Source organism: Vigna unguiculata, chromosome 1 (assembly GCF_037176805.1).
Source record: "Vigna unguiculata cultivar grain cowpea cultivar isolate G323 ecotype 2 chromosome 1, ASM3717680v1, whole genome shotgun sequence".
NCBI lineage: Eukaryota > Viridiplantae > Streptophyta > Magnoliopsida > Fabales > Fabaceae > Vigna > Vigna unguiculata.
Genome location: NC_140792.1, coordinates 8,209,430 through 8,353,608, shown reverse-complemented (window position 1 = coordinate 8,353,608; position 144,179 = coordinate 8,209,430). Strand labels below are relative to the sequence as shown.

General features: G+C 35.5%; 1 protein-coding gene and 1 pseudogene across 3 annotated transcripts; both read left to right on the top strand.

Annotated features, from left to right (window-relative positions):
* Positions 1-57,407: 57,407 nt before the first annotated feature.
* On the top strand, positions 57,408-69,062 carry LOC114186767 (Nucleotide/sugar transporter family protein). Of its 3 annotated transcripts, XR_003605143.2 has the most exons (9): positions 57,408-57,631; positions 58,300-58,407; positions 58,487-58,521; positions 66,444-66,556; positions 66,759-67,020; positions 67,127-67,395; positions 68,141-68,194; positions 68,289-68,432; positions 68,518-69,062. XR_003605143.2 is itself a non-coding variant. In XM_028074778.2 (8 exons), the coding sequence occupies exons 1-7, from the start codon at positions 57,542-57,544 to the stop codon at positions 68,411-68,413; spliced, it is 1,002 nt and encodes a 333-aa protein (XP_027930579.1). In that variant the 5' UTR covers positions 57,409-57,541; the 3' UTR covers positions 68,414-68,432; positions 68,518-69,062. The 3 variants fall into 3 exon arrangements, 1 of the variants encoding a protein (XP_027930579.1); XR_003605144.2 differs by lacking the exons at positions 68,141-68,194; positions 68,518-69,062 and adding an exon at positions 68,019-68,078; XM_028074778.2 differs by lacking the exon at positions 68,141-68,194 and having other exon boundaries at positions 57,409-57,631.
* Positions 69,063-94,268: 25,206 nt separating this feature from the next.
* LOC114187842 (uncharacterized) lies at positions 94,269-96,782 on the top strand (annotated as a pseudogene).
* Positions 96,783-144,179: the final 47,397 nt, after the last annotated feature.

Genomic DNA, 144,179 nt, shown 5'->3' with positions numbered 1-144,179 from the left:
TCATCGGAATCTGAGGAGAAGGGTGATACCAATGTAAATACCGCATCAAAGGCTACTAATGATGAGATGAACCAAGCAATTTCGAACTCACCCGTAACTGGAGGTGATTTGCAATCGGTGAACCTGGACAGCGCGACGGAGGCGACAACGCACGACTATTGACGGAGGATGCTAGTTGGCAACGGAGGCAGAGCGTGGTGGTGGTGGCAGAGCGGAGAAATTTGCGTAGAGAGAAAAAGAGTTAAGGGAGACGATGAATAGTAGCTAGGGCTCGCGAATTGGGAATTTTAACAGCCCTTATGGCCTTAGTTCAATTAATAACCGAGGCCAAAAGCCCATTTATTGCCTCGGTTCTTAAAGACCCGAGGCCAAAAGCCTGATGCTGATGGCATTTTTGAAAATTTGAAAACTGACGCTGCCTTATATGCTTCGGTTCCATTGCAACCGAGGCCAAAAGTCCCATTTATTGTCTCGATTCTTAAAGACCCGAGGCCAAAAACATGATACTGATGGCATTTTTGAAAATTTGAAAACTGATGCTGCCTTATATGCTTCGATTATGTTGCAACCGAGGCCAAAAGTCCCATTTATTGCTTCGGTCCTTAAAGACCCGAGGCCAAAAGCCTGATGCTGATGCATTTTTGAAAATTTGAATACTAACGCTGCCTTATATGCTTCGATTCTTTTGCAACCGGGGCCAAAAGTTGGACGAAAATTGGAAAAAGGCCACCGCCTCCTTATAGGCTTTAGTTCAGTGGCAACCGAGGCCTATAAGGTGAAGTGAAATGTCAAATTTGCACTAGTGCATGCATATACCAAAGAAGACTAGGGCCAAATAATGATGGAACTAATTTACCATACACATCAAGCACTCAAATGATGCACGCTAGAATCATAACACTTCTTACTTAGCAATTTTTTTTAACTTCTGATGGGATTTTGAGGTTGCGAAAGGAATAGTTGATGGAGAAAATTGTGGAGATAGTAGAATATGGAAGTTGTAGTTGGAAGGAGTATGTAATTGTAGTAGTGAGTGGTATGTTAGATGTTGCCTTAGTTCTTGTTATGTATCAAATGGTTGAGTACATGGATATGTAGAATGTTCTTGATATTTTCCTTCTATCTTAGGCTTTACTATTTCATTCTAGAACTTTCATTACATTTCAATACTTTTATCTTAGGATTTTCTAGATTCTTCTAGAATTTGTAATACACTTTAATACTCCTCCTTGATGCAAATTCAGTAACTCCAAGCATAGTGTGTAGCTATTCAAACCTTGATCTTGGTAACGCCTTTGTAAAAGTATTTGCAATTTGGTCTTCTATTGTGCAGTACTCGAGTCGGATCTTCAAATTTGTCTCCGCTTCTTTGATGAAGTGATAGTTAATTGCTATGTGTTTGGTTCTACTGTGATGCAGTGGGTTCTTCGTCATTGCAATAGTTGATTTATTGTCATAGTTGATTGTAGTATGTCCACTTCATTTGTCTCCCATATCTTTGAATATCTTTTGAAGACATATAGCTTGACTTGTTGCTTCAGCAGCAGCCATGTATTTTGCTTCAACTATTGATTGTACCACGATTATTTGCTTCTTTCATGCTCAAGAGAATATTCCCGATCCAAGCGAAAAAGCATAGCCTGAGATGCTCTTCATGTCATCTATTGATCATGTCTAATCACTATTAGTGTAGTTGATCATCCTTGAGTTAGTCATGATTTTGTACTATATTCCAAAGTCTTTTGTGCCTTGTAGATACCTTAAAATTCTTTTTCTTACTCCATAATGAATCTGACTTGACTTTTACATGAATCTTAATAGAAGACTTGTAGCATACATAATGTTTGGTCATGTGGTTGTGAGATATAAGAGACTTCCAATCAAACTCTTGCAGCGTGATGCATATGCTTCTTGTGCTCCATCATCTTTTTGTAGCTTCTCGTTTACCACCAATGGAGTAGCGACAAGTTTACAATCAAACATTTTGAACTTCTTCAATAGGACTTCAATATATTTCTTTTGAGAGATAAATATATTGTCTTCTTGTTGTTTCACCTCTATACCGAGGACATAGTTCATCAACCTAAGGTCGGTCATCTCAAATGTCTTCATCATGTCTTCTTTAAATTCTTTCATCATCTCTAAATTGTTTTCTGTATAGATAAGATCATCACATATAAGGAGACAATGAGGTGATACTAACCTTATGCTTTAATATATAGTGTGGTCTCACTTTTCCTCCTCCTGAATCCTTGATCGATGAAGTATTGATCAATCTTTCTACACCATGCTCGAGGAGCTTGCTTTAGGCCGTATAAGGCTTTTTTTAGTCTTAGTACTTTGCCTTCACTACCTTTGTTGATGAAGTCTTGAGGTTGTTCAACATAAATCTCTTCTTCGAGCACTCCATTTAGAAAGGTTGATTTGCCATCCGGTTGATAAATGTTCCATGTAACATTCCGACATGATATTACAGATTTAAATAATAAAATAAAGAAATAATAAATAAGAGTCAATTAATGAAACCTCATTTCCCAAAAACGCGGGAAATTTAAAACTTTATTACCTTATAAAATATCTCAAACTCCAACTTATAACTCAATTATAAATTAAATCCATGTTCATAAACCAAAGATTACAAGTCTGTAAAATTTATAATAAAATAACACTATAGAAAATCTCACAAGCTAGCCCCGCTTCGACTCTACGACTCACTAGATCCACCTGCAACATCATCTGCTCACGTATATCGCGTACACAATCATCGCCAAATACAAGCAGATAGGGTGAGCTAACAGAATAAAACATATGCGTACAAATCATATAATTGCAATCACACCAAAGGAACTCGTATCCTTTGATTTCACACACATGGCCACCACCATGTCACCCGTGTTCTACGTCTTCTTATGAGTACTTCAAGATGTCTTGCTGCCACACCTACCAGCCACAACTAGTAGAGCACGTGCGAGAAACTATGCTACGGATCAAACAACGTAACGCTAGGCAGAGTTCCCAATACGAATAAATTTGTAACGTCCCAAGATTACCAAACTCATCAGCTTATTACTAGACCCATTCGTACACGCAACAACGTGCACACTCACACAGGTAACACTCGCCAACTCGAGCCACAACTCAAGAGTTCCTCGTGTTCATCCGCAATCTCGAGCAATAACTCAAGAGATGTCATTCCGAGCCACAACTCAAGGAATGCTACGTGTTAATCCCCTATCCCGAGCCACAATTCAAGGGATATGTTCTGAGCCACAACTCAAGGAACACCAGCAAGCCGACCGTTGAAGTATCACCAAAGCCTGGTAGATCACGCAAGTCCAAAGCATTGCAAAACACATTTGCCTCACCAATATCGCTTGGCGCTACTCATGAGTCGCCAGACACATTGCGCTTCCATACCGCCTGGTGGGGGATGTGTACCGCCAGGCGCCACGTGCCCAGAAGACCACTAACTTGCAGCCATCTCCTGGCGGGACCTCCTTCACCGCCAGGCGCCACTCGCTCTAGTACTCCACTACTTTTGTAGTTGTCACTTGGCGGTCCGATTCTTGCCGCTAGGAACTACACTAGTACTCGCGCTTTACTGATTTAAAGGTGCACATGATAGATTGCAACTCTAAACCTAGCACCAAAACTAGCAGCAAACTACCCCAATTTAATCACTTTAGCTCATATGAGATTCACTTATTACCAAGGTTCTTAATTTCAGTTACGTTCACCCACCTAAGTTTACCATTCGATAAATTGTCTTAAGTTCAACATTGCTAATCATAATATGCCCATGTTTGCTTTATGCCCTTACCCTCTATTAATCCTCCAATTGTTAACCAAATCTCCACCAAACATCATATGACATAACAACTATAGCCTAGTCATGTTTACATCATTCTTCCAACTTGGCAAAATCCAATTAATCTTACAATCCCACATTTACTTTAGCAACATCTTATTATGACTAACACCATAGCAGGTTACACCACACTTATTTCCCACTCGAACTGCAACTTCTGCTACACTACAATGACATTCTCTTCCCATTTAAATCACAAAATTCACACCTCTAACCCCTACATATCATCCCTAATGCTTCTATCCAATCACTACTTCTAACTCCACAAGTAGCACGAACCTGACCCACCAAAAGTCCAGAATCCTCCATAACTCCCACAACCACATAAAGACTCAGGCCTTTGTGATGGAGCCTAGTGGAAAGCTTCGAGCCACAGACAGTGCATGCAGTTCTGGGCAAATTCCCAGAATTTATGCACCTGCACTACCCTCCTACATTTTTCTTGATACTTTCCCCTACCTATCTTCACTGTTTCGTACGTGACCATGATCAACGTGACCCCAATATTCAAACTTATCTATATCTAGCACAGTTCCATTAGCAATTCACTATAATTATACTCGAATAATAAAAACCCCCCAATTTGCCAACCCTAAAATTTGTTCATATAAAATGTTATCCAATTCACTTACAATCTCAGGCGAATTTAACTATTTTAGCCTCCAATAGCCAACAACTGAACAACTCACTCATTTCCCGATTTAAAATCAATCCCAGAACCAACAAAATTACAAGAATCAAGACCTACTGCTCGCGTCGCCTATCGGTTTGATCATCTTCGCTAGGCCCTTCATTCAAAAACCCAAAAACTAGGTTGGCTCACATATGTCGCCTAGCGGTCAAGCTCGTTCCGCCTGACGGTTCCTTATCTAGAACCCAGAAACTAGTACAAAAGGATAAGTCGCCTGGCGATGGTTCATCACCTGACAAACGGTTTCTGAAAAATTCCAGAAATACGAAAATTAAATGAAACAGGAAGAATATATGCATCCAATTCATCATACATTTCAAGTAATTAACAACGCGAATAAAAATAACGGAGTCCGGCTCCCCTAACCTGGATCCCTTTGCTTAAATTGGAAATTTGGAGAGTTCCCATGATCACCAATGGCCCCCCTTTGACTCTCTTCTAATTCAGTTTCTTTACTGCACTCAATCCTCATGTTTTTCCTCTGAAATATCACTCCTCACTATACTCAAAATGCCAGACTCAAAACTCTCTCTTACTCCTTCAATTTTGCCTCTTTAATTGTAACTTAATGGTGGTTAATTAGCCAAAACGAAAATGTCTTAATTATCATTCAATTGGCTATTCTATGTAGTTTTCTGGTCCCCTTGGCTGCTCCTAAGGCTGCTAGGGTTTCCTTGCCCCTTCACATTCATGCCAAAAGAAATTTTGGCAAAAGGAAAGTTTACTTTGGTACCAAGGTTTGAACCCATAACCATGCCAATGTCAAATTAATCCACAACCATTCAACCAATTCATGTTTCTTGATAATTCTTATAATTCTAAGATTATATTATCGCTCAACATGATCAAGCATATTATTAAAATAATAATAAATTAAATAACACGCAATTGGCATACATGAGACTTGAACCCAAGTCCTCTCACACAATCAAGTACTCTTAACCATTTAAGCTAGTACTTTTCCATGTCATACATGTCAGAATTAAATTCCATAAAGGCTTCCGCTACCCACATTTATTAATTAATTATTTACTTAATTAATTAAATTTCAAGGGTCTTACATTCCATCCTTTTTGTGTTGCAAGGGCTATTAGAGCTCTTATTGTATATATTCGTGCGATTGGAGCAAATGTCTCATTGTAGTCGATTCCTAGTTGTTGTGAGTAACCTTTTACGACCAATCTGGCCTTGTGCTTTTGTATAGTTCCATCAAGATTGAACTTTGCTTTATATACCCATTTCACTTCAATGATGTCTTTTCCCTAAGGACAGTTTATGAGCTCCCAAGTGTCATTCTTCTCAATCATTTTAACCTCTTCTTCCATAGCCTTGACCCATACTTCTTGCTTTGATGCTTCCTCATAGCAATTAGGCTCAATCATGGCCATATTGCAGGTTTCATATATGTCTACCAAAGATCTTACTTGTCTTGGAGTGGACTCTAGTGAAGAATCTTCTAGTTTTTGTTGTGGAGGTGGAGAAAGTGTACCTGAAGCTTCTACCTTTTCTTGAGTTTCTTCCTGAGATTGTTACACTGGAACTAAAGTTTTGCTTTTAACAAATTTTTCTTCTTCCCAATTCCAAGAAGCATTTTCATCAACTTCAACATCTCGACTAATGACGAGATTTTTTGTTTGTAGGTTGTAAACTTGATAGCCTTTTGATTGTGTCCTATATCCCAAGAATACTCCTCGTATAGTCTTGTCTTCAAGTTTATGCCTCTTTTGATCAGGAACATGTATGTAGCAGATACATCCAAATACTCATAGGTGTTTAGCTAATGGATTTCTTCCACTCCAAGCTTCAATAGGAGTCTTGTCTTAGACTACCTTAGTTGGACATATGTTTAAAATGTAAACTGTAGTGTAGACTACTTCAGCCCAAAAGGTGTCACGAATACTTTTCTCTTTTAGCATTAATCTTGCCATCTCCATGACTCTGCGAATTTTTCTTTCTAACACACCATTTTGTTGTGGAGTATATGCGACTATAAGTTGTGTCTTTGTGCCTTCATCTTTGTAGAATTTGTCAAACTCACGAGATGTGTACTCCTTTCCACGATCACTTCTAAGCACTTTTATCTGTTTTCCACTTTGCTTCTCGACAAGGGCCTTGAATTTCTTGAATATTCCAAAGACTTTTGACTTTTCCTTTAAGAAATATACCTATGTCATTCTAGAGAAGTCATCAATGAAGAGGATGAAATACCTATTGTTGTGATGTGAAGGCATCCTCATTGGTCCGCAAACATTAGTATGGATCAACTCTAGTAAATATTTTGCTCTCCATGCTTTGTCCATCGAGAATGGTAATCGATGTTATTTACCGAGGAGACATCCTTCGCATGATTCATTATCCTCCTTCAAGCATGGAAGATCTCTAATCATGTTTTTTCTGATATAGAAGCTTTAAGGCATGTGTGTTGAAGTGTCCAAATCTCCTATACCAAAGCCATGAGTCATCAACTTCTGCCTTCATGGCAATATTAGTTACAGGTTTGAAGCTTATGGGAAAGCTTCTATTTCTCTTCTCCATTTTTACTTGGCCAATTTCTATCTTTCTACTGTCATAAATTTTGCATGTATCTTTTTCAAAGTAAAGAGAATATCCATTCTCCATCATTTGGCTAATACTTAAAAGATTCTCTTTAAGATTTGGAACTAATAAAACATCCTTGATGAAATTCGTACCTTTCTTTGTCTCCACCATGATAGTTCCTTTGCCTTGAGACTCCACTATAGTGTCGCTTCCCAACCAAACTTTGACATTGACTGATTTATCGATGTCTTTGAAAATGCTTTGATCTTTAGCCATGTGATTACTGCATCCACTATCCAAGTACAAACTTCTTCCGCCGCTAGGATATTCTTGATTGGCATAAAATAAGCATTGCTCCTGATTATGTTCTTCAACAAAGTTTGCTTAATGCTTCTTTTTATTACAACAATACTTTTCTACATGGCCAAATTTCATATAGTACTGACATTGAGGTTTTCCATGATGTTAACAATCTTTTTCCAAGTGACTTGTCTTTTTAAATATGCCACATGGAGGACATTTCCTTGACGGGTCATAGGGAAGCTTCTAGAATTTACTTTATTTCTAGAAATTTCACCTATACAATTATTTCCTTCATATTCTTTATTCTGAGACTATAATTTTAGTTTTGATTGAAAGGCATTTTTGACAGAGTCGTCTTCATGCCTTTTCGATCTTTGTTCATAAGCTTCAAGAGAGCTCATTAGTTGTGTTATTGACAATGTGGTCAAATCTTTTGTTTGTTCAATCGCGGTTGCAATTGCATCATATTTTTGGAGAATAGAAATTAAAATTTTCTTAATGATTTTTTTGTCAGGAAAACATAGGCTCTCATCTGACTAACTATTTCCTTTATTCTGGAATAGTAATCTTTAATGGTCTCAGATTCCTTTATTATGGTTAAAATATTTTTTTAGTCTAAATTTTCGTCAAGTTTTTTCAAATAAGTCCTAATTTTAGTTTCGTGTTCAAATAGGTCCCAATTTTTGTCAATTTTGTTCAATTGGATCCGTTTTTGCTAACACTGTTTAAATCATTAATGGTCATGAACAGTGACTACCACATGTCATTTCATGTTTTTATTTATTTTTTTTTTATTTTTTTGAATTTTTTTGAATTTTTTTAAATGTACACATGTCAACCTATAGCGTGCCACGTGTCACTTCGTGGTTTTTTTGAATTTTTTTTTTGTTTTCTTATTTTTTTGAATTATTTAAAAAAAAAATTAAATGTCCACGTGTCAACCTAGTAGTGTGCCACGTGTCAAAGTCAATGTTCTATATTCAATTTGGTCCCTATATTTATTATTTTTGTTTAATTTAGTCCCAATTTTTGTTAACATTAATTAATTTGGTTCCTCTCCAAATTGAAACCAAATTTAATTTTTATATTAAAATTCACATTTTTTATTAAATATTTTTATGTAATATATAAAAATTCACATCATTATAACTTAGATATAAAAATTAAATTTGATCACATCTTCGATAGGGAACAAATTGGTTAATGTTAACAAAAATTGGGACTAAATTGAACAAAAGTAACAAATATAGGGACCAAATTGAATATAGAACATTGATTTTGACACGTGGCACGCTACTAGGTTGACACGCGGCACACTACTGAGTTGACACATGGACATTTAAAAATTTTTAAAAAAATAAAAAAAATAAAAAAATTCACAAAACCACGAAGTGACACGTGGCACGCTACTGGGTTGACATGTGTACATTAAAAAAATTAAAAAAAACTTCAAAAAAATAAAAAAAAATAAAAAAAAAATAAAAAAAATAAAAAAATTCAAAAAAACCACAAAGTGACACGTGGCAGTCACTATTCATGGTCGTTAATGATTTAAACGGTGTTAGCAAAAAAGGACCCAATTGAACAAAATTGACAAAAATTAGGACCTATTTGAACACAAAACCAAAATTAGAACTTATTTAAAAAAAATTGACGAAAATTGGGACCAAAAAGGTATTTTAACCTTCTTATTAATTCAAACTCTCGTCTTAGAGAATGAAGTTTAACATTGCGTACCTCATCACTTCCTTGAAACTCTTCTTGTATTGTGTTCCAAGCTCGCTTTGCACTTATGATACCTATTATTCTTGGAAAGATTGTGTCATTCACTACTTGTTGAAGAGCAAATAAAGTCCTTGAATCCTTCTGTTTGTTTCCCTTCAACTCTTTCTTCTGAGCTACAGTAAGAGTGGAAGTGTCTTCTAGAATAGTGAATCCCTCTTCTATAATGTCCCATAAGTCTTGGGAGCAAAAGAATGTCTTCATTTTGACAATCCAAAAATCATAATTTTCTCCTATGAAAACAAGTACTGGAATTGATGATATTTGACATGGCGACAACCACATAGCTCACGATCATGGTCCAGACAACACCAAAATAACATGTTCACAACTTGGTAAAACATCAAACATGTAAAGGGTGGAAATATGATACTCTAACCTCAATGCCATGTGAAAAATTGTGCAACCACCATTCAGTTTCCTTGATGACCAAAAGCTCCAAGGGAAGAAAAAAATAAGCCAAACAAAAGTTAGCACAAGAAAACACAATATATCAAGTATAACTAGCCTCTAGATACCAAATGATAAAGACCAATTTTAGAGTTTAGCATTATATGTTGTTATGGTGATTAAGAAAACTCCATGACTATCCCACTAGACATTAAAATAATAATGTTATCTAGATGCGAAGGTGTAAGACCCGGGAAAAATTAGATTAAAGGAAAACACATAGAAAGAAAATTAATGGCTAGATTAATATTGTTGATTTATTTAATTTAATTAGGTTATTAAATTATGAAATAGAAAATAATTATTATTTGAGTGATTTAAGTTATTGTGGTGTTTATAATAATTATTTAAGTGATTTAAGGAATTAAGATTAGTGGAGTTTAAGGACTTTAAATCTTATAATGTATATAATATCATGTGATGGCATATAGCCTAGTGATGAGAGTTCCGTGCATAGAAGAGTAGGTGCAGGTTTGTTTTTAGAATCCATATTTTTCTCTCCTTTAAAGGTGTGGGGCCCATGGAGCGTGAATGGGGTTGTGTTTCCAGGGGCATGCGGAAATAACACTGCAACCAATTCAAAATTTCGTTGCTCATTTTCTTTCTGTTTTATCTTATGTTTTTTTTATCTTTTAGAGGGTTAAATGATAAGGAAAAATAAAATGGGCTAAAAACAATCTTAACAGAATTATTGGGTGGGATTAGATAAAGCTAAACCCTAGGAATTTTCTTTAGAGAAAAGAGGGAGACGGGAGAAGGAAAAGAGAGGAAGGGTGCAAGTTAGAGTTTTCAGTGGTAGAGAAGAGGAATCATCTAGAGAGGTAGGGGAAGTTGACATTGTATTGTTTCTATTTTTCTGCAGCTTAATCTTGTCTCTTTTCTCTTTTTATGTTTGTTAATGTTTGAAATTGTGAAAGGCTTGCATGTGTTATGGAATGGGTGAGGCATCTTTCTGCATCTAGTTTCTTTATGTATTGTGTGCCTTCATTGATACTCAAATCCCACGTATTTTTCCTGACGTTGTGTGAGGTTGCTGGCCATGTAGTGCATGAAATAGTAGTGGCCATGCGTAAAGGACGTGTAAGCTTGTGTGTCAGGGGCTCATGCCATTTTGTTTAAGAGGTGTGGTGGTCGTTTAACGTTTGGGTAGCTTTTGTTTACTTCATATAATTGTTTTATATAGCCAAGCTTCATGTTAAATTGGTGCAATGGAGACTTTCAAAGTAGTTGCAGAGAAGGTTTAAGCATTCACGGTGCAAGACAGTATCACTAATTTTCTATATATTTTTCTGTTCCTTTTCGTTGTGGGCATTAAAGGTTTCTTAGTTAGTTACCAAATCTTTGAACATGTTGATGTGACATTGTGTGTGTGCGGTAAATGAGTGAGTGAGAACGTGAATGAGTGCATGCAAGGTTTCTATTTCCATTTAGCCACGGGTCCCACATAAAGCCTTTTTGGTTTCTTTTCTTCTCTAGGTTCTAGTTTCATGTTGCAGTGCAGACCCGTATGGGTTATTTATTGTCTCTATTCATGTTATATTGTTCAAACTTGATTTCTCTTCTTTTCACAAAAGCCTATTACCATACAGTGGTTGCGTTAATATTATAGAATATCTTTGAAAAAATGCGTGAATGTGGCCCAACCACTCAAAAGCTTATTCTTCTTTGTTTCCGTTAGTATTTTGATTGCAGTGCGTGGTTTCATAATTTATTTTCAGTTCTTTCACATGGCTTTTATTAAATATTTTGTGTATGAATTGGATTTTGTTATGAGACTTTATTTTTCAAGCATGCTGTGATGGTGTATATTTAGTTGGCAATATGAAATTCTCATGGGTAGAATGAGAGTATTTTGATTTGCTTGAAAACTCTTGGTGGAATCTAATGAAGATTTTAGATGAAGGTGATGATATGTTTGGTTTAGTATGATTGTTTGGATTTGGGGTTTGTGTTCAGATCAAGAATGAAATGCGACTATAATGTTTTCGTGTTACTTGAATAAGATGCTGAGTATTATTGGACATGTTTTATTTATGAATTTCTTTTATGAATATCATTGTTTATGGTTAGCTTACCCCTATTTGTTTGTTTGTATGTTTTTTGCCTGTGCGACGATCGTATAACGTGTGTGTTATACGGGAGCAGACGGTAATGCAGATATTTCTGACTCGAAGTAGATATCGGAAAGGATGGAGTGGACTCGGGGATTTATGGTTTATTTTGTTGATTTAAATCAAACAGTGAAGATTATGAAATTTTCTTTTAATTTCTAGTATTTAGTTGGAACTTTGTTTATTTATTAATATTATTATTTCAAATTAACATTTGGATTACCTATTTACTTTTAAATTAAAAGTTTTTAATTAGAACATTTTCAATGGTTATTTCTTTTTCCGCGAAACGCAAAAATTTTCTAACGTTCCGTGACATCCCGAAATTGGGGTGTTAGAGAAGGTGCACTTCAAAAAGCTCTAGAGAAGAGAAGTTCAATTATGCAAAGACATAAAACAAGAATAAAAAGCATAGTAAATGCCTAATTGAAAAAGACATGAAAAGAATAAATATTGTAAAAGATGGAAGACAAGAAGAGAGGAGGGGACTCAATGGTGATGGCACGTCACTTAGGGAGGCATTAGAGCTCACCAACCCAAGATTAGTAGCATATGTTGCCACTTAAGTGATAATCTCTAGATAAGGCTTGAGGAAGAAGACACTCTAAGAAGAGACCTCTCTCACAAATGGTCAAATATAAGTGTTTTACTCCAAATAAGGTGTTATCGACACTACCTTTGTTACCTTGTTGATACACTTTATTTGAATTTGGTTATGTTTTTGTTGGAATTGAACTCTGTTATTGCTACTTTTGAAGTTTGTTTCATAATAACGAATATACATTGTTCCATTGGTGCTTTCATTGACGTCAATGACTGAGAACACACAACTGAAAGATTTGCAAAATCAAGTTTCAACTCAAGGTGAAGAATTGCGTTGATTGATGAATTTGATTGAACTGCGGGATCATGCACAACACGACCTCGATATCGCTCAACAAAAGGTTATGACCCGATTGTAGAATACCACCCATGAATGCTTGGAGCAGATGTAGAAAGCCATTGATTTATTGGTTCATAATCATTCTTAGCCCCTTGGGAACTATCCTAGGGATCCTCGTTGCCTATGAATAATATCTCCTTAGGGTTCCCACATTTTGATGGAACCACGCCAATCCTGGAATGGATTTTTAAAGTTGAGAAGTTTTTCAGCTACCAGAACACTCTGAACACTACACGCGTGGATATTGTCGCTATTCATTTTGAGAAAGATGTCGTTCCTTGGTTTCAAATGTTGCAACGCTTGAGTGTTATTCGATCTTGGATTGAGCTTACTAAAACGTTGGAATCTTAGTTTGGTCATTCTTTTGTTTGATTGCCCAACTCAGGAACTATTCAAACTGCAATAATCGGGTACGGTTTCTGACTATTATCTTCGTTTCATGTCATTGGCCAATCGTTCATCTAGACTCTTTGTTCAAGCGTTATTATAATGTTTTATAAGTGGCCTTAATAACGATATTCGTCGCGATGTTATTGTCCAATTTGCTCTGACCATCCTACAAGTAGTCTCCTTAGCCAAGTTATATGAGGCGAAATATGCACCTCTCGACTCCACTCAGCGTTCCACTCCTACTCAAAAATATTCACATATTCCCTCTAGTAGTACTAGCATGACCTCGTGGAAATAAAATGAATCAACCACTTCCTTGTCGCATTTGTTGCCTACACCCTCCACACCTCCTATTCGACATAATATTATTAAGAAGATATCTCCTGCAAAGATGCAATTGCACCGGTAAAAAGGCTTGTGTTATTTCTATGATGAGAAGTTCAATTTCAATCACAAATGTCCTAATCACCAGTTGTTTTTACAAACTGACGAGGATGATCTAGCCACTAACTTGCTCGCTTTAAAGGAACTAATAGCATGCATTCTCGATAGTAATACAGTTCCTGCAAGTGATTCTCATTTATCCTTAAATGCCTTAAAGGGTGGCATTGGCGTTGATATTGTAACACCCCAAATTTAGGATGTCACGAGAAGCTATCATTGCTCATTTTATTTAAAAGTAAAACAATTATATCGCAAAAAGGCACTTAAAAACACATTATAATTTAAATGTAAATAGGTAGTCCAAAACATCCATTGATAATAGTAATATTAAAAAAACAAAGTTCCCATTAAATACTAAAAAACAAAAGAAATTTTCATAGTCTTCATTGTTCGATTGAAATCAACTAAAGAAATAATAAACCCCCGAGTCCATCCATTCTCTCCGCAATCTACTTCGTGTCAGAAACATCTGCATTACCATCTGCTCATGTATAACCCACACGTTATACGATCATCGCACATGCAACAAACACACAAACAAACAAATAAGGGTAAGCTAACCATAAGCAATGATATTCATAAAATAAATTCATAAATAAAACCTGTCCAATAATACTCAACGTCGCATTCAAGTAACACGGAAACTTTATGATCGATCCAACGGTTAACGAAGTAGGAACCTTCATTTTACGAAAAGTGTGTAGTGTAGAAAAATGGGTAGCGCCTCAAAACGAGATAAAGAAAAGGCAAGGTGGCTGCACCAAAATAATAGCTCACCTACAAGCAAGTGTTCCATCAATCCTTGGCCTCATTGAAATATAAAATCATGTACTTCACCCACATCAATACACATGATATCAAAAAGAAGAAAGAGGAAAACTAATAACTATGCACCACATTCACATAAATCAAAAAAGAAAGGTAGAAGAGTTAATATCATGCAAAAAAACTTGCTCCAGCAGCGTGAATGAAGAGAAAACAATCACACATGCAGGCCATGGAAAAGAAGAAGGATATATCAAGTATATTCATTAAAACCTCATGTAACAATCAACAAAATAAAGAGAAGAAATAAGATAAAGCTTGAAACAACACAGAAAGCAAACTCGCTTCCCCTACCTGGATTGCTTCTTTCCCTCTCCCGTATCCTTCAACTCTCAATTTCTCTACTCTTGTTTCTTTCCCTCTCTTCTTTGCAAAACCCTAACGTTTTAACCTATATACCTCTCTCACTTCAAATCTTTTTTGTTTATATCTTTTACTTTAAAATTAGTTTTTCTTGGCTGTTATAATATTTTAAATCAAAATTCAAAAGATATGGAAAAAAAGAAAAGATAGAAATTATATAATGCATCATGAATATATGTGAATCTGCAGCACGTAATTTTTTTTCATTCTACGTATCTCTGCTAAATTCACGTTTTGTGGGCCCTACCCCTTGGAGGAGAAAAATTGAATTTAAAATCAACACACAAAGCAAAATTTGGCCAACCAGGTTCAAACCAGAGACCTCACACACAACAACAGGTTGCGCTAACCACTAGAGTGCACACTTTCACTTGATATAACATGCATTATAAGTATTAAAACACTTATACTCCACAAACCATAATTCTTTAAATTAGATAAATAACAACTTTAATCACTCATTTAATTAAATAAAATACAACCATCACTTAAATAATAATTATTCTATATTTAATAAATTTATAACCTAATTAAATTAAATAATTCAACAATATTGATCAAACTATAATATTTTTCCATGTGTTTCCCTATAGTGTATTTTTTCTCGGGTCTTACAGATATTATCCGTTTTGAGGCTTTTATTAACCAGTTACCCATTAGAGTTTACTAAATGGTGGAAGTTCTGACAACTTTATTCAACCACGCATTGCCAAGTTTTTAAAGTTTCCAGTTGAACCAATTTCCACGTTATGTGTTATGGTGGGTAATGAGACGTATTTGGTAGTAGAGGGTATGATCCAAGATCTTATTATTCAGGTGTAGGGAAGTACTTTCGAATTACCAGTTTTTATGGTACCCATATCAGGTGCTGATTTAATTTTAGGAGTGTAAGACCTGAGAAATTTAATTAAATAAATAAATAATTGATTAATAAATATAGGTAGTGAGAGCCTTTATAGTAATTAATGTTAGCTTTTATGACGTGGAAAAGTACTAATTCAAATGGTTGAGAGTACTTAGGCATGTTGAAAGGACTTGGGTTCAAGTCTAGTGTATTCCATTTGTGTGTTGTTTTAATTGTTTATTATTTTAATAATAAACGCTTGAACATGATGAGTGATAATACAATCCTAGATTTATAGGAATTATCACGAATCATGAATTGGTTGAATTGGTTGTGCAATTGAATTGTAATTATGTGGGCATGTGTTCAAACCTTGTTGAACATAAATTTAACTTTCTGTTTGCCAAAATTCTTTTAGCATGAATGTGAAGGGCATAAACCTTAGTCATCTAGAGATGAGAGTTACGAGTGGATTTAGAAGCCTATTGACGTATGGAAAAAAGGAAGGAGACAAGAAGTGGGTTTTACTATTATCAAGATTTACAAGAGTGGCAATTAGAAGCACGAATCCCAGGTTAGGGAAGCTCCTTTACATGTATACCTATTGTATGATTTTCATGATGTATGGTATGATTGGATGTTTCCTATTTTGTTTTAAATTTCCATTGTTTCGAGCTTTTGGAAATTTCCCAGAAACTGCCTGATAGCTTTGAAGACCTGCCAGGCGATGCATGAGCGAGAAGCCCATTTCTGGGTTTTTGAGATGAACCGCCTTGAGGCAGGGGTGTTTTTGCCAGGCGACGCGAACCCTTGTTATGTTGCAGCAAATTTCTATGGATTCTTGGATGGCTGGATCTTTAGTAATGTTTCTATGCATGATTTGAACAGATAAAAATTAGGTACTTGATGAGTAATGCTATGTTCATATCAGTTTAGTGAATGATTTGGGAAGTGTAAACATGAGGGAGTCATGTTGGGGGTTAAAGTTAATTTGTTAGTGATTTTGGGAGTTAAGGCATGGTGAAATTGATATTTTATGATTGTATGTGATGAATATGCATGTAGGAAATCTTAATTGGTATATTTTATGCACTAGATTGACTGAAATTCGAATTGGGGTTTTAGGGTTTTTCACTAGAGCGAGAAAAATTTGGGTTTCTACCCAGAATATGATGTGCCGCCTGGCGGCAAGAATGCGTCGCTAGGCGATAGATTTGGCAACAACGACATTGTAGTCCTTTGGCTGCTTGTGGGCGTGTTTTGGGTCCAGTGGGTGTTAAGTTATTTTCTGCATTTGAACTATGTGTGAATGGGGAAATTGTTATTGAATTAAGTCTATGTATGATAGTATGATCATGTATAATGGTAAATTTTAGCTTGGCATGTTATATGTGAAAAAAAAAATACTTGCAAATTTGTTTGTGAAATGTGTCAGATTGAGTATCTTTGAGGTAGCTTGGTCTTGTATTTCACTGATCATAGGCAGGTGTGGTTGTTGTATTGTTTTAACGAATATGTGCAATATTGACCAATTTTAGTGGCATGAGTTGACATGAATACCATATGTATATTTATAAGACTTGGAGTATGTTGAGTGGAATTATAATGTGTAAATTGCTGCAAGGTATAGACACCTAAACAAGTAATCTGGATGTGTGTTTTGCTAATTAGAACTTGTTTTGGGTGTTAAACTAGTAAAGTCAAGTTATTGGTATAGCACTTGGCGGCACGGAGAGGTTGTCAAGCGATAGGAGTACTAGGGAAGTCCCTGGAACGCGTGGCACCTAGCGGTGAGGAGTGACCCGCTAGGCGATAGACTTAAAACAAAGGGTCGACGTTGGAATGTCGCCTGGCGGCGCTTAGGCAGTGCCAGGCGATAACGTAGAGGGTAGTGTGCTCTTTTGGATTGCGTTTTACATGTCTGTGATGTGGGGCTTGGACCAGGAGATGCTTGAATATGTTATGAGCGGGTAGGTTCATGGTTGGTAGTGAACACGTGATGATTTGAGTGAAGAGGTTCATATTATGATGCTTTCATGTGAGGATACAAGCGGGGAGGTTCGTATGTTTTGTGCTCACACTTGAGGGTTGCTGCAAGCGGAAAGGTTCGTAGTTGTTGGATCACGTGTGTTGGACTACGGGTAGGGAGGTTCATAGAGTTGGACTACGAGAGGGGAGGTTCGTAGAGGCAGGACCACGAGCGGGTAGGTTCGTGGAAGCATGTACATCCTGGGTCCATGGTCAAGTAATTGCTTGTGTGATTTGGATGTACGTGGTCTACAAGGCTTTGGGTGATACCTTAAGGATGAACTTTGTTGTAGCATTCCTAGAGTTATGGCTCGGAATGGTATCCCTTGAGTTGTAGCTCGGGATAGAGGGTAAATACATGGCCTTCCTTGATTTATGGCTCAGAATGACATCCCTTGAGTTGTGGCTCGGGATGGCGGATGGACACGAGCAATCCTTGAGTTGTGGCTTGGATTGGAGAGTGTTGTCGGTGTGAGTGTGCATGTTGTGACTTGTACGGATGGGTCCAGAAAGATTGCCCTCCTCAGTAGTTAGCCGATGAGTTTGGTAGTCTTGGGACATTATGAATTATGTTTCGTATTGGGAACTCCACCTAGAGTTTCAGAGTGTGGTCCGTAGTAGGTTTCCCGCACGTGTTCTACAAGTTGTGGCTTATAGGTGGAGGCAACAAAGGGTAGCTTGAGGTTATCATCTAAAGATGTAGAACATGGATAACATGGTGGTGGCCATGTGGTATGGAATCAAAGGATAGAGTTCCTTTGATGGGTGTATGCAGATTTATTTGAAATGTCTATATGTTTATCTATTAGCTCACCCTATTTGCTTGTGTTTAGCGATCATCGTGTAATTCGTTACACGAGAGCAAATGATGTTGCAGGTGGTGCTAGTGAGGCATAGATCCAGAGAGGGGCTATCTTAGGGAAAATCTTTATCAGAGTTTTATTATTTATGGTTTTAATTAATTTTGTAAACCTTTATGTTACTAAACGTTGATATTGCAATCGAGTTTTATAATTATGAAATTTTGGATCATTTCTGATGTAATAAATGTTTTAAATTTTTCGCGTTTTTGGGAAAGATGTTATAAGAAATGTGGTTTATATTTCAATATTGTTTTTTTATTTAAATTACTAATATCCAGTCGGGATGTTACAGGGAGCCCGTTGGTTAAAGACTATTGGACCTCATGTTGCCAATTAAGAGTCTTTGCAACTACAATTTTTACATCAAGGGAAATTTATTGCCTTACAGGGTGATGTTGATACATTTCCTCCACCTGCACAACTTCATCATATTCATCGAATGCTTCATACTAATTCTATAGTAGAATTTTTTTGTATAGAACTCGTAGCCATTTTTCTTCTCCAATTTTTTTGGTTAAAAAGAAGGATAGATCTTGGCGTGTTTGTATCGATTATCGAGCTTTAAATGTCATCACCATTAAAGACACCTTTCCTATACCTACAGTAGACGAATTGATTGATGAGTTATATGGGGTTACAAGCTTTTCTAAGTTGGATTTGAGGTCTGGTTACCATCAAATATTGTTGAATCCCAATGACAGATATAAAATCACTTTTCGGACGCATCATGGCCCCTATGAATGACTTGTCATGCCTTTCGGGCTTACTAATGCCCCAACTACTTTTAAGAGTTTGATGCGCAAGATCTTTAAAGACATGTTGAGAAAGTTTGTCTTAGTCTTTTTTGAAGATATTTTGGTGTACAGTGCGAATTGGAAGGATCATTTGTGCCATTTAGAGACTGTTTTAAAAACATTGCAGCAACATGAGTTGTATGCCCGCTTGGCCTAATGCTCTTTTGGAGTCATGGAGATTGAATATTTGGGCCATGTGTTTTTTGGTAACGACGTGGCTATGGATATCCAAAAAGTCTTAACTGTGAAGGATTGGACTCAACCCACCAACATTAAGCAACTCTGGGGATTTTTAGGCTTGATTGGATATTATTTATCAAGAATTATGCTATGATCGCTGCCCCTTAACAAAATTTCTTAAGAAGGGCTCTTTTAATTGGTCTGATACTGCCACCAAGGCTTTGTTTCTTAAAAATTGCTTTAACTTCTACACCGGTGCTCACAATTCTTAATTTCAAGGAACCATTTATTCTTCAAACGGATGCTTCTAGCATAGGTATTGGAGTTGTCCTATGTCAAAGGCACCATCATATTCCTTATTTTTCTAAGAAGTTGTCGATAAGAATGCAATGCCAGTCACCATACATTCGTGAGTTTTTTGCAAATATGGAGGCCATAGCTAAATTTCAACATTATCTTCTGGGCCATAAATTCATTATCAGAACTGATCAAGAAAGCTTAAAAGTGTTATTGGAACAAAATTTACAAACCCCGGAACAACAACAATGGCTCCCAAAATTTCTTGGCCATGATATTACGATTCAATACAAGCCTAGAAGAGAGAATGTCCCACCCGATGCGTTATTTCGTAGTTTGATGATGGCTTGATCACTTACTTCAGATTTTTAATCAGTATTTACAAGGCCAAGGCAATGCTCATTATTATACTATCAAGAATGGGTTATTGTTTTGGAAAGATCGCTTAGAATTGCCTGTAAGGGGTGAGTTTCGACTTCAGATTATGAAGGAGTTTCATACTTCCAAAATAGGAGGGCATGGTGAGGTTGCCAAAAGTAGCTCGCATCTCTTCTCGGTTTTATTGGCCCTAAATGCAACAAGATATCAAAAATTTGGTGCGCTACTATCACATTTCCCAATAAGCCAAAATTGATCACGCTTTGCCATCGGGTTTACTACAACCCTTACCGATTCCTCAACAAATATGGGAGGATATTGTGATGGATTTCATCACTCGTCTACCTCTTTCGCATGGTTATTCCACAATAATGGTGATTGTTGATCGACTATCTAAGTTTGCTTATTTTACTCCTCTTAAAAATGAGTTCACCAGCAAAATTGTAGCAAAAACCTTCATTAATTCAGTGGTTAAAATCCATGGGTTTCCTAAGACCATTGTCTCTGATCAGGATAGGGTGTTTATTAGTTCCTTTTGACAACAACTTTTTAAAGCTCAGGGCACCACATTAGCCATGAGTTCTTCATATCACCCTCAAAGTCATGGTGAAATGGAGAATCTGAATAAGACACTAGAAATGTACTTACGATGTTTTGCATTTGATAATCCTAACCTTGTGTTTGGATGGAGCATTTCAACAATACTCAGAAATTGAAATACTTTGTATTTGAATTGCTTGCAATTAAATCCCCTTCATTTTCTAAATAACTTGTTTGAGTGAGAAGAATTTCAAATTCCACCTTTTTTTAGGGTATTTGAATTCTTCTAATTTAGCTAGTTGAAATACTTCAAAAAAAATGCATGCATTTTAAATGTTTTTTAATTTCTTTATCCAAACAAAGCATTTCATTACAAAGAATCTCAAATTCTCCAAATAAATAAATCACCCTTTTGAATTGCCTCATCCAAGCACACCATAAGACTTGGTATGCTGCATTACCATGGGCACAATTCTGGTACAACACTTCATTTTGTCATAGCATTTACATGACTCCTTTCAAGGTTGTGTTTGGCTAAGACCCTCCTATTGTGATTCCTTATCAACGTGATTCTAGCGATTCTGTCATTGCAAAAGTCCTTATTAACAAGAGATGCACTCATTCGACACTTGAAGGCAATCTTATGCAAAGCGCAAAACTATATGAAGATACAAGTTGATAAGAGGAGAAGAAACTTTCAATTGGCAGATGGAGATTACGCGCTGGTTAAGTTACAACCGTATAGGCAACATTTCGTTCAATTGAGGAAGAATCAGAAAATAGGCATGCGATTTTTTGGGTCTTTCCTAGTGCTACAACGAATTGGTGCTATAGCATATAAATTGCAATTACCGAAGACCACTCGCATCCATCCTGTCTTCCACATTTCCTTATTGAAGAAATTTCATAGAGATTGTCCGCAATAGTGTTTTCCTCTTCCACTTACGACTACTGACCAAGGCCCTCTTTTGTTGCCTCTTAAGATCCTTCAATTTATGGTGGTGCTACGTGACTCTAAGCAGGCAATTCAGGTATTAGTCTAGTGGAATTTGGGAGGCTTTGCAGAAAGCACATGGGAAGATGTAGAAGATCTCCAATCTTCGTATCCCGAGTTCAACCTTGAGGACAAGGTTGACTTTCAAGGGGAGGGTATTGTAACGTGTCAAGGTGGAGACATGGAAAATAATAAAGCATAATCCAAGTTTGTTATTACAGAAGGACACGTGGAAAAAAACCCATATCATACAGGATTGAGAAAAACAAACAGAATCAAGAGAAGAAACGTTTATTTATGAGACTTTGAAGAATGAGGGGGTAATCTTGGTATGAATATTCTCTATGATATTTCTTCTGTTGAATTCTTTTATCCTGAACTCTCTTCTCATTCTGATTCATTAATTTTGGACTATTTAGGTGTGAAATTTTGAAAGGGTGCATAAATGAAGACAAATCAAAGTGTTATTAACACTACCTTTGTTGCCTTGTTGTTACACTTTATTTGAAATTGGTTCTATTTTTGTTGGAATTGAACTCTGTTATTGCTACTTTTGAAGTCCGTTTCATAATAACGAATATACATTGTTCCATAAGTTTAGAGAAATTATGATAATTGTTTGGGATTAACTTGTTAACTATTTCTATTTCGAATTTCCAAGGTGTGAAAAGGTTGATTTCCGAATATGCAAGCAATGAGAGTGTCAAGTGTTTTCTGTCTTGGCATTGTATTGTGTGACCCCAAATGTGTTAGTAGTAGACCTTGCTGTTTAATTGTTTTTCAAGTGTTAAAGAAGACCGTTGTAAAAGTTAATGCAGCCTTTAGAGAGAATGCAAAGAAAGAGCTTAAGGGAATCCTCTCTGTATCTGATGAGCCTCATGTGTTTGTTGTCTTCAGGTGATTTTTCTTCTTATATCTTTATGTGCCACTTTTATCTATCATTATCTATCATTTCATAACTTTGATAATTTTTTTTGTGGGGTATATCCTAACTAACCACTAGTCCATCCCTCATTATTCTTTGCAAACTAACGATGAACCAAATCAAAATGAATTAAAATAATTTCTTTTATCACCTTTCCGATTTTAGACAATATAAATAATTAACTTAGCAATTTTATTCTACCAATAAGTTTGAAGGATTGAAAATTTGGGAAAGCTTTATCTTAATTAGGCTCATCGAGAATTAAAGAAATCATAAGTTTATGACGTTTTTTCTTTCCCAATTTTTGTATATTGACTACAAAAATAATTATTTTTAGCTGGGTTATTTTTGGCGTTTCTTAGGGTTTTAACGCCCACTAATGGCTTTACCAGGGGTTCTCTTTTCTCCTAGAATAACATGCGTAGCTAAGAGATTACTGGGGATTTTTAGTAACCCCTGGTATTTAGCACAACTTACTAGGGGTTTACAAAACCCCTAGTAATGGCTGGGGTTTACATAACCCCTAGTAATGGTTGGGGTTTACAAAACCCTTAGTAATGGTTATGGTTTATTAAACCCTTGGTAATGGCTGGACACAGATTGGGTCTCTTGTGCTGAATAAGATAGGAATTGACCAAAGAGAAATGGTTTCTAACACTTGTGCTATAACCAAAGAGTAAAACTAGATTTGACATAAATAAATGATCATATAAATCATAAAGGGTTAAGTATGTTTTTAGTTCCTGAACTTTGACCCAAAATTGGAAGTCATCCTTGTCCAAAACTTTGATATGTTTTGGCCCCTAAGCTTAAAAAATGAACGAAAATAGTCCTTTTAACCTAATTATGTTAACTTTATTTTTACGTGTTGAACGCATTTCATGTTAGTATTGGAGTTGTTTAAATCGTTTGATACATTTTCGATTCAATATTTTTCTAGAAAATGGGTTCAACACCTCAAAAGAAATTAATGTAATTGGGTTAAAAGGACTATATTCATTCATTTTTAAAGTTTAAGGACCAAAATGTATCGAAGTTTCGGATAGAGACAAATACAATTTTGAGTCAAAGTTCAGGGACTAAAAGCATACTTGACCCAATCATAAATATACATTTTATTTTGTTTCAAATACAACAAAAAGGATTGTTAATATACTCCCACTTATTTCTATGAGTATTTTAGCATGCTACAATATTTTAATAAGTCCAAAAGTATAATTTCGTTAAATACTCCATCTAAAATCAAGGAGTATACTTCCATAATTTTTAAATTTGTGCGAAAAAACAAGGAAATATGAGAAAATAAAAATGGGCTTCGACTATGATGTTGGCCTTTCTTCCCTTAGTTCTCGTTAAGGAGGAAGTAAAGAATGTCATGACTAGTCCTGAGATATAGAGAGATGATGTGAGCAATGTGAGAACTTGGTTGTTATATTTGTAGTAGTCGGTCTCATTCATATGCATGTTCTTCCTTAGATACACTTTTTGGAAGAACTCTTTCAGAAAATCATCCATTGAAGTTACCCCACCTGACACTTGACAATATCACCACTAAATTTCTCATTGTCGACGTACTTTCAAACAACATGAAAAGAAGAACATAGCTATAACATAGAATCACAAATAGTTCTTCATGTGGAATAGGAAATGGCTACGTATCTTACTGCAAAGACTTTTTCTGAATTTTCTGCTTTCTAAGCATGAACTCCTTTAGACAAAAAAGTAGTTACATGATCATCAAATTTTAGTATATAATTAAACAATTCAAAAAATAAATAATTAAGATAATTTCTAATTATTAGAATTAACTAAATATTTCCATTTAAAAATTGTTAAATTCAACTCAATAATAATAATAGGAAAAAAATATGGTATATTTGTTTTCTTTAAAGCAACCACGTCTGTTCCATTCCCTGAATAATTGGAGTTTATTGTGAACAACAAACTCAACTAGTTAAATACACCATACTGATTCCCAACATAGTTTTCGACTCAAAAATCAATATGTTAAATACACATGATATTGATTATGGATGATAAAAAATAATAAATGAGAGCAATTCAGATTATATAATAAATATGATAAAAAAATTATCTAAAACATTTTAACACTTTATCCATGTAAAAAATTCATTCAACGGGTTCTTTCAATGATATTCATCCACAATCATGAGATTGTTACATATAAACAAAAATAAATACCTAATCAGGAAGGCTATAAAAAGTAATAAAGTCAATGGAACAATTAGATGTTTCATGAATATAGTTCAGAAGAAATTAATGATAGAAAAAGATGAGAAGAATGACATGAAACACCAAGACCATAGCCAAAAAGTGAGACACCAAGTGCCCAACAATGCATGTAAAGCTAAAATAGTGAATGAATTTGTGCTCATAAAGATGAGCCCTTTTTCCACGCTCTCCTCCTTCTACTATTATTCCTGCCATTGCTCTGTATAACATCTTAACCAAATATTACGATTTTTTTATAATAATAAAATAAAAATTAATAATAATACCTCAGTTATTTAAATGCATTTCCGAAAAACACGGGAAATGTAAACCTTATAACACCATAAAACAACTCAATCCATAATTTATAAAGTTCAAAATATTAATACCAAGTTCAATAATCCAAATGATTATAAAATCCTTAAAATTCATAAAATCATAAAACTATGATGAATAATTTCCCAAGCTAGCCCACGCTCTGGCTCTATGCCTCACTAGATCCACTAATAACATCATCTGCTTCCGTGTACTGCGTACACGATCATCGCTAAACACAATCATATAGGGTGAGCTAACAGTATATAAAACATATATATATATATATATATATATATATATATATATATATATATATATATATAGTTCAAAATATAAATACCAAGTTCAATAATCCAAATGAGTACAAAATCCTTAAAATTCATAAAATCATAAAACTCTGATGAATAATTTCCCAAGCTAGCCCACGCTCCGGCTCTATGCCTCACCAGATCCACCAACAACATCATCTGCTCCCATGTACCGCGTACATGATCATCGCCAAACACAAGCAGATAGGGTGAGCTAACAGTATATAAAACATATACAAAACATATATATATATATATATATATATATATATATATATATACACACACACACACACACAAACACACCAAAGGAAATCCATCCTTTAATTCCATATCCCATGGTCACCACCATGTCAATCCATGATCTACGTCTTTAGACGACTATCTCAAGATGTCTTGTTGCCACACCTACAAGCCACAACTTGTAGAGCACGTACGGGAAACCAGCTACAAACCATACTTTGTAATGCCAGGTGGAGTTCCCAATACGAACATAGTTTGTAACATCCCAAGACTACCAAACTCGTCAGCTTAATACTGAGGAGGGCAATCTATCTGGACCAATATGTACGAGCCACAACTCGCACACTCACACTGGCAACACTCACCAACCTGAGCCACAATTCAAGAGTTCCTCGTATTCATCCACCATCCCGAGCCACAACTCAAGAGATGTCATTCCGAACCACAACTCAAGGAATGCCACATGCTTAACCCCTATCCCGATCCACAACTCAAGGGATACGTTTTGAGCCACAACTCAAGGAACACCAACAAACTGACCTTCGAGATATCCCCAAAATCTTGTAGACCACGCACATCCAGGAAAGCAAACATACTTTCTGCCTTAGCCATATCGCCTAGCGCTACTCTTGAGTCGCCAGGTGCATCACGCTTCCAAACTGCCTGGCAGGGGACATGTACTGCCAGGTGCCAAGCGCCTCAAAGTCCACTGACCTCCAAATATCGCCTAGCAGGACCACCCTTACTCCAGGACCTCACTATGATCGTAGCTATTGCTTGGCGGCCAATCTCCATCGCCAGGCGCTGCACCAGTACAACAATTTGTACTGGTTTAGGCACCCCTGAACTGATTGCACACTCTAACTACGCACCTAACACCCGCAATGAACTTTACCAAGTTAATTAAATCAACTCTCATGTGTTTAACTTGTCACCAATCTTTTTATTACCATTTAGATTCAAGACCCAAAATTTCCAATAATGAGACTTGCTTAAATTCCACATTAGCTAAGTTAAGATATGCCACTGTTAAATTTATACTTCTTATATCCGCAGTACCACCTCATCCTCCACTCTATTTCGTATAGCATAACCATTATACCTTAACCAACATGTAAACCTCACTTTAAACTTAAGAGCAACCACATAAAGTCCCCAAATCCTAAACTATCTTCTCCTTCATCATCACCCGGAATTCTGGTGTAATTAACTTGTGAGACACTATTATAACATCCAAATTGGTTAACACCAAGTCATAACCTAAAATTCTCTCATTGACCCACCTTATGAATTACTTATCCTTTTTAACCCCATGTTTAACATTTTCCAATCTATTGATAATACTCCAATGAACTCAGATTAAACTACTAAACCCGCACTACGCTTATAAGCACACATTACCCATTGTTCTGGTCTGGCGCCTGGCGGCAAACATGGTGCCTCCAGCCGCCAGGTGGTGCATACGAATTCTAGAAAATCTCTGAAATTTTTTGCACCTTGAAACCCGAAACTCGCCCTCATCCTCATTTCGCCAATTCCTCAAATCTTAACATGTTTAATTGTACTAAAGTGGTAAAATAACATATAACAATTCACACTCAGTCCAATTCATGCTGCAACTGATTCCTAACCAAAAATCCCCAATTCTTGAACCCTAAAAACCATGTTCATGCAATTCCATCCAACTTAACCCCCAATCACATGTAATTCAATGATATATGACATCTAATCATTCACAAACAATTAGGACTTTCTTTTTCCTCGATCAAAATCATCCCAGAACCCCAAAACACCAAAATTTGAGTCAATTTGGCTTGTGTCGCCTGACAGGTGTTCATCATCGCCAAACACTTCATTCAAAAACCCAAAAATTGGGTGACAAGCAATGTGTCGAATTGAAGCTTTGCTTGTACAAGGCAAGCTATTCTGATGATAAAAATGTTGGAACTAGGATATAATTTTGATTGATTGCTGGTTATAGTTAGACTTAAGATATTGAGGACATGGTTACTAGATGCCTAAGGAATTAGAAGTTCAAACATGTATGTTTTGAAAGACATGCAACTGAATTACTCTCCTTTTTATGCTACATGGAAAAGCTAACTTTCCAATGATTACTCTACAATTCTTATCTATTATTAACATTGCATTCAAATACATTTTACCCTTCGCCAACCAGTCAAATACATCTCTATAATTCTAGCCCACAAAAATTCCATATATTTAATCATTAGTAACAAAGAGCAAGTATATAAAGTAGTGTGAGAATTGAGGTATGTATTTTAACATCTCGTCTGGATATTACGGATTTAAATAAATAAAGTAATTAAATTGAATAATAAAACATAAATACATCGCATTTATGAATAAACCGCATTCCCCAAAAGCGCGGGGAATTTAAAACTTTTATTACCGTATAATAAAACATTATTCCATAGTTTATAAAGTGAAACAATGTTCAAATATCTCTCAAAAGTTTACATATCATTTCCAAAACTAAAATCAATAAAACATAGTAATATATTCCCATGTTATCCCTCGCTCTGTGTCTAAGCATCACCAGCACCACCTGCATCAACATCCTCTGCTCAAGTGTACCGCGTACACGATCATCGCCAAACACAGGCAGATAGGGTGAGCTTATGAAATCAACATACATCATAGTAATAAACATATAACCAACCATATAACTATATTTTCTGCAAAGAACCAAAATACAATCTCTTTCTCTATTCTCTATCATCTGGCCACAACCAGATCATTTGTGTTCTACCTCTTCTAGTGATTACCCCAAGGTAATTTGCTGCCAAACCTATCGACCACAACCGACAGAGCACGTGCGAGAACCAATGCCATGGATCATACATCGTAATGCCAGGTGAAGTTCCCAAATACGAATATAGTCTGTAATGTCCCAAGACTACCAAACTCGTCAGCGATTTACTGAGGAGGGCAATCTATCTGGACCCATTCGTACTGGCCATAACCAGCACACTCACACCGGCAACACTCACCAACCCGAGCTCAACCCAAGGGTTCCTGTGTTCATCCGCCATCCCGAGCTCAACTCAAGGGATACGTTCTGAGCTCAACTCAAGGAACCCAACAATCTTACCTTTGAAGCATCACCAAAAGCCTTGTAGATCACCCCACAAAGTCCAATAACTACGACTTACAACAGCCAAATTGCCTAGCGGGAGACACGTAACGCTAGGCGCTACAGCTTCCAAACCGCCTGGCGGGGCACACGTACCGCCAGGTGCCAAGCGCCTAAAAACATGCAAACACAGCAGCCACCGCCTGGTGGGTCAGCCCCCACCGCCAAGCGCCAATGCTCTAGAACCCTACAGATGCTGTCACTACCGCCTGGTGGTACATCTCATCGCTAGGTGCCTCACGCCATGCAGACTTCCTGTTTCGTTGCTATCGCCTGGCGGGTTGAACCTCGCCGCCAAACGCCATACCAGGACCTAGGCAGGTATTGTTTTCTCTGATGTCTCTCCACTCCACTCAATTGTTAAGTCTCAATTCATGCATTTGCACACCTCCAAAGTACACTTTTCTAATGGATATTATATCACCAAAATTTGCCTCTACTAGTATAAGCCCTCTTATCCTATCATACCAGTGTGTTGCTTTACTTAAGATTAGATAACAATTCACCAACAACCAAATACAACTTATATTCATTATATATCATACCCTGACCGTATTATGAGTATTCCATCCATTACACATCTTGATACTTAACCTGATTAAACTGTACCAACCACTACTGCATTTGTATTTCAACCATAAACACTTATATGACAGACTTATTTTCCAATCTACCTTATAATTCAAATATTATATCCTTAACCACACTTTACCCTCCCCTCTTCTAGGTATCCAATTCATATCTTTCCATGATGAAGGATTATCTTGTTTCCTTTTAGAGTTATGAATATGGTGAAGTTGTTTAAGAAAGCTTTTTGAAAATTCCCACTGGACATTAAGATAGCATGCTATCTAGATGTGAAGGTTCATTTCTCAAGCTCATGAATGGAAGAAGAGAGTTAGATTTAAGCTTAAACACACACGACAATAACAACACTTAAAGACCAAAATGAAAGAAGAAACAATAAAAATGGAAAGCATAGAAGATGAAGAATGGAAGAAGCACGCCACTCATAAAGGGATCTAAGCCAACCAAACCCTAGAGATGAGTGATGGTGTCGCCACTTGCAAGCAAGATAAGGCAAAGGTGAGTTCACTTCTAGGAGGAGAGCTCACGAAAATTGGTGGTTGAATGCACAAAGTTTATAACAAAATGATCAACCCTTTTACAAGACAAGGAGCACCCTTTAAATAGGAGTTCATAGGGGTCCTTTAGAAAATACAAAAACATGAAAAAGGATGAACTAGCAAACCCTAAACCTAATGTGAGAGTGAGTCTTGGCCAAGTGAAGGGAGATGATTGGTGGAAGCATTCCCATGAGGATTCTAGGCCAAAAGAGGAAGGAGACCAAGTGACCTTCTAAGGCATAAACCACAAAGGCAAAATGAGACAAGGTACTTGTCTACTTTTGATTTTGCTTTATGCTTTTTACTTTCCTCTCTCTTCCACTTCATCCAAGTGCTCCAATCACCAAGTGCCACCTAGCCATGCTCTACTTTCTCTTAATTACCTACAAAACAAGACAAACAAGGATTAGCATGTTGGTTTAAGTTAATCTAATCTTGGTCAAAGGCCAACTTTGGATCAAAGTCAACAAGTCAACAAAAATAAGTCAACTAGAAACCAACTTAGGGAATTCAAACTAAAGTAATGCAAAACAAAGATAAAGGTGATGGAATAGATAACTCCCCTCTAGACATGCTTCTAGTGATCCTTCTTGAGGGAGCTTCTAAGGAGGTGGTCACCTCTTCATCATCCTCCCCTTCTTGGAGAGAATTCGACCACGAATTCTTAAAGCCTACATTAAAAGGAGAAAGGTCACAAACATTGAATGAGTTACTTATGTTGTAGCTTGGGGGTAAGTCTAACTCATAAGCATTGTTGTTAATCCTCCTAATGACTTGAAAGGGGTCATCCCCTCTAGGGAGAAGTTTAGACTTCCTTTGAGTAGGTAATATCTCCTTTCTGAAGTGAAGCCATACCCAATCTCCCTCTTGGAAGATGACTTCCTTTCTTCCTTTATTTCCATTCTCTTGTTGTTTCTTAACTCTCCTCTCAATGGTTTCCTTGATTTGTGAATGCAAGTCTTGGATGTACTTGGCTTTGGCCTCACCATCTTGGCAAGTCCATGCCTCATGAGTGGGTAGGGGAAGGAGGTCTAAAGGAGTTAGGGGATTGAACCCATACACAACCTCAAAAGGGGAATGAGAAGTAGTGGAATGCACAACCCTATTGTAGGCAAACTATATATGGGGAAGAAGTTCCTCCCACTCTCTAATGTGTTGCACTATCATACATCTCAACATTTGCTCTAGGGTTCTATTAACCACCTCGGTTTGGCCATCACTTTGGGGGTGGCAAGTGGTGGAGAAAAGAAGCTTGGTGCCAAGTTTACCCCACAAAGTTCTCCAAAAATGGCTTAGGAACTTGGAGTCCCTATCACTCACAATGGACCTAGGTAGGCCATGTAGTCTTACCACTTCCTTAAAGAAAAGATTTGCAATATAAGTTGCATCATCAATCTTATGGCAAGAAATGAAATGGGCCATCTTAGAGAACCTATCCACCACCACAAAAATGGAATCCCTACCTTTTTTTGTCCTTGGGAGGCCTAAGACAAAATCCATAGAGATGTCAACCCAAGGCTTGGAAGGGATAGGCAAGGGAGTATAAAGACCATGGGGTTGGACTCTAGACTTAGCTTTCATGAATGCTATGCAATTCTTGCAATGTCTATCTACATGCTTCCTCATGTGAGGCCAATAGAAGTGTTCCTTTAAGACTTCCAAAGTCTTTTTTGGCCCAAAATGCCCTATTAAACCTCCCTCATGTGCCTCTCTAATGAGTGAGGCTCTTAAAGAACCTTGGGGAATGCAAAGTCTCTTACCTTTGAAAAGATATTGATTGAGAAGGTAAAAGTCTTTGTAAGCCCCTTGGTGGCACTCACTAAGAATGGGGGAGAAATCAACATCCTTGGGATACAATTCCTTAATATGATCAAAACTAAGAAATTTAGTTTCAAGAATGGAAAGGAGGTAATGCCTTCTTGAAAGTGCATCCGCCACAATATTAGCCTTTTCTTGCTTATGTTTGATCACATAGGGGAATTGCTCTAAGAACTCTACCCACCTAGCATGTCTCTTGTTTAACTTGCCTTGGCTTTTCAAAAGTTTGAGTGACTCATGGTCACTATGTATCAAAAACTCCTTTGAAAGAAGATAGTGTTGCAAAGTTTGCAAAGTCCTCACAAGAGCATAAAGCTCTATGTCATAGGTGGAGTAGTTAATGTAACTTCCCTTGAGTTTCTCACTAAAATAGGCTATGGGGTGTCCTTCTTGGAGAAGCACGGCTCCAATGCCTACATTGGATGCATCACACTCAATTTCAAAAGTTTTGGAGAAGTTAGGGAGGGCTAAGAGTGGTGCATTGATCAATTTTTGTTTCAAAGTTTCAAAAGCCTTTTCTTGATCTTTGCCCCACTTATAGACCAAACCTTTCTTGACCAATTCATTGAGAGGGGCGACTATGGTGCTAAAGTTTGGCACAAATCTCCTATAAAAACTAGCCAACCCATGGAAGGACCTAAGCTCACTCACATTCTTTGGGGGAGGCCAATCCTTGATGGTCATCACCTTTTCTTGGTCCACATGGACCCCATGTTGATTTATTTTGAAACCTAGGAAGATTATATGATCCATCCCAAACACACATTTCTCCATGCTAGCATACAAGAATGCCTTCCTCAAGGTCTCTAACACACTGCTTAAATGATGCAAGTGGTCATCTTGAGACATACTATAAATGAGAATGTCATTAAAGTACACCACAACAAACTTCCCTAAGAACTCCCTAAGAACATGGTGCATGACTCTCATGAATGTACTAGGTGCATTGGTCAAGCCAAAAGGCATGACTGACCACTCATATAATCCAAACTTAGTCTTGAAAGAGGTTTTCCATTCATCACCTTCTTTGATTCTAATTTGATTGTACCCACTCTTCAAGTCTATTTTGGAAAATATGGTTGCACCATGTAACTCATCAATCAAATCATCTAATCTAGGAATAGGATGCCTATACTTGATGGTTATGTTGTTGATAGCCCTACAATCTATGCACATTCTCCATGTTCCATCCTTTTTTGGGACAAGAATCACGGGCATTGCACAAGGACTCATGCTATGTTGCACTCACCCCTTTTCTAACAACTCATTCACTTGTTTTTGAATTTCCTTAGCCTCCTCGGGACTAGTCCTATAGGCTGGCCTATTAGGCAAAGATGAGCCTTGTATAAAATCAATTTGGTGTTCTATACCTCTTAGGGGTGGAAGGCCCTTTGGAGGTTCTTGAAAAACATCTTTGAACTAATCTAAGACTAATGACAAGTCTAGGGGACATCTAGAGTGAGGATTTTGGAAGGAGGGGGAAGATTCACTAGGATAAGCTAAGAAGATAGGTTTTTGGGCAAGCATTACCTTTTTAACCCCTTTGAGGGTGATCATGCTCTTCTTGGACTCATTGCCATGCCCTTGCGCCTTCTCTTCTTTTCTTTTCTTTAACATTTGAATTTGGTCCTCATTGACTTCTCTTGGTGAAAGAGGTAGTAATGTAATCTTTTTGCCTTAGAAGCTAAAGGAAAACTTGTTGGCATGGCCATCATGAAAAGCTTTTCTATCAAATTGCCATGGCCTTCCTAGTAAAATGTGAGTTGCTTCCATAGGCACCAAGTCACATAACACCTCATCCTTGTAGTTTCCAATGGAGAAGTTAATAAAGACTTATTTGTCCACTTTGATCTCACCTTCCCCACTTAGCCAAGAGAGCTTATAGGGCTTGGCATGAGGGATGGTTTTCAAGCCAAGCTTGTCCACAACCCTTGTGCTAGCCACATTGACACAACTTCCACTATCAATTATGAGGGAGCAAGTTTTGTTGTTGATTTGACACCTTGAGTGAAAAATATTCTCTCTTTGGTTTTCAAATTCTTTAGGCACTTGGCCTAGCATGCGCCTAACCACCAACAAACCTCCTTCATTAGGTTTGATTTCATCCTCACTTGAAGATTGGGAAGAAGTGTGGGAGGAAGAACTTTTTGGGGAGGGTTGGAGAAGAATGTTCACTTTCAAACTCTCCTTTAAGGTTCAAGATCATATTCCTTTTTTGTTGACCATAGCCCAAACACTTAAAACATTTTATGGAACTAGTTCTTGAACGTTGGGAAGAGTTTGCAATTTAATGGGAGGTTCTAGACGAATTGGTCCTAAGTGGGTGGTCTTTGGAAGGAGGTTTCTCATCTTTTCTTTCTTTTCCTTTCCAAGTCCTAGAGTAGTAGTTATTGTAAGGAGTACTCCTCTTGGCCTCTTGTTTCTTTTTCAATTGACTTTTAACTTTTAAGGCCAAGTGTAAAATTTTGTCAAGAGTAGAGTACTCATACAACTCAACTACATCTTGAACTTCTCTTCTAAGACCACTCACAAATCTAGCTACCTTTTCTTCTTCACTTTCAAATTGGAGTCCTACTTTGAGAAGCATGGACTCCATCATTTTAAAATACTCATTCACACACATGGACCCTTGTTGAAGCCTTTGGAGCTTCAAAAGAGTGTCCCTCCTATAGTAGGAAGGAACAAATCTAGCGCGCATCAAAGTTTTAATGTCCATCCAAGAGGCCGCGGGTGGCTCTTGGTTAATATTGTCCATACACAATTGATGCCACCATGTCATGGCATAATCCTTAAATTCTAAAACTACCAAGTCTACTTGCTCTTGATCACTAACTAAATGAATATTAAATATTTGGTCCACTTTTTGCTCCCATTCAATGTAGAGGTTTGGATCATTCTCCCGCTTAAACTTTGGAATCTTGATTGGTGGAGGTTGTCTTTGTGGGAGTTGATTGTGCCTTCCACCACCATCATGGTCGTGCCTTCTTCTTCTTCCACCATGGCTAGAGTCCTCGGAAGAGGACCTCCTCCTTCTCCTCTCATCTTCTTTAAGCTCAAGTCTTTGGATGTGCACTTGTATGAAGATCTCACTTTGTCTCCTATCCGCCCTCAATTGATCAAAAGTTTCCCTTCTACTCACTTCCATCTCACGTAGGATGTTGGCAAGGGTGATTTGTTCACTTTCTTAGGCCATAGGAGTCACCATGGGAGGGGAATAAGGTGAAGCCGATTCCTCCTCCTCTTCTACCTCCAAGATTGGATCCATATTCATGTTCCTACACCAAAACTCACCAAAAACCGAGACAAGCAAGATGTTAGATAATAAAACAAGCCAAACTCAAGACCAAGTGTGGTCTTCACAAGCACCCAATTGTTTTTTATCACACTCCCAAAGCACATAAGCAAGGCTAACACTCAAAAATCCTTCCAAACAAGTGAAAACACCTTAAAAAAGATGAAAACCTTTCAAAAGCAAAGCAAGTGGCTCGGCCACAACACTCTAGGAAAACAAGGAAATGAAAACAACTAAGACAAAACAAGGATTATCTAAAGACAAGCAAGCAAAGCTCCAAAACAAGAAAGTTTAACTTCTAAGGAAATTTTGTTTTAAAGACAAAACTTGAACAAGACTAAAGCAATGAAAAGCACTTTTAAAGACTCTATGGAAAGCATTTGAACAAGCCAAGATTATACCTCAAATTATGCATACACCAAGAAAGATCATAACCAAGTTAAAGCATTGAACTAATTTGTCAATATCACCCAAAATCCAAGTATAAAATTTGGTAGCATAACACCTAGTAAAAATGGCCAAATGGATTCACCAAGCAATACATTAGCTCTCGGCCAAACTGTTTTTGGTCATGAAAATAATTTTTCTTTTCAAAACTAAGTACTTAAGATGATGAGAAGGATATTTTAGGGTGTCTTGAACACTTAGTTCCCAAAAAAATTATGTCAAAATCAATTTCAAGGAGCATACAACAACAAAAGGCATAGATCTCATGCAATAGCTCAAATACTTAGAAACAAGAACAAGAAAACTCAAAGAAGCATATGACAAGAGACTCAAGCAAAAGTTAGACACATTTAAAGACTCAACATGACATACACAAAGACACAAACATGTAGCTATCATGCATTTAGACTTATGGATTTGAGGCTCAAAGACTAAGCATCCAAAGACATGTTATCCAACCACATTTAGGAGTTTAAAGAGGTGCAAAAATGTAATTTTTGGACCGTTGAGCTGGTGCCGTTTAATGTTTTAAAATCGTCACGTTTTCTGCCAGCACTGTTTTTGTGTGTCATGGAAGTGGATTTGAACCATAACAAGATAGCTACAACAAGACAAGGTTAGTACATGAAAAACACCATATTCAAGATAACCTAGGCTCTAGATACCAAATGATGAAGGATTATCTTGTTTCCTTTTAGAGTTATGAATATGGTGAAGTTGTTTAAGAAAGCTTTTTGAAAATTCCCACTGGACATTAAGATAGCATGCTATCTAGATGTGAAGGTTCATTTCTCAAGCTCATGAAAGGAAGAAGAGAGTTGGATTCAAGCTTAAACACACACGGCAATAACAACACTTAAAGACCAAAATGAAAGAAGAAACAATAAAAATGGAAAGCATAGAAGATGAAGAATGGAAGAAGCACGCCACTCATAGGGGGGATCTAAGCCAACCAAACCCTAGAGATGAGTGATGGTGCCGCCACTTGCAAGCAAGATAAGGCAAATATGAGTTCACTTCTAGGAAGGAGAGCTCACGAAAATTGGTGGGTGAATGCACAAAGTTTATAACAAAATGATCAACCCTTTTACAAGATAAGGAGCACCCTTTAAATAGGAGTTCATAGGGGTCCTTTAGCAAATACAAAAACATGAAAAATGATTAACTAGCAAACCCTAAACCTAATGTGAGAGTGAGTCTTGGCCAAGTGAAGGGAGATTATTGGTGGAGGCATTCCCATGAGGATTCTAGGCCAAAAGAGGAAGGAGACCAAGTGACCTTCCAAGGCATAAACCACAAAGGCAAAAGGAGATAAGGTACATGTCTACTTTTGCTTTTGCTTTATGCTTTTTGCTTTCTTCTCTCTTCCACTTCATCCAAGTGCTCCAATCACCAAGTGCCACCTAGCCATGCTCTACTTTCTCTTAATTACCTACAAAACAAGACAAACAAGGATTAGCCTGTTGGTTTAAGTTAATCTAATCTTGGTCAAAGGTCAACTTTGGATCAAAGTCAACAAGTCAACCAAAATAAGTCAACTAGAAACCAACTTAGGGAATTCAAACTAAAGTAATGCAAAACAAAGATAAAGGTGATGGAATAGAAGACTCCCCTCTAGACATGCTTCTAGTGATCCTTCTTGAGGGAGCTTCTAAGGAGGTGGTCACGCCTTCATCATTCCACTAATTCCTTCACTCCTCTTCATGTCTACGAACTATCCACGAACTATCACAGCAATCAGCCCGAACCAACCTAACCAAAACCCCAGAACGCCATTGGTGCAACGCTGCCGCCTGGCGGTAACCTGTCTTTCGCCAGGCGGTCACCAATGTAGGAAGGGGTTTTGGCAGCGGTTATTTTTCATATTCTACATCGGTTCCCGGACCGAAGCATATTGGGGCGAGGCCAAAGGAGGATAGCCTTTGGCCTCGGTTGTCAACCGAAGCCGTAGAGCACCTCTTCTGCCTCGGTTGTCAGGCCTAACCGCAGCCATATGTGCAACTTATTTTTACTTTTTTTAAAAATTCGCTCACCTTTTGGCCTCGGTTTTGGTTGACCTGAGGCCATATGTCACCTTTTGGCTTCGGTTTTGGTATTACCCGAGGCCATATGTCACCTTTTTGCCTCGGTTGTGGTATGAACTGAGGCCTAATATAGTGTTTTTTTTAATGCAGTTTCTGTTTTGGTGTTATTCCCACATTTAAACCTGCAAATTTTGTTCAGCACCCAACACAGACCAGAACAGAATATTTTATAACACATCCACAATTCAAATTCATTTAAAAGACAAATACAAATCATTTACAATCCAGATACATGTCCTAATCAATATTATTGTACATTTCAATTATATATTTGGTACATGCTATCCTACCAAACTTGATGCACTTTGCAAGAATTGTTGCAGGACTCTTGAATGTTTACAAAATAATAGATTAAGTTAAGTTAGTATATAAAAAGGAAATATTGCAAAGTATTCGTTTTAATTCAAATATATATTACCATTTCCCAATTTGTTGTAATACGAGCACGCACAGTGGTTGTCATCCATTGCATTATATAGTAACCGCACTCATATGAGCCGGTTTGTCATATGTCTATTTTTATATAACATGTCATATTCATAAGATTGATATTGAGGTTCTTACCAATCTATCACTTGTCTAAGATGGTTGGGGGGAGGGCGATGCAAAGAGCAAAACCACACAACAAGGTTCTCCCTTAGGGAAACCACAAGTAACTGCCAATGACGCCTGATAAGAAAATAAATTCATTGTTATGCATTAAAATGACTGATTATATTCATAAGTTAACAAAAATGACTTACCCAGCAACATAAGGGACAAAATAAATTTCTTTTCCACGTTGAAAGCATTTGGTCACATATGCTTGGATGTCATCAAACTTGTTGCCTTCATGGGTGAGTTGAGGGTCTATCAACCCATATAGATCATTCAGCCCCATAGTTTCAGTGACACCAGACAGATACCTAACCTAAAAATTGATTTGATATAAGTAAATAGATAAATATATCAAATAAATATATATAATGACTAAAAGACTTACATCATTCATAACTGAATAATGGTAATATTGAGTTTCTCTTGTCCCCGTGCAAGCTCCAAGACATCTTGGGAATGAAAGTAAAAAGGGATGTCAAGATCTCTCCCAAAAATGTTAGCATCCCAAGGAACCTACATCGGCTTATCAGCTATGATTTCTGCAAGTTGGAGCAATGCACCAAGAGGATCATCCAAAGAGAGAAGAATCTTCTTTGATTGAGGTTTATCCTATATTGATGCAATTTCAGTTAAAATGGAATATAATTTAAGTTTGAATATAATAAACATGTAAACTTAAAAATGTAGTATATTTGTGGGTTTAAGAGTCTGTACCGGGGGGCAGTAACAACCAAATCTCTAGGCCAGGCGAGGAAACACTGGAATGCCTGTGCCACAGTATACACCTCATTTGTTGGCACAGGAACTAAACATGAGAACCTCCTCTACCGTGACCTTAACCTCATCCTCTGATAACTCCATGCCATGAAGAACTATGGCTGCCTCAAATACTTTTCCACGAGCCACTAGTGTCTTCTCTGTACCATCCCAAATATATAGCTGACATGGATGAGTGTCATCCATGTCATCCCCGGGTGGAGCTGAACAACTCCCCTTTCCGCTTCTACCTGTTAGAGTCAACGATTTATTAATGTTATTCAATTACTTTATTAAATATCATTTATTCAATTCATAACTTATAGAAAACAAATTTACCCGTGGGAGGCACAAATGGGTCTAGTTCTGGCGAATGATCCACTGGCGAACGAATGCCATAATGCTCAAATTGGCGCATTAGTTCTTCTCTCACCTGCGCCGTGATCATTTCCTTTAGTCTTTGTTCATAATCAGCGCCATGACTGCATAAAGACTGACGAGAGGAGGAACCAAAAATTAGCGTATGCCGACTCCTGATCCAACACCACGCACACGTCCAGGCTCAAGTCGACCAATTGCAGTAGCAAGTATGTCATGACGACCTTCTGGAATGAATCCTCCTTGGGAGGTCTGCTCAACCAACGAATCCTACAATGTAACAAAAATTTATAAAAAAAATACAATATAAAACATGAACGAGCTATTTAGATAAGAATTGTATCTTCCAATTTTCTCAGAGATTTCTCGTGCAGATTCAGAAGTGTAGTTGCCCAATGAGCGTAAACGGGCTAACTTCCACTTCTGATGACGTGATGGTGGTGAAGGAGGCTCAGTATCTTCACCCTCAGAAGGTGGGGGCCTAGATTTTTTCTTTTCTATCATTATCTTCTCTTCAAGTTTTCTATACCCACCACGAGATAATATGTGCGGGTTTTTATTTTGAGCACTTATGCTTTGAGCCTTTTTCCTCTTTACCTGTAACATATAAAACCCACTTTATAAATTAGTTAAAAAATTTGCATAATTATCAATTGTGCTATTGATGATTTCAAATAAACATACCTGCCATCCCTCAGATGTCCGAAGCTCAAGAAACTGACGTCATGTGTCTTCATCAATCCAAGTGTATTTCAACAATGGATTTTCATTCTTTTTATGTCCAAAGACATACCTAGACGTCAACTTGGTCTTGAAACCACAAAATTTCTCAGCCACCGATGACAAACATTTTTGTTTAAGCGTCGACACATTTGGAATATCAAATGTTAGCTACAATATAGAAAATGTCATCAACAATATTTATCATATTATCAACAAAATCAAAGTATAACATTAATAACATTAATATTAGTTACCTATAAATCTTGCCATATCATTTCCCGATCAGCTTCAGTGACATGATCAAAAGATGGCGTAAGGATTGATATTCTCTCTCGTGCCAACATTCCTAAATAGCTTTTGAAGACGTCCCTATAATGACCACTAGGCTCACCAGTGTCGACGTTAATATCAACATGTGTTTTCTTACCTTTAGCTCTTCTAATTAAGAGCTCTCTCAACCTAGTGGCTCCTCTGATGGGTCTCTTAGTAGGTGTTTCATCCTTTGATGAAGTATAATGTTCAGCCATGTATCTATGAAATGAAAACATAAAAAAACATTAATAAGCAACATATAAAATAATATATAAAACATTATTTAACAAAACACCTAAATTTTAACAAGAATATGAAATTCATACATAAAGTTATTGATTGGTCATATGTATATTCCTTCATCGTGATCTTCTCGAATTGCATGTACATCATCAACTAGATGGATTTCATCAACATTTATCGTTCTTCTAAATGGGTGGGTGACAACAATATTAAGATCACTCATATTCTCTTCATTAGGATCAATCTGTTTTTTTCCCATGAAGAGCGACAAACCAATGTTCAGACGCAAGATCTTTAACATATAAAACCTGATATGGTTGTTGTGCCATGATAAATGGCTCATCTCGATAATCCACCTTTCGAAAATCCACTAGAGTCATTCCTAATTCATCTATTTTGACACCACTCTTATTGTCAATCCACTTACATTTGAACAGTGGAATAGTAAACATGGTATAATCAACCTCTCATATCTCTTGTATTACACCATAGTATGTCATTGATCCTACTACGGGATTTTGATCTTTAAATATAGAAAATTGTAGCGACTCAGCTTCAAGACTGACTCCACTATTTTGTACTGTGCTTTTATCATCAAGAGACTTTGTATAGAATGTGCAATTATTGATTTCATAACTTGTACAATAGATGACATCAAATTTCAACCCATTTGCTAACCACATCAAAGTCTTAGAGCATTGCGAATCTTTCAAAACCTCAGATTTAAACCAAGGCATGAATGTTTTATTATGCTCCATCAAATGTCATTTCTCTGATTGTCTTGGATTGTTCTCTTTCATAATGACTTTGTGTGCAGATAAGTAAGGCATTACCTCATTTGTGTTGTTCAATATGTATAGCTGTGCTTGCATCAACTCTTCGCGATTTTTGGTAACCACACTCACACCTCGGATGTTGTTACTTATAGAACACCTGTTCAACCATGATCTGTGAGGAACTCCTATCGGTTTTGCTTTTTCCATGTAATTGTTGGTATCGCGCAGCGGAATGACTAAAAAATGGTCAAAAAATCAAAAGGGGGGTGAATTGGATTTTTAAAAATTTTGACAAGTTTTAAAATTTTTCTCAAAATTTAATTAATTAATAGTTACTTTAAATGCAAGTGCAGATAAATAAGGAGTTTAAGGGAAGAAGATGCACACTGATATTTATACTGGTTCGGATCAAAAGACCCTACGTCTAGTTGTTAATCTTTCAAAAACAAGATTAACTAAATCACTAAAATAAACCAAACTTACAATCAATGATAAGAAAGATTAGGGTTTAGAAAACACCTCTCTTGAATCACACAAGAGATGAAGACACCTCCCTTGAAATCCACAAGGGATGAAAACACCTTCCTTGAATCACACAAGGAATGAACACCTCCTTTGAATCACACAAAGGATGATCGGCTTCTCCTAGCAACAGCAGCAGCACTCAATCCCTCAAGATCCCACTTGATGAAAGTTATCGCTCTACCCACACTAGGTTTTTCAAAGCCTTCCCACAAAGAGTTCTTAAGTACTCAAACTTCTCTAACTTCTGTGTTTGATAATGAAAGCCTACCACTCTATTTATATAAGCCTATTAACAAATTAGGTTAAGAATATGAAAAGTTAAGTCGCAACTGCCATAAATAATCGATTATCATAAGTGATAATCGATTATCACAGAAACTTTTATGAAAATATTTTTCTTGCTGTGATAATCTATTATCAGTCAGGATAATCTATTATCAGCAGGTGATAATCGATTATCAGCAGTGACAATCGATTATTCCAGAGGCTTTTCTCAAAAATCAGTTTTAATTGAGATAATCGATTATCAATAAGAATAATCGATTATTCCAGTGAGTTTTGCAAATATATAAAATTCTCTTAGTGTTCTACTACATGGGTTTTGCCTTTTGACTCTTGACATACTAATTTAACTATTTCAAATAACATACACATATTACAAAACCTAAATAACTAAACCCATAAGTCTTCAATGTATCTCTTGAATCGAAGCATTCTTTTAAGTCTTCAACATTTTTCCATGCATCATCATCAAGTCTTCCATACTTCTTCATAAGTTATCATCATCATCATCAAAACTCCTTATTGGAGGAAGATGTTCATCTTCTTCTTTTTGTCAACAATCTCCCCCTTTTTGATGATGATCAAAATTTGCTGAAGACTTGTGATTTGTCCTATTCTTAATAAATAACTTAAGAGAAAAGAGTAGTTAATCTAAATAAAAGATAATTAATTTTTCTCTCCTTTTTAAAACATAAGGTATTACAAGATATCAATAAACACATATCTTCTCCTTATATAGGTACAACTTATCACAAGATAATAACACAAATATATCTCCCCCTTTTTGATCATAATAAAAAATGAATTCTTTAGACAACTCCCCCTAAATCAGATAACTTAAGTTCCCCTTAAAAAATTGTTTAAGATATAAAACTCCTCCTACATGTAATATTTCTCCTTTTTGATACAAACATTTCAAGAACAAATACTCCCCCTTAATCAAAGACTCTAAAGATTAAAAAATATGGGTTTAAAGAAGGAAATGTTATATTAACAAAATGAACTCCAACGTTTAATTTGCATTTATGAAGTACCTAGTGGTTGCTCATGGTCTAAATTTTTGAAAAGCTCACTCAAACGGTAAAAAATTTGAAAATATGCGTCCTACTATGCAAGATAATCTATTATCAGCTTAAGATAATCGATTATTGGTTCATACCCATGAACAAAAATTTCCAGATTTGCTGATAATCGATTATTACCTGAGATAATCGATTACTGATAATCGATTATGACCTGAGATAATTGATTATCACAGCGGAGTTTTTCGGAAAACACTGAAATTAATGATTTTTACCACTTTTTCACATATCTAATATTCTCAAACCCATTATAAAATCATATAACTCACCAGGATACCAAAAGTTTGATAAATATACTAGATCTTTGAACATCCAAAGGGACTTTCTTGAATTTTTTTTTTCTTTTTTTTAAATAACCTATGAGATAGAGAACAATAAAATTTTGGTCTCCAATAAACTTCTTTGGGTCCTTTAAGGTTAGAGGCATGTTACTTTATAATAGGAATCCAAGCATATCTTCCATTAGGGACATCAAAATGTTTGATTCTACATTTATTTGAAGTGTGCCCCTTTAGCATACAATAAAAACATGTTACACAATTTATATTCCTAGAATAAGGTTTACCTTTTTCTACCCATACCCTATGGGCTCTTTTATTCTTATTCTTAGGAGCTTGCTTATTGTTACTTAAATCATTTTTCTTAAAATTAGGCTTTTTAACACTTTTAATTTTTAATGCATCTTTAAGTTGTTTTTCTAGAATATTTAAATCAAACATATAGCTTTTACAATATGCACATTCAATAATTTCAGTCTCTTTATTTTCTAAAATTGAAATTTTATTTTTCAAATTTTCTTCTTCTTCAAGAGATTTTTCAAACTTACTTTGTAACTCCTTAAAATCATATTTTAATTTCTTGTGAGCAGCATCTAACTTACTAGATTTATGAAGTAGTTGTTGAAATGCATCATACAAAGAATCATAATCATTGTCATTACTACAAGAACTTACCTCACTGTCAGAAGAGTCATGTTCAACAATCAAACATAGATTTGCTTCCTCATCAGATTCACTAGAGCTGGATAAGCTTGAAGAAGAACTTGAATTGTTATCCTCCCATTTCTTTTTCTTGAAAACCTTTTTGCCCTTCTTTTCTTTACCCTTTTTAGCATTTGGGCAATCCGCTTTTATGTGACCTGTTTCACCACATCCATAGCAATTGAAATTTGAAACAAAGTTTTGGTTTTCGTTTTTATACCTTTTGTGATGACCTTTGCCATTGCTCTTCATAAACTTTGTGAACTTCTTTATCATTAAACTCATATTCTTATCATCAGAGTCATCATCTTCTTTTAGGCTTTTGCTTTTTACAATCTCAGATTTGAAAGCTATGTTCTTTTCCCTTCTTTGGTCCTCTTCTTCATTTAAACGCCCAAGTTCAAGTTCATACTCTCTCAATTTACCAAAAAGAGCCGCCATGGACATTGTTGTAAGATTTTGAGATTCAGTGATCGCCGTAACCTTTGGCTGCCATGTCCTGCTCAAAGATTTCAAAATTTTAATATTTAATTCATCTATATCAAAATTTTTACCTAACCCAGAGAGATGATTAACGATGTGGGTGAATCTCTTCTGCACATCATAAATGGTTTCGCCTTGTTGCATTCGAAACATCTCATATTCTTGAATTAATGAGTTCTTCCTTGCACGCTTAACATCATTTGTTCCTTCATGGGTTACTCATAAAATCTCCCACATTTCCTGGGCACTTGTACAAACTGAAATTCTATAAAATTCATCAAGAGTTAGTGCAGATGATATTATATTTCTGGCCCTAACATCATATTGAGCCCTTCTATTTTCTTCCGCAGTCCATTGGGAAAAAGGCTTAGGTTCTTGCAAATTATTAATAGTAATAGTAGGAACAAAAGGACCATTTAAAATAGGATCCCAAATACCTCTATCAATAGACTCCAAAAAGATTTGCATCCTGATTTTCCAGAAAGGATAATTTTCACCAGTAAAAAGTGGAGGTATGTCAATAGACGCACCCTCAGCAAAAGTTTGATTTTGTCCAACCATTTTCGAAAAATTTGAATAACTATCAAAGCAATATATCTTTCGATCATTGAAGCTTTTGGACGATATTGATTTTTCACATACCCTTTCAAAATCTTCATGTAACGTTCAATGGGATACATCCATCTTAAGTATACTGGCCCACAAAACTTGATTTCTCTCACCACATGAACAAGTAAATGTACCATGATGTCAAGAAAAGATGGAGGGAAAAACATCTCTAGCTGACACAAGATGATAACAATTTCGGCTTGAAGTTCATCTAACTTTAAAGGATCAATGACTTTGCTACAAATTGAAGAGAAGAATGCACACAAACGCGTTATAGTTTGTCTAACATTTTTGGGTAAAATTCCACGAATAGCTACAGGTAACAATTGTTGCATTAAGATGTGGCAATCGTGAGACTTTAGGCCAACAAGCTTCAAGTCTTGCATGGACACTAAACTCTGAATATTTAAAGAGTATCCTTGAGGTACCTTGACACTCTTTAAACATAAGAAAAAATTTATCTTCTCTTGTCTGGATATGGTGGCGGAGAGCGTTCGCGAGAGAGAAGATGATGAACAGTGATGGGTTCACGCGATTTGGGAACCTAAATAAACGATATGGCCTCGGTTCTGTAAACACCCGAGGCATAAAGCGTTATAGGCCTCGGTCCTTAGCCACCCGAGGCCAAATAGTTTTTTATAGGCCTTGGTCCTTTGTTACCCGAGGCCAAATCATGCATGTTAGTGGCAATTTTGTAATACTGGGGGCCACTAACGGGTTATAGGCTTCGGTTGATGGAGAACCGAAGCATAAAACTGGTTATATGCTTCGGTTGAATTTGGACCCGAGGCAAAATGGTTAGCAAAATTTCAAAAATGCCACCACCTCCTTATAGGCTTCGGTCTCGCAGTAACCGAGGCCTATAAGGCGAGTTACAAACCCCAATCTGCACTAGTGGGTGTATCAAACCTGGGAAATAAACCAGTTTCTGTTACGCCTGCTAACATTCCAGTGCACTCCTTTTTCTCTTCTCTCGTCCATTCTCTCCGTTCTTGGCATAAGAAATCCAACAATACAGTCCTCCAATTCAATACTAATTATATCCAGCAAGGATCATAAACAATTACACCTCAACTGTACCCCAATTCCCGACCCTAGGGTACTTAGCCACTGTTTCATTCACTTATGCCTACTAATACCTAAAATTGTACATCATATGATATCAAAATCATTCGTTAATCATTACAATTAGCTTTTCCACCTGTCAGAAAGAGCCCAGATCATAAAAACATTGATTCGAGCCAAAACTTGCCACGCCGCCTGGCGGGTCACTCGCTATCGCCAGGCACTTCGTCCCAACCCAAAAAACTGGTGCATCGCTATGTGTCGCCTAGCGACTGGGTATGTGCCGCCAGGCGGTTCCTTCTCCAGGAACCCAGAATTGCAGAAATGGTATGAGCCGCCTGGCAGGCCTTTCTGGAAAATTTCTAGAAACGTGAAATTGTACAGTTTTTAATCCAACAAAGGCATCTAAATAAACATTCAATCATACATATATTTATGCACATATACATTAGCGAGTAAAACTCCCCTAACCTGGTTTCCTTGTTAAAAGTTTGAGAATTTCACTAAAGTTCCTCTTTGCTCACCCAAAGTCCTCTTAGTTCTTCCTCCAATCAGCCACAATTCTGCACTCAAACCTCACCCCTTGGTTGCTCATGCATCTAGGGTTTCCATTAACCCTTCAAATTCAAACCTAAAACCCAAAATGACAAAAATAAAGTTTAATTTGGGTTCTCCAAGGCTTGAACCCAGAACCATGCAAATGATAAGACAATGCCAAACCATCATGAAAATTCATGTTTCTTGCTAACTAGTATAATCCAAGTACTATTATTATTCCACAACATGATCATACATGTAAAAATATAAAAATCATGTAATTAACACATAAATGTCAAACATAGGACTCGAACCCAAATCCTCTCACACAATCAAAACACTCTCAACCACATGAGCTAGTACTTTTCCACGTCACACAAGTTAGAATTAATTACCATAAATGCTCTCTCTCCCCACCTTTATTAATTAATTATTTATTTAATTAATTAAATTCTGCGAGTCTTACATGCATACCCTTAAGCGAAATGCAGTTCCTCAATTCAGAATAATCTTCAACCGATATTTTAGTAGCAGTCAAGGTGTAGAGTATGAGCGACACATTTCTCATTGTAAATCCATATTTAGTCGTGATTAGGGTTTTAGTGGAAAAATTTCTCACTATAACCCATTCTTAGTCATGATTAGATTTTTAGTTACAAAATTAGAGAAATAAATAGAACTAAAAATTACAAACCATGACACTACATAAAAAAAAGTTCAGTATAATAGAAAATTACCATTGTTTTACAAACACATCATCAAATACGTCACGTTGCTTTAGAGGGAAATGTGTAATCTCGCATGCTTTGAAATTTGAAAAACTTACTAGTATCAAGTATCGCACACGACTCTAGACACTTTCAGAAATTTCACAAGCTTTAGAAAATTTTAAACAACAAATTGAATAAAGAAGCGAAATACCATTTCTTATGAGCACAAGAAGTAAGAGAAGATGGTGCACAGAACGAAAAACATATTCTAAAATGAGATTTGGATGTATGAGGGAGGGTTAAGCAAAATGAATATGTGATTGAGAAATTGGAGCAGCAATTTTAAAGGGCACGAGTAAAATTAAAAAAAAATGAGATAGAGGAATAGAAGGGTGCGAGGTAGAAGAAACTTTTCCAAAATATTAAAATAGAATGGAGAGTTTGTGAAAAAAGAATAATGTAATGCATAGAAATGGGATGAGTCGCTTGGTAGTAGTTCATCATCCGCCAGGCAGTTTCTAGAAACATTCCAGAAACACAAAATTCAATTACGAGGCTCAATTCCCTTGATCTACCAAGGTTTGAACCCATAACCATACAATTCCAAATTAAAAACACAACCAATTTAACCAATTCATGTTTCATGATAATTCTTATAATTCCAAGATTATATTATCACTCATCATGATCAAGCATATTACTAAAATGATAATAAATTAAATATCACATGAATGACATACATAAGACTCGAACCCAAATCCTTTCATCACCACCAAGTACTCTCAAACACTTGAGCTAGTACTTTTCCACATCACGTTAATCAACAATTAATGTCATAAAGGCTCCCACTACCCACATTTATTAATTAAGTATTTATTTAGTTAATTAAATTTCGCGGATCTTACACTCTCTCTGGCACAACTCGTGGTCTCTTTATCTCAACGAGAAATTTTCATTGTCTCTGCTCTTTCAAACAAAAGCTTTCACTGTGCTATATATAAGAGCTCTAAAGTCAATAATAGTTGACACATTTTAGAAACATCAAAATAGTAACATATACGAATATATTAAATACTTGTAATTAATTTGTTTGTTATTATCATTTTTATAAAAGAAGTTATCCTTTTTTTAATAGAGGAACTAAATGGTTCTGGGTCCTTTATATGTGATTGTGCATTTGTTTCCTTTTCCATGCATCCATTCTTGTGCATCATAAAGAAATAAACAAAGAAAAATTATGATTGAGCTTAGCATGTACAAAGTATATAAACATAATTTGATATTTTCTTTGGCATGAAACAAAAGAATGATAGTAGCATGTATTGAACCTTATGATCTCTCTTAAGTCAAAGTATTCACATAAGTCATTTAAGTAGAGAAGAAGCTCTGTGTGGCAAGGGAACCTTCTCATGTCTCTATCCTTCTTGACCAAAAATGGAAAATAAAAGAATCCCATGATCTCACTTGGATATGTAAGCCTCAAGGATTCATAGATATTGCTTTGAGAAATGATATTAATTCAACAAGCACAACTCCAAAGCTATATATATCATTTTAATATAACATTGCAACACACCTCATGAATCCAACATATGTTGGTATAATAATGTAATTGTGGAAACTGAGATTAGCCAAGTGGATATAAATACATTGTTGCAAGAGAGAGACCCATGGTTTAATATAAAACTAGCATTTGTACCTATGTAATATACATGAATTTGAAAAGAAAAGTAGAGAGAGGCACATAATTAAGCCCATGAATCCAAATTCACACCATTTTGACAAAGGAAACCCAACAATACATGCACCTTCAACCTATTGTAACCTGTCACATTCTAAATCTTCCTTCCATATGAAGAATAGATCTTGATGATGAACGAAATTGTTAATTGAAGCTTTGCTTCTACAAGGCAAGCTATTCTGATGAAAAAACTGTTGGAACTAGGATATAATTTTGATTGATTGCTGGTTTTAGTTAGACTTAAGATATTGAGGACATGGTTACTAGATGCTTAAGGAATTAGAAGTTCAAACATGTATGTTTTGAAAAACATGCAACTGAATTACTCTCCTTTTTATGCTACATGGCAAAGCTAACTTTCCAGTGATTACTCTACAATTCTTATCTATTATAAACATTGTATTCAAATACATTTTACCCCTCGCCAACCATTCAAATACATCTCTATAATTCTAGCCTACAAAAATTCCATATATTTAATCATCAGTAACAAAGAGCATGTATATAAAGTAGTGTGAGAATTGGGGTATGCATACCCACAAGCGAATTGTAGTTCCTCAATTCAGAACAATCTTCAACCGATATTTTAGTAGCAGTCAAGGTATAGAGTATGAGTGACACATTTCTTGTAAATCCATACTTAGTCGTGATTAGGGTTTTAGTGGAAAAATTTCTCATCATAACCCATTCTTAATCGTGATTAGATTTTTGATTGCAAAATTAGAGAAATCAATATAACTAAAAATGACAAACCATGACACTACATCAAAAAAAGTTCAGTATAATAGAAAATTACCATTGTTTTACAAACACATCATCAAATACGTCACGTTGCTTTAGAGGGAAATGTGTAATCTCGCATGCTTTGAAATTTGAAAAACTTACTAGTATCAAGTATCGCACACCTCTCTGGACGCTTTCAGAAAATTCACAAGCTTTAGAAAATTTTAAACAACAAATTGAATAAAGAAGCGACATACCATTTCTTATGAGCACAAGAAGTAAGAGGAGATAGTGCACAGAACAAAAAACATATTCTAAAATGAGATTTGGATGTACGAGGGAGGGTTAAGCAAAGTGAATATGAGATTGAGAAATTGGAGCAGCAATTTAAAGGGCGCAAGTAAAATGAAAAAAAAAAATTAGATAGAGGAATAGAAGGGTGCGAGGTAGAAGAAACATTTCCAAAATCTGAAAATAGAATGGAGAGTTTGTGAAAAAAGAAGAATGTAATTAAATTATTTAATTTATTAAAAAAAATTATTTATCAGGGTTTTCAAAATAACCTCTGTTACTTCATACTGAAGTTTTGTATAGAACCTCTAAAATTTATCTGGGGTTTGAAAAACCTCCGCTAGGTGTATCCATTAGTGGAGGTTATTATACCCTCCTTTAAAAAACCTCCATTAAAGTTAATATTTTTTGTAGATTAAAGGAGAAATCATAAGTGGATTTAGTTGTTGATTAATGACACAACTTCAAATTAGCAAGTTTTTTTAAGTTCATAGGTTGAATCTTCGTTTATCTATTTTGGATCTTGCATTGGGGATTCTAAGGTTCGAACTAACTTGTTCATTTACAAATTGCTACTTTATTAAATGATAGGATATGTTTTTGGTTGTTGTCCCCACTGAAGCTTTCTGGTTTCCCGGTGGCTTGAAGGCGAATGAGTCCACTCCACCTCCAATGGTAGGGCATTGGTTAACAGTTCCAATTCCTTCCCTTCCAGATACGTCTTTCTCTGGATTTCGTCGAACATATCTTGACCCAACTTCAGGTTTAATGTTTTTTCTATATTAGAACAACATTTGACTATCATTTAATAGTTATATCTGTTTTGAATATTATCTTACAATCACTTCATCTTTAGGACAACCAATCTTGCAGTTGATTATGTTACATTCCAGATGTTGATTTCGGAAACGATGGTTGGTGTGGCTCAAACATCGAGGATCAGAAATGAGTTCAGAGCAATGCTTTTTTTATTTCTCATTAGCTTCTAGCATCATCACATACCTTACTAGCATCATCACATTTCCATTTTCAATATTTTCCAGGTCACTATATTCCTCAGCTTGCATAGTTAATCTTTGATCATATTTACATGAGTCATCACTAAAGTGCAGAATAAATTTGCAAAGGACGAAATTATAGTTTTATAAAGGACGAAATTCCTTTGTCTGGTTCATCTTCTTCTAGTTAGAATATCCACTTTAAACTTGCCTCTTTTTTTCCCGAAGTCATAACCTTAGTTGTAGTCAAGTCTCATTGACAATTTGTTTAAAAAGTTTTAACCCATTTTCATGAGGCCAAGACTAATAGGGATTGCAAAAGAGAAATGGTATTCTAACAACCCAATTTGACAACTTCTCTCATTACCTGACGTGGTAGTGAGAGATTAATTTTTTTTATTTCTTTTTTATATCCACGTCATGCACGTTTTTTTATAAGAGAGATTGGTGTTTCAAGGAGTTATAGAATTGATATAGAAGGAAGTGTGTGAGAGAGAGAGAGAATCAGTGGTTGAAGTGAGAGAAGCGAGAGTTATAGATCTGAAAGAGAAGCAAGTGAAAGAGAAAGAAGCAGGGATTGAAGGATTTTCAGATTTGAGAGAAGGAAGTGAGAAGCAAGAGAGGAGTTACAGACAACGCAGTGGAAGTTGTTTGAGAAGTGGTGGTGAGGACTTTATGGTTAAACCATTTGCAGGTTTGGTTTTCGTCGTTGCCCACTATTTTTTCGTCCTTCATCTCCTCTCCGAATTGTATCTGTTGTTGTTCCTTCATTGTGGAAGTTTGTTGTTGGTCCGTTTTGGAAGATATTTTGTTAGTGGTTCGTCATTTCCCTTTTCCCTCTCCCTTTTGGTGGAAAAAGTTTTGGGTTAACCTACTGCAAGAAACTATTTGTGTTTGTTGATGATTGTGGAAAGGAGTGATTTTTGTTTCTGTTTTTGGTTTATATATGATAAAGTTTGGATTTTTTTTAAAACAGTGTTGTTGAAGAGCGGATTGGTGAGCAACATTGTTTATTTTGGAAATTTATGGTAACCTGTTAAAAGCCTAGTTGATCCTTTCAAGAAATTCAAGAACACTCAGGTAGGTCAATCATCAAAGTCACAACCACAAGGGCAAATATTACCCCTTATATATTATGGTTTTGGATGTCAAGCTGAACTCAATGTTAAGTTTAGTTTTATTCGGTCAAACGCTAACTTCTGAAAAACATTATAGGTATTTTGATTTTTAATTTGACTGCAACATATGGCATGTAAGGATCCGTTATTTACTTATGTGATTGCTTATACTATGGTTATGGTACACATTTCATGTTCGTTGGCAGTTAGGTTGTGAATGGAGTGTGGACCTAAATTTTGCTTAGAAGGAAACTTCAGTTTCGCAGTTACAATAACAGTTTTTTACTTAAACTGCAACTTTTTCATATGCAATAAGTTTAAAACAAACTCCAAAACATATAAATATTGTTGTTTATGAATTGTTTTGAGTCAACCATTTTAACGAAGTCTATAATTTAGTCACGCCTCCAAACGGGATACTTATCATGGAAGCGAAGAATTGTTAAACAATTTTGTTCAAATCATATAAGGTCGGTTAGCTGATATCAAGTACTGGGTTGGCACTTACGTTGTGGGTCATTTTTTACAGCACCACCTATTGAAATGGGTGCATTTTTTACCAACCCATCTCATTTATCAAAAAAACATGTTAAATTCCCAAAACTTAAAGGGTACTACTTCTATGTGTGTGAGGCAAAACAATATTATGCAAAAAGGTTCCGGTTGACATTTACGCCAACACAGCTTTGCACTTAAACTGGAAGTTTTTAATAGGCAATAACTTTAAAACAATCTCCAAAACATATAAACATTATTCCTTATCAATTGGTGTGAGTTAACCTTTTTAGTGACGCCTATAATTTAGTGATGCCACCTAGCGGGATACTTATCATGGAAGCCAATAAGTGTTAAACAATCTTTTTAAAATCATATAACACATGTTAGCATAACAGGACACATGGGTTCGCACTTACATTCAAGATCACTTCTAACACCAACACCTACTCAAATAGGTTGATGTTATACCAATCCAACTCATCCACCAAGAAAACATGTTAAATTATAAAAACTTAAGGAAAAGTACTTGTATGTGGGTGATGACAAAAACATTTTGAAGAAAACTTGAGGTTGTTAGTTACGATAGCACGACTTTGCACTGAATCTAGGAGTTTTTCATATGCAAAAACTTCCGAACAAAGTTGACAATTTATAATTGTTATTCCGTATGACTTTGTGTCCGCTAACTTTTATTATTCAAGTGTCAAATTTATTCGCACCACCAAGTGGGATATATATTATTCAAGGCAATTTGTGGAAAGATCTTGTTCAAATAATATAACGCAGGTTAGCAGAGGGTGACACCTGGGTTCACACTTACATTCGAGATCACTTCTGACACCAAGACCTATTGAAATGGGTTGATGTTATACCAACCCAACTTATCCACCAAGAAAACATCTTAAATTATAAAAACTTAAGGACAAGTACTTGTATGTGGGTGATGGAAAAACATTTTGCAGAAAATTTGAGGTTGGCAGTTACGATAGCACGACTTTGCACTTAATCTGGGAGTTTTTCATATGCAAAAACTTCAAAACAAAGTGGGCAATTTATATTCGTTATTCCTTATGACTTTGTGTCCGCTAACTTTGATTATTCAAGTGTCAAATTTATTCACACCAACAAGCGAGATACTTATCATCCAAGCCAAAAGTGGAAAGATCTTGTTCATATCATATAAGGCAGCTTAGTAGAAGGGGACACCTGGATTCACACTTAATTATTGGATAAGGAATGACAAAACCACCTTAGGGGAACAAACTTATGCAGAAAAAGGCAGGTTCGCATTACGAACCCATTACTTCGCACATTAACTGTAACCTTTTAAGAATCCATATTAAATTTATGGGCATAATTTGAACAACCAAACCAAAGTTTACCATTTAATCGGTCTTGGATTTCAACAAATATAGCAAACACTTGTACATCTAACAAAACATGTTAATATCTAAATTGCATGCCCTATACACTATATAATCACAAATCCCCTTTTATAAACAAAATTCCAACTACATCACAACCCACTATGGCAACCAAAGATAGAAATTTGGAATGAATCATTTACTTACCGCGCAAAAACTTCTTAAAAAAAAACCAAATGCACCTCCTCCAATATTCACACCAATGACAACAACAGTGTAAAAATGACAGCTTTCGAACAAAAATCGCAAGGCGAACAAGATTCAGAATGAGATTTATAGGGATGGCAACGGGTCGAGTCGGGCACGGATAGTGCCTACCCGCAACCCGACCCGCCAAAAAAAATCCGCCTGCTACCCGCCCGTTTACCCGCCCGTTTACCCGCTAGGTATCCGCTTAAAAAATACTTGCGGATATTTTTAAAAACCGCGGGTAGCCGTGGATACCCGATACCCACAAATATTTAAAAAATATATATTTTATAAATTTTTTAATATAAAATTATAAAAATAAAATATAAATTAAATTAAATTTTAATTATAATTAAATTTGACATAATAAAATATACTGTTAATTTTAATTTTAATTAAATTTAAGTTAATTTAATAAAATATAAATTGAATTTTATTTTTATTTTTTTGCAGGTAACGGGTACTCGCGGGTACGGATAGTATGATACCCGTACCCGACCCGTTTATAAGCGGGTATTAAAATATCCGCTACCCGTTGCCCGCGGGTAATAAATATCTGTAGTAATAACTATCCGCCGCGAATTTTATCCGCAGATATCCGCGGGCACAGGTATTTTTGCCATCCCTAGGATTTACCCACCCCCAGCTTCAGCTTCAGCTCCACACCTCTACCACTAGCTAAACTGTGGCCAAGAATGGAATGAAAGGAATCAAACCACAAAATGGGGTTTCAGTAGAGGTGAAAGGAACGACCTTCAGTGGAAGAGGAAGAAATTGAGAGAAAGAGGAAGAAGAACCACCTAAGAGTGCAATGCCACTTGATTGTTTCTGCACACAAGGTAACCGCTGTACACTCTGCACACGAAAATAAAACCTCCATTCTCTCGCGCGTCGTTATAAAACGTGGCTGACGTGAATCTAAAAAAAATTAATCTCTCACTGCCACGTCAGGTAGTGAGAGAAGTTGTCAAATTAGGTTGTTAAAATATCATTTCTCATTGAAAAATGTGGTGGATAGACAGTATCGATTCTGCACTTTCTTCTTTTACATATGACCATTCCCTACACTAGATCAATTTTACATTTTTTTATCAGTGATTTAATCACTTTTTAAAACAAGTTAAACTAATTATTTATATGCTATTATTGGATGTTAGTTATTATAAAATAACTACTTACCATATGAAATAATTAGATTATTAAGTTTTTGAATATGATAAAATTATTAATATCTTTTAAAATAGGTATAATTACGGATTTGGTACGCCAACTTTTTTGGAATGTTCAATTTGATACCCGAACTTTAGAAATGTTCAATTTAGTACCCAAACTTTTTAAACGAGTTTATTTTAGTACCTTCCGTTAAACACTCTTTAACACCATTTGGCTTTTGTTAAGTTGACACTATGCAGCAGATACATGGCAGAATTAAGGGGTTCACAAAAAATGACTTGGATCCCTATTTATTTGTGATCAAATTAAAGTGCCCCTTTTTGTGGAGATTGACCTATTTTTTGGATTTCTCTTCTTCTACTTTTTCTGAGACATTGAAGAAATGTCAATGAGTCAATCATCTTCTTCTTGCTCTCACAATTCACGGGTGATGCGAAATCAGAGCTTGTCCTGTAGTAGTGGTGGCTGTATTCATCAACACGCATTCATCAACACGAATACAAATAGCAGAAAAGAAAACTCACCTTCCACGAGTGCCACATATTTTCCTTCTCCGTCTTCCATTGCCGAACCTTCTTCTTCCCAGCTTCGCCCTCTCCAACGAACGGAAGCAAAATCTCCGTCCTTCTTCTCCGATCACCGAACGCGTATCCACTAAGAACCCTAATTCCCAATTCGAGATTTCAGCTTTCACACAATTTATGCCCTGATTTTTCCTTTTCCACTAGTTTTCATGTGCCCTAATTTTTCCCCCAATTCACTTAGTAATCGCGTTGAAAAAATTTGAAGTTACACAATTACTTAATTCCAATTTTTTTTTTACAACTTAATCCACGTGCACACCCCTTAATTCTGCCACTTTCTGTCACGTATATGCTGCATAGTGCCAGCTCAACAGAAGCCAAATGACGTTAAAGAGTGTTTAACGGAAGGTACTAAAATAAATCCATGTAAAAAGTTTGGGTACAAGATTGAACATTCTGAAAAAGTTGGGTACCAAATCAGTAATTATACCTTTAAAATACTTTTAAATAAAATAGATAATTAAATTATGAGTTATAGATAATTAAAATTATTAAATAATATTTTTTTGAATTTTAAATTTTTTTTATATATATATATATATTTTATGGTTTAAAACCTTTACTAGGTGGTAAATTATAATAAAATATGACATATTTTTGTGTCATTGGTTACTATTTTTTTTTTATTTCATGCATATAATTTAGTAAAATAAATTTATTTGCTAAAAGTGAGTAAATATAACATTCAAATACAATGTTTGTCAAACAAGTCCCACCACGTTCTAAGAAACCTTTTCTATGTGTTTAAGGCAAACAAAAACACACATATTGTTACAATGGTTAAAGTTGTGAATTATATTGTTCTTGAAAAATATTCAGAATTCATTTTCTTAATCTTAGAAAATACATATAAAACGTAAAAGTTGGTATTTATAATAAATTTAAATTAACGAAAATTTATTTCATAATATATTTCCTTTAACTATTAAAATTCTATATATGGTTATATTCCAATAAACTATACTTTTAACCATTTATTTCCTTTCACTGTTCTGTTACGTGATAAATGTGTAATCGTGAGCCTCTTTCTTTCAATATCTTCTACCGAATATCGGGTGACCGAGACCCGACCCATTTTGGAATCGGGTTTCAAATGCATCTTTGAAAGGACGCTAAGAGTCAGTGAAGTCATAAGCTGAAACACGAAACATCGCTGCTTTTGCATCAATGGCGGATCTGAAGACTGATACTTTGCGCACCTACGGTTACATTCTTCTCTACATTGCTCTCTCCAGTGGTCAAATCTTCTTCAACAAGGTTATCGCCAATCACTTTAAACTCATGCACTCTCTTCTCCGTTTGTTTCCCCTAATAAAAATTGCCCGAAAATGCTTTGTCAGAAGTACATCGCCAAGATCGCTCAGTGCTGAATTCAAAGTCAGGATTCGATGTTATGTTTCCGTGTTTCTATTTTAATTTGCTTTCTTCTGTTCTGTGAATTGTCTTGCCTAAATTAGCGGCGTGCGTTGTTGATTGAAATTGGATATGATGATGAATGATTTTTCAGTTGATATTGTTAGTGGTAGCTGGGCATTTTGTTCAATCGGAACGGAAGTGTTTAATTTGGCTGTTTCTGGAGTTTGGTTTTCGAGTAAGAGAATTGAGCAATTGAGCAAATTTTTCTTCACTTTTTGCGGAAATTTTGATGTCGTGACTCATTTGTTAAATCACGTCGGTGTATTGGTAATGGTTGAGTACCTTGTGTTAGAGCTTGTCGTTTGGATTTTTTTTTTGGTTATTTGTGCTTTGGCTCTCTATTGGAGTGATTTTTCTTTTTGGAAGTATTATTGTCTCCTGTTTGATGTTAGATTTTGCTTAGTTCGTGAGTGGTTTCATTTGAGGAATGAATAATCGACGAGAAAATGCTTAAAAACTGTTTTGTTATGTTGCTGATGCCTAATTTGTCTTTTCATTTGTCTCTGTAGTGGGTTTTGTCCTCTAAGGAAATTAACTTCCCCTATCCTTTGGGGTTGACTCTACTTCACATGGTCTTCTCCTCCGTTTTGTGTTTTTCGTTAACCAAGATTCTGAAGGTATGGATTGTGCTTGGTGTATTGTGCTATTTAATCTGTTTCTGTCATGTAATGCAGGTTATTGATCTGTTTCTTACAGGTTATGAAGGTTGATCAGGGAATGACTCCTGAAGTGTGAGTACAAAAAGAAGAATGCTATAGTTGATGCTTGATTTAAAATACGATTTTATATATGAAACAATTTAATTGTTTTATTTCTCTGGCTGTTGGTGACTCTTGGTATTTTAAAAGTGGGATCTTATGACATTTGCTATTTGAGAATAATACTATTAAAAAAAATCAGCATATGGTGTTGCGCCTATTGGTGTGTGTGTAAAAGGTGGAATTCGAAAAGGGTAGTGAAGAAGCTAAGGATGTATTTTGTATTATTGACTGATAATGGAATTCTTACAAGTAAGGGGCCACTCCATTGATAGCAAAGATTTACAGAGAAAGAAAAGAACAAGAACAAGAGGGACTGTTAGGCACCCAGAAATGTGATAAGAAAACAAGACAGAAAAAAGAAGAAAAGACAAAGTCTTGCACTCTATTATTCACTTTACACACAGTAAAAAGCCAAAGCTTCCAAAAGGAAAACTGCTTTCCTTTCACACAGGGTATTCCTTGTCACCAAGTCAAAAGACCGTCAATACCAAAGAATCCCGCAACACCCACAAGATAAGAATATATAGACTTTCCTAGAAAGTTCCCCCCTGTACAACTACCCATTTTACTATTTTTATCTCTAAATTTCTTCCTACCCTCGCATTACTTCCATGATTAACAGGGACAGAGGTCAAGAAATCACACACTCCCACTCTCTCTCCCTAACTGAATTATATTCTATTTTCGGGCCCTCACAAAATCTTTGAGACGTGTGTTGGTTAGCCTAGCCTAGTGTGCATGTTTTTCCTCCTTTGCTCGTTGTATGACTTAGCTGTCACGTGTGGTTTTATCTCTAAAAGAGAATTTTCGTGAACCACTCCTCCACTATTTGTTACAAGTCCTCCCCCATTCAATTTAAATAAGTGTTGCCGAAATTGATTGGCAAAGACCGTGTCCCTATCAGACACAATGGTCTGAGGAAGTCCATGCAAGTTAACAATCTTCTTATTAAAGGATTCTACCACTTGCTTACTGTATCTTCAGTTTTAAGAGTAATGAAATGAGCATATTTAGATAGTCTATCCATGACTATAATAATGACTAGAAATGCTTGAGAGGGAGGGAGGGAGGTGATAAAGTCCATTGCTATGTCATCCAAAATTTGTTTTGGAACATGTAGTGGCTGTAATAATTCTTCAGGAATCAGCTAGTTTTTAGCTTGTTGGCACACAATACAATTATGGACATACTCCCTAATGTCTTCGTGCATATCCTGCCAATAGAATTGAGCTGCTAATCTGGCCAAAGTTCTAGCATACCCAATATGGCTTCCAACAAATCATTGAGGAGGAGGTATGTTAGCTTTACACAGTGCTATAATAAATTGCTACTTAACATCTTTATTCAAAGCAAGTTTTAGTTGTGGCAGAATGTGTAGGTTGGTAGTTGACCAAGCCATATAAAATGACCTAGAAAGGGAGTTTCCACCTATATTCTCTTTGCCAGATTTATATTCAATTAAGAAATCATATCCTAGTAATTTGTGAAGCCAATTTTATTGTTCCAGTATTTGAATAGCTTGATCAGTTAAGTTTTTCAAACTCTATTGATTAGTTTGGATGATAAACATGTTCCCAAGAAGGTAGTGTTTGAAGTTAGTGATAGCTTCTGTAATTTCATAGAATTCTCTGGCATATGCAGGTTGATTCTGCATTCTGGTATTTAATTTATTGTAGAAAAATGCTATAGATGGTGAGTTTGGCTGAGAACTACTCCAATTCCGGTACCCGAAGCTTTTGCTTCTAAGACAAAAAGGTTTAGTGAAATCTGGCAAAGCAAACATTGGGGCTTGAGTAAGGACTGTCTTTAATTTCTCAAAAGACGCAATAACCTTTGAACTCCATGAAAAACTATCCTTCCTTAACACGTTGGGTAAGTGGGGATGCTATTGAGGCATAGCCTCTAATGAGCCTCCTATAATATCTAGTGAGTCCCAGAACTCCTCTCAACGGTTTAAAATTAGTGGGAAAAGGCCATTCCATGAAAACTTGAACCTTTTTTTTGTCCATTGCAACTCTCTTGCTTGAAACAATATGTCCCAAGTATTCCACCTCTTGTAAGCCAAAACATAATTTGGATAATTTAGCAAACGATTTATGTTCTCTGAGTAGTTTGAGGACCTCCTCCAAATGATACAAATGAGCAAATAGACTAGGAGTATACACCAATACGTCATACTGATAGAAACTGAATGAACTGAATAACTAGGTATGTATTATTTGATGGATGATGCAGTAAAACAGTTTTGAGCGTATAACTCTACAACAACAAAGTAACCCCAAAGTCCTAGACTCCTCCAGAGACTAACTCTCCTCTCAAAACAGGCCAACAATTGCCCCTCCTCCTAACAATCTCCTCCCTCTCTCTCATATACCAAAATCCCTCATAATAGGGATTTCTTACACGTCATCCCCATATCCTAACTAATTTCTCACTCCTTCCCCACTTGACCCCATTTTCTTTCTCCTGGTATAAACTTTCCATATCTTGGGCCTAACTACCCTATCTATAATTGTTCCTTGTTGAGTAACAGGCCCATGCTCACTTCTCACCGTATGACCTCTATTATAAGTTCTATCATTACCCCCCTATGCAACTACAACCTTGTCCTCAAGGCTGAATGAAGGAAATTGACTTTGCAACACCTCATTTTCCCATGTTGTCTCCTCCTTTGTTCTCCCCTTCCACCTCACCAACCATTGTTTGATTATGGTGCCCCCCTTAGCAATCTCTATGGCTGCTAACATTGCCCAGGTTCTTCCATACCTTCCTCCTCTAATCCCAATTGTGATGGCAAAACATATTCCACCATACGGTTCCCAATAGCCTTTTTGTGCTGGGAAATGTGAAAAACTGGATGTACTTTGGCTGATTCTAGTAGCTGCACCTTATAGGACACTTCTCCAATTTTTTCCACTCTTGAAAAAGACTCGTAATACCTAGGTGCCAACTTCTAGTTAATACGTCGAGCTATGTGGTCACAATTTGATAAACACCCACTCTCCTACCTCCAACTGCATGAACTTGCATTTTTTGTCTGCAAATTTCTTCATTTGCTGTTGAGCTCGCAACAAGTGATATTGCAATTATCGAATCGCACCATCATTCCATTAATACAACCTTGAAACTTCATAATTCTTAGTTTGTAAGAGCCTTTTGGAGCGTTATATGACAAATGATGCTTCCACACAAATTGGATCCAAAGTCCCTAGATGAGTCAGGTGGATCTGGTTGCAGATTCTCTAACTCATCCTTTTCATCTGCATCAATAAGTATTTCCTATTAGGACTTTGAGAGAGACTCAGTCATCACATGTAAAACACAACCCTTTTTCTCTTTGTAGTTGCATCTCAGCATGGGTTATTCTTTTAATGGAAGAATTTCTTTGGTTATGGATTGTAGGACTTGAAGTAGGTGTTCCTAACATAGGGGTTAGTTTCATGGATTTCAAGGACTGTATGACACGTAGGCTAGTGTTTGTTGATTGTGTTTTGGGCTGATAGTTAGGGTAATAGGATTTAGGTTTTAAAAAATATTTTTATTCATGCAACTTGGCTAAGGAGACAACACCTAGTAAAGTAGTAGCGAATTGGGCTTTGACATCCCAGCGTATGTCCGATTTTAATCCTCCCACAAAAAGAATCCAAGAGAGCTTCCAAGGTAACTCCTTGGACTCTATTGGCCAACAATGTGAAGTGCTTATAATACTCATGATTAGACACACGCAATGTGTGTGAAAGCTAACGAAGAAAAAAATGAATCAAACCTAGTCATTATTTGAAAATAGGAGACCACTTCTTTACTGAGATAAGTCGTTGGAATTGTTAAAAGGTTTTCATTGCTAGTATGATAATTATTGAAAAACTGTTTGGCTTTGAAAATCCAATGTATGCCATAAAATTGAAAATCTATTTGGACTTTACGCACATGAAATGGTTGTTGTGTCATCGGTCTGCTTGTGTTGGAATCAACCGCAAGAACTTTGCGTGTTGAATTATCAAGAGCTGATTCCAAAGTCTCAAAACGTAATGAATATCTATGATTGTGTGATTCCATGATGTCCAAAATGCATTTAATATCCACATATAGTTGCTTCACTTTGGAGGTAACTCTTTTAGACGTGTAGTGAAAAGTGGAATTCGAAAAGTGTAGTGAAGAAGCTAAAGATTTGAGTGAATTCTCTCTATTTTGTATTATTAACTACTATTGGATTTCATACAATTAAGGGGTAACACTATAGGCAGCAGAGAGTTACAGTGAAAGAAAAGAACAAGAACAAGAGGGACAGAGGTAAAAAAATCACACACTCCCACTCTTTCTCTCCCTAACTGAGTTATATTCTATTTTAAGGCCACACAAAGTCTCGCATACATGTGTTGGTCAACCTAGTGTGCACGTTTTTCCTTGCTCATTGTATGACTTAGTTGCCACATGAGATGTTATCTCCCGAAGAGAATTTTCACGAACAACTCCTCCACTTTTTGTTACACATCTCTAATCAACGTAAGACTTGGATTTTTCTTATTGGAATATTTTAAGAAAAGCAGAATTTGCTTAACGAAGAATAATGAATATCTGATCATATTATTTCAAATGGAAACATTACAATTTATAGAATTTAAGAATAACTTTCCACTAACAATGTGGTTCTAGAAATAAGCCATGAAAATAGAGATAGGTTTGAGATTAATCTTCGTCTTGTGTAAAAATAGACATAGGATAATATATTTATAATAAAGGAGACATGGGCTAACTCCAATATACAAAATAAAGAATAATAACAAAGAAACTGGAGGTAGAAGACAAAGATCAAATATCTAAGATATCTAACAATATGTCTAACACTCCCCCTCAAGCTAGTGCATACAAATCGTATGTACCAGGCTTGTTACAAATATAATTAATTCTCAGTCCCGGTAAAAACTTAGTAAAAATATCTGCTAATTGATCACTTGAGTTAACAAACTCAGTCTTGATGTCTCCAGATACAATCTTCTCTCGAATGAAATGACAGTCAATCTCAATGTGTTTGGTCCTCTTATGAAAAACAAGATTAAAACTAATATGAAGAGCAACTTATTTGTCACATACAAGTGTCATTTGAGTAACATCTCCAAATTATAACTCTCTAAGCAATTGCTTAAGCCAACCAAGCTCAGAAATGGCTGAAGCCATAGTTTTATATTTTGCTCATACAATAGATCTTGTCACAACACTTTGTTTCTCGCTTTTCCAAGAAATCAAGTTACCACCAATGGAGACACAATATCCGGATGTAGAACTTTTATCAGAAGAAGAACTTGCCCAATTAGCATCTGAATAACAAACCACTCTTGTATGGTTATTAGAACCATATAACAACCCTTTTCCAGGAGATTTTATGTACTTTAATATACGAATGACTACATTCCAGTGATCTTTACATGGGGAATTAAGAAATTGGCTTACCACATTGACTGTAAGGGAAATGTCAGAATAAGTAACTGTAAAATAATTCAATTTTCCAACTAACCTTCTATATTGCTCGGGATCTGACATAGGCTCCCTCTGATTTGGTAGAAGTTTAGTATTAGGATCCATGAGTGTGTCAACAGATTTTGAATTCATCAATCTAGTTGCCTCCAGAATATCCAATGCATATTTCCTTTGAGATATAATAATACCATCGTTGGATTATGCCACCTCAATACCCAAGAAATATCTGAGTTTTCCGAGATCTTTGGTCTGAAACTGGTTACAAATATGTTGTTTCATTGGGGAAATGCCATGGTTGTCACTGTCGGTAAGAATTATGCCATCAACATATACTATCAAGTAGATACATCCAACACTCGAATGACACTGAATGATCTGCCTCACACCGAGTCATACCAAACTGTGAAACAACGTTTCTAAATTTTCCAAATCAAACCCTAGGAGATTGTTTGAGACCATATAAAAATTTGCCAAGACGACATACCATCCCCAAAGGCTCTCCCTAAGCAACAAATCCAAGAGGTTGCTCCATATAAATCTCTTGCAAATCTCCATTGAGAAACGCGTTTTTAACATCCAATTGATGAAGAGACCATTGTTGAAGAGCAATCATGGCTATAAACAAACAAATAGAAGCCATCTTTACAACAGGAGAAAAAATATCACCTTAATCCAACCCAAAAATTTGTATGTATCATTTGGCCACAAGACGGGCTTTGAGGCGATCAATAGTACTATTAGAACCAACTTTGATAGCAAAAATCCACCTGCAACCAACAATAGTTTTCCCAGACGGTAATGGGACAAGCTCCCAAGTTCCACCATTATGAAGAGCACTAAGTTCATCTAGCATGGCCTGACGCCAACCAGCATGTGCTAAGGCATCATAAACAGATTTGGGAATGGTCACAGAAGAAATGGACGAAAGATAGGTATAAAAGGGTGAAGATAATCTATGATAACTTAAAGCAATATAACGAGGAGAGGGATTACGTGTAGAACGTATACCTTTTTAGAGGAGAATTGGAAGGCCACTTGGTGGGAGGTCAGGCTCATGTGTCTGAACCGGAAGAGACAAAGTAGTTGGCACTTGAGTTGAATCACTCAGTGGTTTTTGAGAACGATGTCAGTGACTATAAACTTGAAGCGGTGGTGGAGAAGAAACTATTAGCAGACAAGACACACCTAAAGGATCACAAATTACTGGAATATATGAAATAATTTAGAATGAGTTTTCATTAAAAATAATCAAGTACAGCTTGAATAATCATCAATATAAGTAACAAAGTATTGAAAACCTAGATTAGACGTAACATGACTAGGTCCCCAAATGTTAGAGTGAACTAATGCTAAAGGGGACTATGACTATGTTCTCCTAATTGACACGACTCACACCAAATTGGACAACTTGGATAAGGCAGGAACCAACTGCTGCAATTTGGCAAGACCAGGATGATCTAACTGAGCATAAAGAGGAGATGGAGACTCCATAACTTTGCCACCATGTGAGGAAGGGCCGAGATTATAAAGACTATGGGAGTCATATCCGATGCCAATCACCTGTCTCGAACTCTAGTCCTATAAACAAATAGAAGTTTGGGTAAAGGAAATAACAATCAAGAGAACGAGTTAGATGACTAATGGATAATAAGTTAAAAAGAGACCCAGAGACATAAGGAACATTATCAATGAATAAAAAAGGAAAAAGATTGACAGTCCCAACACCATGAGTTAAAACCCTAGACCCATTACCCATTGTAATAGAGGGTAAATTATCCGGAAAGGACAAAGAGGAAAACAAAAATTTGTTACCAGTAATGTGATTAGTGACGCTTGAGTCGAATACCCAAGGACCAATAGATGAAGATTGAGTCAGACCATCAAAACAAATAAACTAAAATTGACTCCTTAAAACTAAGAAAGCAATAACAAATTACCATTGTGATATAACAATGGTAATTTGTATTACCATAAAAAGTTTCAGAGATGAGACATTGACATGATACTTTGATTTCTAGTTAACTAATTTAAAATGGATAGCTACATTTTCAGTATGTTGTGTTGGCTACAAGGATTCAAGTCATTTATTTGATGGCTGTTCTGTAAGTGAACTTCTTTGTTTTAGAAGTTCATGTGCAATGTTTTTGATTGAAAACTAATGCTAATCCTGTGTCAAAGTGACTGGCTCCAGATATTTCTGCATATTTGTAAATTAGGTTTGGACTTTTTAATTGATATTTCTTTTGTCTTCTGCCTGGTTTAGTTTATAAGAATAAACTGGGTCGGTTGAAAGTTTGTGCCCATTCATATACGTCTTGTATATTAACTTCAAGTCTATTCACCGTAATAGTTTATTGCATTTAAAATACATATGGGGACTCCAAATTTCAGTTGTAATTATACCTTTATTGTTTCAGATATCTTACTTCCGTAGTGCCAATTGGGGCCATGTTTGCGATGACTCTTTGGCTGGGAAATACTGCCTACCTGTACATTTCTGTTGCTTTTGCACAAATGCTGAAGGCAGTTAGTAAGTTTTAGTGATCTTGTTGATTATTGATAGACGATAGGTATCATTGTTCATATATGATATTTGGCAATGGAAAGTGTAACCACAAAATGTGTATTGCAAGACTTTTAAAGTACTTATATACACCATATAATGATTTTATATTTACAGTACTTTTTCTCCAATATGACAACTAATTTAGTTCTTCAATTGTCAACCGCAGTGCCTGTAGCTGTTTTTGTGCTTGGAGTAGCTGTAGGACTTGAAGTAATGAGCTGTAGAATGCTATTAATCATGTCTGTGATTAGTTTTGGCGTCCTAGTAGCTTCTTATGGAGAGATAAACATAAACTGGGTTGGAGTAGTTTACCAAATGGGAGGTGTTGTTGGCGAAGCTCTGAGACTTATCTTCATGGAGATTTTTGTTAAGAGGAAAGGTCTTAAGTTGAATCCTATATCCGTGATGTATTATGTTAGTCCCTGCAGGCAAGGGTTTCTCTTAGTAATTTCACTTACTGTTGCAAAAATGTTTGAAGAAAGTTCGTGTATCATGAACTGATTCTTGCCAGAATAATTTTTTATTCTTCTGCAGTGCAATTTGTTTATTCCTTCCATGGATATTTCTGGAGAAATCGAAGATGGATGAACATGGACCATGGAACTTCCCTCCTATTTTGCTCATCCTCAACTGCCTTTGTACTTTTGCTCTAAACTTATCAGTTTTTCTTGTTATTACACATACAAGTGCTTTAACCATTCGTGTGGCCGGAGTTGTCAAGGATTGGGTGGTTGTCTTAGTGTCTGCTATTCTGTTTGCTGATACAAAGTTAACAATGATCAATTTGGTTGGTTATGCTATTGGTAAGAATCTGATTCTGCTTTGACCTTTTAAATTTTCCTGTTTCATTAGATAAAGCCTTTGAGAAATTTTCACAAACCAAAGGCCGTAGTGTACATCTACATATTCCACTGTCCAGGAAAGTTGATGGCCCAGTATTGGGTGCTCCCTGGAAGCTTATGTGCCATTAGGCACGTTTTAAAAGCTCATGGAAGCAAAGACTTCACTTTGGAAATTAGCGTGAACAAATAGTATGGTTGGAGATTAACTATAAGTATGTTATTGATGGGGCAAAACTGAATAGAGATTGTATTAATGGAAACTGAGAGTACGAGATACAGTTAAGTATAAAAGCAGAAGCTTCCTGGCTGAGTAATCGAATCTCTTCCAAAAGCTAAAACTTGAGAACTATTAACCATACTCTCTCTTAGGAATTATTTCCTTTAATACTATTTACTTTTCTATCCATAATTGACTTTCGCTCCTTACTAAACACCTTCTCCCTTAACTAATTTAGGTCTATGCAAATATAGTTGTAAGGCCTTCTTTTCTGGTTTAGTCTTAGCAACATGAACCATTTCTGTATGCACAGTTATATATGATTTCCAATTACAACAATTTCTCTCTTTTTAAATCCCTTTTTTAGGATGAGAGTGGAGAGTGATCAACATCTACTTTTTTTTACCATTGCCTGTTGGTCCATATGGTAAGAAGCTTAGTTCTCCTTCAATAATGTCTTATGTTTAAGTGTTTTGTATGATGAACTAGGTGCTGAGATAAGTTTGCTCCACTAAACGATCCGATGTAATAGTTATAATAATTGTAAGTGTTAGATTAGAAGCAATCATGAGCAATGCTATCTGTTGATTAAGAAAAGGGAGCAGCTTCTGTAACCATTTTTTAAATTTTTATCCAGCCATTGCAGGGGTAGCAGCATATAATAATTACAAGTTGAAAAACGAAGCCTCTCGAGCCACCTCAAATGACTCCGACCCTGAATCTTCCCAAAGTCAAGAGTCTCAACCTTTAACGAGTAGATAGCTGCAGTCTTTAACACGAGGTATGTAAATAATGTAAATGAAATATAGTTCTTATTCCCGCAATTTTGCTTCCTCTTATAGATTATTTCTTTGTATCTCTTCCAGTTGTCCATGCCCCATTCAGAAGTTGACGAGACTATGTAGTAGTTTTTACATAATGTAGCAAGAGGGGGCATCAAGTGTTCATGTAGTAGATAGAAGTATACGCAAGCATTTTTTGTTCAATCTTAATACAAATTCAGCTAAATTTAGATCGGGGGAAGCAATGTGGCGATCCAATTTAGTACATGAAGATGTAAAATACAAACTTCATCCTTTAAAAAAGAGGTGCTTGGCCATGGCATTTGATTTTTGAGGAATTTGAAGTTATTCGCATTTCACAATATTTATTTGTCTGTAGCAATTACCATTCAATCTTAGCGATTCAATATTTGAAGTTGAATGATGAAAGATTAAAAGCCCCTCCACCCACTATTTATTATTATTATTGGACAATGGTCCAATAACAGCGGTATATAGAGCAGTTTGTTAGACAGATGAAAACTTGTAAAAGTAATTTGTTTATTTAAAATGTATTGATAGCATTCGACATTGAGACATTGTTTTAGTGTTGGGAATATTTGATCCTATGTAATTTTTTTTTATTTGCATGCTGTCATTGTTGTCTTTTCTGTATTTATCTCGTTGGCTCTCTCTAGTTCAATAGAGTTATAGGAAAAGACAAAAATATATAGAAAAAGGGCATGTGTTGTGCATTTGTAGCATATGTGTATTTTGGAGTTACTGTAGGACGTTTTCCACATATATATAATTACTGATTTTCATAATCTTGCTGTTTTTTCATTTAGTGGATCCGTCTGTGTTCTTATGACAGGAGGCTTGAAATTAAACTCCAGACCTTGTTGCAGATAACATGGTTAATCATTTTCAATGTGCATATATGGAACTTATGATATATGATATATGACAATTGCTTGACAGTGTATGTAACTTTACAATGTCAAAGAAGAAATTATCATGTATGACTAAATAATTTTACACAGTCAAATCACTAGTATTTTAATTCGTACAGCATGAGTAAATTTTATATTATTTAATACTTTAAAGCTAAAATAGATAAAGCATGCCAAATGTGCACTTTCAAATTTACAATCTTTAACAACGGTAAACAAATTATTCCCATTTTGTTTACAGACATTGTTAGATTATTTTACCTTTTAATTATTATTTAAATTAACGGCTATTCTTGAAACTTTGTGTGTCTAATTAACCATTTTAATTAACTTTTAATTTAAAATATAATTAAAAGAAACCAAATAATGTATACAGATTGGCATGCATATATTTCCAGTAGTTTATAAAAGTCATTTTACTGAGATTTTTAAATTGTTTAATTAAGATAATGTACATAAATCAAAAATACAAATTGATCTATCAATTAGTCTAACGATGAAGGGATGTGTTTTTACTTCAAAATTAAATGCCGAGATACATGATAGAAACTGGTTGTTCTGATAAGAAACCGTAACGTCTTACTATTAAATAAAACATTACACATTGTTAAAACCGAAACAGATAGTAAAAGACAAATATTAAATATTAATACATTTATCCCAAAATAACTATAGTAATATAAAAATATATACAAAACTAAGCACATGAGTTTAAGAGTTTTCTTAATGCTAAACAAAACATAAACTACTCCTACTAAAAGATCCTACTCCATAGATTCATTACTATTTATCAGAGGGATATCCTCACTCGCATCCTCCTCTTCTCACACAATTAAGTATTCATTGTAAAAGAGATAAACAGGCACAAACACACAACAAAAATAGGTAAAGCTAATGTAAACACAAAATATTCATATAAAAGTAGGATAACACACAGATATGCTATAAACATAGAAATAATTGACACTAAACTCGATTATCCGGATACATGTGCTTTGATATCGAACTCACTGGTTGTACGCACCTGTGATGCTTCCTTATGTAGAATTTTGCCTCAAGAGGTTATCACCCAACCACTCACAAGGTAAGTTCCCTTTGCGCTTAGGACCTGATCAAGTCAAGTGATTAGGACCTCTTTCTTCTCTTCACGGCATAACCTACTCTACTCTACTTGAGTGTGAGTAGTTATTATAGAAAGGATACCTCCTTATTGAATCCTTATGTTAATGCAAAAAGTTCACTTAACCAACGATTAGATGGCTCGCTCAGCGAGTGAATCACTAGAACTCTCAGAGGTAAATTTCTCTAAAACTCGCTCGGTGAGATTATTCTTGACCAATGACTACAAAGTCAATCAACTCTTTGACTTTGGATTCACTAAGCGAGTAGATACTCGACCAATGACTCCTAAATTAGTAAGTACCTAACTTTGGTTTGGCATAGCGAGTGAATTCTGTAATATCCCGACCGGATATTACGAGTTTAAATAATAATATAAAATAAGAAAATAAAAACTCATTAATTATAAATCCATTTCCCAAAACCGCGGGAATTTTCAAAACTTTATTTACTTCAATAATAATTCCAAAATCCTTGAATATAATTACTATTACCATTAACAAATAGTCCAGTAATATTAATAATTACAACTGATTTGAAATCATAAAGACAATGTAAAAACTCTGAGAAAATTGCCCTAAGACTAGCCCCGCTCTGGCTCTATGCCTCACCAGATCCACCTGCAACACCATCTGCTCACGTATGCCACGTATACGATCATCGCCAAACATAACCAGATAGGGTGAGCTAATAAAATAAACATATAAATATAAACACATTTATATATATATATATATATATATATATATATATATATATATATATATATATATATAATATATATATATATATATATATATATCACACGAACACACCAAAGGAATCCCTTCCCTTGATTCACACCACATGGCCACAACCATGTCAATCATGTTCTACGTCTTATAGTGAGTACCCCAAGGTGTCTTGCTACCATACCTATCGGCCACAACCGATAGAACACGCGCGGGAAACCATTGCTACGGATCATACACCGTAACGCCAGGTGGAGTTCCCAAATACGAACATAGTTCGTAACGTCCCAAGACAACCAAACTCATCAGCTAATTACTGAGGAGGGCAATCTATCTGGACCTATCCGTACTGGCCACAACCAGCACACTCACACCGGCAACACTCACCAACCCGAGCTCAACTCAAGGGTTCCTCGTGTTCATCTGCCATCCCGAGCTCAACTCGAGGGATGTCATTCTAAGCTCAACTCGAGGAATGTCACGTGCTTAACCCCTATCCTGAGCTCAACTCAAGGGATACGTTCTGAGCTCAACTCAAGAAACACCAGCAAGCCGACCTTTAAGATATTCTAGAAGCCTTGTAGATCACGCACATCATAGCAAGTATAACACCAATCTGCTGCAGCAAAATATCCTGGCGGGGAACACGTACCGCTAAGCGTTGTCGCTTCCAGATCGCCTGGTGGGGGACACATACCGTCAAGGCTAAGCGCCTTAGTCTTCACTGCCACTGCAACTATCGCCCGGCGGGACTTCCTGTGCCGCCAGGCGCCACGTGCCTTAGTATTTACTAAACTGCACACTCCGCCTGACGCACCCCTCCTTACCACCAAGCACCACCGTGATCAAGAACCCTCTATTTCTACGTTGTCACTTGGCGAGTCGATCACCACCGCCAGGCGCTACACTAGTACTTCCGTAGTACTGGTTTTAATTCAGGTTCAAGCACACTTCACACTGGTTGCTCTCATTTGCTCTTATTCTAGAGTACCCCTAATGAAAAGCATTGCCATCTATAATGTTCCAGGCCTTATAGCACCTCACATGTGCATTCATCCCCTAGTCATATAGACCATCCCAAGCATGCTCAAACAAAATATAAGCAGCATCACTCTAACAATTTTAAGCACATGATCTTATGCACTAATGCAATTTAATATTGACACCCATACCTTCACCAAACCAATTCTCCACATGTGACTAACCTAAAGGAACATTCAAATTGATAAAGACTTACCACATAACCCAATCATGTTTCATTAGAAGTTACTTGAACTTATCAAGAGCTTATTCATGTATTTTACAGACTCCAAAATCAGAAATATTAAGTAATGCATATCTCTAGCTACTAAGCTCCAAATCCAATCTCCACCGTTCAAAATGAAGAACCACATGTTATGGACCACCTGTCAAAATTTCACCTAAATCAGACGGTTAACAAACGGAAATGCAGTTTTACGAAAAATGCGCAAACTAAAAAAACATGGTAGCGCCTAGCGCCCAGAAGTGAGGAGGTGGCGCCTGGCAGGACTAAACTACCGCCCGATGGTTCCTGTTGCGCAAAAAGTACAAAAACAACATTTTTCGTGAACATAACACCACGCACCTCTCTGGTATGGCGCCTAGCAGCCAATTGGGTGCCGCTAGGCGGTTCTTGTTGTTCTAGGAACCCAGAAATCCTCTCCTTGCACTTGCGAAGCCCCAACACTCCTTGGTCTTCCTCCATTGCAGATTTCACCAAATCCTCACTCGAATTCATTTACAGTTATAAGGATTCTCATCCCAAACCCATTCATTCGCTCTTTCCAGTACAATTGAACCATCAATTTCCTTAGGACATCAAGAACCCAATTTCCAACCCTAACATCATCTTCCCATTGTTCCATTAAATTTAGCTCGCAATCACTCGAAACCCAATGATATTTAATATCAAATCCTCACTGAACGATTCAGGCTAACTCTCCCTTCGATCAGAATCATCTCAAATTACGCAAAACAACAAAATCGTGCCAAAAGTGGTTTGTATCGCCTAACAGTTGTTCATCACCGCCAGGCAGTTCAACAAAAACCTAGAAAATCTGGGTTGTAGCCATGTGTCGCCTGGCTGCAAGGGTTGTGCCGCCAGGAGGTTCCTCTTCAGGGACCCAAAAATAAGCACAAACTAATGCGTCGCCTGGCGGTGGTTCACCACCCGCTAAGCGGTTTCTAGAAAAATTCCAGAAACTCAAATTTCAATGTAAGCAAAGGGAGATCATACACGTACATGATATAATACATACATATATGCGTAAAAACATAAATAGATGTGGTTCAGCTCCCCTAACCTGATTTCCTTATCTTTGAATTTGGTAGTCTTTGGGTCTCCTTTACTTCACCAATGCTCTTCCTTAGCTTCTCTCAATTCAACCTCAAGATTCCACTCAATCCTCAACACTCTCAATTTTCGTTCTCTCCTTTATGATGGTTTTCCAGCCCTCCTTGGCTGCTAGGGTTTTCCTCTACCCTTTCATATTCAATCCAAAACCAAAAATACCAAAAATAAAGTTCAATTTAGGTTCTCTAAGGTTTGAACCCTCAACCACGCCAATGCCAAGTCGATGCCAAACCATCATGCCAATTCATGTTTCTTGCTAACTAATATAATTCAAGTATTATATCCTTCTACAACAAGATCATACATAGATATAAAAATATAATAGCAATTAAATAACACATAATTGGCATACATAGGACTTGAACCCAAGTCCTCTCACACAATCAAAGTACTCTCAACAATTTGAGCTAGTACTCTTCCACGTCATACAAGTAAGAATTTAATGCCATAAAGGCTTTTACTACCTACATTAATTAATTAATTAATTAATTATTTAATTAATTAAATTTTACGGGTCTTACAAATTCTGGCTCAGCGACTCTCAAGTCTTTGAGCCTCTGACTTTATATTCGTTGAGCGAGCTCACCCTCAACCAACAAGTCTGCATAATTCTATAGAATGATATTCTGCATACTGAGGTCTTTCCAGTCAAGTCTAAGTAGCTCCTTAATGATTATAGATGCCCAATTCATACCAATTTCAATTTCACCACAAGCATAAATAGAAATGGGTCTAAAAGAAATATCAACTTCACAAGCCAATCTCAGAAAATCATATAATATACCAATTCAATATTTACATAACTTAAACATAGTATAATCATTTTCCCTTACCTAGAAGATGCCTCAAAAGCTCAAAGAGTACCAGGGCATACCATTAGTATCATTGATCAATAGAGATTCACAAGGAGAACTTAGAAGCTACATGTGAACTAAATTTCTCACATGCATGCCTAATAACAACTGACTCAAGTGAAAAAAGTAGAAAACCAACTTACTCAATGAAGAAACTGATCAGACAAATGTGGAAAGCTCACCACATGGATCACTTTAGCGGTCTTCAATCTTCAAAGAGATGAATGTACGATGAGAAACTTTAGAGAGATGGAGTGTTTTCTAAGTAATGAGATCCTTTTATGAAATTTCTATTTATATGTAAGCTTTTTATTATAAAAATAATAGGATCTTATTATTTAAAAACACTCTCAAACGAAGACTAGATTCTAGCCATGAATAAATTTACAAGAAATGGTGTCTAAATTCTAATGCCACCTTCATCTGATTATAGATACTTTTCAAGAACAAACATGATGAAGATGGTAAAGTGGCAAGAAAGTAAGTTAGATTGGTGGCACAAGGCTACAATCAACAAAAAAAGGTAGAAACATTACTGAAACTTTTGCTCCAGTGGTGTCTTGAAGCAATAAGATTATTGTTAGCTATTGTTATGTATAAAAACATAAAATAGTTTCAAATGCATGTAAAAAGTTCTTTTCTAAATAGACTTACTGATGACGAAGTTTACGTTAAAGAACCTCCAGGTTTTGAAGAAACATCCATCCAAACCATGTTTTTGATAAAATGAGGCTCTAAAAGGGGGTTTGAATAGAGCTTGTAGACACTTTTCACACAAGACTAGACTAAACTAGACATCTAGTAACAAGAACAAACATAAAGATATTTATATTGGTTCACCTAAATACATGGGCGCTATGTTCAATTCTTCCTTAAGTCTTTAACTTAAAAGGTTCCGTTAATCAGATAAATTGATTATAGTGAGTACACCAACCTCTCTAGGTTACAATGAGTACACAAACCTTTCTAGATTACACGAGTACAACCTGTCTAGGTAAATAATTCTTAATCTTCCCTTGAGAACTCAATAAATCATAGAAAAGAAACATTTTCACAAAGATCATAATTTAGACCTAGAAGGAAAGACTCCACAAAGTGAAGTATTATAAGGTTTTTTCTTAATCACAAAAGATACTAAGATTTACAAGATATGAAATGGTATTGTAGGTTGTTGTTGCATATTCAATCTTTACCTTATTCACTATTTGTAGCTTCTAAGAATGTGATTGTTGCTTCTACACATGGAAAGCTTTGATCATGTTTGATATAGGTTCCTTTTATAAAATTTCAAATTTGGTGTTATGATCATTAAGAAAGCCCTAGAGATATTCCCACTAGACATTAAGATAACAACTTATCTAGATGTGATGGTGCAATTCAAGGAGCTCTAGAGAATAATAGAATTCATTTAAACCAAGAAACAAAACAAAAGTGCAATGGAATCATAAAAGCCAAATTGATTTAAGAAGAAAAGGAACAAAAGGTAGAATGGCATGAAATGGAGATGAGAAACAAGTGTTGACATGCCACTAAGCATTATTGTTAATCTACCTAATGACTTGGAAAGGGACATCCCCCATTGAGTGGAGCTTGGGTTTCCTTTGAGTAAGGAACCTATCCTTTCTCAAATGAAGCTAAACTCAATTGGCTTCCTTAAAGGTGACCTCCTTTATACTTTTGTTGGCAAACCTTTTTATAAACATGTTTAGGGAGAATAAACATGTTTAGAAAAGGAGTTTCTTCAACTTCTTTTGATTTAATTTTATTTTGATTGTCCTAAAGTTGACTTATGTTGACTTGAATTTGGTTGACTTGTTGACCTTAGTTGACATGACTTAAGTTGACGTGTTGACTCTTTGTTTGTTTTTTTTTTGACGGAATAAACTAGACATAAATTGGAGGAGGATACCACTACTTGGAGTAAGGGAGAGGTTTGCACTTGCGACCACATATGCTAGGAGTCTCTTTTGGAGAGCTTGGAGAGCAAGTTTGACCTTTTCTTCTAGAAGGTCAAAGGTTCCACATATGAAGGCTTGGAGACCAAGCTAGGGTTATCTCCTTTTCAAGACACCTCCTTTAGATCTAGTTTCTAGAAGCTTAGTTTTGTGCTATAACATCTTTATCCTTAGCTTTGTATTTTTGCAAGGATGCCTTTTTCCAAAATTATAAAAGGGACTATCGTAGACTATTGTAAGGGTTGAATATTTTGAAGTTATACACTCTATATTTGACCATTTGTGAGAGTGTTTTCTTAGGAGTGTCATCTTCTCTTTATCTCTAATGAGTTATTATTTTCCCTTATTCCATTGCCCTTTTTGTACCCATCTTGATGCTTGTTTAGTGCTTAATTGTCTCTTGTTAGAGCATTTTCCTCAATTGGGCCATTATTCTAAATTTTGAGTAATTTGGCATTAATTGGTCTAATTTTCTTTACTAATTATTTTTAGGTATTTTGTGGAGAAAATGTTGGAGCTTGGACATTAATCTTAAGATGAAGAGAGAGTTTTCACATCATTGACACGTTTGCACCATGTCATCATCTCCTCCATCTCACACATGAAACCCTAACCCTAATTTCAGCCACCATGACCACCCTCCACGGCAGCCGCCACTCTTGCCGGAGCAACCGCAACTCCACCATCTTCAATCTTCTTGCACACCGTGAACGAATCCGCACCTTGCGCCATCATCTCCAGCCATTGATGCATATTTGCACCACCATGGAAGCACAGTTCCGCCATCTTCTCCACTACAATAGCAGTGTCCCTGCGGATTTCGAGCCTCCATTTGCACCACAGTTCCGTCACCACTAGATCCGCGTGTAAGCATGGACTAGAAGCACCACCATGGAATCACCATCTTCATCGCTGCAGCGAGACTGATTTACACCTACATCTCGAAGCAGCAGCCATGGCAGCACCTACACCACCGCATCGTCCACCATTGATGCAGCCTCATCCTTGCCAGAAAACGGAGAGCACAACACCGTTTCTACATCTTCACACTGCCACCACCACGAAATAACAGTGAACACAACTTCCAAACCACCACGCAAACGCCGTGAACCTCCCTGCACCTACAACACACACCGAGCCGAACCACAATATCTGCATTAGCAAGCGTGGCAGCATCACGTCAGCCGCAATCCATGGTGGAGGAAGGAGAAACATGGAGGCGAAAACCCTAATTCTGATATGAGAGAAGGAGAAGGCTGCGACGTGTCATCCTGTCAATGGACAGTCAAATAGTCAACTAGTCAAAAGTTCGTCAAATCTGGTCAAAAAGTCAAAGAATGGTTAAAGAAGAGGGGTTTATTTGCAAATATTGATATCTTTGGATGTCTCTGCAAAATTGGACTACAAAATTGAAAATGGGTTATTTAGAAAATTAATACAAATATTATTTGGTGATAATTTATCAGATATCTTTAACTAATTAATTTATTTAATTATATCATAAATTATTAGCCAACTATATTTGTCAAATAGTTTATATCTCTCCAAATATCTTTGAATATTTATCTTTATCTTTATTTTAAAAGATATTTGAGAGGTTTTAGCAACAGAAAAGCCCAGTCCAATTCATATATAAAGAGAATAAGGGAGAAGCAGAATGGACAAGCTCGGGACTTCGGAGTTTAGGAACCCTTAGGGGGGCCTAATTTCGCTTCCTTTATCTCTCTATTCTTCTTCTATTTTGATTTTGCATTCATGGAGTTCTAAACTTCTTGGGTTGATTCTATTATAATTTCTTAATTGGATTCTGAGGTTAGATCAATTAATTTGTTTGTTCTTTTGATTCTTATTGAGATTTATTTTCATCTGTCTTTTGGTTCTTAATTTAGTAAAAGTAATGATTTCTACATTGTAGCAAGTTAGCACGGTGTTAAATCTATATAACATAACAATCGTATGAGTTTGAGGGTTTTTAATTTTTAATTGAGAAGTTACTTTGATTAATTTTAGAAACTTTCATATGATTGAATGAGCTTTTGCTAATAATTGAGAAGTTACTTTGATTAAAGGTGAAAATTTAGATTAGAATTAATCAAGAAGTTACTTTGGTTAATTAGCTTTTTACTAGATATAAGAGGCAAAAGAATGGAGATGATTAGGATTAGTAATATTTAATTGAGAAGTTACTTTGGTTAAATTTACTAATATTAATCTACAAAGTTCTTGCTTTTGATTGAGAAGTTACTTTGATTGAAAGTAAGGATGCCAACAAATTAATTGAGAAGTTACATTGATTAATTTGAAGTCTTAAACAAGAAATCAATAACAATAATCTTTAGAAAACCAATGATGAATCCTATTTTGAAAAAGTAGTGGAATCGATCTATTTCTTTACTATTGTTTCTATCTTATTTTATCTTTTTATATTTATCTTTCATATATTTTTATTATTTTATTTGACTAACTCTTTTGTATAGTTTTATAAGAACTAATTTGTTAAAAATCAAATCTGTGTTCATTGGGAGACGACTTTGAGTTACTTTACCCTTACTATTTTGTTGACTACTTTCTTAACAATACTGAAGTTGTTATAGATAAGTAGTATTAATTTGATCGCGTCAACGACAGCGTTATCACGTTACATTGCAAGTCTTCCGCAACGAGTTTGTCGGTCTTCCACTACGAGTTCGTCAATCACTGTGAATCGTCGTCCATCAATACTAGTGATATAAACCTCACCAAGAATTCAATCATGCATTCTAGAACTAAGCATATAGAAATTAGATATCACTTCATTAGGAATCATGTAGCTAAGGGGGAGTATAAAATTGAATAAATAAATACTCAAAATCAATTAGCTGACATTTTTACCAAACCATTAACTAGAGATAGATTTTTTGTGATTAGAAATGAGCTAGTCATATTAGACATTACGTGCACATCTTAAAAATCAACATTTTATGTAATTCTGTATATATTAATTATGTTAGTTGCATAGTCAATTAATTCTATGCTTATTTGCTTTAAAACTATCCTGTAATAATTGATTATATTCTATGCCTTAATCGATTACATTATGATTCTAAAATGCCACACATGTCATGATTACATTACACACTACACTGCTTTGAAACTGACTTCACATGATTTTTGACTAGTCAAAGTAACCCTAATTGTTTTTTGGACAATGATATTTTGACTACTAAATTTTGACAACTTTCTCTTACAACATGATGTGTCATTTTATAAGTGGTTTTGAAATATTGAGAATGAGAAAATAGAAAAATAGAAAACTACTTAGAAGATGCCACATAAGGTTGTAAGAGAAAGTTGTCAAAATTTAGTAGTCCAAAAATCATTTTCGTTGTTTTTTTCTTCTAATACATTAACTATGTTTAACTAATAAAATCATATTTTTTAAATACCAAACAAAATTAAAACCTTAAAAGAGATGTGTATCCTATGTCCCCTCCTTCACCAGCTCACTCGTTTCTCCCATTCAAAGCCCTAAGTTTGTCTTCTCTCATCTTTGTGGAAGAAAAGGCTTCATGCTCAAGACTAAGGAGAATGAAATGAAAAGCTACAAAATATGTCTCTCGTTCAGCCAATTTTGAAGGGTAGATAAGTGACGAAGAACATCAAAACACTTATCTATGTTTCTGGAAAATAAGGAAACTAGTGAATCCGAACTGCATTGACATGAAGTTCTTCCAATCCATTGGATTTTTCTTCAAGGATCTTCTTCATCACTAGGGTTTGGAAAATTCTTCAGCTAAAACGTACATATTACCCAAATCTCATTAAAGTTTTCTATGCAAATGCAAGAATGGAAAATTGAGTTATTATCTTTACGGTGAAAGAGGTTGACGTGCTCTAGATGATGTTGTTTCTGTTGTCGGCTTTAGGTTAAGAGCCGGTTAGTCTTATCGAGGTGCTCCAAATATTAGCAAACAAATATATACAAGTCGCTCTTTAGGTACTTGTCGCAACCGAAATCGCGATGGGACGACGAACCAAAAAAGAAAATGAGTTTTAAAAGAGATTTGGAGTCGCCACCATAGTTATTTCTGGAAAACTATGGAAAATCATGAAAATAAAACAAGTCTGCGAAAAACCAGATTTTGGATTCGGGAGTCGATTACGCGTAGGGAAGGTGTTAACACCCTACAGCGCCCGCCGAAGGGCGGTACCTTTAATGAAAAATGCAAAGTCGATGTGATTTTTAAAATGTTAATTTTCCCCAAAAATAATAAGACAAAAATACTAAAAAGAAACAAAAATATTTTTTAATTTTTTGGGCCCGACAAGAATTGACCTTAGTCCTATGTATTCTCATTCAAAATAAGAAATCAGGGATACGTAATTCTTTAAAAAGATATTTGGAAAACAATTGACAAAATGATTTGATTTTTTAGAGGTGAACCTGATAAGGATTGGCCTTGCTCCTACGTATCTCACGGTGGAGAATCAAAGATCACGTAGTTCTTGAAAAAGACTTTTTCCTTGAAAATGTTGATACTTTTGTATTTTTTTTGGTATTTTTGAATTAGTTGAAAATATGTGTCACACGACGCAAGCGGTCGGACACCCACTAAAAGGGAAAGAAAACTATTTTTTGATATTTTTAGAAAATAAGTGTCACGATGCGAGCAACCGAACAGACACTAAAAGGGAAATAAAACTATTTTTTGGTATTTCTAGAAAATAAGTGTCACACGGTGCGAGCGACTGGATAGACACAATAAAATGAAAGAGAACATTTTTTTTATTTTTTCTATATTTGTAATTTTTATAATTTTCAAGTATATTTGTTTTTTTTAAATAAAATAAAATAAAATAAAATAAATAAATAAAAGGATGAAATTATTTAAGAAGGATAAAAGTGGAAAACAACATATGTGGGTACATGAGTGATTAGTGGGGGTGCACAAAGTAAACGCAATAACAGGCCCAAAAACAATAGACAAAGATATGGAGGTGCAGGACTATCACATGTGGGAGGTGCACGAAGTAAACAGGTGGGGTGCATGCAGTATAGGCAGGGGTGTGCGAAGAAAAAGAAAAGACAGGACACTTTCCTTTATTCTCTCAAAGAAAATAAATAGATCCCTAACTAAAGCTAAAGCTCTCCCTGCAACTTCTTCTTTTTGACGCCACCAACACAACTCCAGGCCTTGGGACGCGCGTCTACTCAACCTTAAATGCCGACGACGACGGCGGCCACCGTCGACGGAGCTGCCGGCGCTCGTGTCATTTTCTCGACCTCATTTTTTCCCTTTTCGCGAGCACTTCTTTGTTCTCATGTTCCGCGTACAAGGCTCCTTCGTCGAACCTTCGTAGCCAACCAAAATTTGCCGCCACTGTACCGAACACTGCGATTGGGACACGCGAGCACCATGGAAACTCAACCTTTGACCTTCGCGACCCAGATCGCCTCCGCTGCGCCCTAGGCCTCTCATTCTTCTTCTTGCGCGAGTCACCAAGGTTTGGAATCCACATCACCGAGCCCCACTACAACGCCCCCAACCGTGCCGGAGCTACCATCATTCAGCCCACTCAAAGTCCGACTCACCGATGACAATTTCTTTGTTTCTGATTTGTGCTTGGGTCTGAATGATGAAAGGGTGCATGATAGTGATGATGATGAATGAATGTGATTCTAGTTTTTACGCAGGTGTGAGACGAAGATGATGGTGAGCGAGTAAGCAAGTGAAGACGTGTTCTGCAAAATATAACTGTTTGTGAAGTATGTTTGGGTTATGGTTTAGATATCCTGTAGGTGAAAGGTGTAGGTGATGATAGGGGGAATGTTGCGGGATTGGAATGGGGAATGAGTTAGAGGTTGAAGTGAAGACATGAATGGAGGAGGGGATTTGTAGGTGGGTGCTTTCTTGGGTCTCTGTTTTTTGTTGTCTCTTTTTGCAAGTGGAAGACATGAGTGTGGAGTTTGTAATAGTGGGGGAACTGGTGAATGGATGATAACCGTTAGTGCAAGTGTGTTTTTTTGTTCTAGGGAGGAGAATGGAGTATTGTGTGTTTGTTGTGGTAATCGGTAATGGAGGAAAATGTGAGTTGGAAGGGTGTGACGACATTGAGAGCTTGGTGATGGAAGAGTGTCATGGTGTTTCATTTTCAACCGTTAAAGCAACAACAGTCTCTACATACAAGCATATTTTGAATCATGACCCAATAACAATGAAATATAGCCATCCCCACATGCAACTAATCATACTCACATAAATATTGAAGGTACAATGCTCACTTCTCAGAAGCTCCTGCTGGTGGTGGTCTTGGGTCTGTTCGTTCAAGTATGTTGTCCCCCTTGCCCGAGCTGTTTCCACTCTTTTTTCCTCTTCACCTTGTTCTCTTTTTTTCTCTCATGGAATCTTCTCCTCCCTCCCTTTGTTGCTTGTTATTGTTTGTTATCAATTGTATTTTGAAACGTTAAAATCCTCTCATGCGAGTGAGCTCCTGTGCCATTCTCTTCTTCCTTCTCTCTCTTTATGAGATGCCCCTCTTTTGTCTTTTTTCTTTTATTTATGAGATCCCCTCTGTTTGTTCATGGTAAGGTGGGAAGTGGCAGTTGCTTTCTCCTCTTGGTCAATATCCAGTAGAGCCACTTTTTCCCCTTCAATCAATATATGCCTCTCTGATCAGTCACCATAGCATCCTTTATTCACTGATGCAATTTTCTTTTTTGTGTGATGAGTAGCAGCAGTTCAGCTACTGCACGTTAGCTAATGCATGTTTCAGGGACGTTCCAGGCTACCAAATAAGGAAAGGGCTAGCCTACCGTGTGCAGAAAATTAAATGCTTCACACCCCTTTTTTTTCTTTACGTTTTTTCAAATCTGTTTTTCTTTTCACTCTTTTTTTAATTCGTTTTTTTTAAATAATAAATAATAATAATAAAATGAAATAAAATAAATATGAAGAAAATTGAAAACAAATAAAAAGATAAAATAAGATAAAAAATAAATAAATAAAAGATAAAAGGACATGATAAAATCAAAGTAAAATAAGATAAGAAAGAAAATAATAATAATAATAATAATAAATAAATATGTAAAAATAATAATAATAAAAAAATAATAAAAATATATATATTATAATCCGGACGAAATTGAGTATTGACAGCTGTTCCTCTTTACTTAGATTTTACCGATAATATGAAAATTGACTTTTCGTAATATCATAGTAAAAAATGAGTAAAGATAGAAACATTAATTTCGATCGGATTTTGATAGGGAAAAGGGTGAATAAAAAAAATGAATTAAAGGGATGTGATGACCAATTCTAAGAAGAGGGTCAAGATTTGGAAAGTGAAATGGGCTCAACTAGGTCTTATTCAGAAAGGAAGAAAGAAATCACTGACCATTCTATCAGAGAGGGTCGTGATGCCAAACAAACTTTTAAAATTTATCTTTTTGTTTTTCAATTTTTTTTTGAAATTATGTTGTTTTTTTTTTTAATTTTTTTCTTTGAAAGTATGAATCTTTTTTTTTTAATTTTGCTTCATTTTGAGTTTTTTTTTTTATGTGCTATCATGTTTTGAAACTTTTTTTTTTGAAATTTTATGTGTGGATTCGACCATTCCTAGGGAGAGGGTTTCTATGTAAAGAAATCGATAACCACTACCTTGCAGAGGGTCTCGATGTAATCAAGACATCAATGACCATTGCTTTGCAGAGGGCCTTGATGTAAAGGAATCGATGACCAGTCCCACGGAGAGGGTCTCAATGTGACAAAGAGAATAAATGACCATTCCAAAGGAAAGGGCCTTGATGTAAGAAATCGATGACCATTGCCTTGCAGAGGGTCTCGATGCAACCAAGAAATCAATGGCCATTGCTTTGCAGAGGGCCTTGATGTAAAGGAATCAATAACCAGTCCCATGGAGAGGGTCTCGATGAAACAAAGAGAATCAATGACCATTCCAAAGGAGAGGGCCTTGATGTAAGAAATCGATGACCATTGCCTTGCAGAGGGTCTCGATGCAACCAAGAAATCAATGACCATTGCTTTGCAGAGGGCCTTGATGTAAAGGAATCGATGACGAGTCCCATGGAGAGGGTCTCGATGCAACAAAGAGAATCAATGACCATTCCAAAGGAGAGGGCCTTGATGTAAGAAATCGATAACCATTGCCTTGCAGAGGGTCTCAATGCAACCAAGAAATCAATGACCATTTCTTTACAAAGGGCCTTGATGTAAAGGAATCGATGACGAGTCCCATGGAGAGGGTCTCGATGCAACAAAGAGAATCAATGACCATTCCAAAGGAGAGGGCCTTGGTGTAAGAAATCAATGACCATTTCCTTGTAAAGGGTCTCGATGCAACCAAGAAATCAATGACCATTGCTTTGCAGAGGGCCTTGATGTAAATGAATCCATGACCAGTCTCATGGAGAGGGTCTCGATGCAATGTTGATTTGATCATTCCAAAGGAAAGGGTCTATATCCAGAAGGATTCGATGACCATTACAAAGTAGAGGGTCTTGATCCAACAAACGATTTGGCCAATCCTAAGGAGAAGGCCTAGGAATCGATGACCATTGTCACGGAGAGGGTCTCGATATGACAAATTGGATTTCACCACTCCCAAGGAAAGGGTCATTGTATGAATGTAGAACATCGACTTCACCATTCCCAAGGAGAGGGTCTTAACCTGGACTTGACCATTCCCAAGGAGAAGGTTGTTGTCTGAAAGGAGAACACAAAGACGTGACCATTCCTAAGGAGAGGGTCGTGAGCAAAGGAGGACCTGGGCTTAACCAATCCTAAGGAGAGGGTCGTTGTCCGAAAGGAGAACACAAGAGTTGACCATTCCTAAGGAGAGGGTCACAATGAAAGGAGGATCTGGACTTGACCAATCCCAAGGAGAGGGTCGTTGTCCGAAGGGAGAAACCTGAGGTTTGATTTTGATGTATCGACAAATAACACATGGATGCGTAACATTGGTGAAGGTTGTGCAAAATAATTGTACTGATTGATTTTTCGCCAATTTTTTCTTTTTGAGCGATTTTCTTTTTTAATCGACTTTCATTAATTCTTATGATGTATGATGTATGATGGATGATGTGATATGATGAAACTGTATGATAGTGGTGAAACATGATGGAATTTTTTTTTTGCATTTTTTATTTTCTCTCATTATTTACTTTTTTTATTTATTATTCATTATTTGTTTTGCTAAAAAACAAGACTTAGGAGACTAGGCGAGCTAGGATTTGTGGGCCAGATATCTTGGGCTTTGATGGTCATGCGAGATAGGCTTAACGGGCCAAGTGAGATGGGTTTTGTGGGTCGTTCGGAATTGGGCTTGTTGGACCAATACGGAATTGGGTTTGGTGGGCCAGTACAGAACTGGGCTTGTTGGGCCAATACAGAATTGGGCTTGGTGGGCCAGGCAAAGTTAGGCTTGGTGGGCCAATACAAAACTGTGCTTGGTGGGCCAATACGAAATTGGGCTTGGTGGGCCAGTATGGAACTGGGCTTAGTGGGCCTGTACAGAACTGGGCTTGTTAGACCAATGCAGAATTGGGCTTGGTGGGCCAGTACGGAACTAGGCTTGGTGGGCCAATACGGGACTAGGCTTGTTGGGCCAATACGGAATTGGGCTTGGTGGGCCAGTACAGGACTGGCTTGTTGGGCCAATACGGAATTGGTCTTGGTGGGCCAATACGAGACTGGGCTTGGTTGGCCAATACGGAATTGGGCTTGGTGGTCTAGGCAAAGCTGGGCTTGGTAGGCCAGTACGAAACTGTGCTTGGTGGATATATAGGTCATTTATATGAATGAAAAGGACCATCAATCTTAGGGATGTCAAGAAGAAGAATTTTGTTGCATTGATTCCTTTTGAGAAAACAAATTGATTGAAGAAGTATGATGCAGGAAAATGCTCACTTTTATCATGATGTCGATATTTTTGCTTTTTGAATCTATTGTCAAAACAAGTCATGATGGTAGGACATGCAAATGGTTATCCATGATATGTTTGCTTAATTCAAGAACAAGGAGTCAAAACATTATTGTACAGATCAAGATCCTGAAATGCATGAATACATGATGAAAAACTTGTTATGCTCTGCCCTTCTAAAAAAAAAATTAGAGTCATTTGTCCTCTTTGCAATCATCAAACTCATAATTATTTTTAATGCTTTCAAAATTGAGGAACGTCACAAACTTCAAGCTTTAATGTTTAAGATGATTATACATGTCACAACCGAAATTGCGATGAGACGACGAACTAAAAATAAAAATTTGCAAAAACAGAGTTTGGAGTCGCCACCATAGTTATTATAGGAAACTATGGAAAACCATAAAAAAGAGTAAGGTCTGCGAAAAATCAGATTTTGGGTCCTGGAGTCGGTTACGCGTGGGGAAGGTATTAACACCCCACAACGTCCGTCCTAAGACGGTACCTTGAATTAAATGTGCAAAAGTTATGTGATTTTTTCAAAATATTTAATTTCCCCCAAAAATATTAATAAAAGAATGTACAAAAAACAACAGAACTATTTTTTTGATTTTTTGGCCCGACGAGGATTAATCCTCGCTCCTACGTATCTCCATGTGAATGGACAATCAGGGTTACGTAGTTCTTTTTGAAAAAAATATTTGGAAAATTATTTGATAAATGATTTAATTTGTTCATAATTTTAAAAACCTTTTTATTTAAATTTTAGTATTATTTTAAAATTGGTGTCACGCGACGCGAGCGACCAAATAGACACTTAAAGAAAGGAGAAAAAATATTTTTTATGATTAAAAACAAAAGAATGAAAATTGAAAAAAAAAGTACTAAATCCAAAGATGAAAGAATTGAGAGTGACATACCTTAAAAAATTTTCAATATCTCCTCACCTTTTCTCTTTTCTTTTTTTTTTTTTGCTTCCTTTTCTAATATTTCTGTGTTTATTTTGCCAATAGAGATAAAGACGAGAGGTGTCTATGTGGGTGGTAATGAGAGTAAGAGAGTGTGTAGAGAATGTTTTTTTTCTACCTCCTTCAGTATGTTTTTTTTTTAAAGAGAGGTAAAAAAGGAGGTGTGTATGTGGGAGTGGTGATGGGAGAGAAGTAGAGAAGTGTAGAGAATCTTTTTCTTTTTCGGTTATGATAGAGTGCGTATTTATACTCGCACCTTGCAATATCAATGCAATCTCAGCTTTAATTGTAATGAACAATATAAGAAAGGAATTGGTTATGATAGCAACACATTATGGGAATCAAATCATAGTAAATCAGAGCACAAAATCAATCCCAAATTAGTAATACTGATTCTAACCATTAACAAATCAGAGCACAAAATCAATCTCAATTAGTAATATTGATTATAACCATTTGAAGAAATATTTCTTCTCATTATTAGAATCATATCACTAATTTCTCTTCCAGGAACAGGGGTACAAAGCAGGTTGAGTTGTTGGGCTCATGAGAAGGAGTGCGATAATTAATAACAAATTGGGCATTTCCCTCTTTTTTCCTTTTTTTTCTTTTTTTTTCATCTCTCCTTTTTTCTTTTTTTTCCTAAAATTAAAGTTTGAAAATCTTTGAAGAAAATAATGTTTCACATTTTTTTTTAATTTTTTTTGAAAATAAATTTATTTACCCGGACGAAATTGGGTGTTGACAGCTGCCCCTCTTTATTTAGATTTTACTAGATAATTGAAAATTTCCATTTTTCATATTATCGTAATAAAAGATAAGTAAAGATAAAAACACTAATTTCGTTCGGGTTTCAAAAGAAGACAAATTTGAAGATAGACTTGACCATTCAAAAGGAGATAGTCTGCATCTAAAAGGAACTAGGTGACCATTACCAACTAGAGGGTCCCAATCCGAAAAACCAAATTCTTTTTGTATTTTGACTTTTTGAAAAAAAGATTAGACCAATCTTGAGGAAAGGGTCTATATCTAAAGGATTCAACGACCATTACCATGTAGAGGGTCCCAATCCGAAAAACCAAATTCTTTTTGTATTTTTACTTTTTGAAAAAAAAAAAGATTAGACCAATCTTGAGGAGAGGATCTATATCCAAAAGATTCGGTGACCATTACCATGTAAAGGGCCTCGATTTGAAAATTTTCTTTTTTTTATATTTTTTTGAGAAAAGATTAGACCAATCCCGAGGAGAGGGTCTATATCCAAAAGATTTGGTGACCATTACCTTGTAGAGGGTCACTATTTGACAAACCATATTCTTTTTGTACTTTGACTTTTTGAAAAAGATATTAGACCAATCTCGAGGAGAGGGTCTATATCTGAAGGATTCAATGACCATTACCATGTAGAGGGTCCCGATCCGGAAAAAATTAATGACCATTGCCTCGCAAATGGCCTCGATGTGACATAAGAAATCAATGACCATTGCCTTGCAGAGGGTCTTGATGTAAAGAGATCGATGACCATTGCTCGCAGAGGGCCTCGATGTGACATAAGAAATCAATGACCATTGCCTTGCAAAGGGTCTTAATGTATAAAAAGAGAACCTGAATTTTGCTTTTGAAGTGTCGACAAACATTGCGTGAATGTCTTGAATTTTTTTTAAATGATTTTTAATGATTTTGTGGAGTATGATGGATGATTTGATGATGCATGACATGTTATGGTTTTCTTTTTGAACATATATGATGATGCGTACATGGATGTGTGGATGCATGGGTGGAATTTACTTTTTTCATTTTCTTTTATTTTAATTTGCGAGCAAAGAAAACTAGGCTTACAGGCTAGAAAAAAAAAACTGTGAGGCCAGACAAAACTGGATTTAGGGGCCAATGTGGAAACTGGACTTAGAAACTAGTGTGGGAATTGGACTTGGGGGCCAGTGGAAATTGGGCTTGGGGGCCAGTGTGGAAACTGGGCTTGAGGGCCAGTGTGGAAACTGGACTTGAGGTTAGTGTGAAATCTGGGCTTAGAAACTAATGTGGGAATTGGACTTAGGGGCCAATGGAAATTGGGCTTAGGGTATATTGGTCATTCATATAAATGAAAAAGGACCAAATTGTGTATTTTTTTTTGGAGTCGCCACCATAGTTATTATAGGAAACTATGGGAATTGAATGCTCCACACCCCTTTTCTTTCTTTACTTTTTTTCAAATCTGTTTTTCTTTTCACTCTTTTTTTAATTCGTTTTTTTAAATAATAAAATGAAATAAAATAAATATGAAGAAAATTGAAAACAAAGAAAAAGATAAAATAAGATAAAAATAAATAAATAAAAGATAAAAGGACATAATAAAATCAAAGTAAAATAAGATAAGAATGAAAATAATAATAATAATAATAAATAAATAAATAAGTGAAAATAATAATAATAAAAAAGCAATAAAAATATATATATTATAATCCGGATGAAATTGGATGTTGACAGTACCCAAATGAAATTATGAAGTATTCTTTGTTTAAGACTAGGAATGAAAAGGGATGACTGAGTCATGGCTTTTAATATTGGATGGATTTTAGGTCCTAGGGGGAGTAATCATGCCCAATTAACAATAAAAGATGTCTATCTCATGTTCACCCTTAAGGCTAAAATCCAAACTGATTGGGCTGAGCTTGTTTGTGATACAATTCTGAAAGCCATCGGGCTTCCTATGTATCCACTCCCATATGAGATATTTCTTCCAAAGGTTCTTGAATATTATAATGTTGATCTTACAAATGAAGTGTACATGGATCTAACTTTCTTAAACAAAATTGAAGACAATGGCTTACATCACATGGATATCTTTCTATTGGATAAGGAATGGATGTTCAAGGATAACCTCTTGAGATTGCAGAAGATGTTGATCCCATAAATGTGGATGCTTTGCAGGCTCAACCAATGTCTGGAGTTAAACCTAGAACTGATTTTGAGAGGTGCGTGTTGAAGCACTTAAGTCTTCTTACCATAAATCATCAAACTTACATGGCCAAATTTGACAAGTTGGATAAGCAAATGGCAAGATTGATGAAGAAAAATCAAAATGGTAAAGAAAATGAGTCTAATTTTGACAATATTTAATAAGCTAATATTGTTGACTTTGATGATGTGGTAGAAGATGAAGAAAATGAAGATGCATCTCATGAAGGTTATGATGAGGATGATAATGTTGTGGAAGAGGATGACATGTCTGATGACCTAAACTGATTTGCTTTTATGATTGCTTATGAGAACTTTTGGTATGTACTGCTTAAAATCTTGTCGAATTATCTTTGTTGTTTATGTCTGTATACCTTTGGCATGAAATTTTAGTTTGTTCATTATGTTGCCTATGCTTAAGACCTTTTAACTCTCATTATATCTCATGCTTACCTTATGCTACTACATTATAATTCTCTATGAACATATTTTGTTTCCCTCATTTGCTAATGTCCAAAGGGGGGAAAAGGTCGTAGGTATTATATTGTCATGCTCATTGTAGGTTGGTTTTGGCCATCATTAAAATAAAGGGAGACTATTACTCTTGGCACTCAAATAGGTTGAAGATTCAAGAGCACATTGTATTTTGATTATGTCCAAGCAAACAAAGGTACAATATTGTATGATCACATTAGGCTAGAAGTTGTGTCTAGAAAAGTTGTAAAAAGCAAAGTTAAAAAGCTCTTGAAATCAATATAATCACAATTGATCTATTAAGCACTATAATGGCACAAAATGAGTGTATTTTCAAAATGTACCCACTAAACCAACAAAATAATCAATTAAGTGCATAATATAATGGAATAATATAGTGATAGAGAAAATAATTTCATTTTGTATATATTAATCGATAAATATAATAATATAATCGATTAATCTACTATTGGGAATCAAAAATGAATATATGTAATCGATTACATCACTAATGCAATCAATTAATTCATTCAAAAAAAGCTTTCCACTTTAAAAACTACCTTTTCATTTCAAAACAAACACTACGTGTGTGTGTTCATTTTGTATTAATCGATAAATATAATAATATAATTGATTAATCTACTATTGGGAATCAGAAACGAATATATGTAATCGATTACATCACTAATGCAATTGGTTAATTCTTTCAACCACTTTAAAAACTACCTTTCCATTTCAAAACAAACATTATGTGTGTGTGTATAATATCTATAATATCTACACAAAACAGGTGTATTCCATCTAACTTCTCTATGTATAATCTTGTTTCTTTTATGTTCATATCACCAAGTAGGTGATAGGATTAGTCAATTATGTGCAACATTGTCTTATTTGTAAAATCTTGAAGTGTATTCAAGTGTTCTTGTGTATCTTGAGTGTAGGTATTACATAGGAGAATCTTGTAATATAACTCTTGACGTCTTAGTGAAATTCTAGGTAAGGTTGCGAGAAATTGGATGTAGATTCTTAAAGAATTGAACCGATATAAAATTTGATGTGTTTTGTTTCTTCTTTCATCATCTTGGCATATCTTGTTTTGTGTAAATGCTCTAATCTTTAAGCATTCTACAAACACTTCATAATTCGTCAAAATTGTTTCTGAAAATGGTTTTAAGACAACCATCTCACCCCCTCTTGTTTGTGAAATATTTGCTGCAAGTGTATTAACACAAGTGAGGTAAAAGATATTCACTGGACATAAAAGGGTTTACAACGATTATCTCTTTTCAAGCTTATATATAGACTCTTTTAGAAAAGGATAAGAACTAGAGTGGTCATTGTGCAAGTGCTAAAACACTGTTGAAACCTTTTATGCCCCACAACTTTGTAAGAACATTGTTTGTGTTCATTAAGGGTGATCATTATTGGAGTAAATGAGTCCCTTAAGATAATAGAGTTTTGATGATAACAAAACATTGACTCTACTAGACTAGGAAGTCTATAGTTTGGTGTGAAAAAACATTAGACGGGTAAACGTTTGTAGGTGTGTGTGTGTATGTATATATATATATATATATATATATATATATATATATAGAGAGAGAGAGAGAGAGAGAGAGAGAGATAGAGAGAGAGGGAGGGAGAGAGAGAGAAAGATAGAATTGGTGTGCCTAATGTATGTGTTTCGCAGATAAAAAACATATTCCATAAATGTGTTTTCATATGTTTAATTATGGCTATTAAGTTTTATAAGTATTGATATAAGTTGTAAGTCTTGCATATGCAATAGACCAAGCCATTAGATGAGTCTAAGAAATTGACGAGTTAGAGTAGACAAGTACAACCAAAGAAGATCACTAGGTGAGTGCATTAGATGAAGTCATTAGATGACCTAAGGCATTAAGCGGCCTAAGGCACTAGACGACTTAAGGCATTAGATGAACCAAGACAACTCAAGCCATTAGACGATCAAGGCATTAGACAACTCAAACAATATAGTAAAATTCAGCAGACTTGTGCATTGACCAAACAAGTAAAAGAAATAAGCATCAGTTTCCTACACATATTAGATGAGTCAGAATATGCTATGTTAATTGGCTAAGTGTTTTATTTTCTCTAATCTCTGATTGAGAATTTGAATTAAGATATAAATATGATAATTTAAAATGGATAATTAACTAAATGAGCCACAATGTTCATAGAATTATCTTCTGATAATTATACATTAAAGGAATAATTTTTTCAAAAATAAATGCTCAAGTCATATGAACTTTTGGAAATAATCCATTTGACATAAGATTGAACTACTGATTGATTAAAAAGTATTATTGCTCTAATGATTAAATTGTAGAATTAGATTGGACAGAGTTTCCTAAACAATATAAATGTGAACGTTGAAGAAAGAGAAAACTTCAAACCAAACTCACGCTTAATCAAAAAAGGAAAGATATCACAAAGAGCATCAACAAGTAACAATTGAAGTCTTGAAGAATCAAATTAAAGAATTGATCAAGTCATTCCTTATCAAGAGAAATCATGAAGATTATGATGAAGCAACGACTATCAATGCTACAACTATATAAAGGATGCAAAGTTGTACGTGAAAACCACAATGAAGAATTTCTAAAATAGGAAAGTGTGAAAGCTGTAAAGTTTTTATATCAATAGTGTATATTGAGACATTGGGTTGAACACATATTTGTAAATCCTTAACAAAGTGAAATTGTAACCTCCAGGGGCGGAAGTATTAAGGGACAGGGGGAGCCACGGCTCCCCCAACCGTTTTTGTTTTCACTTTTTTTTCTATATATTTAAAAAATAATATTTAAAAATTATTACTCTATTTATATGAATTATTTTTATTTTATTTTATTTTCTATGTATTTAAAAAAATATATTTATATATTACTACTTTATTTATATATTATTACTTTATTTATATATTATTACTTTATTTATATATTATTACCTTATTTATATTAATTTAGTTTGAAAATTCTGTTTTAAAATTTAAAAATCACGTTTTGTTCTCTATTGTAATTTCTTATACTTTTCTATTTGGTTTCTCTCTTCCGTGCCTCCATCTCTTTCTCCCCTTTTATTTCCATCTTAATTTTCACCATCAATTCCTTATTATTTTCAAAATCAAATTGCACTACGGCAAAATTGAAAAGTTAAGGAACATTTTGGACCGAACAATTTCTTCTTTTGAGTAAGTTCATCTTTTCCTTTTTATTTTTTAAGCAATATGTTTCCCTCTTGTATGTGGCTTTTCTACACTCTAGGCATATATCTATCTGTTAGAGATCATAAAATCATGCTTTAATTGTTGATCAAACTCTTCTTTGTGTAGATAGAGCTATTTTAAGCTTTGAAGTTGTGTAAGGGAAGAACAAGATTAGGAATCTACTCTAAGGTAAGGGAAGCTAATCATTTAGAAATTATTAGTTTTCTTAAAATATTGAGTCTTGCTTTTAAGATTTAATTTTGGGTATTCATAATTTTATCTTTTTGTAAATAGGTGAGAGGTGAAAAATTTATATTAGAAAAATTATGATAAAGAGTAAAAGAATGGATTCTTTTTTCAAGAGGAAGGCTTGTGATGAAGATGAAAAAAATGCATCTACGTCATCTAAAATTGAGAAACTTCATGAGAATCCAAATATTGAAGAAAATGAAAAACAACTCTCTAAGGTTCCTAAAGTTACACTTAATGAATTTGAAAATACTTTAGAATGTGATCCGGGAAAGCTCTTCAAATTTGGCAATACCCACCAAATCAAATTGATGAAGTATGAAGGGCTTATCTAAAATGGGGTCCATATCAAATGCGTCTAGAAAATTATCCATTTTCTGGTAAAGATGATCATCCAAGAAGATTTCAGTACACATGGTTTAGCTTATTTCCTTCATGGTTAGAGTATTCGTCATTAAAAGATGTTGCATATTGCTTACCGTGCTATCTTTTTAGTAAAAAACCAAGCGGACGACCTGGCTCAGATGTTTTCATTGTTACAGGTAATTGAGTTTATTTTCATTGAATTCTAATTGGCAATAAGTTTATTGTTATCAACATGTTTTAACTTTTTGAATGTTATTTTATAGGTTTTAAAAATTGGAGGAAAGTTAATAATGGAAAAATTTGTGCTTTCCTTAAACACATTGGGAAGGATCCTTGTTCACCACACAATATTGTAGTGTCTGCTTGTCAAGACTTGTTAAATCAAAATTGTCACATTAGGAATGTTTTGGAAGTGCAAAGCTCAGAACAAATTAATCGGTTAAGTCTCAAGACTTCAATCGACACGGTTCGTTTTTTATCACTTCAAGCTTGTGCTTTTAGAGGTCATGGTGAAAGTACTGAATCGAGGAACCAAGGTAATTTTCTTGAGATGATGAAACTCATAGCATCATACAATGATGAAGTTGCAAAAGTTGTGTTGGAAAATGCTCCATTCAATTCCAAATATACTTCATCCAAAATTCAAAAGGAGTTATTGAATATTCTTTCTAGTAAAGTGAAAAATCATATTCGTGAGGAAATTGGGGATTCCAAGTTTTGTATAGTTGTCGATGAAGCTCGTGATGAATCAAAAAAAGAGCAAATGTCTTTTGTTTTGAGATTTGTTGATAAAAATGGTTTTATTCAAGAGCGATTTTTTGATATTGTGCATGTTAAAGACACTGCAGCAATAACTTTGAAGAATGAATTGTGTGTTGTACTATCTCGACATAATCTTAATGTTTCTAATATCCGTGGTCAAGGGTATGATGGTGCTAGCAATATGAGAGGAGAATGGAATGGATTACAAGCATTATTTTTGAATGGTTGTCCTTATGCATATTATGTTCACTGTTTTGCTCATCGGTTACAACTTGCCTTGGTTGCTGCATCAAGAGAAGTTATTCTAATTCACCAATTCTTTTCAAAATTGACTTTCATTGTCAATATTGTTTGCTCTTCTAGTAAATGTCATGATGAGTTACAGGCTGCCAAGTTAGATGAAATTGCATATTTGTTAGAAATTGATGAGCTTGAAAAGGGTAAAGGGGCAAATCAAATTGGTACTTTAAAACGAGCTGGGGATACCCGTTGGAGCTCCCATTTCTCTTCTATTTGTAGCTTGATCAATATGTATGATGCAACTTGTTTAGTTCTAGAAAAAATTACTCTTGATGGATCTACTTATTCACAACGTGGTGATGCTAATAATGCTTACAAAAGCTTGACCTCATTTGAGTTTATACTGATCTTGTATTTGGTGAGAGAAATTATGGGGATAACAGATGTTCTTTGTCAAGCATTACAACAACAATCTCAGGATATAGTTAATGTTATGCGTCTAGTTTGTTCTACAAGAGAACTTATTCAAAACTTGAGAGAAAATGGTTCGGATAAGTTATTAAAAAATGTGACTTCTTTTTGTGAAAAACATGATATTGAGGTGCCTAATTTTGGGGCTTCTTATGTAGCAAGGCAAGGACGCTCTCGTCACCAAAAGGATCATATTACAGTGGAGCATTATTTCAAAGTTGAAATATTCTTTGTTACCATTGATAAGCAATTACAAGAGTTAAATAGTAGATTTAATGACCAAGCAATGGAGTTATTAATTCTAAGCTCTGCTTTGAATCCTAAGGATGCTTATAAAGCTTTTAATATTGATAAAATTTGCACTCTTGTGGAAAAATATTATTCCATGGATTTCAATGAGCAAGAGAAGATTAATTTGAATTTTCAACTTCAACATTTCATTATTGATGCTCGTCAAGATTCAAATTTGAAGAATTTATCAACAATGCAAGAGTTATGTACATGTTTTGCAACAACAAAAAAGTCTGAAAGATCTTCGTCTTATCATGACTCTTCCAGTTTCTACAGCTACAACTGAAAGATCTTTTTCTGCAATGAAAATAATCAAGAACAAGTTGAGAAATAAGATGGAGGCTGAATTTTTAGCAAGCACTATGATAATCTATATTGAAAGGGATATTGCAACTAACTTCAGCTCTAATTCAATTATTGAAGATTTTAAGTCATTGAAAGAGTGTAAAGGAGCACTCTGAATAAAGGTAACTTTTGTTTTATATTATTGTTGATGATAAACTTTATGTTACTCTTTCATATATATTATTATTATATTGTTTAGATTCTATTGTCATGAATGCTTATTTTGAATAAAAAAAATGATGTTAAAAAATTATTTTTTTTTAATTAAAAGAAATTATTATTTTTTAATTAAAAAAAAATTATATATAACAAATATAATTTGGCACCCCTACCATTTTTGGTCAAGTTATATATTGTACTCTGAGCTATATTGTACTCTCATGTTATATATGAGACTAATTCTTGTAAATATTCATTGTACTCTCATGTAGTCTCATCGTAGCTACTAAGTTGAAAGTGCTTTAATGAAGAAATACAAAGGATGCTGCTACAAAAGCCTTTCACGTGGGCATTGATTTTTAGAGTGAAGTGGGGGCTGCTTTTAGCCAGCTAACTTTGCTACCTTTGCAACAGGTCAGAAATTAAAGGAGGACATGGCAGAAGGAAGAGATTAACTGTTCCAACCTGTGGCAGCTACTAGAAGACTTTTTACTTAGGTTAAAGGTCAAAATTAGAGTAGTTAGTCTAGATAGTTAGTTTTAGTTTATTAGTTAGGAGTTTAGTGACCTGTAATAGGTTGTGGAAGTTCTGTAAATAGTTATATTCTGTAAGGCTACGACAAGCCAGGATGATCATTCATTCATACACTACACATTCCATTCCAATCCAGAAACATCACACACACAGAACACAATTCTCTCTCACTTTTCTGCATTTTCCTTCTCACCTTTGGAGTGTTCTTGGAGCCATTGATCGCACAGTAGGCTTAGCATTAAGAATTCTTCCTTCTTTGTGTACTTTCATCCATTTCCACCGAACATAATCGTTGTAAGTATGTGTACATTAAATCAAATTGCATTCTCTATTCACTTTCACCGATTGTTCTTCTTATTTTTCTTTTTTCTCTACTAAACCAAGTTTATGATGAAGGATTGATATAGTGAACTTGGTTGATTCACTATATTACTAAATTCAGTTTGGAAACACATTGAATTTCAGAGGATGCACAATCATCTAACTTCTATCAAAGGTTTTTTTATTAGAATCAACAAGATTCAAGCAATTGGATCCTAATTCACGAAATTCGATTTAACTGATCCATTCATGCACTCTTCCGTTCATTCTCATTTTTTATTTTTGTTTTCACATGTTATAAAGTTTTTTGTTTCTTGATTCTAATGTGTTTGTGATGATATGCGTTGCTTGTTTTACATGTTTCCATGTTAATTTCGTGGTCAATTTAGATTAGGAAGTCGAATTCATGTTTAGGTAGTTAAGTTCGTTAATTAGGGTTCTAGATTTTTGAATTTGGGGTTTTACTCAATTGTTTTGATCTGTTTCAGTTTCTATAGCAAATTGAGGTCAATTCAAATTGCATTGCATCATCATTTCATCCAATCATTTACTATATCTTATAATTTTCGAATTTGTCCTACACTTTCACCATGAACACCAATATGCATTGTCCTAATTTTCTGGTTCTTAGGTAAAATAGATAAAATCCAGTTCCAGTAGTTTGAGTCAAGTTTGAATAGCGTAATTGTGTTAGTTTGAGCATAAAGATTAGGTTAACATGCATTGTGAAAGTCTCCATTTTAGTGCATTTAGAATCACGAGTCTTGGAGTAACATTGTTCATAAGTTCAATTAGTTTTCTGATTAGGTTCATTTTAAATTGATTTTAGTTTCTTTAGTTTTATATAGTTAGATTTCCTCCGTTTTCGACATTCACACTCTCAACATCTTCAAAAGCAATTTTGTCGTTCCTAGGATTAATCTTTGGTTTTCAAGCTATACTATATATAAGACGTGGGGAAATCAATGTTGATTAAACTTTTAGAGACAAAAGAGTTTATCAAATGGCGTGGTTGTTGGGGAAATGGCAAAAAAAAAAAAAAATAGCGATTTTTGAGTTAGTAAGTTTGTGCAAGAATGTTAAGGAATTTCATAGATGAAGATTTTTTTTACTGTTGTTATGAATAATTAATGTGAGCTAACAATTCTATTTTGAGATTAAAAGAGTGCATGACAAGTTTGAGTTCAAGTCCATTATTCAGAGTTGATCCTGAGGTTAATAGAACTTTGAAATTGTTGAAGAAGGCTAAGCTAAATCAGATATATCCTGAGTTCACTGCATCCATGGAAGAAACAAAAATTTCATTGTATGCTCAACCATGAAACAAACTAACATTCCTGAAGAAATGGTGCAAATGAAAGCATTTCCTTTCTCTCTATGTGATGCAGTTAAAACCTGGTTGTTCTCTCAACCAAAACCGATAGCAAGATGGGAAGAAATGAAGGGAAAATTTCTGCAGAAGGTTTTTCCAACATCTAAGGCAACATCAATTAGGAAGGAAACTAGCGGAATTAGTATCACAAGGAGAAAACCTCTTAGAGTATTGGGAACGATTTAATGAGTTGTGTGCAACCTGTCCCCATGAGCAAATTAGTGAGCAGCTCTTGATAGAATATTTGCTTGATATTTCTAGTGGAGGGGTGTTTATGGATGAAACACCAATTGCAAGGCGTTATTTGATTTCCAGCATAGCTTAAAATGGCCAATAGTTCAGCATTAGGGGAAGTGCTAACAAGGGAGTTCATGAGGTTGTAGTAAATGTTGTTCAAAGACAGAACCTTCTGACAGAAAATAACCTGAAAGTAGGCAATAAAATTCTGGAATTAATTACAATGATGAGGTAGATGGCCTTAAATCAGCAGGTTGATGGTGTGATCAAACATTATGGATTATGTGTTACAAGTGACCATTGTACAGATCAATGCTCACAACTGCAAGATGTAGCCAGTTTTGATGCACAACTGGTGGCTGGAGTTTTCTAGAACCAGTAAGGGAATCAGTGTGAGCATTAGTTTGACATATTAGAATTGATTAATTGTTGTAGGATATTGAAAATATATAGTTCTGTTTTGCATGATTTAATAATGTATAGAGTAGCATATAGGATACCCAATCAAATAAAACAATTAAATGTAGTCTATTTGTTTATAGTTCAATTTTTTTAATATACGGTTACTACTAATTCGAGTCTTTAGTGTTTTCTTGTTTTGCAAGAGAAGTATATAATGTTTTAGATTACTCAAAATTTTCTCAACGTTAGAGCAAGAAGAAGTAGATATGGCTAGAGAAGGTCACAAATAACGTAATGTGGGAGAATATTCCACATTTGTAGGACCATTTAATTTCAACAGTATAGCTAGACCTATCGTCATTGCAGACAACATGGAAATAAAGCCTGCTCTTATTCATCTGATGCACAATAACCAATTCCATGTGTTATCTCATGATAACCCAAACACTCACTTGACCACATTTTTGGAAATTTGCAACACAGTCAAGATTCACCAAGTACCTGATGAAGCTATTTGTTTAAGTTTGGTTTCTTTTTTATTAGTAGGTAACACAAAGGTGTGGTTGTATTATTTCCTTAAGAATAGCTTGACTGTTTGGGATGACGTTGTTACAAAGTTTCTTCACAAATTTTTCCCTCAATTAAAGGTTAATAAAGAGAAACAAGAGATCTTTTCCTTCTACCAAGATTATGATGAAACATTAAGTCAAGCATGGTACATATTCAAAGGATTGCTTAGAAAGACTCCTATCCATGGATTTGATGAATCAATATCTTCTTAGGAGGACTGAGAGCACAAAAAAATTCTATGTTAGATACCTAAGCTGGAGGCATGATCAAGTCAAAGACACTTGAGGCCGCGAAGACATTAATAGAGAATATGCCATCCAATGAATTTGAAGTGCAAAATGAGAGAATTCAAGTGCAGAAAAGGGATGTATTGGAGCTGCAAACTCAAGATGTGTTATTGGCTCGAAACAAGCAGAAAATGTGTTTTTTATATAGGCTTATATGATTAAGGTGCTTAAAATGTTCTAAATAGACAAGATACGTCCATTATGCACTCCAATAGTTGTGCGGTCGTTAGATGTTGATAAGGGCTCTTCTTAAACCTGAAGAAAATGATGAAGATCTTCTTGGTCCAGAAGTACCATATCTTAGTGTTATAAGAACACTAATGTATCTTGCTAATTATACTTGATGTGATATTGCATTTGCTGTAAATTTGTTAACCAAGATATAGTTCTTCACCTACAAGAAGATAATGGATTGGAGTAAAAAATATACTCTATTACCTTAAAGGTACTACAAATATGAAATTATTTTATCCAAATGATTCAAAATTGGATCTAATGGATTATGCAGACACATGTTATTTATTATATTCTCACAATGTCACAATGGTTGATCACAAACAAGATATTTGTTCACATGTTGTAGCATAATGATTTCATGATAGTATATGAAACAAACCATAACAGCAACATCATCTAATCATACAATTATGATGAGAAAAGTTGTGAATATGTTTGGTTAAGGACTATAATTCAACATGTGTAAGAAACTTGTGGCTATCCCCGACAAAGATGGAATCAACAACCATATATGAAGACAATAGTGTATTGAAAGGATGATATAGATATCCAAAAGATTCAATCATGTGAAAATTTGGCAGGTCTATTTACAAAGTCTTTGCCAAGGAGAACTTTTGAGCAATTGGTTCAAAAGATTGGACTTCGTTATCTTAATGATGTAAGTTTACATGAGGGGGAGAAATAGAAGATGTAAAGAACAATATTATATAGAATGATGTACTATTTTTCCTTCACTAGGTTTTTATCCCAAAGGGTTTTTCTTAGTAAAGTTTTAACAGACACATTCTTTTATCAATGGACACCTAAGGGGGAGTGTTATGAATTAATGGTCATCCATTGATTTGATACAATTACTCATATAATTGATATGATTGATACTATTACTCTTAATGTAATATTTTGTATTAACTATTTGATTTATATCCTTTCTGGGTTATCATGTTGTATGTATAAATAGGACTCTTCCTATCAGTAATAAGACACATAAGTTGCTTCATATTCTCTCATTCTCTATTCTTCCTTTTATTCTTCTATTTGTTATTAGCTTTATTTTATAACAATATATAATAAAAAAACATATACGAATAATGAAAATGTTACCAATAGAAATGTTACCTACGGAAATCATAAGACATGGATATGGAATTAACCAAGCGAAGAGACACTATATTTTGGTTGCTAAACAATCGATGCATTGTTGTAGTAGTTACATTTAATTTTTCTTATAAATAGACTACGTACCATTATTTGTAAATATCAACTTTATTATTTTAGTATACATAAATAAAATCATTCTTTTAATGTTTCATCCCAGTGAGGTTTACATTTACATTTTTGTTGACACGACATCAATTAGAGCCGTCAAAATGGGTTATAACCCACGAGTCAACCCGGCTCATCACGGGTTTGGATCGGATCGAGTTGAAAAAAAATTACAAATTTCAGTACGAGTTAAAAATGAACTCGACTCACTAAAAACCCGGTTCATTCGGATTGAACCCGTGATGAGCCGAATTGGTGGCTCACCAACCCACCAGTAAATTTTAAATATTGAATTAATATATATACATATAATATATAATATATAATATATATACATATAATATATATATATATATATATATATATATATTATATTATATATTTATATATATATATATAGATATAAATATATAATATAATATATATATATATATGTATGCATTATTTATATATATATATATATATATATATATATATATATATTATATGTATATATATTATATATATTATATACGTATATATTCTATATTATATATATATATATATATATATTATATTATATATAACATATATATATATATATTATATATCTATATTATATATATAATATGTATATTATATATATATATATATATATATTTACTTATTTATTTATTGTAGATGGAATAAAGAAGATGCTTCAATAGATGAAAATATTGTGAATTTATCCATTCAAGATTCTAATACTATAGTTTGATAAGTGATAATAGTGATTTGATGTTAGATAGTAATTTATATATTTGTGATTTTGGTTTATATTTGTAGTTTAATATAATTTGGGATTTTATTTGGATTGTATTGAAGTTTATTTAGATTTTAATTGGAATTATAATTTAGTTTCTTTGAGATTGAAGACAAAATATTGTGTTTTTTTTAATTAAGTGAGTCAGTGAGCTAACCTGTTTAACCCGCCAACCCGTGGTGGGTCGGGTCAGGTTCTAATTTTGTTGGCTCGCTAATAAGTGAGCCGGGTTGGGTTTACCTACTAAGTGGCCAACCCGTCGCGAGCCGAGCCGGGTTGGGTTAAATGACCCGTTTTAACAGCTCTAACATTAATACCAGTGTTAACAACAGAGTACAAATTAAAAAAAAATTAAAAAATTATGAAAATAAAAAATTAGGAAAAAAATAAAATATTAATAAAAGTAATAATATAAAAATAATAATAAATTATTATAATAATATTGCCATTGATCCATAATTTTAATATTTAAAATAAGAAGAATACAATATACGGAAAGAAATTGTTTGCATTAAATTAATAAAAAATAATGAATATTTTTCATTAACTGTTTTCCTTAAATAATGAACATTTTTTGTTAACTGTTTTCCTTAAATAATAAGAAATAATTAATATTTTTCATTAGGTGTAATTAAATTTTAACTTCATGATTTGGATGTTTTGAATTATTTTTTATTAAATGAAAATGCATATTTAGAATTTAAAATTTAAAATTTTTTAATTAAGTATGTGTAGTTTAATTTTTTTTCATTAGTGTGATGTGTTTTCTTGTTTAAACTATTTGTTTATTTATCTTCGCATATTAAAAATATGAGGTCGCATTATTAATATAAATTAATAATACAGCTAAAAAATACAAGTGACTTTGTTTTAATATTTTATATATATATATATATATATATATATATATATATATATATATATTATACATTTAGTCATAATTTTTAATTTTTATATTTAATTAAGTAAAAAAAATACCATAGATAAAGTAATACAAGAAGATATCATTTATTTTATATGATATAGTAATATTAAACATTTTTAAAGTGAAAAAGTGAAAGATTCAATTCTCACAAAGTTAACATTAAATAGAATTATTAATACAATGGAATGAAAAATTGAAAATCAATGTTGGGATGAATTGGGCTATGTGTGGTGTGGTGTTTAAATAGGGTGTTTAAATAGTGGTGGTTAGTAATCCATTAATTTTTTGCTTTGAGAGGTAGAGAAGAAAAGAAGAGAAGATGATGAATGTGAAGATTAATAACATAGTTTTGTTGGGAATGATTTGTATTGGTTTAGTTATGTGTTCAAGTAGGGACTTTGAGAGCAAAGGGAAAAGCGATGGAGATGAGGGGTTGCTTTGCTTCATTGACTTGAGGCATTGTGAATAGGGATGGCAACGGGGCGGGGCGGGTACGGGTATCATGATCCCATCCCCATCCCCATAATAAAAATTCATCCCCATCCCCATCCCCAAACCCAACGGGTATACAACTTTTGACCCATCCCCATCCCCACCGGGTAACGGGTATTTTCTTATACCCATACCCATACCCATTTTTTTATTGTTCCATATATCAATTAAATATTTTTTATAAAAAAAATTTAAAAATCACACCAACGGAATCATGATACTATCAAAATATTCAATATTAAAATAACATACTCTTTTTGATTTTCATGATGTCAAATATTAAGAAAAATATTATAATAGTATAAATCTCAAATTAAAGTATCAAATAACAACTAAATAAAATTCAAATAATTATATAAAAGCTAAAAAATTACACATTACTAAAATTTTATAATAACCAAAATATTTATTAATTTTACAAATGATCAGTGGTTTCATTTGCATTCGATCCACCTACACATAGAAAAAAAATGAAAAATTAGATATGATATAATAATTGAAATTGAAAATTTTAATTACTAGAATATAATGTACCTTCTTCATCAGATTCATTATCATAAAGGAGTAAAGATAATTAAATGTGTGACCCAAATTTGAGAATATCCATTTGAACATAACATAACGGAAAAAAAAATGTATAATTAAGATTATGATAAAAGGAAAAGTACCTTGAAGATCTGCTTAAACCTTAAAGAACAAGCCAAACAATTAAAAGAGAGTAAAAAAGTGTATAACCAAAGTAACAAAAAGAAGAGCTACAAAATAAGAGTCAAACATTTTCATGAAAATAAATAAATAAATAAAGATAATCAAATGTGTAACCTAAAAATTATTTCATAGAATGAAATTGAGGAACACCTATTTGAACATAACCATGTACAGAGAGTAAAAATTATGTAATAAGAAGAAGAAAAATTACCTTCAAAATTTAGATCTTGAAAAACAAACCAGACAATTGAGAGAGTAAACAAAGTGTATAACAAAAAACAAAGAGAATGAGAAATATGTTATATATATATATATATATATATTATATTATATTATATATTATATATTATATTACTATGTATATATATATTATATGTGTGGATATCTTATGTTTATATATATATAATTATTTATATATATTATATTATATTATATATTATATTATTATTATTATGTATATATATTATATGTGTGGATATCTTATGTTTATATATATATATATATATATATATATATATATATATATTTATAGATATATATTTATTTTAAGTATATATTATATTATATTATATAATAATATAAATATAATAATATATATTATATTATTATGTATATATATTATATGTATATGCGTAGATATTTTATGCTTATATATATATATATATATATATATATATATATATATATATATATATATATATATATATATATATATATATATATTTCTTTTAAATTTTTATAAATTTGTAATGTTATAAATTTGTTTATAAAAGATCTCACTAGTTAAATGATTAATTTGTTTTATACGTATATATTATATATATTATATTATATTATTATGTATATATATTATATGTATATTATATTATATTATATTATATTATATTATATTATATTATATTACATGTATATGTGTAAATATATATATATATATATATATATATATATATATAAGTATATTTTATTTATATGTATATATACTATATTATATTATATTATATTATATTTTATGTGTAAATATATTATTTATTTATATATATTTTTTAGATTATTTAATAAATTATAAATAGTTTAGTAATTTAAGCGGGGACGGGTATTTGGGCGGGTATATATATATCCCCATCCCCATCCCCAGTTGAAAATTTCGGGTATTACCCATACCCATACCCATACCCAGTCAAAGCGGGGATTCCCCGTCAAAACGGGGACGGGTTCGGGTGATACCCACGGGCACGGGTTTATTTTCCATCTCTAATTGTGAAGAAAACCGTCTTTGTTGTAAGGCCCTTTTATTTCAGCCTCAATATTTAAGGGCTGCCCCAAAATCTAATGGGTCTAAGGGCTGGCCCATAAGGTGTCCAAGGACCCTAAGGCAGCCAAACCCCTCTCACTTCTGCCATTCTTGCAAAAATAGTACCTTACTCTCTACTTTTTCCCGCCAACAAAAGCTCTGCTATGGTTTGGATCTCCTCCATCTTCAAGTTAGCTCAACTCCGTCCTACGTCACGTAAGTCTGTCTCCAACCCGTATCCGCTTCCCTCTAGCTATATTTTCGTGTTTTCAGTTAAAGTTTACCGTAGAGAGCTTGTCCAAAATATGTTCCTCTATTTTTCCAGCTTCTTAGTTCGTTCCTAGAGTTGTTGTGCTCACTGCTTAGCGTCAAAGTATTTTTCTAACTATTTACAGGTAAGGGAAGCTAGGGTTTCGTGCTTTAATATGTAATATTCCTTGATTTAAGTTTTGTTTAGTGCTCTTGGTGATTGTGTAATGTTTAAAATGATATGAACATATACTATGCGTTATTTTGGGTGAATTTTTATGCTGGCCTGTGTGAACAGTGGAGGAGATATGATAATCTCGCCCAAGCGAGTGGGTTTCGCCTGAGCGAGAGTATTAGAAAACCCTCCCAGGTGTTGCGCGAGCTATCGCTCAGGCGACGAGCTTTAGTCTTGAGCGAGAAGCCATCTCGCTCAGGCAAGGAGGTCCTGCTTAAGGGAGAGAACGCGACGACACCAATGTTCCTTTTTCGAGCTCTCGCCTAGGCACAGTTAGTGCCTATAGATTGTACTAACTCAAGTGGTGAGAGTAGCAGAAGGCCTGGAACACTTTAAGGGCTAACCTTGTGTGGGGGGGGATGAAACATTGGAACAACTAGCTTGGTAAAGCAGTAAAGGCCACCACAAGTGCAAGCATCCGCTGAATCCGACTAATTATATGTATCTGGATGAGTCGTGTCTTGAGTCTTAGTGTATTGTTTGCAAATCATAACATGATTGGTTGACATATGCATCTTGGACTATGAAATTGTATGTAACTGTGTGATAAATCATTTTTTGCTCTAGCTTACCCTTTCTGCTTATTGTATGTTCTGTGTGTGTGGTTTTCTCTTTTTGCGATGATCATCAATTTATTGATGCGAGCAGATGCGAGAACTCTTCGTGGTCAACAGGGTAATGGAGATTTCGCTGCGTAGCCTATCTGGGCCGGACCCCGCACATTCGAGTTTTCCTTTTTAGGGCCAAGGCCCATGTATTGTCTTTCCTTTGGGATTTATTTTGAATACAGTAGACCTCTTCCGCTATTCTGTTGTTGGCATCGTGATGTGCCTTAGTTTCCTTAGGGTACTTTTGGATAACTGTATGGAGTGACATTAATACTCTGAAACTTTGTTCTTTATATTATATTTGTGTGATGTTTCATTTAATTAAGTTTATTTATTAAATGGGACGTTACATTTATGGTATCAGAGCAGTCGTTCCTTGAGTCTACGGACTTTGGCGTCCGCTTAGCTTTCTCTGTGTCTTTCTAAGTGTCTTTAGTTAAGTTCATGTCTTCTCAAGTCTAACTAATGGTTTTCTTGTGTGCTAGTGATTATGGCACCTCTGCGTAGAAATCCTCAATCTTCTCAGGACGACGCACCGAATATAGCGTGGGCAATAGAAGCAATGGTGGCAGCCATGACTCAACAGAGTACTGCCATGATGCAACCAGATCGATGCAGCGACAAGCAGCAACGTTGGAACAACAGCAACTGGTGATGCAGCAGATGAAGGCTGCTAGGGTAGTTGCTGAGGATGCCTACAAGCAGCATATGGAGGCCCTCCGCCAAATAGAGGAGAGCATGATAGTTGCCCTGTCTTTAGTCCCAAGCCACGACCTCTAGTCAGGGAGTGGAGTTTGAAGGACTTTTTGAAACATCATTCGATGAAGTTCAATGGCAAAACTAGTTCGGACGCCGCAGATCAATGGCTAAAGCACATGAAGAGAATATTTGATGCGAAGATGTGCCTTATTGAGAGCAACTGGCGTTCACGGTGTACATGCTCACCGGTGAGGCAGAATATTGATGGATTAACATGAAGTCCATCATGGAAGAAAGAGGGGAGCTAGTTACTTGGGAGACCTTCAGGGGAAAGTTCCTCTCTGAATACTTTCCCCATAGCATCAGGTACGCCAAGGAGGTGGAATTCCTCCAACTAACACAGGGAAGCAAGATCGTGGTCGAATATGTTGAGAAGTTCATACTTCTCAGCTGCTTCTATACATTGCCACTTGATGAAGAGTGGAGATGTCAGAAATTTAAAAATGGTCTCCGTGGAGACATTTGCTTGATGGTAGCCCCACTGTCCATCAAATACTTTGCTGCACTAGTGGAGAAGACCAGAGTGATGGAGAAGAAGAAGAATGAGGAAAAGACTCAGCGTCTACAGCAGTAGAGGATTGGCGGACCATCTAGGTCCAAACCGAGGCATGAGGAGTGGAGAAAACCGTATGATAGACCTCATCATCAATCCTAGGGGTCTAGAAACTTCCCCTCGCAGCAGGGCAGGGTCTAGTGCTTCAAGTGTGGAGGCCCTCGTCTAAGGAGTGTTTACCCACATATGGAAGGTTACCGTAGATGTAACCACTATGACAAGGAAGACCACTTTGGCAAGGACTGCCCCTCTCTTGCTAGGGTAGTGGCACGACCTCCAGTATAGACTCCTGCACAGAATCAACAAAGGAGAGGAGGCAACAGGCCTTCGGCGGTAGACAAAGTTTATGTGATGACCAGAGTAGAGGCAGCAGGCTTAGGTAACCTTGTTATGGGATGAAATGTTGTGTGTTATATGATTCTGGAGCGACACACTCCTTTGTGTTAGATGCTTGCGTGAAATGGTTAGGTCTGTTGGTGTGTGAGTTGCAGTGTGAACTTGTGGTATTTACTCCGGCGTTGGGTTTGGTCAGGACATCGTCTTTGTGTGCTAGATGTCCAGTGGAGGTAGAAGGGCGCATATACAAGGTCAATCTGATATGCCTACCTCTAGAAGAGTTGGAGGTGATCTTGGGAATGGATTGGCTCTCTGCCAATCGCATTCTTATAGACCGCCAAGAGAAAAAGTATTTGTTCCCCAACTCAGAGGAGCCTGAGTTGTTATCGTCTCAAGGAGTTATGAAGGAGATTCAAGGTGGTGCACAGTGTTTCATAATCTTCACACATCTATAGGTGGAGAAAGAAGAGGCGACGTCTATTATACCGGTGGTGCATGAATTTGAGGATGTATTCCCGAAGGAAATGCCAAGGTTGCCTCCAAGTAGAGAGGTGAAGTACTCTATTGACTTGGCACCTGAAACTAGTCCAGTGTTGATGGCTCCATATCGAATGGCTCCTGCAGAATTGGTGGAACTCAATAGTTAGATAGAGGAGCTACTGGGGAAGCAATTCATCCACCCAGTACTTCGCCTTGGGGAGCACCAGTGTTGTTGGTGAAAAAGAAGGATGGGAGTTCATGTCTGTGTGTTGACTACAAACAGTTAAACAAGATGATGATAAAAAATAAGTACCCTCTACCGAGAATAGATGATCTAATGGATCAGTTACATGGAGCATCAGTATTCTCGAAGATTGATTTACAGTCGGGATACCATCAGATACTGGTGAAGGCAGATGATATGCAGAAGACAGCCTTCAGGTCTCGATATGGCCACTACGAGTACGTGGTTATGCCTGAGGTTGGTGCTTGGTATTCTGAGAGAGAAGCAATTGTATTCTAAGTTGTCCAAGTGTGAATTTTGGATGGATGAGGTGCAGTTTTTGGGGCATGTGATATCCGCCTAGGGGATAGTAGTGGATCCAACAAAAGTGGGTGCGATGATAAAGTGGGAAAGTCCCAAGTCAGCAACAGAGATTAGAAGCTTTGTGGGTTTAACTGGCTACTATAGGAGGTGTAAGACCCGTGAAATTTAATTAATTAAATAAATAATTAATTAATAAATGTGGGTCGTGGAAGCCTTAAGGAATTTAATAGTGGTTGATGTGACATGGAAAAGTACTAGCTCAAGTGGTTGAGAGTACTCAAATGTGTGAGAGGACTTGAGTTCAAGTCCTATGTATGCCAATTATGTGTTATTTCATTATTATTGTTTTAATAACATGATTGTGCGTGTTAATCAAGAATATAATTTTTGAATTATATTAGTTGGTATGAAATATGAATTGACATGATGGTTTGGTATTGACTTAGTAATTGCATGGTTGTGGGTTCAAGCCTTGGGGAACCTAAGTTAAACTTTATTTTTTGCTAATGTTAGATTTGGATGGAATGGGAAGGGTTAAAGGAAAACCCTAACTGAACTAGCAGCCAAGGGTGGTTGTAAAACAACCATAATGGAACAATGAAGGGTAATTAACCACCAATTAAGTTTCATTTTCGTTTTGCATTATTGACCTAATTTTAAAGCACCATTTAAAAGGTAAAATGGGAGTATTAGAAAAGGTTTTGGCAAGGCTGAAATTATACCCAGAAACCAAGCACGAATTATGAGTGTGGTGAGGTTTGAGTGAGCTTTGGGGGCTAAATTGAGAAGAGGCTAAGGAGGCACTTAGTGTAGGGAGAACTTCTAAATTGGCAAAGCTTTAAGTGAAGCAAAAACCAGATTAGGGGAGTTCCTTATGCATGTTTTCTTTTGAATCGTATGAAAATTGTGTTCTGGGCATGCTTGAACTGTGAAATATCTCAATTCTGATTTGGATCGCGTTTTCTGGATTTTTCCAGAAACCAGCTAGCAGCATATGAACTGCCGCCAGGCGGCACATGCGATTTCACTTGTTTCTGGGTTTTCTCCATGAATCGCCTGGCGGCAGAGGATGAACCACTAGGCGGCACAAGCACTGTGATGATGTTTTTGGTTGTTTTGGACCTGTTTGGGATACCTATGATGTCGTCGTAATGTTTATATGTTGAAAGTGAAATTTTACGAATATAATTGACTGTGTATATTGTGGTTGCATTGGAATGCATGAACTTTATCTGAAATTGGGGGTTAGGATTACGATGGCCTAAGTGATAAACAACATAAATCATGTAAATGCTTGGTGGGGTTGGCTTTGCAGAATTGAGATTAATATATTTGATGTATGAATTTGGGATGATGCTTGGATATAAAATTATGTTTGTATGAAGGGGAAAATTGGATAGGCAGGTTTGGGTGTGGTTCAGTGCGGGAAAAATCTGGAGAGTTTCCAGATGTGTATGCACCGCCAGGCGGTGCATGAACTGCCGCCAGGCGGCCTGCCAACGTAGTGGATTTTATGTAGTTTTGTTTGGGCTTTGTGTCCTTGGGTACTTAATGGGCAAACTAAATGTATATGATTCAGAAATTGAACAGGTAAGGAGAATTTGACTTAAATGAGACTAAGGGAGATTTAATTAAATGAAAGTGGGTGGTGTGAAATAGATAGTAGTGATCTTTGGATATTTGGGTGTATGTGGTAAGTTAGATTCAGAAAGTATGTTAATAGGGTAGAAAGAGTGAGATAGATTTATATGAAATGGTATGCTAATAAATGAGAAGAGTGCCAAGTGCAATGTGTGAAGTGCAATTCAGTTTTATTAACATGAAGGGATATATGAAGATTATGTTTATGGGATGTTGTAGTTAATATGATACATTGTTTGTGTTATTTTGAGAAGTGTGCGACATTGGTAATTACAATTTACGTGATTAAAAAGGCGTGTATGATATTCTAGTGATAGAACTATGCTTGGTGTGTCATAATTGTTCTATAAGTTCGTGTATGGTATGATTTAAGGTCCATCGGGATCTGTTTTAAGTGCCAAAAACCAGTAGCATTGCGCTACTAGTGTGGCGCCTGGCGGCGTGAGGGAGCCGCCAGGCGGATGGAACACAAATCAGTGGCAGTGGCTACTGTTGACGCGTGGCGCCTGGCGGTAGGGAGGGTTCCGCCAGGCGGAAAGGAATAGTAGAGGGGCTGGAAGGAGACTGCCGCCAGGCGGTGCGAGACGGGTGCGCCAGGCGGTGGCGACGAATGGCGCCTGGCGACAGGGCGGAGTTTGCCAGGCGGTGACGGTGCAATGATGATTCTGTAGGCGCGTGGCGCCTGGCAGTACGTGTCCCCCGCCAGGCGGTGACGGTGCAGTGATGATTCTGCGGGCGCGTGGCGCCTGGCGGTGTGTGATGCCCGCCAGGCGGTCTAGACCCAGTGTTTGCCTGGCGACGTGAGATGCGCGCCAAGCGGTTTTGGTTAAGTGATGGTGCGCGAGGAAAGGTTTCTACACAGCTTTAGGTGATGTTCATGATGCGAGGCTTTGGTTGGGGGTCCAGTTACGAGTGTAACCTGTATTGGAGTAACACGTGACCACTCTAGGTTGTAGCCTGGTGGTTTAGGAAGTCCAGTGGAGTGTGCCAGTTGTGGCTCGTACGACGAGGTTCGGATGATTGCCCTCTTCAGAGTATTCTGATAGAGTTTTGGTAGTCTGGAACAGCTACAAACTTTATGTTTGTTTCGGGGAGCTCCACTTGGTGTCACAGTGAGATTTTGTGGCAAGGTTATTCCCACGTGTGGACTATCAAGTGGTGGCCTGTAGTCAGAGGGGCGAGAAGACACTCGTGCATCAAAGATCGATCATTGTTCTCACCTAAAGGGTATAGAAATGATAGACGTCTAATGAAAGTATTGGAGTGGAGGAGTAAGGAAAAAGAGAGAAGAATATTAACCCGGGGTTTAATCGTTTTGTTGTTGTATTTAATATTTTATTGGTTGGTTTATTTAAATGAGCTCACCCTATCTGTGTGTGTCTGGCGATGATTATGTAACTTGTTACATGGGAATAGCTGTTGATGCAGGTGAGCGGACGGATGCATAGAGACAGAGTGGGGAACTCTTGGGGATTTTCTCACTAGTTTATTTTATTGGACTATGGTGTTATTGTAATATTTTTATAGACCATTTTATTTGTATTACAGTACTAATGCAAATTATTGTATCTGTTTTGGCGCGTGGAGGAGATATGATAATCTCGCCCAAGCGAGTGGGTCTCGCCTGAGCGAGAGTATTAGAAAACCCTCCCAGGTGTTGCGCGAGCTATCGCTCAGGCGACGAGCTTTAGTCTTGAGCGAGAAGCCATCTCGCTCAGGCAAGGAGGTCCTGCTTAAGGGAGAGAACGCGACGACACCAATGTTCCTTTTTCGAGCTCTCGCCTAGGCATAGTTAGTGCCTATAGATTGTACTGACTCAAGTGGTGAGAGTAGCAGAAGGCCTGGAACACTTTAAGGGCTAACCTTGTGTGGGGGGGATGAAACATTGGAACAACTAGCTTGGTAGAGCAGTAAAGGCCACCATAAGTGCAAGCATTCGCTGAATTCGACTAATTATATGTATCCGGATGAGTCGTGTCTTGAGTCTTAGTGTATTGTTTGCAAGTCATAACATGACTGGTTGACATATGCATCTTGGACTATGAAACTGTATGTAACTATGTGATAAATCATTTTCTGCTCTAGCTTACCCTTTCTACTTGTTGTATGTTTTATGTGTGTGGTTTTCTCTTTTTGCGATGATCATCAATTTATTGATATGAGCAGATGCGAGAACTCCTCGTGGTCAACAGGGTAATGGAGATTCCGCTGCGTAGCCTATCTTGGCCGGACCCCACACATTCGAGTTTTCCTTTTTGGGGCCAAGGCTCATGTATTGTCTTTCCTTTGGGCTTTATTTTGAATACAGTAGCCCTCTTCCGCTATTCTGTTGTTGGCATCATGGTGTGCCTTAGTTTCCTCTGGGTGCTTGATGAGTACGTATTTTTGCCCTCATTTAATGTTTAATTCTGGGTATTTAATTGAATTTATGTGCCTAAAGAGTGATTTAATTGATAATTTTGATAATTAGGTTGTTTGAGCTTGTGTGATAAAAATGTCTTAAAAAGTGATTTTTAGCTGCATAAATTATTTTTGGATATTTTAACGTTTGTTGATGCAGCTGAAGTTAAGTTTTAAGCTCATTTAGAGGTGTGGAAATAAATTGATTAAAGCTTCATGACACCTTAAAGATAAATCAAAGAATAAGAAATTATCAAAAGCACAAAAATTCAGGCCAAGCATTACATGAAGACGGCAAGAAAAGCTTGAAAAAGTGAAGAAGTTTGGCTAAACCAAGAAGAGAGGAAAGAAAAATTGGACCTTGCGGTTTTCTTTATCTTTATGATAGAAGATAATTTGGGAAAATATATCTTTAGATATTTTATTTGATATTTTTAAATAATTATCTTATTTAATTATATCATAAAATATTAAAAGATAATAACTACCAAATCTTTTTAAATATGACAAGATCTTCTTGAAAATTTTTAGTTCCACAACAAACAAATATATCTTGAAGATATTGGATTATTTAGAAGATAATTTAAGGAGATTGCAAAGGGTTGATTTGGAAAATTAATACAAATATTAATTGGTGATAATTTATCATATATCTTTAAGTAATTAATTAATTTAATTATATTAGATATTGATATTATCAACCAATTATATTTGTCAAATAGTCTATATCTCTCCAAGTATTTTTAAATATTTATATTTATCTTTATTTCAAAAGATATTTGAGAGATTTTAGCAACAGAAAAGCCCAGTCCAATTCCTATATAAAGAGACCAAGGGAGAAGTAGAAAACAAGCTGGGGACTTCGGAGTTTTGGAACCCTTAGGGGTGCCTAATTTCGTTTCCCTTCTCTCTCTTTTCTTCTCTCTATTCTTCTTTTGTATTCCATGGATTGCTAAACTTCTTGGGTTGATTCCATTGTAATTTCATTATGGATTTTGAGGTTAGAATGAATTAATTTCTTTGTTCTTTTTATTATTGTTGAGGTTTTAATTCATCTATGTCTTTTATCTTTTAATCTCGTAAAAAGTAATGATTTTAAATCTATATGCATGTTGATCATATGAGTTCAAGGTTTTTTTAAATTTAATTGAGACTTTACTTTGATTTTATTTAGAAATTTTCATGTGATTAAATGAGTTTTTACCAATAATTGAGACTTTACTTTGGTTAAAGGTATTTACTCTAATGAAAATTAATCGAGACTTTACTTTGATTAATTAAGCTTTTTATTTGGTGAGGAGATAAAAGAATAGACATGATTAGGCATAGTAAAATTTGATTGAGACTGTACTTTGATTGAATTTACTATGGATAATCTAAAAGTTCTCACTTTTAATTGAGACTGTACTTTGGTTAAAAGTGAGAACGCCAACAAATTAATTGAGACTTTACATTGATTAATTTGCAAATCTACAACAATAATTAATTGAGCAATAATCTTTAGATAACCGATGATGAATCTATTTTGAAAAAGTAATGGAATCAATCTATTTTCTTTATTATTGTTTTTATTTCTTTTTATCTTTTAAATTTTATTTCTATCTTTGTTTATCTTAATCTCCTATATTTTTTATTTTATTTGACTAACTCATTTGTATAGTTTTATAAGAACTAATTTGTTAAAAATCAATTCCGTGTTCGTTGGGAGACGACTTAGGGTTACTTTACCCTTTCTAGTTCTTGACTATTATCTTAGCAATACTGAAGTTGCTATAGTTTAGTAGTATTAATTTGATCGCGTCAACGACAGCGTTATCAAATTTGGCTCCGTTGCCGGGGAACACGGTTAGAATTTTTATCATTTTAGTTCTTATTTTTATTTTATTCTTTTGATTTTATTTTTTTTATTTTTATTTTTATTCTTTTGATTTTATTTTTTTTATTTTTATTTTTATTTTTTGTTTATCACTAACATTTTCTTTTCTCAATTTTTGTTATAACATTTTTTTTTTATTTTCTTTACTTATTTTATTTTATTTTATTTAGTTATTTTTTTTAAGCATAGTTTTTGTTTGAGGAATTTTGTTGGGAAATTTGTGAAACTAGTTGGGAAAAACTTTGGCTAAGGAAAGACAAGGTACTTAAGTTGTCCATTGAGACGCACCTCTCTTTCCTGGAAGTCTACTCAACAAGCTTTCAACGTATTTCTTTTCAGAAAACCTCTTTCAAAAATGCAAAATAGTTTTTCATATGAAAATAATCAAGAGTGTGATTTTCAAGTGAATTATGATTACTATCCACAGCAACCATGTGATTCATATGATTATCAGCAACAAATTGTCACACCTACTTCTGCACCTGATATAAGTGGGTTAACTTTACGACAATTTAATGATCTATATCCTAGATCATCTTTTTTGGGATATGAGCAACAACCATATTCTGAGTGTCCACCTCAGCAACCATATATTCCCAATAGTTTTCAGCAACAATATGTACCACCACAACAAGTTGAAGCAACCAATGGACCATCCTACAAAGAAGTTATGATACTAATGGGCGAAGTTATAGAGAAATTAGAGTCCATGGATGAAAGGTTGCGAGTTGATCAAAGATGCAGAAATATTGAGCAAGAGTGGTACGAAAATAAGCAAATATTGTTTGATATGTTGAGGGATGCAAGTAAGAACAACTTCATAGAATTACTTGTAACTGTTAATACCACCCCTCAACCCCATCAGAGATTTCCTGAAAATCCAGATTTTAATGCACTTCGTCATGAAATCAAAGATGTGCTTCTGAAGTTGGCCATCAGAGCTGAACAAATGTCTGAAGATTTGAGTCTGCTAATGAATGATACAGTTAGAAAGGTCACTTTGGAAGATATGATGAATATGATGACTGAAATGATGAAGATGAATCACACAGATCAGAAAGAGATGATGAATGCCGCCACACAAAGCTTACACAATCAGTCTGAAAAACCAATAGCGGAATCACATCACATTGATATATCTACTGATGGATATAATGATTTTCATAGTAATATGTCTACTGATGGACATATCAATTTTTCTAAAGATGTTGCTGATGAAGAAATTAAAGATTCTCACAAAAACATATCTACTGATGGATATGTTGACGATGCTCAATGTGAATATAAAGTTGTACCCGTTGATGAGGATATTAGTACAAATGATCATTTTCAAGAGCAAAGTTGTGAGAACAATACAATGGAGGAACCAAGTGCAGTTGAAGAGCCTACACTATTCGAAGATGCAGCTGAAGCATCTACTATTGCAACTGACTTGGTTAATGATGAAGCAGTAGAGTCAACAACACCAAGTGAAAAATTTTGCTCAGAAGATGAAATTATGAGGATTACTGATGATCCGTTTAACCATCCGAATGCACCTGATGATGCTCAAGTTGAGTTGAAGCCACACACTCCACACATCAAGTTTGTTGATGTGAAATATGCAAATAAGTTTTCAGTGGTTATCTTTGTTGACATGGCTATAGAAAAAGAAGAAAGGTTGCTGCAAAAGGTAAAAATCTTAGATTCATATTCTTTTGAAATCATTGTTGATAGAAAAGTTAATTTGCATGCATGTTTATTTTTTGTTTCTATTTTTAATTTTAAAAATATTAAAAAAAATTCAAAAATATGTGTTTTTGTTTTCTTTAATAAAATTGTACAAGCTGACTTATACTTTATAAAATTAAAGAAAATAAATTTTGACATATGGCCAGATTGAACCAATTGTCACAAGATTTTTCGTTTCCTCCCCAAAATAAGTCCATCAAGGACATTTTTTTTTGAAATAAGTGTGGGGGAGACAAACTGTAGGTAGGATTTTTTTTTTTTTTTGTTTTCATTTAAAAAGAAAAAAATTGTGATTTCTTTTTGAGAAAATTGTGAAAGTTAACTGTTTACTAAGTAAAACTTTTAAACAATATGTCTCATAAGAAATCCACCAAAAATATTTCCCTACTTTCAATAAAACATATTGACATTGGATTTTTAGGATTTGATTCAATAATTGGGATGATCATAATTCTGGAAAAATAAAAGTCATGTTGATATGAGTCGTTTGTTTCTATGATTTGCTAATTGAGTTGATTTGAGAATTTCTTGATTAAATCTTTTGTGAAAGAATTTGACCTTGTGAGTCTTGAGCCTTAATGCAAAGGATGGTCTGCCATGTGCCACTCCTATTGTTTTTCTTGAGTGACTTGCTCATGTTTGTTTATATTCAAATATTTAGCTTGATTCTTTTGTTTTGCAACTTAGGTGAATATGCATGATTTGATATGATTGAGACATTTCTTGTTTTTAGCTACTTGGTCAAATAAGCCCACCTTGATATTAATCCATTGGTAACCCCTTTGTGCTTTTAAACCTCTTTTTCTTGTTTTAAGCCTATTGCATAACCTTGAAAAGAAAAAGACCATATTCTACCTTAGGAAGAAAGAAGGAGCTAATGGATTATGTTCAGGAATGGTTGAGGAATAAAGTGTGTGGGTGAGTACCTCACCCACAAATTAATAAAAATGGCAAAAGGAAAAATTGTTGATGAAAAAGTGTTGAAATAATTGCTTTCTAAAAAAAAGAGAGAGCAACAAAGCAATAAACGAAAAAGAGTTGTTTTTGAAATTATGCTCCATTATTCTTTCTATATTTTAATTTCAAAAACCCAAAAATCTTAAAATTTTTCCTACCTTTGCCTTAGCCCCATTATAACCTGTGAAAAGTCCTCATGATCTTTGAATGCATATTTTCTGAAAGTTTGTGAATATTAGAGTCTTGTTAAGTATTATGAGAGTTTACTTACATGAGTATTTTGAGTGAAAACACAAGCCAAAACACTTGAGGGAATTTTGGTGAGAAAATACACATTTAACTTGAGTGCTTTCTTTCATAATTGATTGTCTTGTGAATTCAAAAGATTAACTTATGTGTGAAAAATAGAACATTTCTGTTTGTATATACATGATAATTTGATCTCTAGAGTATTGATTTGTCTCCAGTGATGTTCATTCCTTTGATCCAATGTTGATGTGAAATAAAATACCTCAGATTAAGTTTTGAAATTGTTTGATTTTGCCCAGGAGTGCAAAAGGATAAGTGTGTGGGTATGATGAGTACGTATTTTTGCCCTCATTTAATGTTTAATTCTGGGTATTTAATTGAATTTATGTGCCTAAAGAGTGATTTAATTGATAATTTTGATAATTAGGTTGTTTGAGCTTGTGTGATAAAAATGTCTTAAAAAGTGATTTTTAGCTGCATAAATTATTTTTGGATATTTTAACGTTTGTTGATGCAGCTGAAGTTAAGTTTTAAGCTCATTTAGAGGTGTGGAAATAAATTGATTAAAGCTTCATGACACCTTAAAGATAAATCAAAGAATAAGAAATTATCAAAAGCACAAAAATTCAGGCCAAGCATTACATGAAGACGGCAAGAAAAGCTTGAAAAAGTGAAGAAGTTTGGCTAAACCAAGAAGAGAGGAAAGAAAAATTGGACCTTGCGGTTTTCTTTATCTTTATGATAGAAGATAATTTGGGAAAATATATCTTTAGATATTTTATTTGATATTTTTAAATAATTATCTTATTTAATTATATCATAAAATATTAAAAGATAATAACTACCAAATCTTTTTAAATATGACAAGATCTTCTTGAAAATTTTTAGTTCCACAACAAACAAATATATCTTGAAGATATTGGATTATTTAGAAGATAATTTAAGGAGATTGCAAAGGGTTGATTTGGAAAATTAATACAAATATTAATTGGTGATAATTTATCATATATCTTTAAGTAATTAATTAATTTAATTATATTAGATATTGATATTATCAACCAATTATATTTGTCAAATAGTCTATATCTCTCCAAGTATTTTTAAATATTTATATTTATCTTTATTTCAAAAGATATTTGAGAGATTTTAGCAACAGAAAAGCCCAGTCCAATTCCTATATAAAGAGACCAAGGGAGAAGTAGAAAACAAGCTGGGGACTTCGGAGTTTTGGAACCCTTAGGGGTGCCTAATTTCGTTTCCTTTCTCTCTCTTTTCTTCTCTCTATTCTTCTTTTGTATTCCATGGATTGCTAAACTTCTTGGGTTGATTCCATTGTAATTTCATTATGGATTTTGAGGTTAGAATGAATTAATTTCTTTGTTCTTTTTATTATTGTTGAGGTTTTAATTCATCTATGTCTTTTATCTTTTAATCTCGTAAAAAGTAATGATTTTAAATCTATATGCATGTTGATCATATGAGTTCAAGGTTTTTTTAAATTTAATTGAGACTTTACTTTGATTTTATTTAGAAATTTTCATGTGATTAAATGAGTTTTTACCAATAATTGAGACTTTACTTTGGTTAAAGGTATTTACTCTAATGAAAATTAATCGAGACTTTACTTTGATTAATTAAGCTTTTTATTTGGTGAGGAGATAAAAGAATAGACATGATTAGGCATAGTAAAATTTGATTGAGACTGTACTTTGATTGAATTTACTATGGATAATCTAAAAGTTCTCACTTTTAATTGAGACTGTACTTTGGTTAAAAGTGAGAACGCCAACAAATTAATTGAGACTTTACATTGATTAATTTGCAAATCTACAACAATAATTAATTGAGCAATAATCTTTAGATAACCGATGATGAATCTATTTTGAAAAAGTAATGGAATCAATCTATTTTCTTTATTATTGTTTTTATTTCTTTTTATCTTTTAAATTTTATTTCTATCTTTGTTTATCTTAATCTCCTATATTTTTTATTTTATTTGACTAACTCATTTGTATAGTTTTATAAGAACTAATTTGTTAAAAATCAATTCCGTGTTCGTTGGGAGACGACTTAGGGTTACTTTACCCTTTCTAGTTCTTGACTATTATCTTAGCAATACTGAAGTTGCTATAGTTTAGTAGTATTAATTTGATCGCGTCAACGACAGCGTTATCAAATTTGGCTCCGTTGCCGGGGAACACGGTTAGAATTTTTATCATTTTAGTTCTTATTTTTATTTTATTCTTTTGATTTTATTTTTTTTATTTTTATTTTTATTCTTTTGATTTTATTTTTTTTATTTTTATTTTTATTTTTTGTTTATCACTAACATTTTCTTTTCTCAATTTTTGTTATAACATTTTTTTTTTATTTTCTTTACTTATTTTATTTTATTTTATTTAGTTATTTTTTTTAAGCATAGTTTTTGTTTGAGGAATTTTGTTGGGAAATTTGTGAAACTAGTTGGGAAAAACTTTGGCTAAGGAAAGACAAGGTACTTAAGTTGTCCATTGAGACGCACCTCTCTTTCCTGGAAGTCTACTCAACAAGCTTTCAACGTATTTCTTTTCAGAAAACCTCTTTCAAAAATGCAAAATAGTTTTTCATATGAAAATAATCAAGAGTGTGATTTTCAAGTGAATTATGATTACTATCCACAGCAACCATGTGATTCATATGATTATCAGCAACAAATTGTCACACCTACTTCTGCACCTGATATAAGTGGGTTAACTTTACGACAATTTAATGATCTATATCCTAGATCATCTTTTTTGGGATATGAGCAACAACCATATTCTGAGTGTCCACCTCAGCAACCATATATTCCCAATAGTTTTCAGCAACAATATGTACCACCACAACAAGTTGAAGCAACCAATGGACCATCCTACAAAGAAGTTATGATACTAATGGGCGAAGTTATAGAGAAATTAGAGTCCATGGATGAAAGGTTGCGAGTTGATCAAAGATGCAGAAATATTGAGCAAGAGTGGTACGAAAATAAGCAAATATTGTTTGATATGTTGAGGGATGCAAGTAAGAACAACTTCATAGAATTACTTGTAACTGTTAATACCACCCCTCAACCCCATCAGAGATTTCCTGAAAATCCAGATTTTAATGCACTTCGTCATGAAATCAAAGATGTGCTTCTGAAGTTGGCCATCAGAGCTGAACAAATGTCTGAAGATTTGAGTCTGCTAATGAATGATACAGTTAGAAAGGTCACTTTGGAAGATATGATGAATATGATGACTGAAATGATGAAGATGAATCACACAGATCAGAAAGAGATGATGAATGCCGCCACACAAAGCTTACACAATCAGTCTGAAAAACCAATAGCGGAATCACATCACATTGATATATCTACTGATGGATATAATGATTTTCATAGTAATATGTCTACTGATGGACATATCAATTTTTCTAAAGATGTTGCTGATGAAGAAATTAAAGATTCTCACAAAAACATATCTACTGATGGATATGTTGACGATGCTCAATGTGAATATAAAGTTGTACCCGTTGATGAGGATATTAGTACAAATGATCATTTTCAAGAGCAAAGTTGTGAGAACAATACAATGGAGGAACCAAGTGCAGTTGAAGAGCCTACACTATTCGAAGATGCAGCTGAAGCATCTACTATTGCAACTGACTTGGTTAATGATGAAGCAGTAGAGTCAACAACACCAAGTGAAAAATTTTGCTCAGAAGATGAAATTATGAGGATTACTGATGATCCGTTTAACCATCCGAATGCACCTGATGATGCTCAAGTTGAGTTGAAGCCACACACTCCACACATCAAGTTTGTTGATGTGAAATATGCAAATAAGTTTTCAGTGGTTATCTTTGTTGACATGGCTATAGAAAAAGAAGAAAGGTTGCTGCAAAAGGTAAAAATCTTAGATTCATATTCTTTTGAAATCATTGTTGATAGAAAAGTTAATTTGCATGCATGTTTATTTTTTGTTTCTATTTTTAATTTTAAAAATATTAAAAAAAATTCAAAAATATGTGTTTTTGTTTTCTTTAATAAAATTGTACAAGCTGACTTATACTTTATAAAATTAAAGAAAATAAATTTTGACATATGGCCAGATTGAACCAATTGTCACAAGATTTTTCGTTTCCTCCCCAAAATAAGTCCATCAAGGACATTTTTTTTTGAAATAAGTGTGGGGGAGACAAACTGTAGGTAGGATTTTTTTTTTTTTTTGTTTTCATTTAAAAAGAAAAAAATTGTGATTTCTTTTTGAGAAAATTGTGAAAGTTAACTGTTTACTAAGTAAAACTTTTAAACAATATGTCTCATAAGAAATCCACCAAAAATATTTCCCTACTTTCAATAAAACATATTGACATTGGATTTTTAGGATTTGATTCAATAATTGGGATGATCATAATTCTGGAAAAATAAAAGTCATGTTGATATGAGTCGTTTGTTTCTATGATTTGCTAATTGAGTTGATTTGAGAATTTCTTGATTAAATCTTTTGTGAAAGAATTTGACCTTGTGAGTCTTGAGCCTTAATGCAAAGGATGGTCTGCCATGTGCCACTCCTATTGTTTTTCTTGAGTGACTTGCTCATGTTTGTTTATATTCAAATATTTAGCTTGATTCTTTTGTTTTGCAACTTAGGTGAATATGCATGATTTGATATGATTGAGACATTTCTTGTTTTTAGCTACTTGGTCAAATAAGCCCACCTTGATATTAATCCATTGGTAACCCCTTTGTGCTTTTAAACCTCTTTTTCTTGTTTTAAGCCTATTGCATAACCTTGAAAAGAAAAAGACCATATTCTACCTTAGGAAGAAAGAAGGAGCTAATGGATTATGTTCAGGAATGGTTGAGGAATAAAGTGTGTGGGTGAGTACCTCACCCACAAATTAATAAAAATGGCAAAAGGAAAAATTGTTGATGAAAAAGTGTTGAAATAATTGCTTTCTAAAAAAAAGAGAGAGCAACAAAGCAATAAACGAAAAAGAGTTGTTTTTGAAATTATGCTCCATTATTCTTTCTATATTTTAATTTCAAAAACCCAAAAATCTTAAAATTTTTCCTACCTTTGCCTTAGCCCCATTATAACCTGTGAAAAGTCCTCATGATCTTTGAATGCATATTTTCTGAAAGTTTGTGAATATTAGAGTCTTGTTAAGTATTATGAGAGTTTACTTACATGAGTATTTTGAGTGAAAACACAAGCCAAAACACTTGAGGGAATTTTGGTGAGAAAATACACATTTAACTTGAGTGCTTTCTTTCATAATTGATTGTCTTGTGAATTCAAAAGATTAACTTATGTGTGAAAAATAGAACATTTCTGTTTGTATATACATGATAATTTGATCTCTAGAGTATTGATTTGTCTCCAGTGATGTTCATTCCTTTGATCCAATGTTGATGTGAAATAAAATACCTCAGATTAAGTTTTGAAATTGTTTGATTTTGCCCAGGAGTGCAAAAGGATAAGTGTGTGGGTATGATGAGTACGTATTTTTGCCCTCATTTAATGTTTAATTCTGGGTATTTAATTGAATTTATGTGCCTAAAGAGTGATTTAATTGATAATTTTGATAATTAGGTTGTTTGAGCTTGTGTGATAAAAATGTCTTAAAAAGTGATTTTTAGCTGCATAAATTATTTTTGGATATTTTAACGTTTGTTGATGCAGCTGAAGTTAAGTTTTAAGCTCATTTAGAGGTGTGGAAATAAATTGATTAAAGCTTCATGACACCTTAAAGATAAATCAAAGAATAAGAAATTATCAAAAGCACAAAAATTCAGGCCAAGCATTACATGAAGACGGCAAGAAAAGCTTGAAAAAGTGAAGAAGTTTGGCTAAACCAAGAAGAGAGGAAAGAAAAATTGGACCTTGCGGTTTTCTTTATCTTTATGATAGAAGATAATTTGGGAAAATATATCTTTAGATATTTTATTTGATATTTTTAAATAATTATCTTATTTAATTATATCATAAAATATTAAAAGATAATAACTACCAAATCTTTTTAAATATGACAAGATCTTCTTGAAAATTTTTAGTTCCACAACAAACAAATATATCTTGAAGATATTGGATTATTTAGAAGATAATTTAAGGAGATTGCAAAGGGTTGATTTGGAAAATTAATACAAATATTAATTGGTGATAATTTATCATATATCTTTAAGTAATTAATTAATTTAATTATATTAGATATTGATATTATCAACCAATTATATTTGTCAAATAGTCTATATCTCTCCAAGTATTTTTAAATATTTATATTTATCTTTATTTCAAAAGATATTTGAGAGATTTTAGCAACAGAAAAGCCCAGTCCAATTCCTATATAAAGAGACCAAGGGAGAAGTAGAAAACAAGCTGGGGACTTCGGAGTTTTGGAACCCTTAGGGGTGCCTAATTTCGTTTCCTTTCTCTCTCTTTTCTTCTCTCTATTCTTCTTTTGTATTCCATGGATTGCTAAACTTCTTGGGTTGATTCCATTGTAATTTCATTATGGATTTTGAGGTTAGAATGAATTAATTTCTTTGTTCTTTTTATTATTGTTGAGGTTTTAATTCATCTATGTCTTTTATCTTTTAATCTCGTAAAAAGTAATGATTTTAAATCTATATGCATGTTGATCATATGAGTTCAAGGTTTTTTTAAATTTAATTGAGACTTTACTTTGATTTTATTTAGAAATTTTCATGTGATTAAATGAGTTTTTACCAATAATTGAGACTTTACTTTGGTTAAAGGTATTTACTCTAATGAAAATTAATCGAGACTTTACTTTGATTAATTAAGCTTTTTATTTGGTGAGGAGATAAAAGAATAGACATGATTAGGCATAGTAAAATTTGATTGAGACTGTACTTTGATTGAATTTACTATGGATAATCTAAAAGTTCTCACTTTTAATTGAGACTGTACTTTGGTTAAAAGTGAGAACGCCAACAAATTAATTGAGACTTTACATTGATTAATTTGCAAATCTACAACAATAATTAATTGAGCAATAATCTTTAGATAACCGATGATGAATCTATTTTGAAAAAGTAATGGAATCAATCTATTTTCTTTATTATTGTTTTTATTTCTTTTTATCTTTTAAATTTTATTTCTATCTTTGTTTATCTTAATCTCCTATATTTTTTATTTTATTTGACTAACTCATTTGTATAGTTTTATAAGAACTAATTTGTTAAAAATCAATTCCGTGTTCGTTGGGAGACGACTTAGGGTTACTTTACCCTTTCTAGTTCTTGACTATTATCTTAGCAATACTGAAGTTGCTATAGTTTAGTAGTATTAATTTGATCGCGTCAACGACAGCGTTATCAGTGCTTTTGGATAACTGTATGGAGTGACATTAATACTCCGAAACTTTGCTCTTTATATTATATTTGTGTGATGTTTCATTTAATTAAGTTTATTTATTATATGGGACGTTACATTTGTGACCAAAAGTGCAAGAGTGCTAACTATCTTCGTGGTGGCAGATGCAAGTATAAGACTTGTTATGATAGGAAACATCTTTCTTTTTCTTCTCCATTTATAATACATAAATACATAAACATCTCTTATTATTTCATTGTGTTATTTCTTTTCTCTCGCATTCCCTTTATTTTATTTTATCAAAAACTAAACACAATATTTCATGTGATTTATGTGAATTCTAACAAATCCCTATGTTATTCTTCAATATTTTTTGTGGGAAATAAACTCTTACAAGTTTAAAATTTAAGTTTATTGTTTGAGTTATAAACGTTTTCACGAATTTACATAAAATTTAGAATAATGAAAAAAGTGATTGAGGACCTAATTGATTTTCTTCACCATTAACGGACAGTGCCCATATTTCTAACAAATTCTACTTGAGTGTTCCCTATTCTAGTTGTGACTCTTGTGTTATTCATGATTATTGTTACAAAGCATAAAACATCTCTTTTTGTTTATTTTTCATTAATAACACAAACATTTCTCATTGTCTCATTCTTTTTTTCTTTTTTTCTTTTTTTCTTTTTTTCTTTTTCTTTTTTTCTTTTTCTTTATTTTATTTTATAAAAAGCCTATATTTAAGTTTAAGTCAATCTCATCAAACGAGTTTGTATGGTAAGGTTTGCACTTGTAGATGCTAATGGGGATAAAATAGCACTCTCTATCAAATTGTTTTTATCACACACATTTAATAATTTTTTTAATATTTTTATTTGTTGATATTTTTTCATGTAAAATATTGTTTTGATATTTGAAATCTTTTGTTTCTAAGTGTAATTTTATCACTATAATTGTATAAATAAATTTTATTACTATGATATAATAATTTAAAGTACTTTTCGTGAATCTTTTTTATCACCATCTAACATATATTGAAGTTCAAAAGATGAGAAATCTATGTTAAATTTTAGTTATTATTAGTCTAATTTTTGTTCTATTTCTAGTTGTGAATTATTATTTTTATTAGTGTCTAAAAAAAGAGATTTCATTAGAATTTAAAAAATTGTATTAAAGAGACATTTAAAATACTTTTTAATTTGAATATTTGTTTATTTGTTTATCTTTCATATTTTTAAAAAATATTTTTTGTTCCTGTAGAGAACAAACAAGATAAGTTAGGCACAAGCGTCACCTTACCCATGTAGTCCGCTATCTCCTCAGTTGGCCTCTTCCCGATTGGTACATGTCGGTTTGGACCCAGGAGGGGTTACCTACAGAAGGGACTCCGAAGCTCAAGTGAGTCAAAACTCTCAAAAAGGTCAAATCTGTGATTAATGAATGTGTACCTTTAATTATTGGGGTCCACGTGTATTTATAGAGCATTAATTATGTCTGGTTATCCCATGGGTCGGGCCTTGGCTTGGGCTCTAACTTGGGCTGTAAGTGGGCTTGGGCCCTAACCCAAGCCCTTAGGACCTATTGAACACAGGGGCTTCCATTTTGCTAAGTATATTGAAGTTGTCGGCCTAAACTAACTACTTTCCTTGGCGGTTTGTGTTGCTCATGTGCCGTCTTAGGCAGGTCGTTCCTCTAGACGCCTAGGTTACCGGTTTTGGCCGGTTAGGCCAGCCTAGGTCGGTTACTCGAATGCTTTGGTATGGTGATCGTTTTATCATTATTTTGTTAAGTTGGCTTGGTGTGGCACACCAGTCCCCAGCCTTTAAGTGTGATGAACAGTGTTAAGGCTAAAAAGTGGTAACCGTTTGAAGGTAGGTGAAGGGGTGTCAGGGGTCAAATCAGGAAGTTATGGCGCCGTCGTTTTTAAGAGTCACGTCTCTTGTAATGATGGTGTCGATTGGTATAAGTTGTTGTTTTGGCGGGAAGGGGTTTTCGCCGTTTGGGATTCTGGGCTATAAATATGGATTTCAAAACGAGTGAGGGGTTACTTGGTTCATTTGCGAGAGTTTTGTATTCAGAGGTTTTGTGTGCATTTTACTGTCCGACTAGTTCCTAATTTCAGCCGACATCTTTCCGTAAACACGAAAAAAGGTATGTCTAGTAGCGATAGTATGTCGTTGTCCACATCTAGTAGTGAGAGTATGGGGTCGGAGAGTAGTAGAGGTAGGCAAGTTGATGAAGAGGGTACCAGTTCTGAAGGTATGGTAAGTGGGATCCCCATGGAAACGGTTAGGGAGGTCCGAGAAGATCCCCTTGAGAAGTTGGCCGAGAGTGACTGGCCGGCCAAAGGCGGTTATGGGTGGGTGGCTGCCGATGTCCGCAATCAATCATCTTTGTTCTGGTGGTCTCGCTTATTGAACTCCTGGCTGAACTGTACGCTTGTCATCTCAAACGGAGGGGGCTACGGAGAAGTTCTTCTACATGTACATGTGTCATTTTTCTCAGCTACATGTACGGTTACCGTTAGATGATTTCACTATGGGTGTGTTGCGTACGGTGAACATGGCACCTACACAGTTGTACCCGAATTGTTGGGCTTACTTGCAAGCCTTTCGCATCTTGTGCCAATCTCTATACCTGGAGCCTTCTCCTTACGCTTTCCTGTACTTCTATGACACCAGACCCCGTCGGCCGACTACTTGGCTGTCTCTGATAAGTCGTCCTAGTATCAGCAGACTGGACGCATTTTCCCAGTCTTTCAAGCACTTTAAGGACGGGTACTTCAAAGTTGTTGTGAAGGAAGAAGGCAAGCCTTATTTCTTGAACGTTGATGGGAGTACAAAATTCCCATTTAGCTGGACGGGTACCCCTTCTCGGTACAAGAATATGGGGACGGATGAGTTGTCGGCGGGGCATAAGGAGGTGGTGAAGATCTTAATGAAGTTTGTTGATAAGTTGCCCGCTAAGGGCTTAGTTAGAGTTTATAATTCGGTGCATCCGATTATAGATATTGAAGGTATTTGTTTGTTACTTAAACTGTGTTAATGATTCTAAGTTATTTTAATCTGGGGTTTACTGTGTTATTGTAGGGCACATGGCGTAATCAGGGAAGAAGAATTTGGCGCTCTTCCAGTCGCTGAGGAAGGAGATGGCCGTTAAGGCTAAAGCAGCTGGGAAAGTTGACGTTCCCAATTTGCAAGAGTCCGTGGTGGAAGTTCATGTACATGGTGGAACGAAGAGGAAAGCCGAGTTGCCACCTTGCGCCTGCAAGGGGAAGGATGTGAAGAAAGTGAGGGCGGTCTTGCTTGGGGCGGGGTCGGCCAGTGGGGCGGGGTCGGCTAGTTGCGAGAAAGGACTGGAATCTAGCTTAATTGAGTTGCCGAAAATATCTGTGAGAAAGGATATCGCGATCAACCTCCCGGATACCATTATAAACTCAATCGACGGTATGGAGGCGGATCATATCGTAAGGACAATGGTGGAATTTGGGAGCAAGGCCCTTATATTAAGTCACCGTGTAGGGTCTTTATATCGGCGGGAGGTGAAAGAGGGAGGTCGGGAGAAGGTGGAAGAGCTGCAGGGGAAAGTCGACAAGTTTGAGGAAGAAAGAGCTGCGTGGAAGAAGGAGAAGGAGGGTTGGGAGGCAGAGAGAAAGAGGTTAGCAACGTGGAGGGTTCGTTGTTTGAATTCTGAGGAAAATTTGAACAAGAGAATAGGGGAGTTGGAGGAGGACTATGACGAACTGCAGGACAAGTATGACGGTGTTGTCGGTAAGCTTGATGACCAGAAGAACTGTATCATACAACACATCAACGACTTTGAGAAAGGACTATGTCAAGTAGCCTTTTTCCATGAAGAGGTTGATATTACGGACACAAAGTTTGATGTTAACAAGGATGTTATTGATGAGAGGCTTGTGAAGGAAGATAACAGCAGTACGGGTAAGGAGGCGGAGGAGAAAGCGGCTGAAGAGGTGAAGGAAGCGGGTGATGCCGAGGAGGTGGCCCTGATGCAGCAGAATAGGACCTCGACTTTTATTGATTTGAAAATATTATTTGAGCCTATGTCTGTAATAGGTTGTACATTGCGTTACATTGATACACTCTTGCACTTTTGTTCAATGCGATTATGGTTATGTATATTATTGTGTATGATGGGTTTTGATGATTTGTGGTGCATGTATGGCGCGTTCTGTTGCATGTTAAGGGTGTTCGACCCAGGCCGCTTACTTGTGGTAAGGGTGGGGAACTTAAACGAATTAAGCACAAGTTAAGGGTGTTCGACCCAGGCCGCTTACTTGTGGTAAGGGTGGGGAACTTAAACGAATTTAGCACAAGTTAAGGGTGATCGACCCAGGCCGCTTACTTGTGGTAAGGGTGAGGAACTTAAACGAATTTAGCACAAGTTAAGGGTGATCGACCCAGGCTGCTTACTTGTGGTAAGGGTGGGGAACTTAAACGAATTAAGCACAAGTTAAGGGTGTTCGACCCAGGCCGCTTACTTGTGGTAAGGGTGGGGAACTTAAACGAATTAAGCACAAGTTAAGGGTGTTCGACCCAGACCGCTTACTTGTGGTAAGGGTGAGGAACTTAAACGAATTAAGCACAAGTTAAGGGTGTTCGACCCAGGCCGCTTACTTGTGGTAAGGGTGGGGAACTTAAATGAATTAAGCACAAGTTAAGGGTGTTCGACCCAGACCGCTTACTTGTGGTAAGGGTGAGGAACTTAAACGAATTAAGCACATGTTAAGGGTGTTCGACCCAGGCCGCTTACTTGTGGTAAGGGTGGGGAACTTAAACGAATTAAGCACAAGTTAAGGGTGTTCGACCCAGACCGCTTACTTGTGGTAAGGGTGAGGAACTTAAACGAATTAAGCACAAGTTAAGGGTGTTCGACCCAGGCCGCTTACTTGTGGTAAGGGTGGGGAACTTAAACGAATTAAGCACAAGTTAAGGGTGTTCGACCCAGACCGCTTACTTGTGGTAAGGGTGAGGAACTTAAACGAATTAAGCACAAGTTAAGGGTGTTCGACCCAGGCCACTTACTTATGGTAAGGGTGTAGAACTTAAACGAATTAAGCACAAGTTAAGGGTGTTTGACCCAGGCCGCTTACTTGTGCTAAGGGTGGGGAACTTAAACGAATTAAGCACAAGTTAAGGGAGTTCGACCCAAACCGCTTACTTGTGGTAAGGGTGGGGAACTTAAACGAATTAAGCACAAGTTAAGGGTGTTCGACCCAGGCCGCTTACTTGTGGTAAGGGTGGGGAACTTAAACGAATTAAGCACAAGTTAAGGGTGTTCGACCCAGGCCGCTTACTTGTGGTAAAGGTGGGGAACTTAAACGAATTAAGCACAAGTTAAGGGTGTTCGACCCAGGCCGCCTATTTGTGGTAAGGGTGGGGAATTTAAACGAATTAAGCATAAGTTAAGGGTGTTCGACCCAGACCGCTTACTTATGGTAAGAGTGGGGAACTTAAACGAATTAAGCACAAGTTAAGGGTGTTCGACCCAGGCCGCTTACTTGTGGTAAGGGTGGGGAACTTAAACGAATATTAGAGTAAAAACGTGGGAAAGTTGTATAGTAGAGAACCCTTCGTTTTATTTATTGAATATGGGGTGCCTCGTTAAAACCTCCCTGGCCAAAAACCCACCTTAGGGAAAAAAGACCAGGTGAGGAAAAAGAGTACACCCGGGGTTACAAGTGTTCGGCTTATTGCAGCGTACATTTAACTGAAATAAAGTTTGAGGTGGGATACATTCCAAGTGTTAGGTATTTCTTCCCCGGATAAATGTTCAAGGCGATAAGCTCCTCCTCCAGTATCTTCACGTATGCGGTATGGGCCGTCCCAATTGGCGGAGAATTTGCCATCCTTCTTTCTTACACTGTTGGCCATTCTCCATACTAAGTCCCCGATTGCGAACGATAGTTGACATAAGTTTGTGTTATACTTTCTGGCAGCTCTTTGTTTGGCAGCTAAATTGCGTATCTGGGCTTTTTCTCTGAGTTCGGGTAGGAGGTCGAGATACATAGCCATGTTTTGGTGGTTGTGGGTTGGGTTGTATAGTTCTTGGCGCAGGGATGGTTCGCCAATCTCAATCGGTATCATGGCGTCTGCACCGTAAACTAGGCTGAATGGGGATTCGTTTGTTGATGATTGAGGGGTGCACCTGTAAGCCCATAGCACTTCTACTAACTCTTCGGGCCATCGGCCTTTGGCGGTATCTAATCTCTTGCGTAGCTCTACTAGGATAACTTTATTTGCCGCCTCTGCTTGTCCATTGGTTTGTGGATGTTCTACAAAACTTGTGATGTGTTTGATGCCCAGGCCAGTGTAGAACTTAGCTAGCTCCTTCTCTATAAATTGTCGGTCATTGTCTGTGATGATGGTATGTGGGACGCCATATTTGCATATAATATCTTTCCAAACAAATTGTTGAACTTGTTGGGCCGTGATGGTGGTTAGCGGCTTGGCTTCTATCCATTTGGTGAAGTAGTCGACGGCTACAATTAAGAATTTCACCTGCCCTTTGCCGGGTGAGAAAGGGCCGAGGATATCCATTCCCCACTTAGCGAATGGCCATGGGGATAGTATGTGTAGTTGTTCTTATTTTTGGTGGATAAGGTTGCCATGTTTTTTGCATGGTTTGCACTTTCGGACATAATCCTGGCAGTCTGCTTCTATGGTCGGCCAGAAGTACCCGGCTCTAAGAACTCTGCTAGCCATAGTACGCGCGTCGGAATGGTAGCCACAAATGCCTTCGTGTAGTTCTTTAATAATATAATGTGCTTGCTCTGTTGTGACACATTTAAGGAAGTTGGCCGTACCCACGTTTGTACAGATCATCGCCTATCATGGTATACCTAGTGACCTTAGCCAGCCAAGTTTTGTCCGCATCTTGAGAGGGGTTACCGGTTTTTAGGTAATGGATATAGGGGGTGGTCCAATTATGGCTTTGGGATGGGGTGATGTTGTCAGCTGGGGCGTTGGCTAGGTTTTGACATGTATGTGTGATGGAGGGCGTAGATAACTTTTGTTGTAACTGGGATCGGTGGCGGCTCTTTAACTTGGTGCTGGCCAATTTAGAGAGGATGTCAGCTCTAATGTTGTCGGTCCTTAGGATGTGTTCGATGCGGACTCGTTCGTAGGCGGACTGCACGAACCAGATGGTAATACTGTAGAAGGATGGGGTCTTTAATCTCGAACTCGTCATTTAGGTGCCCTACAGTGAGCTTGGAGTAGGTTTTGCACGTTAGCGTCTTGACACCTACCTCACGGGCAAGGGAAAGGCCGGCGAGGATAGCTTCGTATTCGGCTTGGTTATTTGATGTTTTGAAGGCAAAATGAAGGGATTTTTCGATGAGGATGTCGTTAGGGCCTTCTAACACGATGCCAGCGCTAGCACCTTTGGGATTTGAGGAACCATCTACATGAAGCGTCCACTGGTCCTCCGTGGGCGTGTGCTGGAGGTCGTTGACGAAGTCTAAGAGACACTAGGCTTTAATGGGGCCATGGGGTTCATAGCGAATGTTGAATTCTGACAGCTCGATGGCCCATGATGACATTCGTCCGGCTAGATCTGGTTTTTGCAATATTTTTTGGATTGGGTAGTCAGTTTTGACGATGATGTTGTGGTTTTGGAAGTACGGACGTAGGCGGCGGGCTGTGTGGACCAAGGATAGGGCCAACTTCTCCACCATTTGATATCTGGTTTCAGGATTCTGCAGCATTCTGCTAACAAAATAGACAGGATGCTGCGTGCCTTCTATTTCTTGGACGAGCGCGGTGCTAACGGCGTGGTCAATGGCTGTAATGTATACGAGGAGGGATTGACGGGTGTCCGGCTTGTGGAGGATAGGTGGCGAGGTTAGGGTTGTTTTCAGTTTTTGGAAGATTTGTTCACAATCATCAGTCCACGTGAACCGGTGGATTTCTTTAGGAGTTGGACTATGGATTGGGTTTGTTCGGCCAGTTTGGGTAGGAAGCGGGAAATGGCTGTGAGGCGGCCTATGAGACGTTGGACCTCTTTGATGGTAGTGGGACTGCGCATCTCGATAATTGCCTTGCATTTTTTAGGATTGGCTTCTATGTCGCGCTGGGTTAACATAAAACCAAGGAATTTACCTCGGTCGACACCGAATACACACTTGTCTGGATTGAGGCGGAGGTTGTACTGGCGTACCGTAGAGAAGACTGTCGAGAGATCCTTGGCATGTTGGTGATGGCTTGGAGACTTGACAACCATGTCGTCAACATATACTTCGACACATTGTCCCATTAGATGACTGAAAACATGTCCATTAGCCATTGGTAGATCGCTCCGGCGTTCTTGAGACCAAAAGGCATAACCTTATAGAAGTAGTTGGCATCGTCCGTGATGAAGGCGGTTTTGTTCATGTCAGATACGGCCATGGGGATTTGGTTTTACCTGGAATATACATCCAAAAAACTAAGCACCTTATTCCCTGCCACGCCGTCAACAAGTCGATCGATATTGGGTAAGGGGTAGGCATCGCGAGGGCAGACTTTGTTCAGATCTATGTAGTCTACACACATTCGCCATTTGCCATTGGCTTTCTTCACCAAGACTACATTAGAAAACCAAGTGGTGTACTGAGCTTCTTCTATGAATCCTGCGTTCAGTAACTTGTCGGCTTCAACCTTAGCTGCTAGTCGGTGCTCTTCGCCAAGTTTACATTTTTTCTAGGATACGTAGCGGGCTTCTTTGTAGATGGATAGCTTGTGGGATGCCACTAGAGGGTCCACCCCAGGTAGATCAGCGGCTGACCAAGCGAAAAGGTCTGTGTTGCTCGTGAGGATGGGTGTGATGATGGCACGCTCGTCAGAGTTCAAACCGGTGCCTAGGTTGATAGAGTGACCGTTGGGAAGCTCTAGAGGGGAGGTCTCCTCAACTGGTTCGAGACGAACATCTCGGCCTACTCTGGGATCTAGATCTTCGCCTGACAGGGCGATGCCGGAGCCAGAAGGTCGCTCAATGTGGTTGGTTTGTTGAATTGGGAGTTGTGGGCGTAGGCTGGCCATGTAGCATTCGCGTGCCAAGCACTGGTCGCAATGGATAGTGAGGATGTCACCGAAAGGGGAAGGGAACTTCATGGCCAAGTGGGGGGTGGAGACGACAGCGCCAAGGGTGTTGAGGGAAGGACGGCCCAGGAGGACATTGTAGGATGTTGGCGCATGATCACGCTGTCGTTGACGCGATCAAATTAATACTACTTATCTTATAACAACTTCAGTATTGTTAAGAAAGTAGTCAACAAAATAGTAAGGGTAAAGTAACCCAAAGTCGTCTCCCAACGAACACGGAATTGATTTTTAACAAATTAGTTCTTATAAAACTATACAAATGAGTTAGTCAAATAAAATAAAAAAAATATAGGGGATTAAGATAAACAAAGATAGAAATAAAATTTAAATGATAAAAAGAAATAAAAACAATGGTAAAGAAAATAGATTGATTCCATTGCTTTTTCAAAATAGATTCATCATCGGTTATCTAAAGATTATTGCTCAATTAATTATTGTTATAGATTTGCAAATTAATCAATGTAAAGTCTCAATTAATTTGTTGGCGTTCTCACTTTTAACCAAAGTACAGTCTTAATTAAAAGTGAGAACTTTTAGATTATCCATAGTAAATTCAATCAAAGTACAGTCTCAATCAAATTTACTATGCCTAATCATGTCTAGTCTTTTATCTCCTCACCAAATAAAAAGCTTAATTAATCAAAGTAAAGTCTCGATTAATTTTCATTAGAGTAAATACCTTTAACCAAAGTAAAGTCTCAATTATTGGTAAAAACTCATTTAATCACATGAAAATTTCTAAATAAAATCAAAGTAAAGTCTCAATTAAATTTAAAAAAACCTTGAACTCATATGATCAACATGCATATAGATTTAAAATCATTACTTTTTACGAGATTAAAAGATAAAAGACATAGATGAATTAAAACCTCAACAATAATAAAAAGAACAAAGAAATTAATTCATTCTAACCTCAAAATCCATAATGAAATTACAATGGAATCAACCCAAGAAGTTTAGAACTCCATGAATGCAAAATAAAGATAAAAGAAGAATAGAGAGAAGAAAAGAGAGAGAAAGAAATTAGGCCCCCCTAAGGGTTCCTAAATTCCGACGTGCCGAGCTTGTCTTTTTTACTTCTCCCTTGGTCTCTTTATATAGGAATTGGACTGGGCTTTTCTGTTGCTAAAATCTCTCAAATATCTTTTAAAATAAAGATAAATATAAATATTTAAAAATATTTGGAGAGATTTAGAGTATTTGACAAATATAGTTGGTTGATAATATCAATATCTAATATAATTAAATAAATTAATTACTTAAAGATATATGATAAATTATCACCAATTAATATTTGTATTAATTTTCCAAATCAACACTTTGCAATCTCCTCAAATTATCTTCTAAATAATCCAATATCTTCAAGATATATTTGTTTGTTGTGGATCTAAAAAGATTCCAGAAGATCTTGTCATATTTAAAAAGATTTGGTAGTTTTTATCTTTTAATATTTTATGATATAATTAAATAAGATAATTATTTAAAAATATCAAATAAAATATCTAAGATATATTTTCCCCAAATTATCTTCTATCATAAAGATAAAGAAAATCGCAAGGTCCAATTTTTTGTTGCTCTCTTCTTAGCTTAACCAAACTTCTTCACATTTTCAAGCTTCTCTTGCCGTCTTCATGGAATGCTTGGCTTGGATTTTTGTGATTTCCTATTCTTGGATTTATCTTTAAGGTGTCATGAAGCTTTGAGCAATTTATTTCCACACCTCCATGAGCTCAACTTAGCTGTAGCTGCACTAACACACCTCAAAATATCCAAAGAAAATTTATGCAACTAAAAAGCTATTTTTAACATGCTTTTGTACCTCATGCTCAATAAACCCAATTATAGGAAATTCCAATTAAATCAATCTTTAAACACACAAATTCAATTAAATACCCATAATTAAACACTGAATGAGGGCAAAAATACGCACTCATCATACCCACATTCTTATTCTTTTGCACTCCTGGGCAAAATTGAGAAATTCTAAAACTTCTTCTGAGGTATTTTATTTCACATCAACACTGGATCAAAGGAATGAATCTTACTTGAGACAAATCAATCTTCTAGAGATCAAATTATCATGTATATCCAAACGGAAAGGTTCTATTTTTCACACATGACTTAATCTTTTGAATTCACAAGACAATCAATTATGAAAGAAAGTACTCAAGTTAAATGTGTATTTTCTCACAAAAATTCTCTCAAGTGTTTTGGCTTGTGTTTTCACTCAAAATACCCATGCAAGTAAAGACTCCTAATACTTAACAAGACTCTCATATTCACAAACTTTTAGAAAACATGCTTTCAAAGATCATGAGGACTTTTCACAGGTTATAACAGGGCCAAGGCAAAGGTAGGAAAATTTTTAAGACTCTTGGGTTTTTGAAATAGTAATGTAGGAAGAATAATGGAGCATAATTTCAAAAACAAGTCTTTTTCGTTTATTGCTTTGTTGCTCTCTTTTTTTTTATAGAAAGCAATTATTTCAACACTTTTTCATCAACAATTTTTCCTTTTTCCATTTTTATTAATTTGTGGGTGAGGTACTCACCCACACACTTTATTCCTCAACCATTCTTGAACACAATCCATTAGCTCTTCTTTCTTCCTAAGGTAAAACATGGTCTTTTCTTTTCAAGGTTATGCAATAGGCTTAAAACAAGAAAAAAAGGTTTAAAGCTCAAAGGGGCTACCAATGGATTAATATCAAGGTGGGCTTATTTGGCCAAATAGCTAAAAACAAGGATTGCCTCAATCATATCAAATCATGCATATTCACCTAAAATGCAAAACAAAAGAGTCAAGCTAAACATTTGAGTATAAACAAACATGAGCAAGTCACTCAAGAAAAAATAGGAATGACATATGATAGTTCATCCTTTACATTAAGGCTCAAGACTCACAAGGTCAAATTCTTTCACAAAAGATTTAATCAAGAAATTCTCAAATCAACTCAATTAGCAAATCATAGAAACAATTCATTCATATCAACATGACTTTTATTTTTCCAGAATTATGATCATCCCAATTACTGAATCAAATCCCAAAATCCAATGTCAATATGTTTTATTGAAAGCAGAGAAATATTTTTTTGGATTTCTTATGAGACATATTGTTTAAAAGTTTCACTTAGTAAAAAGTTAATACTTTCACAATTTTCTCAAAAAGAAATCACAATTTTTTTTTCTTTTTAAATGAAAACAAAAACAAAAAATTGAAAAACAAAAAAAAAGAAAAATTCTACCTACAGTTTGTTTCCCCCACACTTATTTCAAAAAAAATGTCCTTCATGGACTTATTTTGGGGAGGAAACGAAAAATCTTGTGACTGTTGGCTCAATCTGGCCATATGTCAAAATTTATTTTCTTTAATTTTATAAAGTACAAGTCAGCTTGTACAATTTTATTAAAGAAAACAAAAACACATATTTTTGAAATTTTTTTAATATTTTTAAAATTAAAAACAGAAACAAAAAATAAACATGCATGCAAATTAACTTTTCTATCAACAATGATTTCAAAAGAATATGAATCTAAGATTTTTACCTTTTGCAGCAACCTTTCTTCTTTTTCTGCAGCCATGTCAACAAAGATAACCACTGAAAACTTATTTGCATCATTCACATCAACAAACTTGATGTGTGGAGTATGTGGTTTCAACTCAACTTGAGCATCATCAGGTGCATTTAGATGGTTAAGCGGATCATCAGTAATCCTCATAATTTCATCTTCTGAGCAAAATTTTTCACTTGGTGTTGTTGACTCTACTGCTTCATCATTAACCAAGTCAGTTGCAATAGTAGATGCTTCAGCTGCATCTTCGAATAGTGTAGGCTCTTCAACTGCACTTGGTTCCTCCATTGTATTGTTCTCACAACTTTGCTCTTGAAAATGATCATTTGTACTAATATCCTCATCAACGGGTACAACTTTATATTCACATTGAGCATCGTCAACATATCCATCAGTAGATATGTTTTTGTGAGAATCTTTAATTTCTTCATCAGCAACATCTTTAGAAAAATTGATATGTCCATCAGTAGACATATTACTATGAAAATCATTATATCCATCAGTAGATATATCAATGTGATGTGATTCCGCTATTGATTTTTCAGACTGACTCTGCAAGCTTTGTGTGGCGGCATTCATCATCTCTTTCTGATCTGTCTGATTCATCTTCATCATTTCAGTCATCATTTTCATCATATCTTCCAAAGTGACCTTTCTCACTGCATCATTCATTAGCTGACTCAAATCTTCAGACATTTGTTTAGCTCTGATGGCCAACTTCAGAAGCACATCTTTGATTTCATGACGAAGTGTATTAAAATCTGGATTTTCAGGAAATCTCTGATGGGGTTGAGGGGTGGTATTAACAGTTACAAGTAATTCTATGAAGTTGTTCTTACTTGCATCCCTCAACATATCAGACAATATTTGCTTATTTTCGTACCACTCTTGCTCAATATTTCTGCATCTTTGATCAACTCTCAACCTTTCATCCATGGACTCTAATTTCTCTATAACTTCGCCCATTAGTATCATAACTTCTTTGTAGGATGGTCCATTGGTTGCTTCAACTTGCTGTGGTGGTACATATTGTTGCTGAAAACTATTGGGAATATATGGTTGCTGAGGTGGACACTCAGAATATGGTTGTTGCTCATATCCCAAAAAAGATGATCTAGGATATAGATCATTAAATTGTCGTAAAGTTAACCCACTTATATCAGGTGCAGAAGTAGGTGTGACAATTTGTTGCTGATAATCATATGAATCACGTGGTTGCTGTGGATAGTAATCATAATTCACTTCAAAATCACACTGTTGATTAATTTCATATGAAAAACTATTTTGCATTTTTGAAAGAGGTTTTCTGAAAAGAAATAAGTTGAAAGCTTGTTGAGTAGACTTCCAGGAAAGAGAGGTGCGTCTCAATGGACAACTTAAGTACCTTATCTTTCCTTAGCCAAAGTTTTTCCCAACTAGTTTCACAAATTTCCCAACAAAATTCCTCAAACAAAAATTATGCTTAAAAAAAATAACTAAATAAAATAAAATAAAATAACTAAAGAAAATAAAAAAAAAATGTTAGAACAAAAATTGAGAAAAGAAAATGTTAGTGATAAACAAAAAAAATAATAATAAAAAAAATAAAATCAAATAAAATCAAATAAAATCAAAAGAATAAAAATAAAAATAAAAAAAATAAAATCAAAAGAATAAAATAAAAATAAGAACTAAAATGATAAAAATTCTAACCGTGTTCCCCGGCAACGGCGCCAAATTTGATAACGTTGTCGTTGACGCGATCAAATTAATACTACTTATCTTATAACAACTTCAGTATTGTTAAGAAAGTAGTCAACAAAATAGTAAGGGTAAAGTAACCCAAAGTCGTCTCCCAACGAACACGGAATTGATTTTTAACAAATTAGTTCTTATAAAACTATACAAATGAGTTAGTCAAATAAAATAAAAAAAATATAGGGGATTAAGATAAACAAAGATAGAAATAAAATTTAAATGATAAAAAGAAATAAAAACAATAGTAAAGAAAATAGATTGATTCCATTGCTTTTTCAAAATAGATTCATCATCGGTTATCTAAAGATTATTGCTCAATTAATTATTGTTATAGATTTGCAAATTAATCAATGTAAAGTCTCAATTAATTTGTTGGCGTTCTCACTTTTAACCAAAGTACAGTCTTAATTAAAAGTGAGAACTTTTAGATTATCCATAGTAAATTCAATCAAAGTACAGTCTCAATCAAATTTACTATGCCTAATCATGTCTAGTCTTTTATCTCCTCACCAAATAAAAAGCTTAATTAATCAAAGTAAAGTCTTAATTAATTTTAGTTAGAGTAAATACCTTTAATCAAAGTAAAGTCTCAATTATTGGTAAAAACTCATTCAATCACATGAAAGTTTCTAAATAAAATCAAAGTAAAGTCTCAATTAAATTTAAAAACCCTTGAACTCATATGATCAACATGCATATAGATTTAAAATCATTACTTTTTACGAGATTCAAAGATAAAAGACATAGATGAATTAAAACCTCAACAATAATAAAAAGAACAAAGAAATTAATTCATTCTAACCTCAAAATCCATAATGAAATTACAATGGAATCAACCCAAGAAGTTTAGAACTCCATGAATGCAAAATAAAGATAAAAGAAGAATAGAGAGAAGAAAAGAGAGAGAAAGAAATTAGGCCCCCCTAAGGGTTCCTAAATTCTGACGTGCCGAGCTTGTCTTTTTTACTTCTCCCTTGGTCTCTTTATATAGGAATTGGACTGGGCTTTTCTGTTGCTAAAATCTCTCAAATATCTTTTAAAATAAAGATAAATATAAATATATAAAAATATTTGGAGAGATTTAGAGTATTTGACAAATATAGTTGGTTGATAATATCAATATCTAATATAATTAAATAAATTAATTACTTAAAGATATATGATAAATTATCACCAATTAATATTTGTATTAATTTTCCAAATCAACACTTTGCAATCTCCTCAAATTATCTTCTAAATAATCCAATATCTTCAAGATATATTTGTTTGTTGTGGATCTAAAAAGATTCCAGAAGATCTTGTCATATTTAAAAAGATTTGGTAGTTATTATCTTTTAATATTTTATGATATAATTAAATAAGATAATTATTTAAAAATATCAAATAAAATATCTAAGATATATTTTCCCCAAATTATCTTCTATCATAAAGATAAAGAAAATCGCAAGGTCCAATTTTTTGTTGCTCTCTTCTTGGCTTAACCAAACTTCTTCACTTTTTCAAGCTTCTCTTGCCGTCTTCATGGAATGCTTGGCTTGGATTTTTGTGATTTCCTATTCTTGGATTTATCTTTAAGGTGTCATGAAGCTTTGAGCAATTTATTTCCACACCTCCATGAGCTCAACTTAGCTGTAGCTGCACTAACACACCTCAAAATATCCAAAGAAAATTTATGCAACTAAAAAGCTATTTTTAACATGCTTTTGTACCTCATGCTCAATAAACCCAATTATAGGAAATTCCAATTAAATCAATCTTTAAACACACAAATTCAATTAAATACCCATAATTAAACACTGAATGAGGGCAAAAATACGCACTCATCAGCGCATCGACAAGGAAGCGGATTGGGATGGTTTTGGTTTGGGTCCCCTCACGAAAGACGGTGTGGAGGTTGATGTAGCCACGGGTGGATACTTGTTCGCCAGAGAAGCCATAGATCGACTCGTCATACGGGACCATGGTGGTGTCCGGAAGTTGGAGTTTTTGGTAGGTGGCCCAGCAGAGGATGTCAACGGAGCTACCTTGATCGACAAGGACTTTCTTAACGGCGTAGTTTTCGATTTCAACAGTGATGACCATGGGGTCATCTTGTTGATGGTTGAGGCCATAAAATTCGTCATCTGTGAAGATGATGGGAGGCATGCGGCGTTTGTGATGGGAATGGGTGATATGGTTGATGGATTGGATATGGCGGAGGTGTCTCTTTCTGGCAGAAGAAGTGGATCCTCCACTAGCAAAGCCACCAGAGATGGTGTTGATGGTGCCGCGTAAGGGAGGGTCGACAGGGGTGATGTCGGTGTTGGCCGGTTCGGGTTCTTGGTTGGTGGGTTGGGCGGGGCGTCTGTCGTGACGGGAGTCATGTGGAGGGTGTCTATCGTGACGGGAGTCATGTGGAGGGTGTCTGTCGTGACGGGAGTTATGTGGAGTGCGTCTGTGGTCGGATCGAGAGGGATGGTCATCTCTACGGATGAAACGGCGGAAGTGACCAGCACGGACCAGTTCTTCTATTTTATCTTGGAGTGTTTTGCATTCTTCTGTAGTGTGGCCATGGTTGCAGTGGTAGCGGCAATATTTGGTCATATCAGCGTGAGAAGGTGTTGTTGTCTTGCGTGGTGGAGGGATTAGATCAGCTTATAGGGCCTTATCAAGGATGCGGGAGCGGACTAAGGTAAGAGGGGCATATATGGTGAAGCAAGTTTGCGGGGCTCGCGTGGGAGGGCATTAGGGCGGGGCGGTTGCGGGGTAGGGTTGGTGGTGGTGGCTGCATAGTCACTGCAGAATTTGGTATGGAGGGTTTGCATCTCATTCATGCGGACATAGTCGGCTGCACGCAATTTGAGTTCGTGCATAGAGGCAGGTGAGTGGAGGTAGACGTTGTTGGTGAAGGGGCCAAGTTGTAGGGTAAGTGCCATGCACTGGAGGATCATCTCCTGGTTGAGGTGTGGGGTGCGAAGAGCTGCCTTACTAAAGCGATCTATGAACGCTCTGAGTGGTTCACCTTGTTCCTGCCTAATGCCCAGGAGGGAGATTGTAGTAGTTTGGTGTGGACGGCTGCCAGCAAAATGGGTGGAGAACATGTGGGAAAGAATGTTGAAGCTATCGATGGAGTAAGGCGGAAGGGTTTTGAACCATTCCAAGGCAGGGCCCTTGAGGGTGGTGGGGAAGGCTTTGCAGAAGACTGCGTCTTGGGACGTGTACAGGGCGACATGGGTGATGTAGACTTTGAGGTGCTCATCAGAGTCGGTTTTGCCAGTATAGCTGTCCAGGGTGAAGGGTTCCCACTAGGCAGGAAGAGGGGTGTTGGCGATAAAGTCGGTGAAGGGGTGACGATGTCTAGGCTGGTGGAGAGGGAGCAGATGGGGTGGGATGGGATGATTGATCATAGCGGGGAAGGTAGAGGTAAGGTTGTGAGGGGGGATGTGGGTTGTTGGAAGGTATTGCAGGTTGTAGGGTGGAACATGTGTGGTGTGTAGGGTGGTGGGTATGTTGTAGGGGATCTGGGTGGTAGGGAGGGTAGCGATAGGGGTTGGGGCTGCGGTATGCCCTGGTTGAGTGGA

What these genes read in the sequence shown, in the direction of transcription:
- LOC114186767 (XM_028074778.2), top strand. Translation starts at nt 57,542, where the DNA reads ATGGCGGATCTGAAGACTGATACTTTGCGCACCTACGGTTACATTCTT. An exon ending in GTCAAATCTTCTTCAACAAG is followed by an intron (nt 57,632 to 58,299) that starts GTTATCGCCAAT and finishes TTGTCTCTGTAG; the next exon opens with TGGGTTTTGTCCTCTAAGGA. An exon ending in CGTTAACCAAGATTCTGAAG is followed by an intron (nt 58,408 to 58,486) that starts GTATGGATTGTG and finishes TGTTTCTTACAG; the next exon opens with GTTATGAAGGTTGATCAGGG.